The 144,179-nt window shown below is 35.0% G+C and overlaps 1 pseudogene; it reads right to left on the bottom strand.

The window, feature by feature from the left end:
* Window positions 1–130,003: 130,003 nt before the first annotated feature.
* On the bottom strand, window positions 130,004–131,211 carry LOC111183589 (E3 ubiquitin-protein ligase RNF13 pseudogene; annotated as a pseudogene).
* Window positions 131,212–144,179: the final 12,968 nt, after the last annotated feature.

The following is a 144,179-nucleotide window of genomic DNA, read 5'->3' on the forward strand; positions in this document are numbered from 1 at the left end:
CTATCTGTTTCCCTGATTTTCTCAGGTAAATCAACTGCCTATGGTTTACCTTGTTGCTCTACTATAGTTACCAGTTTCTTGTTAATTGTTTATCACCAAAACCTTTATTGCTTTTGAGAGTGCCCTTCGGATTAAACTCCCCATAGGCTGTATCAAATCAAGCCAGTTTCCTTGCAGAAGGCTTCAGAGCTCTCTGTTGCTATGGAGTGTCTCTTTTTCCTGCGCAGAATCTCTGAGCTTCAGCCTCAGAGCTGGGGCAGGGACATTGGTCCACTTTTCTCAGTGATAGCCTTGCTTTGTGATTAGTGTTCTGGATGCAGGCAGTAGAATCTTGTCTTCTCAGCTTTCCTGTGCTTCCTCACCCTCTATGAGACCTCTTCCCTACAGCTAGCTGAGGTGGGAGAGATCAAGGCCACAGCATTCTTGGCATGTCATACCCAGGGTCACTACCCTGTCAGTGTGGACCGGGTATAAGAAAAGAGTCTCCGACCTCTTGGCAACACTCACCCAGAATTTAGCTTCTGCTACTGGGGCTGGGGGAGGGGAGTGTGAAATTCTAATATTCTTTGATTAGACCTAATAAGAGAGGGAGCCATATTTTCTTGGCCACACCTACCTGGATTCTTTCATCAGGCTGAAAGGGATGAAGGAGAAGAAAGGTGTGGTGTCTGGCTCCAGTTTCAAAGAATTTCACTGTTTTACCAAGATTTATTAAATTAAGACAAATATTTACTTAAGTATTTTAACCTTCTGGATCTTTAATGTATAAAAAAGCTCATTTTTACATACCAAACAATATAGACATAAAAGAAAATATTCATGAAATTCTTTCTTAATCCTACATCAAGCTAATACTTACAATGTGAATTTTTTATACCTTTATTCATACATGTGTATTTACTTTTTGTTTTTTACAGATATGAGCTAATCATATGTTACATTTCACTGATTTTTGTTTTATTCTGTTAACAGCTTTATTGAGGTATAATTTACATATTATAAAACTACCCAATGTATGTGGACAATTTTGTGATTTTTGGTAAATTTATAGAATTATGCTAGTATCACAACAATCCTTTATTAAAACATTTTCATCAACCCACAAGTTTCCCTCATGCTCTTTCACAGTTAATCTCTGCTCCCACCTCCACTCTAGGTAAACATAGATCCATTCTGTGTCTCTCTATATATGCTTTTTCTGTACATTTTTTTATAAATGAAATCATATAATCCATGATCATATGAGTCTTTTTTTCATTTAGCATACTGTTTTTGAGGTTCATCAAAATAAAAAACCAAAACATCAAAAAACTGTTTTAGCATGCATCAGTATTTCATTTCTATCTGTGCTGAATCATATTCTTTTGTATGGATACCACATTTTATTTACTTATTCATCCATTGAGAACATTTGAATCGTTTTCATTTTTTGTTTATTATAATAACACTACTATATACATTCATATAATGTGCTTGTGTGGATGTATGTTTTCTCTTGGTTAAATTTTAGGAATAAAATTGCTGGGTCACATGGCAAGTTTATGTTTAAATTTTTTAAAAACTGCCAAATTGTTTTTCAAAATGGCTTTTTCGTTTTACTTTCCTCTTTACACTATACTCGAGTTCTAGTTTCTCTACTTCTTTGCCAATAGTTGTTATCATCTGACTTTTTTTAAATTATAGTCATTCTGTTGGGTAAGCAGTAGCATTTCATTGTCTTAATTTGCATTTCCTTAATGACTAATGATGGTTAGACCCTTTTAATGTGCATATTGGCCATTTGTGTATCTTCTTTAGTAACATGTATATTTCAAATATTTTGCCCAGTTTTAAATTGGTTGTTTTGTCCTCTTATTTATAAAGTTGTGAAAATTAGTATATATCCTGGATACTACTTTACCAAATATATGATTTGAAAGTATTTTTTGCCAATCTGTCACTTGTATTTTCATTTTCAAAATGGTGTTTTTGAGGTGCAAAAGTTTTTGATAAAGTCCAATTTATCCATTTTTTTCTTATATGGATTCTTCTTTTGCTATTATAACCAAGAATTATTTGCCTACATTAGGTCATGAAGATTTCCTCCTTTTTTTCCCCAGATTTTTTTTTTTATAGTTAAACCTCTAACATTTAGGCCTTTGATCCATTTTTAATTACTTTTCTATATGGTGTTAGGTACAAGTGTAAATTCACTTTTATTTTATTTTATTTTTTTAAATTTATTTGAATAAGGATAAATAATTTTCCCAGCACCAATTGATAAAATAACTGTCATTTCTCCATCAAAATTGTTTTGCACCTTTTGCAGAAGTCAGTTGACCATAAGTATGAATTTAATTTATAGACTGTTAATTCTGTTCCATTAGTCTATACACCAGCTCTTAGTGCCAGTACCACATGATATTGATTACTATGGCTTTATACTTTTTACTTTCTTTTACCATTTAATATATCATGGCTAATATCTCAGTCAGTGCTCATGATTTTGAATAATTTAATCTTTCTGATACTTTTATAATAATAAAAAATGAATAAATTATAACTTTTCTACTAATTCCCTATGAGTTCATGAAGATAATCTGTGTTTTCTTTTAAAAACTTTATTGTGTGGAATACAAATATAGTCTATAACTCATTTGGAATTGATTTTTTCATAGCATAAATTAGAGGAATGATCATTTTCATATGAGTACATAAATGTTTCTGAATCATTACTTGAAAAGACTGTAGATTAGTAATTGCTCTGTAGCATAACCTATTTCTAGCATAAATCTATATCTTTATACCTTTTTAAATTCTTTTTTTTTTTTTTTTTTTGCGGTTCGCGGGCCTCTCATTGTTGTGGCCTCTCCCGTTGCGGAGCACAAGCTCCGGACACGGAGGCTCAACGGCCATGGTTCACGGGCCCAGCCTCTCTGTGGCATGTGGGATCTTCCCGGACCAGGGCATGAACCCATGTCCCCTGCATCGGCAGTTGGACTCTCAACCACTGTGCCACCAGGGGAACCCCTTTTTAAATTCTTTAATTAAATGTTTATAGCTTTAGTTATTGAACTCATGTACATCTTTTGTTAAATTTATTTCTACTTAGTATGTTCATACTATTATAAATTATACATTTTTCTTTGTACGTCATTTCTGAATATTGCATTCATAATTTTCAAACATACACATAATTCTTTCATATGAATTTTTAGGGATTTTTGTCTCTATTCCCAATCTCTATACTTTTAATTTATATTAGTTCCTTACAGAATTTTCCAATATTGAATAAAGTTGGTAATTTTGAGTATCTTTTCTTGTCCCTTATTGTATATCGATTTCAATATGTCACTTTTAGTATGAAGTTTTCTATAGTTTGTTGTTATTCTTTCCTTGTTTCATTGTTGTTATTTTGGGGAAATAGTCTTTATCCAATTAAGAAAGTTCCATTCTATGGTGGTAAGAATTTTACAAAGCATTTAAAAGAATCCATTTAGAGGAACAAATAATTTTTCTTCTTTAGTCTGGTAATATGATACAAGTTGTTGAAGTACCATAAGTTAAACATTGCCTTTTCTAGTAGAGAACTTAGTAATGTTGTTGAATACTATTTATATATATAGATGCATTATATTTGCTAATATTTAGGATTTTATATCTAATATTTCTTTATTTAATTAATCTATAATTGTACATTACTTGTCAGTCTTAGTATCCAGGTCATGATTGCCATATAAAATAAGTTAAGTGTTGGGTCCCCGTTCTGGTCTCTGGATAATTTGCTTAAGATTTGAATTATATTCTCTTTAAGTACTTGGTAGATTTCCCTAGTGAAGACCTCTGATAAAGGAGTTTTCACTCTGGTAAACTATATAATTACTAATTTGATATCTATATTAAGTATAAGATTACATACGTTGCTGGCTTGTTTTCATTTTTAAGATTTTTTTTTTTTTTTTTAGTTAGTATATCTTAACCATACAATATGGTATCTTACATACCATAATCTTACGGTATATAAGATTATATAAATTGCTGATTTGTTTTTATATGTACATTTTGTTGGAATAAGTTTGCACACAATATCTTAAATTCCCTTATTTGATGTAAACGATGGAAATATTTGGAGGTACATTTTATGGGATTTGGTGAAGTCTTGGACATTCAGGATGAGGAAGGGGATTGAGTCGAGGATGACTGTTTTCTAGATTTTATCAAGAGAGGTATGGAGATGAGGACAAGTTTTGTAAGTGATAGCATCATAGAATTTATTTGCATGTGTTAAATGTGAGTTGCCTTTGAGAACTGGGTGGGAAAAAAAAAGACAAATTTCAAGTGTGCTTGTTTATATCCATGCACAATTTGAAGCACAAAAGAAACTTCTCAGCTGGAGATACAAAAATGAGGGCCATTTGTATGTGAATTGAAAGCGTGGATACAGATGCAATTATTTAGAGAGATTTTGGGAATGAATAGAGAATAGGTTCATGAACTACAAGGACAAAATAATCACTAATGACAACACGTTGTATAGTTTATTGCAGATTGTGTATCTTTTCCTGGGAACATGTTTTAGGATCTTTGGTCATTTTTTTTTGTTGAAGACTTTTCTTATAAATTTTTATGTGTGTCTACATGTTTTAACAATTATATTTAGATCAGATGTTTGTTTCTAACTTGCTATTTACCTTTAATTATACTTTAAAATGCATATCTTCTGTGCCCAGGTACTAAAAGTTTATGAAGTCATATCTATTGTCTTTGTTTTTTATTATTTTAATATTTATTACTTACGAATAAATTATTATACTTATATTATTTTACCAACATCTAGAAAAAATGTCCTCATTAATGCTTACGTAAACTTTCTCTTTCCATCTTAAATTTTCCCATTCACTTGGCTTGTAAAATGCATGATATGAAATGTCAATCTTAACTAACTGATATTAATTGATTATCAAATACCTACCCAATTCTCTTAACTCAGTATGTTGAGTAATCTACCTCTTAGTCACTGAGTTTTACTTCTACATTTTATTTATATGAATCTTTTATACATACTAAGGCTACTCCTAAATAATCTGTTCTGTATCATTGATTCTGTCTATTTGTTCACTACTTTATCATTTTGAGGAAATGAATGTTCTTTGAACTGTGTGCATATATGTGTGTGTGTGTACATAATTTTCCTCAATGTAATTTTTAGTAAAGGCTGTATTAATGGAACAAATAACTGAAAATGGAAAAATTTGAAGTAACTTGATTAATTGACTATATTTATAGTCTTTAATGCACTATTTGTTATTTATAAAAAGTAAAAAATTAAAATAGACAATGTTGAGAAGATGAAAGCCAGCTTTACTCTTCTTTCTTAAGGTTGCTTTGGCTATTTATGGTCTTTTGTGGTTCTATATAAATTTTAGAAATATTTGTTCTATTTCTGTGAAAAATGCCATAGGAATTTTGTTGAGAATTGCATTGAATCTGCAGTTTGCTTTGTATAGTATGGTCATATTAACAATATTCATTTTTCCAACCCATGAACACAGTATATCTTTCCATTTATTTGTGTTGTCTTCACTTTCTCTCATCAGTGTCTTACGGTTTTCCAAGTACAGGTCTTTAATCACCCTGCTTAAATTTACTCCAAGGTATTTTATTCCTTTTAATGCAGAGAAAGCTTTCATTTATGCAAAATTTTTGGAGAATGTTCACGTTCATAAATAGATTTGCTGTTAAACTATGTAACTTCTGATAAACAGAGTCTTATGTTTGCCTATATAAGTGAGTTCTTTAAATCACTCATAACATCAATTTAGGCTTACACTTAAAAGTCTTGAAACAAATACCTTCTAATTAGTACCTTTCAAAAACTGATTTTCATTTCCAGTCATGAAATTAATATTTATTAATGAATTATTCCATTTATTTATATTTTAACATATTTCAGAAGATTTAATTCCTTTAACTTTCTATATCAGTTAGCTAACCAAAACAAAAATCATTTTAATCAATTAAGTAAAATAATCTGTTTTGTCTATATCTTTTATCAGAGAAGTTAATTGGCCTTTATTTTTATTTGAATAGTTGTGCTCAGATAAGCACAGTTTTCCCCCTTCTATAGTAGTACTATACACTTTAACGTGAAATATCTTGTTCATATTTTATGAATATTTAAAATGTTACAGTCTTTACTAATTTAAGCAAAAATAATTAATGCTAAGAAAATTATAATTGTTAATTATAAACAATGAACAGTTTATTATAGCCTTCAATTGCATGAAAATATTTTCTATATTTTAGAATCCAGTATATTATAGAATAGAGCTTTGATTTTGAGTTTTATTGTTTCATGACATTTCTAGCAGTTCTGCCTTTAAAACAGAATGATTACACAGTGGAAATTCAAAGAATTTCCACTGTAGAATTATTCTGTTTCAAGCCTATAATCTTATAAATTACTTTCCCACATTATACATAAGATAAAGATTATTAGAAAGAAATAAATTTTCTCTAACCTTGGTTTTGAAGAGAGAGGCACTGTGGGCAAGGGAGTGGTGGCCAAGAATGTCTTTCCTGAGGCTGATAATGTGCTGGTCAATGATAATTGCCCTGTGGAATTTCTCTGTGAATTGAATCAAAAGTTGAGAATATATAATTGCTGAATAAAACACTCATCTCAAGGGAATTGATCTGGAATTTAACAGAAAATCAGCTTGATCTGTCTATGAAAGTGTCTTCATTTTAATAATATTCAAACATAGAGTTTTCCCCGACCTCTGCAAGCACTTGAAGAGTACTTTAAATAATATACACATTCATACTGAAACCTGAATCACTTTAATTGGATTCTATGACAATGATTCCCAGGTGTCTAAATTTCTTTACAATTCTGTTAGCAGGTGATTCTAATGCAGGGCTGTGATTAACACAAGAAAATGAGTAACACAATACAGCTAAGAATGCATTTCTTATTACCATTTTATAAATCTAGTTGAAAATTACCTGTAATTTTATTAGAAAGTCTTAGAAGAAATAAAGTAGAGTGAGTGTGAAGAAACTGGTATGATAGAGCATTGGAATGAGAGTCAGAGGACTGAAGGTTTTCTTTCCCATTCAGTGTCTAGTTCTGCTTTGACTCTATATCCTGACCCATAAACACAAGAGTGTACAAGATAATTGTAGCAGACATGTTCTTGCCTCCTAATTTCCACTTTTTCCTTTCCGTTTTCCAACAGCTCTAGTCTTCTCTTTGACAATCCACATAGTTACGGGGAAGTTGCTCCCAATACCAGCTCAAGAGGCATGGCATGTTGTCCTTTCAAAGACCATCAGTATATTCATCTCTCCTGGCCACAGGTATGGACATAAAGCTCAAGCAAGACCAGTCAGGATCAATATTTAACATTTTGCTTGGAATTTTAGGGAACAGGACATTCTCTATTTGTTGGAGAGTGTAGTATATGTAAGTAGGGCCAGGAATTGTGTAAGGTACTTTTGCCACTGTTAAAAAACAAAATTCAACTGAGAAAATTTTAAAGGTCTTATTGGCTTTATTCAATGATTTTTCAATCTAGCAGCATCCAACCTAGGAGACAGAAAAGAGCCCTGAGGAGTTGTATAGAAAGACCTTTATAGGCAGAATGAAGCAGGAGCAAGGAAGTTATACAAGCAAAAAGTAGATGGGATGTGGCAAGGTCACTTTCCTTTAAGCTATGGCAGGAGTCTGTTAGGCAGATTAGCTAACTAGTGCTGATCAGGCAATTCCTGACCGGTTTAAGATTCCATTTCTGGCAGAGTGAAAACTATATGTTTCCATTTGGTGATGTGGGGCTTAGCATAAGTGACTCCATTTTGATACTGTTGGTTTGTTTGTAACACTACCAAAAGAGAAGGCAACTGGAGAAGAAAGCCAAAACACAAAGAAGGGCAAGACCAAAATAATTACATAAAAATAGTCTTGTTGGTACAGTAGGCCTCTGTGTAAAACTGTATGTGAGAGGGACCTTCAAGATGGCAGAGGAGTAAGACGTGGAGGTCACCTTCCTTCCCACAGATACATCAAAAATACATCTACATGTGGAACAACTCCTAAAGAACACCCACTGAATGCTGGCAGAAGGCCTCAGACTTCCCAAAAGGCAAGAAACTTCCCACGTACCTGGGTACGGTAAATGAAAAAAGGAAAAACAGAGACAAAAGAATAGGGACGGACCTGCACCTCTGGGAGGGAGCTGTGAAAGAGGAAAAGTTAACACACTAGGAAGCCCCTTCACTGGTGGACACGAAGTGTGGATGGGCAGGGGGAGGGGGGAAGCTTCAGAGCCATGGAGGAGAGTGCAGCAACGGGTGCACAGGGTAAAGCAGAGAGATTCCCGCATAGAAGATCGCTGCCGACCAGCACTCATCAGCCCGTGAGGCTTGTCTGCTCACCTGCCGCGGCGGGCGGGGACTGGGAGCTGAGTGTCAGGCTTCGGAGGTCGGATCCCAGGGAGAGGACTGGGGTTGGCTGCGTGATCACAGCCTGAAGGGGCTAGTGCACCACAGCTAGCCGGGAGGGAGTTTGGGTAAAAGTCTGGAACTGCCTAAGAGGCATGGGACCATTGTTTTGGGGTGCACAGGGAGAGGGGATTCAGAGCACCGCCTAAATGAGCTCCAGAGATGGACGCGAGCCACGGCTATCTGGGCAGACACCAGAGATGGGCATGAGATGCTAAGGCTGCTGCTGCAGCCACCAAGAAGCCTGTGTACAAACAAGGGACACAATCCACACCTCCCCTCCCAGGAGACTGTGCAGCCTGCCACTGCCAGGGTCCCGTGATCCGTGGACAACTTCCCACAGAGAACACACAGCACACCTCAGGCTGGTGCAATGTCACACCAGCCCCTGGTGCCGCAGGCTCACCCCACATTCCGTACCCCTCCCTCCCCCTGGCCTGAGTGAACCAGAACCCCCTAATCAGCTGCTCCTTTAACCCCGTCCTATCTGGGCGGGAACAGATGCCCTCAGGTGACCTACATGCAGAGGCAGGGCCAATCCAAAGCTGAACCCCAGGAGCTGTGTGAACAAAGAAGAGAAAGGGACATTTCTCCCAGCAGCCTCAGGAGCAGTGGATTAAATATTCACAATCACCTTGATGTACCCTGCATCTGTGGAATACTTGAATAGACAACGAATCATTCCAAAATTGAGTTGGTGGACTCTGGGAGCAACTGTAAGACTTGGGGTTTGCTTTCTGCATCTAACTTGTTTCTGGCTTTATGTTTATTTTAGTTTACTATTTAGAGCTTATTATCACTGGTAGATTATTGATTTGTTTGCTCTCTTCATTTTTTTTTTTTTTTTTTTTTTTTGCGGTACGCAGGCCTCTCACTATTGTGGCCTCTCCTGTTGCAGAGCACAGGCTCTGGACGCACAGGCCCGGTGGCCATGGCTCACGGGCCCAGCCGCTCCGCGCCATGTGGGATCTTCCCGGACCAGGGCACGAATCCGTGTCCCCTGCACCGGCAGGCAGACTCTCAACCACTGTGCCACCAGGGAAGCCCCCTTTTTTTTTTTTTTAATATATATATATATTTTTTCCTTTTTTTTCTTTTTGTGAGTGTGTATGTGTATGCTTCTTTGTGTGATTTTATCTATATAGCTTTGCTTTTCCCATTTGTCCTATGGTTCTGTCTGTCTGTTTTTGGGGGGGTTTTTTTGTATAGTTTTTAGCGCTTGTTATCATTGGTGGATTTGCTTTTTGGTTTGGTTCTTTTATTTTTATTGCTTTTGAATTTTTTTATTTTTAATAATTTTTTAATTTAATAACTATTTTCTTTCTTTCTTTCTCTCTCTCTCTCTCTCTCTCTCTCTCTCTCTCTCTCTCTCTCTTTTTCTTTCTTCCTTTTTTTCTTTTATTTTCTCCCTTTTCTTCCTACCCAAGTGGCTGACAGGGTTTGGTGAATGGCCAGGTGTCAGGCCTGAGCCTCTGAGGTGGGAGACCCAAGTTCAGTACACTGGTCCACCAGAGAGCTACCGGCCCCATGTAATATCAAATGGTGAAAGATCTCACAGAGATCTCCATCTCAATGCTAAGATACACCTCCACTCTACACCAGCAACCTACAGTGTTAGACACCTTATGTGAAACAACTAGCAAGACAGGAACACAACCCCACCCATTAGCAGAGAGGCTGCCTAAAATCATAATAAGGTCACAGGAACCCAAAACACACCACAAGACACGACCCTTCCCACCAGAAAGACAAGATCCAGTCTCCTCCACCAGGAAGCCTACACAACCCATTGAACCAAACTTACCCACTGGGGGCAGACACCAAAAACAATGGGAACTATGAACCTGCAGCCTGAGAAAAAGAGATCTCAAACACAGTAGGTTAAGGAAAATGAGAAGACAGAGAAATACACAGCAGATGAAGGAGCAAGGTAAAAACCCACCAGACCAAACAAATGAAGAGGAAATAGGCTACCTGAAAAAGAATTCAGAGTAATGATAGTAAAGATTATCCAAAATCTTGGAAATAGAATGGAGAAAATACAAGAAATGTTTAACAAGGACCTAGAAGAACTAAAGAAACAAAGTGATGAACAACACAATAAATGAAATTAAAAATTCTCTAGAAGAAATCAATAGCAGAATAACTGAGGCAGAAGAACAGATAAGTGACCTGGAAAATAAAATAGTGGAAATAATTATCGCAGAGTAGAATAAAGGAAAAGGACTGAAAAGAATTGAGGACAGTCTCAGAGACCTCTGGGACAATATTAAATGCACCAACATTTGAATATAGGGGTCCCAGAAGAAAGGGAGAAAAAGAAAGGCACTGAGAAAATATTTCAAGAGATTATAGTGGAAAACTTCCCTAATAGAAAAGGAAATAGTCAATCTAGTCCAGGAAGCACAGAGAGCCCCATACAGGATAAATCCAAGGAGAAACATGCCAAGACACATATTAATTAAACTACCAAAATTTAATTACAAAGAAAAAATATTAAAACCAGCAAGGGAAAAGCAACAAATAACATACAAGGGAATCCCCATAAGGTTAACAACTTATCTAACAGCAGTAACTCTGCAAGCCAGAAGGGAGTGGCCGGACATATTTAAATTGATGAAAGGGAAAATACCTACAACCAAGATTACTCAGCAAGGATCTCATTTGGATTCAACAGAGAAATTAAAACCTTTACAGACAAGCAAAAGCTGAGAGAATTCAGCACCACCAAACCAGCTTTACAACAAATGCTGAAGGAACTTCTCTAGACAGGAAACACAAGAGAAGGAAAAGGCCTACAATAACAAACCCAAAACAATTAAGAAAATGGTAATAGGAACATACATATTGATAACTACCTTAAATGTAAATGTATTAAATGCTTCAACCAAAAGAAATACACTGGCTGAATGGATACAAAAACAAGACCTGTATATATGCTGTCTACAAGAGACCCACTTCAGACCTAGGGACGAATAGAGAATGAAAGTGAGGGGGTGGAAAAACATATTCCATGGAAATCAAAAGAAAGCTGGAGTAGCAAATCTCATATCAGACAAAATAGACTTTAAAATAAAGACTGTTACAAGAGATGAAGACACTACATAATGATCAAGGGCTCAATCCAAGAAGAAGATATAACAATTGTAAATATTTATGCCCCAAACATAGGTGCACCTCAATACATAAGGCAAAAGCTAACAGCCATAAAAGGGGAAATTGACAGTAACACAATCATAGTAGGGGGTTTTAACACCCCAATTTCATTAATGGACAGATCATCCCAAATGAAAATAAATAAGGAAGCACAAGCTTTAAATGATATATTAAACAAAATGGACTTAATTGATATTTATAGGACATTCCATCCAAAACCAACAGAATACACTTTCTTCTCAAGTGCTCATTGAATATTCTCCAGGTAGATCATATCTTGGGTCACAAATCAAGCCCTGGTAAATTTACGAAAATTGAAATCACATCAAGTATCTTTTCGGACCAGAACACTCTGAGACTAGATATCAATTACTGGAAAAATATCTGTAAAAAATACAAACACACAAGACTAAATGATATACTACTTAACAACCAAGAGATCACTATAGAAATCAAAGAGGAAATCAAAAAATACCTAGAAACAAATGACAATGAAAACACGACCCAAAACTATGGCATGCAGCAAAAGCAGCTCTAAGAGGGAAATTTATAGCCATACAATCCTACCTCAAAAAACAAGAAACATCTCAAATAAACAGCCTAAACTTACACCTAAAGTAATTAGAGAAAGAAGAACAAAAATTAAAAAAAAACCTAAAGTTAGCAGAAGGAAAGAAATCATAGAGATCAGATCAGAAAAAAATGAAAAAGAAATGAAGGAAACGATAGCAAAGATCTCTAAAACTAAAAGCTGCTTCTTTGAGAAGATAAACAAAATTGGTAAACCATTAGCATACTCATCAAGAAAAAAGGGAGAAGACTCAAATCAATAGAACTAGAAATGAAAAAGGAGAAGTAACAACTGACACTTCAGAAATACAAAGGATCATGAGAGATTACTACAAGCAACTATATGCCAATAATATGGACAACCTGGAAGAAATGGACAAATTCTTAGAAAAGGACAACCTTCAGAGACTGAGCTGGGAAGAAATAGAAAATATAAACAGACCAATCACAAGCACTGAAATTGAAACTGTGATTAATAATCTTCCAACAGGGCTTCCCTGGTGGCGCAGTGGTTGAAAGTCCGCCTGCCGATGCAGGGGACATGGGTTTGTGCCCCGGTCCAGGAGGACCCCACATGCCGCAGAGTGGCTGGGCCTGTGAGCCATGGCCACTGAGCCTGCGCATCTGGAGCCTGTGTTCCGCAATGGGAGAGGCCACAACAGTAAGAGGCCTGCGTACTGCAAAAAAAAAAAAAAAATCTTCCAACAAACAAAAGCCCAGGACCAGATAGCTTCACAGGAGAATTCTATCAAACATTTAGAGAAGAGCGAACACCTATCCTTCTCAAACTCTTCCAAAATACAGCAGAGGAAGGAACATTCCCAATCTCATTCTATGAGGCCCCCATCACTGTGATACCAAAATCAGACAAAGATGTCAGAAAGAAAGAAAACTACAGGCCAATATCACTGATGAACATAGATGCAGAAATCCTCAACAAAATACCACCAAACAGAATCAAGCAGCACATTAAAAGGATCATACACCATGATCAAGTGGGGTTTATGTCAGGAATGCAAGGTTTCTTCAATATACACAAATCAATCAATGTGATACACCATAGTGACAAACTGAAGTAGAAGAACAATATGATCAACTCAATAGGTGCAGAAAAAGCTTTCGACAAAATTCAACACCCATTTATGATAAAAATCCTCCCAAAAGTAGGCATAGAGGGATCTTACCTCAACATAATAAAGGCCATATATGATAAACCCACAGCCAGCATTGTTCTTAAGAGTGAGAAACTGAAACTATTTCCACTAAGATCAGGAACAAGACAAGGTTCCCCACTCTCACCACTATTATTCAACATAGTTTTGGAATAATATTTGTATACTATTCAACATAGTTTTTAACCATAGCAATCAGAAAAGAGAAAGAAATAAAAGGAATCCAAATCATAAAAGAAGTAAAACAGTCACCGTTTGCAGATGACACGATGCTATACATAGGGAATCCTAAAGATGCTACCAGAAAACTTCTAGAACTAATCAATGAATTTGATAAAGTAGCAGGATACAAAATTAATGTACAGAAATCTCTTGCATTCCTATACCTAATGATGAAAAATCTGAAAATTAAGGAAACACTCCCATTTACCATTGCAACAAAAAGAATAAAATACCTAGGGATAAACCTACCTAAGGAGACAAAAGACCTGTATGCAGCTATAAGACACTGATGAAAGAAATTAAAGATGATTCAAAGAGATGGAGAGATATACCATGTTCTTGGATTGGAAGAATCAACATTGTGAAAATGACTAAAGTACCCAAAGCAATCTACAGATTCAGTGCAATCCCTATCAAACTACCAATGGCAATTTTCACAGAACTGAAACAAAAAATTGCACAATTTGTATGGAAACACAAAACACCCCAAATAGCCAAAGCAGTCTTGAGAAAGAAAAACAGAGTTGGAGGAATCAGGCTCCCTGGCTTCAGACTATACTATAAAACTACAGTAATCAAGACATTATGGTACTTGAACAAAACCAGAAATATAGATCAGTTGAACCGGATAGAAAGCCCAGAGATAAACCCATGCACATATCGTCACCTTATCCTTGATAAAGGAGGCAAAAATATACAATGGAGAAAGACAGCCTCTTCAATAATTGGTGCTGGGAAAACTGGAAAGCTACATGTAAAAGAATGAAATTAGAACACTCCCTAACACCATACACAAAAATAAAGTCAAAATGGATTAAAGACCTAAATGTAATGCCGGACACTATAAAACTCTTAGAGGAAAACATAGGCAGAACACTCTATGACATAAATCACAGCAAGATCCTTTTTGACCCACCTCCTAGAGAAATGGAAATAAAAACAAAAATAAACAAATGGGTCCTGATGAAGCTTAAAAGCTTTTGCACAGCAAAGGAAACTATAAACAAGATGAAAAGACAACCCTCAGAATAGGAGAAAATATTTGCAAATAAAGCAACTGACAAAGGATTAATCTCCAAAATTTACAAGCAGCTCATGCAGCTCAATATCAAAAAAAAAAAAGAACCCAATCCAAAAATGGGCAGAAGACCTAAACAGACATTTCTCCAATAAGATATACAAATTGTCAACAAACACATGAAAGGATGCTGAAAATCAATAATCGTTAGAGAAATGCAAATCAAAACTACAATGAAATATCACCTCCCACCGGTCAGAATGGCCATCATCAAAAAATCTACAACAATAAAGGCTAAAGAACGTGTGGAGAAAAGGGAACCCTCTTGCACTGTGGGTGGGAATGTAAATTGATACAGCTTCTATGGAGAACTGTATGGAGGTTCCTTAAAAACTAAAAATAGAACTACCATATGACCCAAGAATCCCATTACTGGGCATGTATCCTGTGAAAACCATAGTTCAAAAAGTGTCATGTACCACGATGTTCTTTGCAGCTCTATTTACAATAGCCAGGACATGGAAGCAACCTAAATGTCCATCGACAGATGAATTGATAAAGAAGATGTGGCACATATATAAATGGAATATTACTCAGCTATAAAAAGAAATGAAATTGAGTTATTTGTAGTGAGGTGGATGGACCTAGAGTGTGTCATACAGAATGAAGTCAGAAAGAGAAAAACAAATACTGTATGCTAACACATACGGAATCTACAAAAAAAAGAAGCTTCTGAAGAACCTAGGGGCAGGACAGGAAAAAAGACACAGACGTAGAGAATGGACTTGAGGACATGGGGAGTGGGAAGGGTAAGCTGGGACGAAGTGAGAGAGTGGCATGGACATATATACACTACCAAATGTAAAATAGATAGCTAGTGGTTAGTAGCCACATAGCACAGGGAGATCAGCTCAGTGTTTTGTGTCCCCATAGAGGGGTGGGATAGCGAGGGTGGGAGGGAGATGGAAGAGGGAGAGGATATGGGGATATATGTATATGTATAACTGATTCACTTTGTTTTAAAGCAGAAACTAACACACCATTTTAAAGCAATTATACTCTAATAAAGTTGTTAAAAAATGAATTGTGTCAAGGTCAGAGTAAGAGTTTAATAAATATTAATCCATATAAAAAAAAACAACTGTATGTGAAACCCTCCCTGCTTCTGCACCAATGACTGCCTTTCATTTCTTAAGCCAGTTGAATTTGTCTTCCTATCAATTGTAATTCTTGCAACTGAATTAATTCTGATATAGTAATCCTCAAGGCCTCTTCCAGTTTTAATGCTTTTGACATTATGATACTTAAAATTTAATGTAATTGGTACAGCATGAAAAGATTTTGGTCCAGATTAACCTGAAATTCTGTCAAATGAGCTAAAAAGTCAGCGATAGGACACATGTCAGAGATTACCATACCAAAGAGACATATTTCTATTAGAGGTGTGATCTTTAAGTAATCTGTGAGAAACAATTCTGAAAAAAATAAAGCAGTATTTAAACATTCATTAAGTATAATGATAGGTTAAGAGATTTCCAAAATTGCCAGGCTCAGTGTGGCTTTCTTCTGTCCAAATCGGTGTATATTTGAAGAACAGTTGTATACACCGAACACTTTTGGTGAACCCTGCCCACCAGAACTGAAGACCAAACCCTTAACACTGAGTTTTAGCTGGAAATGTTTGAGCGTTTCTCATTCAGTACTTTGAGACTCCATGTCATTCTCCCTGCAGCTAATACATCTTTGGCTTTGTCTAAAATGCTCTATGTTTTGCATGGAATTTAAGCCCAACTCGCAGTGTGACCCCGGGTAGCCCTAAGCTAACAATGGCCTTAGACAGGGTAGGTAGCAAATGCCAGCCTCTTTCCTCATGGTCTGACCGACTCTTTGGAGCAATTTGTACTCTGGAGTCCCTAATGAATTAGGCTGAAATTAGTCTCTAAATGAGAATATGCTCTCACCTAAGTATTTTTCCCTGCTCTATTCTGGTACCTCACCTCCCCTTCTCCATTGGGCACTCCCTCAATTAATCATACAAATACAACTCTGCATCTCAACTCAGCTTGTAGGTAACCCTTTCTCCCTGCCTTTTCCCCTGGTTGTAGAGTCTTTACCTGGGGAACATGCTAAGTTCTTTAACTTCCTAAAAATTGTAACCACGACTAGCATTGAACATTTTGTTTTCACAGGCCTGGAGTTCAGATCCTCGTGACTTACTGCCCATTGCCATGCTTTCCCATGCTTCTCTCTGAAACTCTGCTTCTGAACTCTGTTGTTAGTTCATGTTTGCTTTATATCATGAGTTTGGAAGATGGGGGAATGGACTGTGAGAGCCCTAGTCATGAGAAGAAGATATTTTACAGCATTTCAAATGTCATTGTGTTCTCTCAGGAGATCTCTGTGACTATAGTATTGAAATAATTGTAGATATAGTTATAAATCAATAGAAATTTAAACACAGAGATTGCTATATCTCTATCTAAATTCATTTATTTATTTTCTATCTATGTATTGCATATGGGGAGGGGTGTTTTCTTTCTACTTGGCTTTATGTGAACTATGTACTATTTAGAATCACATACTAAATGTTTCCTTGCTGATACCTTTTTTCAAATTACACAGCCTCTTATTAGAGTTGGACTTTGAAAGCACCATGAGCAATTGCCCCTTTGGGCTTCTTCATTTTTTGTTTTCTCATTGTGTTTGTGTTTCTTTCCCTATGTGATACAAGGATATATTCTGCCCTGCAGCTGTAGGTATATTTTCTTCTGTTCTTGCTTTGTTTAAACCCAGAATAGAAAACATTTATGGGAAGTAAATTGGGTCAATATAAACAATAGTTAGCCAGTAGAGTTTTTCCAAATTGCAATAATTTGTGAAAGGAAGTAGATAGAGAAATAAGCCAACATTTGAGTGAAATACAATTAAGGGGGTTAAGCCATTGGAGGTGGCACTGGAATAGATGACCCTAATGCCCCTTCCAATTCTGAGATTCTGTTATTCCCTAAAATGATATAGAATAAAAGAGTAAAGATTCTAAGTGGTAAAGCATTGTTATTTTTATTTTAAGTTAAATAAAATCTGAACATTTTCATCCTTTATGTTCCTGACAAATAGGAGAGATATGGTGACATTTAAGTTTGACCCAAATTTCTTAAATCTTTTTATATTTCTCTTATTGTGTTAAAATTTTTTTTTAGCTTACCTCAATTTCGAGAGGAACCCAGAATGTTTCTGACTACTTTTCACTTAAGAAATGATGTGCTTTTAAAGAGCTAGTTGGTGTCCTGAAAACTCTATTAGAGCTTTTTACTAATCCCACTGAGGGGGTGTTTGTTTGTTTGTTTTGTTTTTGAGACAGGAATACAAATTGTATCAGTTCTCCTGGTAATGGAATTTTTGTTTTTGTTATAAATCCTAAAATCCGTATGTTAGATTTCCCCTTTCTTTGTTAAGCCATAGTTAATTCAAAAATTATTTTCCTTTTTAAAATTAACAAAACTAAGATATAGACAGTTTGGGTGAATTTGTGAAAAGCCACAATAAAATGATAATAAGCTCAAAAAAGATAATTGCTTCTAGTTACCCATCAAACTACTTTCTGGGTTTAAAATATGAAAGCTAAAGTTCATGTAGGTTTTAAATTAAGCAAAATACACGTAAGGTATATTTTCATGTATATAAAAAGGTAACACAATTATTTTGCATTGTGAAACTTCTAAAATTTAATTTCCACTTCTTACATTGGCATAGTACTTTGTTCTATAAATAAGTATATATATGTAGTACCTAAGGAAAAACAACCCTTAAGATATAGAAAACTAAATGACTTTTAAAAAATAAAATTCTACAAGCATAACATTACTTACAACCAAAATATCATAATAATAGAGAATAACATCAAAAATTTAAACTTTTATAGTTTAGAAAATTACTCTATAGTTTTCCATAAAATGTCTGTAATGTAGGTATTATTTTTCTTTTCTCCTTTAATACATTAGAAACCAAAAACTCAGAATAGTTAAGAAATGACAGAAAGCCACATGAAATCACACTGAAATCCAAGTTTTCTCATTCAGTTATGCATTCATTCATTCAAAAATCATATTTATTGAGCACCAATAGTGTTTCAGGCAATGGATTAAATATTTGAGGTTACAAGAAGAATACCATATCTCCTAACCTATTGAAACAAGTAAACTGTTTGGATGTTACAGAACTCAGAAAATAGTGATTTTTTTTTTTGTTCCCATAAGAAATTTCCAGAGAAGTCATAGAAAAGACTTGCAAAAATGAAATGAGGGAAGTAATCCATCCCATTATTGGCATGATCAGGGCCACTGCCTGGTCCAGGACTATTCCATGACCTACTGAATAGACTCCTAATTTGTTTTCTTGCTTCTTTTCTATCTCCTATAAAGTTCAATCTTCACTCACAACTCAGAGTTATTTTTAGACTATTAGTTCAGTCATAGCACTCTCTACCCTTGATATCACCCAATATATAGATGATAAATCTCAAATGTATTATCATAGAATGTTTTAAACTAATGACAAACTAATCCTAATCAGTCTTCCAATATTTTCCTCAAAGGATTGAAGTTGGCTTATCTTGACACATATTTTAACTTAAATGGCAGAAACTGATTCCTAATACTCTCCTTTCTGAATCTCAGTCAAGATAATAGTGTATTTTAGAGTAGGAGGTTCTATTGAATAAAAGTTTTTAAATGCTCTACAAATAGGTGCTTTTAACTCTTTCTATATTGTCTTATAAAATAAACAATGAAATTTGCTGTCAACAAAATATACTGGATGTCTCTCCAGATGTTTTTGAGACAGGTTATAATTTGTGATTTATATTGATATATAATTTGTAATTTTATATACTTACATTTTTAATATTTGTACTCACATGTATCAATAATAATGCAGGTAAACAAAGCAGAATTTTCTGTTTATTAATATGATCTTTTAAATTATGTACAAAACAAACTAAGTTAAAATAGCTCATTAGTTGCCTATATGTAGTATAAAATCAGCTTAGTGGCATCAGATCTTTGTTTTTCCAGTAAATCATTATCTAAAGAAGAAAGCCTACTCTTGCTCTTATGAACTGTGTACTAATTTGTTTAGTGAGAAGCAATGTCTTTCCCTTTACGTTATCACCTCTAATGGGGGGGGAATTTTGTCATAAAAAATGTCATGACACATGCTAAGAATGGCTATCAATATTAACATAAGGAATGGTTGAAGATTCATGCACAGAATATTCTGAAAGAGACCTGAGTATTCCCAATGAGGATACAATTACCTCCCAAAGTAATAGGGTCTTTGCAGCCTTGGGAAACTGTGCATGGATGGTATCTGGCAGATGAAGTCATTGTTTCACTCTGGCTGGGACATAAAATTGATAGCTTGCTTAGCTTTCTTTCTATCTTTCCCCATCTTACCTCTTCCACCCCTTACTAATCTTCCCTGGGAGCAATTACTTATTAACCCATCTGAACTTAAATCCCCCTCTCAGGGGCTGCTTCTGGAGAACGTGACTCTAAGGGAAAGAAATATAGAAATCGGAGGAAAGAGGGAGAACAGGTCTGGAAGTCAAGTTGTGTAAATTTTTAGCGTGTTTCTAATCAATTAGTAATTGTGTCTATTTTCAGATAAACAACTGTATCTACATTTATTTTTAGTTGCTAGGGGCCTAATGACAGGATTGTGTTTATATCAATTTTTGTGGTTTTTTGGTCTGTGTGTGTTAAGTTTCTCCTCTTTGTGTCTAATTTGTATCCAGTTTGTGTACTTAACTACAATTGCTTAATGAGAATGGGATTTATTCTTTATTCTTTATATAGGGAACACCCATGGTATAGACTATACTTGGTCATGGGGCTTGACTTTGCCCCATAAACATATTTCCAAAAATTACATATTGTTATAAAGCTTAAGAATATAATGAAAAGGGTTAAAGTTGGTCATTTAAAAACAAGACCGTGGTGAGTTGTCAACTTTACAGACCCAATACCCCATCTTCCACCCCTGGCCTTGGACTTGGTTCTCAGATGTTATTATATACGAAGTCCCTAGGGAGAAGCCACGTGAAAACTGGAGCCAACTGCTAGGGAGAACAGAACCTAATACTTTTTATCTTGATCCATATTTCTATTTTCAGCATCTAAATGTTGCTAAAACCAGTCACTCCCCCAAAGAGATTATATTCTAACTCATTTGGACTGTAATGTCTAGGACATTACACTTTGTGTTAAATGACACACAAAGTGAGTTGAATTGATTTCTATTGTGACATTAATTTTTAGTTAATGAATTGTGTGTGCTTATGTGTGCGTGTGTGTGTGTGTGTGTGTGTGTGAGCTGAGTATATTACCATAAGTGTTAGTGAGAGCAGGAGGAAAGCAAGACAGGGAGACTTCATGGATGGAAGCTCAAGTCCTGTGATCATATAACCTTGCACTGAATTCTGGTTCTGCCCATCCTAGTCAAGCTACGCTAACCAAATTTCTTAACTCTTTGAAGATTTGTTTTTCTCTTCATCAAATGGGATCTTGCCTTTCATTCCTTCATGTAGGTGTGAGTTTACATCTGGTGTCTTTCATCTTCATCCTGAAGGACTTTCTTTAGCATTCCTTGCATTGAATATTTGCTGGTGATACCTCTCCATTTTTTGTTTTATCTGAAAATGTATTTTCTTTTAATTTCCAAAGGATATTTTTACTAGTTATAGTATTATGGTTTGAGAGGTGTTGTTTTTTCCTTTTCAGCATTTTAAGGTTGTTGATTCATTGTCTCCTAGTCTTTATATTTTTCTGATGAGAGGTCAACTATCATTTGTATTACTAATTTTCTGTTCGTAATGTGTTTTTTTCTGACTGTGTCCAAGATTTTCTGTTTATCTTCAGTGTCCAGTACTTTGATCATGTATGGCTGTAATTTTTTGTTTGACCCTGCTTGTGTTTTTAAAAAATTCTTTGACTTGTAGGTTGATTTCTTGCTTGCTTGCTTGCTTGTTTGCTTGCTAAATTTAGAAATGCTATTTATTTATTTATTATTATTATTTTTGCTATTTTTTTTTAGTACCATTTTTCATCTGTTTTCAATCTGGAATAAAAATCACATGTATTTTAGACCACTTGATATTTTTCCATGGTTTATTTTTTAAAAATTTCTGTGTTTTTTATGTAGTATAGTTTCTATTAATATATCTTTAATTTTATTGCTCTTTTCTTCTGCTCTCTCCAACCTGCTGTCAAGCCCATATAGTGTTGTTAAATTTCAGTTATTATAACTTTCTGTTCTATAATATCTAATTTGATCTTTTCCATTTTATTTTCTGCTGAGTTTTCTCTATATTTTTATTCATTAAAAATATTTTCTTTTTATGCTTTTGTAAATATCATGGGTGTTTTAAGGTCCTTTTCTACTAATAATAGCATCTGGTTCATCTTTGGGAAATAGATTATATTTCCCAGTTTTTGCATTTTCAATAATCTTAGACATTATATTGTACATTATGAATAATATGTTGCAAAGACCCTGACTTTTTTATCTGCCTCTGAAAATTTTTGATACTTGTTAGCAGCATGCAATTTACTTCTGTGAACTCAAACTCCAAAATGTCATTCATGTGATGCACAGCAGCTGCAAAATTCTGTTCTTTGAGACTTCCAGCTGTGACTTATACTTGCATGAATACTTTATGGGTCATTTGAGGGTTTAGTGTGGATATAAACCAATTATGGGACTCACTCTTCTGTGGCTTTGTCTTTTCTTCCCCACTTGCATTCTGCGACTATGCTGGTAGCCTACAACTTGGTCTCTGTCAACTCCAGCTACTTATATTCTTTTTCTTTTTTTTTCATTAATTCCAGCCTTCTCTCATTGTGAATGCTGGGGTGTATCTTAAGGCATTAAGCCGTATAAATGCAAATTTACCTGGTGCAACACCTTTCTTTAGGTGGTCATCTTCCCTCTAGTTTCTGCCTGCTTTTGTTCATTCTTCAGGGCTTTCAAATATGTGTTTTTATATTTTGTCCAGGTTTTATAATTGTTATCCATGAACGTGTCAGTTCACCATGAGGCACCCCACCATTTGGAAACCATTTAAATATTATTGTATTTATTAAGTTCAATAACATGAGAACACATAATATTAATAATCACTAATCACAAGATATGTCTGATAAAAAATAGATTGTAAAGATTCTGAATTAAGTATCTGGATTTCCTTTGGGAGGCTGTAAGTATTTTGAGTAAAGAACAGACTGAAGCAACTGAGAAAATACTATCTCACGGAGATAATTGAGTTGATCACAAGCATAGAAATTAGAGGAACTACCTCATATCACTCAGGAAAGGGTATTTCCTGGAGGACAGTAAAGAAACATATATATTTAATATATATATTAGTGGGGTACTCTTCAAACTGTTTATATATTAAATATTCACTTGTCTTTAATAATTTCATTTAATTCTAAAGTTCCATTTTTGCAAATGAATTGCTTATAAATATATCATGCCACTTTTAAGAAAATAATATAAGTTGAAATTATGAAAAACAAATTTTGTGTTGCTCAGGTGGGTATGGTGTTATGTTAGTTAGTAAGTATTGTAGCTCTTGGAATGTGAGGGCGATGAGGATCTTCACATTTATACCTAACAGTTTTTTGAGCTACTTATACAGATGCATTAGTCTTACAGTTTCTAACAGACCAAAGTACCTCAGGGAATTAACTTATACTGAAACCTAATTTACATGTGAATATAATCTGCAATGCTAGATTTTAAAAATATCAAATAATCTTACTAGGCATTATCATATTAAAATAATTAGCTATTATCTAGAGAGGTATCATAATATTTTATATGATTAACTACCAAGTGGATTAAATATGCATAAATTTAATTTAGAATTAAATTTTATTAAAATATCTCTAAGGTCTTGGATTTCACAGTTTAAGAAAAATCTCTGTAGTATATACATACGTCTATCACTGTTACCCTTTAACATGCTAATAATAGGCTTCTAGTCAACACTAAAAGAAACAAGAAAAAGAGAAGAAAGAAAAGAAAGGAAAGAAAGAAAGAAGAGAAAGAAAGAAAAATTAGTAACGTGGCATAAGTATTTGAAAAGACAAATACTCTTCTTGTTTCAGGCAATAAGATTTCCTCCTTAGTAGAGAACAAAAACAACATGAAAGAGGATCAGTCCCTAAACTGTTAGAACTGAATCAGGTTATTGTCAAAATCAGGACTGTTTCCTCTAGCACAGACCTTAATTTTGGTTATTTAAGTTATTCTAAAATAAACTATGAGACAGAAATTTTATGATACCATGAAACCTAGGAACCAAAGTGTTATTCTACAGCTGCCTTATTTTCTTCACCAAAACTCTTGCACAATATTCAGGTAATATTACTCCAGTGATTTTAACCCTTTGCTTGTATGTGTTTAACCCACTGTTTGTACAGATGGAGATCATTTTTTCCTTTTTCAAATATCTAAGTAGATCTGAATTCCAAACCTTTAGATCATGTATCTACAATTTTTTTTCTGTAAAGGGCCAGAATATAGGTATTTTAATTTTCACAGGCCATTAGGTCTCTGTTATAAATATTCAGCACTGCTATTATAGCATGAAAGCAGCCTTAGGCAGTATGTAAATGATGGGCACAGCTGTGTTCCAATAATACTTTATTTACAAAAGCAGGTGACTGGCCTCATAATTTACTCAGTATTGCTTTAGGGAGATGGAGTGAGAGCTCCATCAATAGAATATTGATTTTGCCATCAATAGAATGTCTTCCAAAGGATTCTATCAGATCTTGTTATCACCTCTCCTGGTGTAGATAAATAGACAGTAATAACATCAAATAGTTATTTCACTTTTTTCACTTTTCTTTAAAGACAAGATTAATAAGGAAACCTCTTGCTCTTCTTTAGTTGCAGCCTAAGTCATCAAGGTGGAATAATTTTAGAAGAAAGCTTCTCTCACAACCGTGACAAGTGGTTTCAGGATTCATTTGTTTAAGAATGTGATAAGTATTTGACTGAGAAATGTGCCCAAAGATCTAGTTACTTAACCAGAGACAATATTTAGTAAGCTAGATTTGTAATATTAGTGTTTTCCCAATAAAATGTAGAGGAAATTATATGGATTGGACTTCAGGCCACTAAAGAAGAGTTTTACCAAGGGTCTGTCTGAACAAAACTGACAAGAAAAGGCAGCAAGATGCATATATTAAAACTAATGGATATTTTTAAATTGCAGCAATTACTAATTACTGGATAAATTTTAAAGTTTCATAATAACAAATAATTTTTAAAACCCTAGAAGCAAATGTAAGACATGCAAAAATTATATAAAAATATGTAACTTTACTAATGGGTGTAAGATGTAAACAGTGGTAAAATATACCTTGTTTTGGTGGCAATGTCTTGTGGGAAATATGCACATTCTTCTTAAATTATCACTGAAATTTAACATCACTTAAATTGAAACCTTGATTGAAATCAATCAGGGAATTCCCTGGATGCCCAGTGGTTAGGATTCTGCCTTTCCAGTGCAGGGGGCACGGGTTCAATCCCTGGTCGGGGAGCTAAGATCCTGCATGCTGCCTGGCACAGCCATAAAGAAAAAAAAAAATCATCAATAAAAATCTCAACCAGGTTTTTATAAGCAGTTGACAAATTTACCTTCAATATAAAATATTTAAGAATAGCTGAGAATTTGGGGGAAGACTTGGAGCAATAATAGCAAGGGCCTAATTTGAAAGACAGCTAAACATGTTACAAACAGTGCAAAAATAGAAAAAATTTATAAACAAACAAGTTATGACTGTCTTATATTTTCAGGAAACAAATTCTCAATATAATAAGGAACTAAATGTACAAAAATGGAAAATCATACATAAAAGGGTGATTAATAACATTATGGTTCTGGAAGTTCCCACAAAATAAAAATATAAGGAAAAATATGTTTACTACCTCAAGTATTAAGATATCAATATGATAAAATGCTTCACAGATAGTTAAAATGAAAATGTAAGACCTGGAGAAAACATTAACAACCTATATGAAGACAAAGAACCAATCTCTATATTATTTACTTATATAAATAAATAAGAAAAAGGCTACTAATAGAAAAAAATGGAAAATGTGAGAAGGTAATTTACAGCAAAAAATGGTCATAAAATTTTAAGGAAAAATATGCTCAACCTTATCAATCATCATGAAAATACAAATTATAATAATACGATAATATCCTTCACTCATTTGATGGATAAAATAAAAAAAGGATGATAAACTCCTGGATTAAGGAAACTTTTCCTACTTTTGAGACTTCAAATTAATACAATTATGTGCAGGATAATTTGACAGTATTAGTTAAATTAAAAGTTATATGGCACATTAATATTATTATTTCATTCCTCTATATATCTGCTATAAAAGTAATCAATGGTATACGAAGAGACATGGCAAATGGGATTGTTGCAGTACTGGTGAAACAACATCAATATGGATATAGTTAAATAAATTATGCTGTATACTGTATACTGCTATGTCACAGAACTACATGTTCTGGTGTATGTTAACTAGATTTATTATGATGATCATTTTGCAATATATGCCAAAAGCAAATCATTATGTTGTACACCTGAAACTAATATAATATTGTGTGTCAACTATATCTCGATTAGGAAAAAAAACATAAGGTAGATCTTTTTTATTCTAACATAGAAAAATCTCTACAGCACATTATGATATGGAAAGCTAAGCATCCAGAGTATATATGACACAATTCCTTTGTTTAAGTAAATACACCTAAAACATGTTTCTGTAATTGTTTCAAGTTTTGTGTAGTACTATGGAATACTAATACAATGAAAACTGATTATATAATTCAGTTAAAAATAGCACTTTTTAAAAATTAGTAGGCAAAAATAAGCACCTAATATATTTTGTCATTTGTATAAAATCTTGTAAATCAAGAAGTAACCTATGCTTTTCTTTTAATCACTGAAAAATTTTACAGCAAAAATCTTTAAGCAGGTAAATATCATCATTACGTACTAATTGTGGTTAATTGGTCTGTTCATTTGGTTTAGGCAAAGCTAGAAGTGACTCGATATTTACAGAGCATTGAACCAGTGGCCGTTTTGAAAAATCCCAAGATGATATTCTGCAGGAGAGTGCTTTTGGTTAATACCACAAAAGGTAAGTTTTCATAAAATAATACATAAAATAAGTCATCTTTATTATAAAATTCCTGCGTTTTTTTAAGTAAAATTGGTATATAACATTATATTAGTTTCAGGTATACAAAGTAATAATTTGATATTTGCATACACTGCAGCATGATCACCACAGCATGTCTACTTACTATTTGTCATCATGCAGTTGACTCCCTTCACACACACCCCCCAACCCCATTCTCCTCTGGAAACCACAAATCTGTTTCCTGTACCTATGAGTTTTGTTTTGTTTTGTCTGTTTATTTTTAAGTCCACATATTGATGAAATCATACAGTATTTGTCTTTCTCTGTCTGACTTATTTCACTTAATATAATACCCTCAAGATTTCGCTTAGTATAATACCCTCAGGTTGTCACAAATGGCAAGATTTCCTTCTTTTTTATGGCTGAGTAGTATTCAATTGTGTGTGTGTGTGTGCGTGTGTGTGTGCATCACATCTTCTCTATCCATTCATCCATCTATGGACATCTAGATTGTTTCCATATATTGACTATTGTAAATAATGCTGCAATGAACATAGAGGTGCATATATCTTTCGGGCATCAGACTATATATTTATGATTGGACTCCTTTCTATATTTCAAGATCTGCACTTCGATATAAGAAATGGCAACAGGAATAGGGTAGATAACTGGACATTGGACACTTTTATGGCAGGGACAGAGAGGGGCTAAACACTGCTAAAAGATCAAGAGGTCATACATGTCCCATCCTTGGGGCAAAGGAAACATTGCACATGCACAGAAAGGCTCCTTGGGAGTCAAAAAGGAGGGGCCACAACCCTATAATATGTGATGCTAAGGCTGTCCCATAGGCCTCTGGCCTGTAATTCATCTTGGAAAAAAGTTGTGCATGCATGTTGAGGAGGGTCCTAAGGCAGGTCAGGTGTAGAAAAAGAAACCAGATAATTGGCCAAAGGTAAACAAAGACCCAGAAGAACTGCCCTATATAAGTGACTTAACGGCCTCTTTACTGCACTCCTCCTCATTAGGGAGGACACCCACAGCCTTTCTCTCTGTGTGCATCTCTGCCTTGCTTCTGTCTTAACTAAGCAAACTGTTTCTCTGTGTGCTCTCTCACTTGTTGTTGTGCTGTCTCTAATAATAAACTTTGTACATGTTTTTACAAAAAAAAAAAATTTGTTTTTTGGGGCTTCAGATAAATGACCAGAAGTAAAACAGCTGGATCATACAGTATTTCTATTTTTAATTTCTTGAGGGACCTCCATACTGTTTCCTATAGTGGCGACACCGATTTACATACCCACCAGCAGTGTACAAGTGTTCCCTTTCTTCACATTCTCTCCAACACTTGTTATTTCTTGCCTTTTTGATAATAGCCATTCAAGCAAGTATGAGGTGATGACTCATTGTGGTTTTAATTTGTATTTCCCTAATGATTAGTGATGTTGAATATCTTTTCATGTGCCTGTTGGCCATTTGTATGTCTCCTTTGGAAAAATGTACCTTTTTAAATCAAATTGTTTGTTATTTTTGCTACTGGGTTGAGTTCTTTACATATTTTGGATATTAACCCATTATCAGATGTATGATTTGCAAATATTTTCTCCCATTCCACAGGTTGCCTTTTCATTTTTTTTAATTTTAAATTTTTATTGGAGTATAGTTGATTTACAAGGTTGACTTTTCATTTTGTTGATGGTTTCCTTTGCTGTGCAAAACTTTTAGTTTGATGTTGTTCCACTTTTTTATTTTTGCTCTTGTTGCCTTTGCTTTTGGAGTCAGATACATACATTCAGTGCCAAGACTGATGTGAAAGATTTTACTGCCTATGTTTTCTTCCAGGATTTTTATGGTTTCAGGTCTTACCTTCAAGTCTTTAATCATATTAAATTAATTTTTGTGTATGGTGTGAAACAGTGGTCCAGTTTCATTCTTTTGCATGTGGCTGTCCAGTTTTCCCAACACAATTTATTGAAGAGAGTGTCCTTTCTCCATTATACATTCTTGACTTCTTTATCATAAATTAATTAACCATATGTGTTGGGGGGTTTATTTCTGGGCTCTTTATCTTGTTACATTGATCTATGTGTCTTTTGTTATGCCAGTACCATACTGTTTTGATTACTGTAACTTTGTAGTAAAATTTGAAATTAGGGAGCATGATACATCTAGCTTTGCTCTTCTTTCTTAAGATTGCTTTGGCTTTTGTGGTCTTTTGTGGTTCTATATAAATGTTAGAAATATTTGTTCTATTTCTGTGAAAAATGCCATTGGAATTTTGTTGGGGATTGCATTGAATCTGCAGTTTGCTTTGGATAGTATGGTCATATTAACAATATTAATTTTTACAACCCATGAGCACAGTATATCTTTCCATCTATTTGTGTTATCTTTAATTTCTTTCATCAGTATCTTATGGTTTTCCAAGTACAGGTCTTTCACCACCTTGGTTAAATTTATTCCAAGGTATTTTATTCTTTTTAATGCGGTTGTAAATGGGATTGTTTTCTTGATTTCTATTCCTGATAGTTTGTTTTTAGAGTATAGAAATGCAGCAGACTTCTGTACATTAATTTTATATCCTGCAACTCTACTGGATTCATTTATTAGGTAAGTTTTTTGATGATGTCTTTAGGGTTTACTATATATAGTATCATGTCACATGCAAATAGTGACAATTTCTTTTTTCCTTTCCAATTTGGATATCTTTTGTTTGTCTATTTTTTGCCTAATTCCTGTAGCTGGGATTTCCAATACCATGTGCATAAAAGTGGTGAGAGTAAGCATCTTTGTCTTGTTCGTGATCTTAGGGGAAAAAGTTTCAGCTTTTCACTGTTGAGTATATGTTAGCTGTGGGTTTGTCATATATGGCATTTATTATGTTGACTACATTCCCTCTATTCCCACTGTGTATAGAGTTTTTTTAAATCATTCCTTGGGTTATTTTTGTTAGTTTGTTTATCACAAGGAAGATAAAGTTATTTAAAATGATCTGGGACATTAGAATTTTCTATTCTGAATTTATTAGTATATGATCAAATTTTTGAATGGATTCATTTTTTAAAAAGTATTTTGTATTTAGGTATTCAATCATCTGGTTTATTTCTTAGAGTTTCTTATAAGACTGGAGGATGTCTTCCAGTTCACCCAACACACAAATATTCTGTTAGGTCACTAGAAGTACAAATTCCTCTTTTCAACTCCAAATATATCAATGGCAGCTGCACATTCCATTCTCATTGATCAAAGTCCAAGGCAAAGAATAATCCTTAGTAATTGCTTACTTATTCAATTTGCTTTTTGGCTCAATGTTCTAGCAAGATTCTTTCTGAAAGGTCAGCAGCTTGTCTCCAATTCATTTCATTAAATATGAAAAAAGAAAGAAGCTTTTTATAATTTAGTGAGAACAAGGTACATAATCACAAAGTGAAAGGTGTTAATATCTATTCTTAGTCAAAATGAACTGCAGCATTTTTCATCTTTTATCAGAACTTTAATTGGCACTATAATAAGGGTATCTTATAAAGCAACTGCATAGTAAAGAAGACAATAGCTAGCAAGAATCCCCATTGTTGAAGAACGCTTTTCATCATCTGAAAGAAAAGAAGGATTAAAATAGATTATTAAATGATAACTTTATACATTTGAAATCAGTTGTAAGAGGAGTTTTTTGTAGATGCTGCAGAGCAAGAAGTCATTTAGAATGTGGACTCATTAACAAACTGTACCTAAATTTGAATGAGAGATTGATAGGATTTTATTCATGTGCCAATTTATTCCTTCTCCTACAGTCTCATTTCTATTTTCATCTCAAAATCAACCATCTGCTCCAGCCAGCACTGGTTAGTGAGTTTTTAATGGTTAAGGTTTACACCTTGTCATCCACTTATTAGCTACATGATTAGTACCGTTTCTTATCCTCACTTATCATCAGTTTTCTTATATGTAAAATGGGATAATAAAATGCACTCTAGTACCTGTTTCATAAAGTTGTAGTGGGCACTAAGCAATTCATGTAAAATGATTTGCACAGGAATACTTTTGTAGTTAATAATCATAAAGATGGAAGTCATTAGTGCCTTTATCCCATAGTGCATCCTTTTTAAATACTTTCCTCTATACTCATGGTACAATAGAAATGGTTTCCTTGCATGCTTTTCTACTCCTCTCCACTCATGCAAATGTTTCCAGCTCCTCTAATGAATATCTCTCTGATCAGCCCTGTGAGTTGGTATTATCAATGCTACGTACTTTACACTTTTAAAAGTCTTTCCTCTTTATTAGAATAATTACTGTTCCCAAATACATTTACCTGTTCCTCTATATTATAATTTTTAAAGATTTTATTCTTCTTTTGTATCTCAGCTCTTGTTGAGAATATGAGAAAATCTACAAAATATTTCCTGAAAACATGTCATATATATGATAAATATTTTTTCATACATATGTATATTTATATACATGTTTGTACACATATATGATTTTTGCACCCAATTTCATGGGAGTACATAGCCTACATCACATCTCTAGTCCATCTAGATGTCATCTAGGGGTCCATGAAACCAGTCTTAAATATTGTGAATCTCTGTATATGTAGAAATCTTAAACTGGCACACAGTCAATTCTGCGTTAGAATATTCCAATTTCCCTTTCCTCAAAATTACAGAAAAATGTAGATATTGTATAAAACACTTGGAAACTCAATGTAAAGTCAACTTGGAAAAGAAAAGTGGAACAAATATTAGCTTGAAAGGAGGGCAGCTGAAGTCTTGTAAGCTAAGGGATATATCAGAACATGAAGACATAGCAAGGGCATATAATATTGTAGAAAAGTTTAAGATACATTTAAGAAAGAATATATTTCTACCTTGCTTGTGATGGAGGTACAGAGAAAGAGGGGTCCATCATGGATGCCCACCAGGGGAGAAAGACAGGGTTTGGGGATGTTTGTATGTGAAGGAAGGTAACTTATGGCAGTGAGTGGTGAGCATATGTAATCAACTCTTTGTTTCTTCATATTGGTCCAAGTTGGCAGATTCCAACTTTGTGTTCAACATTTGGCAGGCTAATGTAAGCGGCCAGTAATAATGAACTATCAGTGAAGATTTTCCAAGACTACTAACTCCTTGGCATATCAAAAGAGGTCTGTTGGAGATGTTTGCTGCAAGAGATTAATATGAATATCATCCCTCATTTTTCTTTTTGTCTGGCATAGTAACCAACACACAGTGAATGTTGAAAAATCTTTTGTTGAGTATTTTTTTTACTAGCCAGACATGTGTCTGTGCAAAAACCTGGACAATTCCACCATACACTAGCAAAAGTTGTTCAGCTTATTTCAGTTTTACAAGGAACCTTCTCAACAATGAGAGGTACAGGCTTTTTGGAAATCAGTGTGGGAAAGACAGAGGAGCCAGAGGAAGTGATGGAGTAAAGTGCCCCTATGTCTAGGGCACTCTTGTGGAAAATTAACTGTTCACCATCTGGGTCATTAGAGTGACTTGGGAAGACTCAGGTAGGCTTAGTGATTAGGCTGCTGTAGTAGAAATTCAGAAACCTCAAGTTTGTTACTGGCTTTCTGCCTTTTGACCTTTTGAAAAAGTAATTTCAGATCTCATTTCCTCTGGCTCTTAAATAGAATTATACTTGTCTGTAAGGCAATTTAAAGATACTCAGATGAATGATATACATGTTTGAATGCAATTCTCTACTGATTTACTGGAAGACATATATTTCTTTATTTGGAAAGTATCTTTTATATTTTATTAGCTCTTATACCATATTAAAAAAAGTCTTGAAATAGGCAGCTAGTAGAATTGCCACTTTGCCAATATGTAAACTGAATAATAGAACTACAAATAAAAGGATCAGAAGTCAGAATCTCAAGTATCATATAGTCATTTAACCCCAAAATGAGAGTGAATAAAGAACTTTGATAAAGCACAATGTTGAACCTTAGATAAGACATAATAATGTCCACTATATATAATTTGTGTTAATAACAGTAGTTAATACAAAGCAGTGATTATATGCAGGTACTGTTCTAAGAATTTTACATATATTAACTTAGATAATCTCACCACAGCCTTGCAAGTTATATGCTATTGCTATTTCCTTGTTCACTTGAGGAATCTGAGACATAAACTATCTAATATACTTGAGATCAGTAAGTAGCAGAACCAAGATTTGAACCTGGGAAAAATGGATTCAGAATCTGGGTTCATACCACTGTATTATACTATGCATCCAGTTGGATAGCTTTTCAAAACCATTGTTAGGTCACAAATCCAATAAGTCATCTCTACTCAAACATTACCTATCAACTTATTTCAGCTATTTTAAAAATTGGTTAAAGATATTTTGGGTTTTTTTAATACATGAAATAACATATATTTAATTGCTATAATGTGTAAGGGGCTAAATTTTACATCGGTTGGATGGAAAATTGCATAAGACCGCATTGGTTTCTTGTTATTTCTGCATTCTAACCGGAAGATCCCAATATCAGTATGAAAAGGACAAAAGTGTACAGTCAGATATTTACTATTAAAATGGCCATAGTTACCCCAAGACTTATTGACTGTTATGACAGTATAGACAAGGACTTGGACATTGTAAAACATAAATTAACACTTCCATAAAGATTTCATTTTGTTTTGTTTTTGTTAGAGACTCAGAGTTTCAACTGTTCTTCTAAGCTCCACTTAATGCTCACCTGCACCTCAAGCAAAACTATTGGGACAGACACTTTACATTTTAGATATATTCATAATAATAAAACTATTTTCATTGCTGATGTATTAATAGGTGGTTCAAAACACAGTTGACCCAAACCATTTGTTACAAATCAGTGTATAGTTAAACTAATTTAAACAGAGAATATACGTTCAGATTCACAATTCTTAGCCTATAGCTGATCCATAGTCACAAGCCATTCCTCCTAATTAAAGCTTGGTCTTACACTCTGCTAAAACTTGATAATAGATTTAAAGGAGTCATTATCCATGTAAACTCATCTCAACAAGTTCTTATAAATTTTTTTCTTAAATGAGCCCACGAATATCCTTTATTAAAATGTGGGTGGATTTTCTTTTTTTAATACTCTAATCAGAATGAGTGGCTCAGATTGTTTCATACACCATATTTTCTAAATCATTTTAGCAGCTGAAAGGTCCTGCCTCTATGTAAGATAATGCATCAATATTATTTTTCATCTAGTTACTTTTGTATAGACCAAAAAAAAGGTTTTTAGGAGATAACATCACCAAAATTGTTTTTGTAAAAGACTATCTATGCTTCATACATTATTTTATATTCTACACTATGCCAAACTATATTATTTGGCTTTCCATTTTGAAATCCTGCAGGTGGAGAAACATGTTTCTTCTGTTTTTTTTTTTGGTTTTCCCCTATAAATTTTATATAGCTATTTACTTGAAATTGTGTTCAACTTGCTAGAAATGTGGTGTGACAAATATAACTAACCAAAATTATATGCATATTTGTCTGTCAAAGGTTCAAATTTGTGTTTTGGATACTACTTATGTAGTTTGGATGTATTTATGTGTGGCTTCTAGAGGAAAACGAGAAATTGAGCATCACAATTTCTAAGCAACTTAAATTGCAGTGTGAGACAGGCATTGGTCTTTCTAGGATAATATGTCATATGGCAAATGGCCAGTTAGTCTCTTACTTAGATTATAGGTTATTCCACACAGCATAAAGCAATGGAAATGGAATACTTTGATTCAAAATGGTAATTCATTCATGATGTGATACTACAGGTTGTAGGGTTTGAAGTCAGTAATATAAAGGTAAAAATCAGCAGGTAATATATCATATCTGTTTTTCCTTCATAATTCTATCTTTAGAGAAATACAAAGTGGCATGAAATAAATACTCAGTGACTATAAATAAACTAACCTAATAAGACTCTTAGGAGTAATAGCCATAGGAATGCAATTTAAATAAATAGGAAAACCATTTGGATACCTAGTATGAAAAATAGGATTAGTTTTACAAAGAAGGATGGAATAAAACCTATGTTACAGCACAAAACAAAATAGCCCTAGGGTCTAAATTCCCTGAAGTGGCTTCTATGGTTAAAGTAAATATTTATTTCTGCTTGGTGAATAAGGACATGTCAAAATTCTCTAGGCTGCATCTGGGGAAAGTGACATACATTTTCACTTCTGTTACATGTTACAAGTTCATGCCAGTGAAATAGAGAGTTGTGTCTTTTGCGGGTTTCTTCTGACAGAATGAACACTATAAAAATACTAATAAAGAAGTTCAAGCCAATTCTTTGTTCCATAGCTATTTCCACCATTGCAAATTAACACGTCTTGGTTTTTCAAATTGGATAGTTCTAGTCCCTCAAAGATAATACATCAGTGTTCTCAGTCTGCTCTTTGAATGGGTATATTGAGCAATGCTCCACCAACTATACTTTATAAGGGAAAAAAATGTACCAATTCGTATAATAGATAAGATTCTTCTTTTGGACAGGACCAGTGGATAGGGCTGCTGATAGACTTCATGCTTCTTTGCTACATGTACCAGTTATGTTTTCTTTTACAAGATGTTTCTGCAGTTATCCCAAGAGCAGCTTCTTTGCTGTGCTGCAAATATAGAGAGTGATGCTACACACAGAATGGGCATGATATGTTAAATGTGTCCTATTAGCACCTCATAAAAGTTGCATGGACTTAAAGCATCTGCATTCAAGTCCAGTTCTGCCACTTCAAGCTGTATAACATGGGCTAATTTTTCTTATATGGGCAAAAAGGATAATGATACTTTAATATATGGTTATGATGACATGATGGTCAAATGTGGTAGTATATGAGAAAGTGACCTTGTGAACTCTAAACTGCTGTAGAAATATATAATGTTATTATTCAGGATATGAACTTAGCTATGTAAGTGCCCATTTAAAATTGTACATTTAATTGTATGCTATAAAATGCTTTGCATTTATACAAACTATTTTTCAATGAGCTATTTTTATTCATGCACGTCTTAAAAGGTTTAATTTTTTAATATTTAAGCATCATTTAACTCTCCCAAATTTTCACTGAGTCAGGAACCAACAAATTATGTAAGTTCATCCTTGCCACAAATGTTTTATGTGCAAAAACAACAACAACGACATTTATCAAGAGTATTTTTCACTGTGAAGGGCCCAAATATTAGATGAACTATTTTCAAAACTATGAATTTATTCTAAAATAGTGTTATTAAGTTCCTCACACATCTAACAAAACAAACATAAAGAGGTACAATCTCATGAAACATTCTCTATCTCAAAGAATTAATTTTTTCACCACCTAAAAACTATTAGCACAATAAGAAAAAGTCAATGGTTATTTCAAGCCAGATAATAGGGCATTCTAAAAAATAGGCACACTCATTTACTTTACTTGTTTCTATGTTTCAGGTAAATGTGACATTGGCCATTTGGTGTCTTTTCTTGAAACTACACAAGAAAATAGTGGGCATCTCTTATTCTACTCAATGGGATATTAACTTTAGAGCTACCTATCTTTGAGAACAAGATTTGAATAGAGCTGTTCAACTAGCTGGGGTTTAACTTTTGGTTTCAATTTAGAACTGAAGGGATGCATTCAGGCTGAAAGCCAATTTAGGTCTTACAGGTATCTTGTTCTTGGGACTAGTAGACTTGTATCCAGAGGTAAAGTTCTGTTTTTACAAAACACAAAATTAAGAAAATAAATTAAAAGACGTGCTGTTATATTTTCCTACTATTCCCCTGACATTTTACACACACACACACACACACACACACACGCACACACGATTAAATTCTCTGGCAAATTGCTTTTTTTTTTTAAAGATAGATTCTATTCATTTTTTTTTATTACTTTTTTATTTTTGGCTGCGTTGGGCCTTCGTTGCTGCGTGCGAGCTTTCTCTAGTTGTGGTGAGCAGGGGCTACTCTTTTTTGCGGTGCGCAGGCTTCTCATTGCAGTGGCTTCTCTTGTTGTGGAGCACGGGCTCTAGGCGCGCTCTTGCCACCCTTTATGCTACTCTGACGGCTTGGGACTTAATGCTACAGTAACTGTTTTGGTGTATCTCTCAACAGAAACAACATTATCAGTACTTGTTTATCCTATATCTCCTATGTGTGAAAAAGAAAAAAATAATATAATACTCATTTTTATGAACAAACTCAAACATTATACTGCTCTGGCAGCATATGCTTTTTTTTTTTTTTTTTTGCGGTGCGCAGGCCTCTCAGTGTCGTGGCCTCTCCCGTTGCGGAGCACAGGCTCCGGACGCGCAGGCTCAGTGGCCATGGCTCACGGGCCCAGCCGCTCCGCGGCATGTGGGATCTTCCTAGACCAGGGCACGAACCCGTGTCCCCTGCATCGGCAGGCGGACTCTCAACCACTGCGCCACCAGGGAAGCCCCATATGTATTTTTTTAGAGGACGTCAAAACTTTCTCCAGAGATCACCAATATGAATTTCTGATAAAAACAGCAGACTAATCATAAGATATTCTTCGGCAGGAGGGTATGTCTTTCAAATCTTAACGCATATGTTGTCACATATGTAGAGGGCCGATATCATATCTCCTCCGCTTCTACTTATTCTTTTTTTTGGCCCCCTCCTGATCCATTTTTCATGTTCATTGGGCCTCTGCAAGTTATTTTTTATGTACTGCATCAAGTAATTCCTTTGAGGTCTGCCTTCTGGTTGAATTTATTCAATGGAAGGCAATTATGGGAGATTAGAACAAGAAATGAGAGTAAGATCAGAATATTTATTATCCATTTCCTCTCTGCTGGGCTATAGTTGTATCCCGTAACCAAAAGCCACAACTCCTATTGGACAGCAGGAGAACAATTCTTCTGAATTCTGGTAACTTTGCCATACTGGAGGTTAACAGCTCTTTACTTTTGTTAGCCCTGAGGTGTTTCAGTATCTCTTGTTGGTTTCCAGTAATCTTTCACACACCTCTGAGTATCTCTCACGGAAGTCTACTACCTATTGTCATGACACTGACTAACATAACAGGGTGCTGAAAAAACAAAAATTCAGGGACTACCTCTTGAAATAAAGAGAAAAAAATAAGTTTTCATCTACCACCAACAGTTTTCACAGATGTTCACGTGCATATTTTCTTAGTTTCTTAGTCTTTGCTTCTCAATTAAAAAATTAAGATATTAAGAAATGACATATACAAAATTAGCATCAAAAGCTATAAAATTATGAAGTAAAAAGTGAAAGTTCCATCTAACTACCTACATTCTCACTAATGACATCCCACTTTACCCTGGCACTTCTTCTACTCAGAAAAAGCTATTGTTATGGTAGTATATTTTTTCCTATGCATGTATTCATTTTCACTTTGCTGGTAACAAATTATCGCAAATTTTGTAGCTTAAAACACCCATTTATTATCTCAAAGTTAGTCTAGGTCAGAATTCTCGACCCAAGTTTCTATTCAGAATCTCAAAATAGTGATATCAAAGTGTTGGCCCAGATGTATTCTCATCTAGAAGCTCAACTGGAAAAGGATCTAACTTCACCCTCCTTCTGGTTGCTGGCAGAATTCATGCCCTTGTAGCTAAAGAATTCACGGAGGCTTGCTTCTTCAAGCCAGTAATGAAGAGAAAAAGAGTCTCTTTGGTTTTAAAGTCTCTGACCTCTAGAACATCTTTTAAATGGTTCACCTAATTATGTCAGGCCCACCAAGAATAATCTGTTTTTGTTTATAGTTGACCATTGAATAATGTGGGGGGCTAGGGGTGCTGAACCCCAGCACAGTTGAAAATCCACGTATTACTTTACAACCAGCCCTTCATATCTGGGGTTTTGCATCCAGGATTCAACCAACTGCAGATCCTGTAGTACTGTAGTATATATTTATTGAAAAAATCTGAGAATAAGTAGACCTATGCAATTTAAACTTGTGTTGTTCAAGAATCAACTGTACATTAAAGTCCCAGTTGGGCATTTCTTTAAATATTTATGAGTTGTATACATTTATTATTTATTACTAAAGTAATTCATGTTAATTTCAGGTAAAATGCTTTTAATGAAACAAACATATGTTTTAAAACTGTCCGATTACTTTTATTGAAGATAAACACAGTTAACATTTGTTTATAATCTGTCAGACATTTTTCTAAGTGTACATGAAATCTGTCAATTTTTAAAATACAAATGCTATCTTAGAACGCATACCTAAACATAGATATTGTTCTATGCCACATATCGTTCTATATCCTCATTTTTAATGGCTACATAGTATTGTATTTTACAGAAGTGCCATAATTTTTATACCCAATTTCTTTATATGTGGAAATAGGTTTTCAGATATTTAGTTTCCTACTCAGTGCTCATGTGCAGCTGTGTGTGTGTGTGTGTGTGTGTGTGTGTGTGTGTGTGTATTTCCTTGGGATAAAGTTCTAAAAGCCATTCATAAGTTTTAAGACATTGTATTTATATTGCCAGTTTTCCATTTAGAAAGGTAATACCAGTTTGAATTCATAAGCCATATTCAATAATTTTATTATTCACAATTCTCTAATTTATCCCTATCTAAGGATGAAAAATCATGTCTCATTTTTAAATTTTGCATCTCTTTGACTACTATTGTGTTTGATTATTTTTCCTATGTTAGCTATCAACTTCTTTACTTAGTATCTGTTCTGACCCTAATTTGATTTTGACTTATAGGAAAAGCATATAAATATTAATAGTATGAAAATACTGTCAAACTCTGCAAATATGTTTCTCTGAGTATGCCATTTAACTTTGTTTACTAACTTCTGTTTTGTTATTGTTTGTTTTTCCTCTGGATGATTTTGGCCACAATTAATTTCCATGATGAAGAGATATTTTACTCTTTTTTTGACTTTTATTTTATTTGTTTATTTTCATCTCTTTAGTCTCTCTTTTTAAAATGTTTCTAGCTTTTTTATTTATTTATTTTTAATTAATTAATTTATTTAATTTATTTTTGGCTGTGTTGGGTCTTCGTTGCTGAGCATGGTCTTTTCTCTAGTTGCGGCGAGCGGGGCCTACTCTTTGTTGCGGTGTGCGGACCTCTCATTGCAGTGGCTTCTCTTGTTGCAGAGCATGGGCTCTAGGCGTGTAGGCTTCAGTAGTTGTGGTGCACAGGCTTAGTTGCTTCGTGGCATGTGAGATCTTTCCGGACCAGGGCTCGAACCCGTGCATCGGCAAGCAGATTCTTAACCACTGCACCACCAGGGAAGCCCTTGATGTTTATTTTAAAGTTAAAATTTTTTCTTTAGCAAGTTTATGTATTTATATATTTTTTCTAGTAATTTTATGTTTTTCTTTTTCTCTTTTAAAATTTTACTTAGAAATACAATGGAAAAACACACTAAGTTCAATTTTACCCATATGTTGTTTCACATTAGAAATATATAAACATATACATGTGTACAAATATGCATGCATACATATGCTCGTGTTTCCATGTATGTACATATATTCCCTTTTCACTCATTATATCATAGCCCTAATTGTTAACTTTATTTTGTGTGTGTCATATATGAATTTTTCTTAAATTCATATTGATGTAAATCATCTATGAATGTAAACACACATTCATATTATGCTCTAAATGTTGATCTATAAATTGCTATATTTTTACCTGAAAGTACCGTTAGGCATTTATCTATGTCAATTCATTTTGCACTGTTTTTAATGACTGAAATTATACCATTTCATATAATGAATTTATTATAGTTTATTTATCCACCTACTGATTAATATTTAAAATATTTTCAATCTTTAGCTACTGTATATTTATATGTGCTGGTGTTTTTGTTTTGGTAGAGTCAATTCCTATAATGATTTTTTAAAAATACATCTACAAATATATAAAGACCTTCAATTTATTGGATGAGGGTCACCCGCAGTGTGGAGAGTAATCTGTTTTACTTAAAATCTACCGATTTAAATGTTAATCTCACCTAAAAAATTACCTTCACAGTGATGTCTAGACTGGTGTTTGGCCAAATATCTGGTACTTTTGACACATACAGTTAATCACCAGAGAGTCTTAATTCCTTTTATTGGACAATACTTAGAAATCAAGATCTGGGTGCTAGGTGTGTTCATTGCTACTGGGAAATCATTGCCTCTCAGTGAATAGACCTCAAAAATAGTTGTATGTATACTAACCCCATGCACACACAACTAGTCTGTCTGTCTGTCTATCTATCTATCTGAATGAGTTCATACTTATACTTCTGATTTTAGTCCAACACCATCAGTTCATCTTAATCTTCCCATTTCCATATTTTAACTTTTTATTCTCCAACACTGATAAGCCTGGATCTCATTAACTACAACGTATGTACTTATTTGTTTAATCCTGTTGTACACATACAGTCATCTCAGAATTATTTACTCATACCCCTGGGAGAAACAGATTTACTAATTGTATTACAGTATGTATGTACAGTTTCTTGTGTCTTAAGCCCTACAGTAGCTAGTGAAAATACTATTTTCTGGTGTTACTTAGGTTAGTTATTTTCTGCCTCACCACATATGGTATGGTGATGTTATTCATTGGTAATATGGTTAGCTTCCTTTGTTCCTGTTTTTATTAACTGTTTGGTTATGTCTATTTTTAACTCAACACTAAAAAGTAATTATGTAATGAAAAACAGATCTTTTAGATTTAAATTTCTATTTAAAAACTTCCAAAAATCTGTATTAATCTCTAAGTTCCAAACATGAGTTTTATTTTACATTTTCAATAAGCTCAGTGCTTTATGGGGGTGGGAGTTAAGGGGGAGAAGTCACTGACCTTGCTTGACACATAGATTATGTTATCTCCTCCAGAAGGTGTAACTTCTCAAGACACTCAACCCAGCATTAATAAAACATATTTTTGTGATAGAAAACAAGCCAAAGTTCTAGCTTATTGTTTGAAACTGCCATGGTAACTCTCATGAATTCTCTAAGACATCTGGTTTGTTAAACTGATTTTCATTAGTTTTTCTATCTAGTGGGAGTTTTCTACAAAACATTGAAACTCTTTAATATGCCTCCTAAAGTTTACTTTGATTCAACAATGATCCTTGATCATATTATTAAAGCAGGTCTGACTTCAGATAAATTGTAAGCAACATTTTTCTATAGAAATCAATTTAAATCAATAAATATTCACATTTTAAAAACTTTAATACTTGTTATATAAGATAAACCTACTGTATGATTTCATTTTTATGGCATTCTAGAAAAGACAAAATTATAGGGTCAGAAAACAAATCACTGTTTACCAGGGCTAGGATTGAATTCAAGTGGGCATAAGGGGATTTTTGCTGTAATGGAAATGTTATATATTTTGTTATTGGTGACAGTTACACGAATGTATATATTGTCAAAGCACATCAAATTGCACACTTTAAAACGGTGAATCGTTGTGTGTATATTATATTTCAATTTAAAAATCATGCATAATGCACAAAGCACAAAGGCTAAAGTATGGTATATGAAATGTATAATTTAATGGTAGCATTTATAAAGAAGATGTTGGAATTATAGAATACTCAAAGATACATAGTATCTGACCAAAAAGACTAATTTGATCTTAGGCTATTTTAAAAGAGAAACACTGTTCAGGTGAAGGGACATTTCCCATAATGTGTGGGCACTGGTCAAATGATAACTATATTATTCAGCTTAGCTCTAACCTCTGGGTGTTACACTTAAAAGAGAAATTAGAGAAAAATCACCAAATATGGCCTAGAGACTGTACACCCCTGCTACTGAAATCATAGTCCAAGGACCAGCATCAGTAGCATCACCTGGGAGCTTGTTCAAAATTCTGAAGCTCAGGCCCCATTTTATAAGATTCAAAGATTCTTTTTACTGCAGGACACAGCACAGAGACAGTGGGGTACATGGAAGGCAGAACTCTGTATTGCTTACAATTTCAAAGGAGAAAAGGCTCCAGGCAGGACCACACAGGGGGTTGTACCCAGGAGAAAGGATTATAGAAAACTGTAGCTGTAGGGAGCAGTTTAGATGTGACAAGTAGGATGGAGTCAGCTAGGTTCCCTTTGAATTGGTTTATTTGAATAATTTCGACTGTCTGCAGGGCACAGAGGCCGTCCCTAGTTGTATGAAACGTGGCCCCAGGGTAATTAGGGCAGATGCCTAATGGCCCAGAATATGAGAGCCCATTAATGAAAGTCTTTGGGATGTGGACCTATTTAACTGCTCAAGAAGGGGAACCCACCAGCTTCTAGCCAGTGCCTCAAAGCTGAGTCAAGATAGCATAAAGCAAACACACGCACAACAACAAACTATGTTACAATTGACCTGTTGATGTCTTGAAGTCAATTTTAAGGCTGAGTATTTGGGATATCTGAGCTGCCCAAATAGTAGAGGAGACTTTTTGAGAGTAAGGCATAAGTCGCTGTAAACAGTATAGAAAACATTTTATTATAAAAAGGAGAAGAACACAGTAGAAGTATAAAGAGTCCTGTGGGCCGGCCCATTACCAAGGTTTCTATTTATATGGCATTAGAAAACACATGTAAATTGTGGGAGTCTCTAGCATTGTCTTGTAAAGTGTGTTTAAAGTATGAGTTATATTTTTTATGACAATAACATATTAGTGTATTGAATAAAGTTGGAGGTTTCCCAGCTTCATTGTTGGAAGGTATGAACCGACAGTTTAGTAAGGTATATGTAAAAGTTAGTAGTATTTGTAACCAAGAGTAAGGAGAACTCTTGAGACCAAGGACAGGATGTCATGGTAGCAAGCTGAAGGGAATTAGGAGAAGCCTGGGAAGTGGTAGGTCCTGCCCTCAAGAGGTCAAGAGGTGTACTTCTACGAGGCAGTTGCCTACTGAGGAAAGCAATAATTTTCACTTGTTTTTAGAATGACACATTTAGTAGCAACCTCTATAAGCTTTCCCCTTAGGGATGGAGTAGAGTGCAGGGAGTAGAGTGTAGTTTTGGCAGAGAACAAGAGATGTGAAAGGATCATGGGCTAAGCAAGCAATAAGCTCAGGAAACGTAATAGAATCCCTAATATCTGTTGACCTAAAACAAATATACTGCCAGATCTTTCTCCAGCAAAGATGGGTTTATTCAGAATCATCAGAAAATTGCAGTTAGATGTCTGCAACCATGGTGAACCACCTGTTAAGTCCCCGAAAAGCAAGGGAAGGAGAACACATCTATAGAGAGGAAACGGAAGTTGGGAGGGTTACAGTAAACATAGAGTCCACGGCTTTTCTTTGGTTGAGCCCTTGCCAGGAAAGAAAAAAGGAGTCTTTCTTCTTCCAGTTGGGCTCTGCTGTCATTAAAGGGCATCAGAGCTCCCCATTCTGGTCTCTCTGATCTATTTAATTGAGGTTTCTGTTTATTTTTTCATATCAAAAAAGAGAAGAAATGAATTCCCTGTGTCCAATTTGTCAGTGCCTTAGGAGAAGCAGTCTTGAATTAAGAGAGATTAAGACCTATTTAGCGCTTTGTTTTTCATTTTCTTTTTTTCTTTCTTTTATCTTTTCGGCTGCACTGGGTCTTCGTTGCTGCGCGTGAGCTTTTCTCTAGTTGTGGCGAGCGGGGCTACTCTTCATTGCAGTGTGCGGGCTTCTCATTGCGGTGGCTTCTCTTGTTGCAGAGCACGGGCTCTAGGGCACATGGACTTCAGTAGTTATGGTGCGCGGGCTCAGTAGTTGTGGCGCACAGGCTTAGTTGCTCCGCGGCATGTGGGGATCATCCTGGCCCAGGGCTCGAACGTGTGTCCCCTGCATTGACAGGTGGATTCATAACCACTGTGCCACCAGGGAAGTGCCTGTTTTTCATTTCCTGATCTTATATTGCTTGTTCTTTGGAAACCCAATTAAGCATTCTACTTAAACCAGCTACCTAGAACCTACCAGAGAGATGAAAGTTCTATAGAATGCCTTTTTTAAGAGCCCAGTAACATGTATTTTGAGAAGTGAAATGTGGGCTGTGGTCACTATCAGTAATGTCAAACTCCAAGGGGAATAAGAAGAGTCCTGGTAAAGCCTTGTATTGTAATATTATTAAATGTGGAGACATTTGTGACTTTGATTTGTATTTGGGGCATCTATTAGGCAAGAGATTCCCAGAATTCCTTACCCTGAAGGGGTAAACTCCTCTTAAGCTATAGCCCAAGAGTTTGTAGAAATGTACAGATTGAACCATTTGCTAACCTGGGCCTCCAGCCTTAAGATGACTGCTTGAACTTTGGCCAAAAATGCTGACCCTTAAGCCCCATCTTTTATCAGGGACATCTCAGTTATTGGTTGGAAAGCAGCAACATTCTACTGAGCTCCAGCATTTATGTCAGTGGCAATGCTATTGGTACAGTGTATGGACTCACTGCTGTTCTCTCAGTTTATCCTAAGGGCCTTCCCAGGTAGGTAAGGGGTCTGGGGATGGAGTGACCTCCTCCAGCACCATTACATCTGGCAAGGAGTAAGGACAGGAGAGGCCACTCCCTCCTGCAGGTGGAATATACCACAAGCTCCAGGTTTGCCTCCAGCATTTATTAAGGAGGCCTCAGTAGACCTGCCAAGCTTGTGGTGTGCTGCTTTCATGACTCAGGCAATAATGGACAGCTAGGTATGGAGGGTCACAGAAGAGCCTAGTCTGTGACCAGCAATTTTTACTCTAATGGTGTATAGCATAAGTCTGAGAAGGGCAGTTTTTTGCATGAGAAGCCCGTGGGTAATTTATGGTCATCATAGGTAGTCCAGAGACTCCAGGAGGCTGCTAAGAGAAAAGGCTGCTAAAGTCTTTACAGTGAAGGAGTCTCTGAGAGCACTAACAAGAGTGCCTGTTAATTTTGACTTGGACCAATTCTAGAGGCTTTTTTGTAAAGTAGGCTGGTTTGTTAGTAGCAGCATCAGTGAAACAAAGTAAAATCTGTAAATGAGGAATATGCTGCCTCTAGAACTCAAAAAGAACTAAAAGATGTTGGATTTGTATGTTTTTAATGCGTGTGCCAAATGAATCTCCTTGGAGGAGGATATTGGCAATGTAATGTCATGCCTGTGGTACTAGAGAAAGGTTGGTGTAGTTAAGATCTTGTCTGCAAAGATGTGTGCAATGGCAAAGCTGTCGAGGTAACTTATGTGGAGTCTAGTAAAGGTGTGTTGTGTCCTTGGGAGGTGAGAGTGAACTGTAGCTGAGGAGTTGTTGAAATAAGCATGGAATAGAACACATTAGTTGAATCTATAATGGCAAAATATTTACTAGCTGCTGATTGGATGGAGTTAGTAAATTAAATAATACTGGGTATTGGGGACTTAACAGATGTGAGCACAGGATTAAGGTGGTAGTAATTTACCATGATGCACCATTTATTCTTTCCATGTTTAAGAACAGGCAGTGGGGTGTCAAATGGAGAAGCACCCTGAATGCTTCACAATGAATGAATCACCTATTCATTAATTCGTTCTTATAAGTTTCAATCTTTGAAGACCCTTTTAAAATTTGTGTTGGGCTGAACCATTCTAACTAGGGAGTCCACGAGGTCCCATTTCATACAAGTTGTAAGTGTCAAAAATTTAAGTTTATTATTCACTATGTCAGAGTATTTATGTCTAATATAGGATATTTTAGGGCAAAAGGTACTATGACTATGGAAAATTTAGCCAAGGCTATAATTAAACCGAGGCATAGCTATTTTTTCTCTCATTATATTTATCTTCCTAAGATTATAGGAGATACCATGTTTCAACGTAGTAGAATCCTCAGGTATAACTATAATTTAAGGCCCAGTATTAATTAAGTCCATAAAGCTTTGTCACTGGTGCATTTTAGCAAATGTTGAAGTTAATTTAAAATCTATGTTGTGCAGGCACAAAAACCAGTCAGTATCCTTATATCTTTTTATTATATACATTTTTATTAGTAAATTGTGGATTTTCAGTTGGGTCAAATAATTAAGCTTTGTTTTAATTTAATTGTATATGTACCTATGTGTTTGTTTTGTTGTTTCCTGCCCACGCATCCTGTTTTTTCCTTTGTTTTTTTACATCCACCTTTTCTCTACTATTTTAAACTTCTAGCAGCCTAAAGCCACAGTTTTTAGTTTCTGTTTCTGTCTGACAAGTCATATGTGGACCTTCTGTGTGGTTACGGGAAAGGGGAGCAGAGTGTACCCTGCCTCGTGGGAAGCCATCTCTTGTTCTAAGTCTTCCTAGTACACCTCCCTGGGCTTGGAGTTTACACGTAGGGAGCTATAGCTGTCTCTTGGGACAATGCAGTAGCCTCCTTGTGCAAAGTATCTGTCAGTTCAAATGCAGTGGCAATTACCAAGGCTCAGTTATGCTGGCTAGTGTTTTTTCATTATTTAAGCCATTGGGTAACTTCGGCAGGTGTATGGATAGTACAGGGATGAGATATTCATCCCCTTGTCCAAGGGGCCCCACTTCCTTTAACCATCTGGCTACTGATCTCCAAAAGTGCAACCCACAATACCCCTGGGGATCTTGGAAGCATGAAGTTAGCTGGCAACAGCAGCAAGGGATGTACTAGCAGAGAAGAGAGACCACCACCACCGGAGGAACATCAACAACAACACGGGGTGCCATTTTTCCACTGTAAGGAAGTCAAGTCAACACCTTCTTCCTTAGGGGTCACCCGAAACACATGGACAAACCAAAATTCTGCTCCAAATAGTAATAATAATAAACAGTGACACTGAAGAAGTGACAAGCCCCTGAAATAACCCCCTGTCAAACACAGATTATGAGCAGAAACACACCAGAAAGCTGACTCCAGAAAGTACAGTTCAAGTGACCCATTATTTCCACTGCCCTAAGGGATGCCCCCACCTGGGCTGGAATCTAACCCCACAGAGTTTAGACAATATTTTGAATATTCCAACACGAAGGAGATTTGGGTAAAGAAAGGCATGGGAGCCATTAACAGACTCAGTAAGTTTTCTTTTTCTTTTTCCTTTTTTTTTTTTAACATCTTCATTGGAGTACAATCGCTCCACAATGGTGTGCTAGCTTCCACTCCACAACAAAGCGAATCAGCCACTCACATACACACGCCCCCACATCTCCCCCCTCCCGCGTCTCCCCTGATCCCACCCACCTTACCCCACCCCTCCAGGCTGCCACAAACCACCAAGCCGATCTCCCTGTGCCACGGGGCTGCCCCCCACCAGCTATTTTACGTTTGGTAGTGTATATATGTCCATGCCACTCTCTCACTTTGTCACAGCTTACCCTTCCCCCTCCCCATGTCCTCAAGTCCATTCTCTAGTAGGCCTGTTTCTTTATTCCCGTCTTACTCCTAGGTTATTCATGACCTTTTTTTTTTGTCTTAGATTCCATATATATGTGTTAGAACAGTATTTGTGTTTTCTCTTTCTGACTTACTTCACTCTGTATGACAGACTCTAGGTCCATCCACCTCACTACAAATAACTCCATTTTGTTTCTTTTTATGGCTGAGTAATATTCCATTGTATATATGTGCCACATCTTCTTTACCCATTCATCCGACGATGGACACTTAGGTTGCTTCCGTGTCCTGGCTATTGTAAATAGAACTGCAATGAACATTTTGGTGCATGACTCTTGGAATTATGGATTTCTAAGGGTATATGCCCAGTAGTGGGATTGCTGGGTCGTATGGTAGTTCTATTTTTAGTTTTTTAGGAACCTCCATACTGTTCTCCATAGTGGCTGTATCAATTTACATTCCCACCAACAATGCAAGAGGGTTCCCTTTTCTCCACACCCTCTCCAGCATTTATTGTTTCCAGAGTTTTTGATGATGGCCATTCTGACTGGTGTGAGATGATATCTCATTGTAGTTTTGATTTGCATTTCTCTGATGATTAATGATGTTGAGCATTCTTTCATGTGTTTGTTGGCAATCTGTATATCTTCCTTGGAGAAATGTCTATTTAGGTCTTCTGCCCATTTTTGGATTGGGTTGTTTGTTTTTTTGTTATTGAGCTGTATGAGCTGCTTGTAAATTTTGGAAATTAATCCTTTGTCAGTTGCTCCATTTGCAAATATTTTCTCCCATTCTGAGGGTTGTCTTTTGGTCTTGCTTTTGCTGTGCAAAAGCTTTGAAGTTTCATTAGGTCCCATTTGTTTATTTTTGTTTTTATTTCCATTTCTCTAGGAGGTGGGTCAAAAAGGATCTTGCTGTGATTTATGACATAGAGTGTTCTGCCTATGTTTTCCTCTAAGTGTTTGATAGTGTCTGGCCTTTCATTTAGGTCTTTAATCCATTTTGAGTTTATTGTTGGGTATGGTGTTAGAGAGTGTTCTAATTTCATACTTTTACATGTACCTGTCCAGTTTTCCCAGCACCACTTATTGAAGAGGCTTCTTTTCTCCACTGTATATTCTTGCCTCCTTTATCAAAGATAAGGTGACCATATGTGCATGGGTTTATCCCTGGGGTTTCTATCCTGTTCCATTGATCTATATTTCTGTTTTTGTGCCAGTACCATACTTTCTTGATTACTGTAGCTTTGTAGTATAGTCTGAAGTCAGGGAGCCTGATTCCTCCAGCTCTGTTTTTCTTTCTCAAGATTGCTTTGGCTATTCGGGGTCTTTTGTGTTTCCATACAAATTGTGAAAATTTTTGTTCTAGTTCTGTGAAAACTGCCAGTGGTAGTTTGATAGGGATTGCATTGAATCTGTAGATTGCTTTGGGTAGTAGGGTCATTTCCACAATGTTGATTCTTCCAATCCAGGAACATGGTATATATATCCATCTATTTGTATCATCTTTAATTTCTTTCATCAGTGTCATAATTTTCTGCATGCAGGTCTTTTGTCTCCTTAGGTAGGTTTATTCCTAGATATTTTATTCTTTTTGTTGCAATGGTAAGTGGGAGAGTTTTCTTAATTTCACTTTCAGATTTTTCATCATTAGTGTATAGGAATGCCAGAGATTTCTGTGCATTAATTTTGTATCTTGCTACTTTACCAGATTCATTGATTAGCTCTAGTAGTTTACTGGTAGCATCTTTTGGATTCTCTATGTATAGTATCATGTCATCTGCAAACAGTGACAGCTTTACTTCTTTTCCGATTTGGATTCCTTTTATTTCCTTTTCTTCTCTGATTTCTGTGGCTAAAGCTTCCAAAACTATGTTGAATAAGAGTGGTGAGAGTGGGCAACCTTGTCTTATTCCTGATCTTAGTGGAAATGATTTCAGTTTTTCACCATTGAGGACGATGTTGGCTGTGGGTTTGTCATATATGGCCTTTATTATGTTGAGGAAAGTTCCCTCTGTGCCTGCTTTCTGCAGGGTTTTTATCATAAATGGGTGTTGAATTTTGTCAAAAGCTTTCTCTGCATCTATTGAGATGATCATATGGTTTTTCTCCTTCAATTTGTTAATATGGTGTATCACGTTGATTGATTTGCATATATTGAAGAATCCTTGCATTCCTGGAATAAACCCCACTTGATCATGGTGTATGATCCTTTTAATGTGCTGTTGGATTCTGTTTGCTAGTACTTTGTTGAGGATTTTTGCATCTATGTTCATCAATGATATTGGCCTGTAGTTTTCTTTCTTTGTGACTTTTTTTTTTTTTTTTTTTTTTTTTGCGGTACGTGGGCCTCTCACTGTTGTGGCCTCTCCCGTTGCGGAGCACAGGCTCCGGACGCGCAGGCTCAGTGGCTATGGCTCACGGGCCTAGCCGCTCTGCGGCATGTGGGATCTTCCTGGACTGGTGCACGAACCCATGTCCCTTGCATCAGCAGGCGGACTCTCAACCACTGCGCCACCAGGGAAGCCCTTCGTGACATCTTTGTCTGGTTTTGGTGTCAGGGTGATGGTGGCCTCGTACAATGAGTTCGGGATTGTTTCTCCCTCTGCTATATTTTGGAAGAGTTTGAGAAAGAGAGGTGTTATCTCTTCTGTAAATGTTTGATAGAATTCGCCCGTGAAGTTATCTGGGCCTGTGCTTTTGTTTGTTGGAAGATTTTTAATCACAGTTTCAATTTCAGTGCTTGTGATTGGTCTGTTCATATTTTCTATTTCTTCCTGGTTCAGTCTCGGCAGGCTGTGAATTTCTAAGAATTTGTCCATTCCTTCCAGGTTTTCCATTTTATTGGCATAGAGTTGCTTGTAGTAATCTCTCATGATCCTTTGTATTTCTGCAGTGTCAGTTGTTATTCCTCCTATTTCATTTCTAATTCTATTGATTTGAGTCTACTCTCTTTTTTTCTTGATGAGTCTGGCTAATGGTTTATCACTTTTGTTTATCTTCTCAACGAACCAGCTTTTATTTTTATTGATCTTTGTTATCATTTCCTTCATTTCTTTTTCATTTATTTCTGATCTGATCTTTATGATTTCTTTCCTTCTTCTAACTTTGGGGTTTTTTTGTTCTTCTTTCTCTAATTGCTTTAGCTGCAAAGTTAGATTGTTTATTTGAGATGTTTCCTGTTTCTTAAGGTAAGATTGTATTGCTATAAACTTCCCTCTTAGAAGTGCTTTTGCTGCATCCTGTAGGTTTTGGGTCCTTGTGTCTCCATTGTCATTTGTTTCTAGGTATTTTTTGATTTCCCCTTTGATTTCATCAGTGATCACTTGGTTATTAAGTAGTGTATTGTTTAGCCTCCATGTGTTTGTATTTCTTACAGATCTTTTCCTGTAGTTGATGTCTCATAGTGTTGTGGTCGGAAAAGATACTTGATACGATTTCAATTTTATTAAATTTACCAAGGCTTGATTTGTGACCCAAGATATGATCTATGCTGGAGAATGTTCCATGAGCACTTGAGAAAAATGTGTATTCTGTTGTTTTTGGATGGAATGTCCTATAAATATCAATTAAGTCTATCTTGTTTAATGTATCATTTACAGCTTGTGTTTCCTTATTTATTTTTATTTTGGATGATCTGTCCATTGGTGAAAGTGGGGTGTTAAAATCCCCTACTATGATTGTGTTACTGTCAATTTCCCCTTTTATGGCTGTTAGCATTTGCCTTATGTATTGAGGTGCTCCTATGTTGTGTGCATAAATATTTACAATTGTTATATCTTCTTGGATTGATCCCTTGATCATTATGTAGTGTCCTTCTTTGTCTCTTGTAATAGTCTTTATTTTAAAGTGTATTTTGTCTGTTATGAGAATTGCTACTCCAGCTTTCTTTTGATTTCCATTTGCATGGAATATCTTTTTCCATCCCCTCACTTTAAGTCTGTATGTGTCCCTAGGTCTGAAGTGGGTCTCTTGTAGACAGCATATACATGGGTCTTGTTTTTGTATCCATTCAGCCAGTCTGTGTCTTTTGGTGGGAGCATTTAATCCATTTACATTTAAGGTAATTATCAATATGTATGTTCCTATTCCCATTTTCTTAAATGTTTTGGATTTGTTATTGTAGGTGTTTTCCTTCTCTTGTGTTTATTACCTAGAGAAGTTCCTTTAGCATTTGTTATAAAGCTGGTTTGGTGGTGCTGTACTCTCTCAGCTTTTGCTTTTCTGTAAAGGTTTTAATTTCTCCATCAAATCTGAATGAGATCCTTGCTGGTTAGAGTAATCTTAGTTATAGATTTTTCTCCTTCATCACTTTAAATATGTCCTGCCACTCCCTTCTGGCTTGCAGAGTTTCTGCTGAAAGATCAGCTGTTAACCTTATGGGGATTTCCTTGTGTGTTATTTGTTGTTTTTCCCTTGCTGCTTTTAATATGTTTTCTTTATATTTAATTATTGATAGTTTGATTAATATGTGTCTTTGCGTGTTTCTCCTTGGATTTAACCTGTATGGGACTCTCTGTGCTTCCAGGACTTGATTAACTTTTTCCTTTCCCATATTCGGGAAGTTTTCAACTCTAATCTCTTCAAATATTTTCTCAGTCCCTTTCCTTTTCTCTTCTTCTTCTGGGACCCCTATAATTCGAATGTTGGTGTGTTTAATGTTGTCCCAGAGGTCTCTGAGACTGTCCTCAGTTCTTTTCTTTTTTTTTTTTTTCTTCTTTATTCTGTTCTGCAGTAGTTATTTCCACTATTTTATCTTCCAGGTCACTTATCCATTCTTCTGTCTCAGTTATTCTGCTATTGATCCCTTCTAGAGTATTTTTTAATTCATTTATTGTGTTGTTCATCATTTCTTGTTTCCTCTTTAGTTCTAGGTCCTTGTTAAATGTTTCTTGCGTTTTCTCTGTTCTATTTCCAAGATTTCGGATCATCTTTACTATCATTATTCTGAATTCTTTTTCAGGTAGACTGCCTATTTCCTCTTCATTTGTTAGGTCTGGTGGGTTTTTACCTTGCTCCTTCATCTACTGTGTGTTTTTCTGTCTTCTCATTTTGCTTATCTGACTGTGTTTGCGGTCTCCTTTTTGCAGGCTGCAGGTTCATAGTTCCCATTGTTTTTGGTGTCTGTCCCCAGTGGACAGGTTGATTCAGTGGGTTGTGTAGGCTTCCTGGTGGAGGGGAATAGTGCCTGTGTTCTGGTGCATGAGGCTGGGTCTTGTCTTTCTGGTGGGCAGGTCCACGTCTGCTGGTGTGTTTTGGGGTGTCTGTGTCTTTATTGTGATTTTAGGCAGCCTCCCTGCTAATGGATGGGGTTGTGTTCCTGTCTTGCTAGTTGTTTGGCATAGGGTGTCCAGCACTGTAGCTTGCTGGTCGTTGAGTGAAGCTGAGTCTTGGTGTTGAGATGGAGATCTCTGGGAGATTTTCACTGTTTGGTATTATGTGGAGCTGGGAGGTCTGTTGTGGACCAGTGTCCTGAATTTGCCTCTCCCACCTCAGAGGCACAGCCCTGATGCCTGGCTGGAGCACCAAGAGCCTTTCATCCACACAGGTCAGAAAAAAAATTTTTTTAAGTACAAAGAAAAAAAACAAAAAACGGTCGGACAGAACCCTAGGACAAATGGTGAAAGCAAAGCTATACAGACAAAATCTCACACAGAAGCATACATATACACACTCACAAAAAGAGGAAAAGGGGAAGAAGTAATATATCTTGCTCTCAAAGTCCACCTCCTCAGTTTGGGATGATTCATTGTCTATTCATGTATTCCACAGATGCAGAGTACATCAAGTTGACTGTGGAGATTTAATCCGCTGCTTCTGAGGTTTTTGGGAGAAATTTCCCTTTCTCTTCTTTGTTTGCACAGCTCCTGGGGTTCAGCTTTGGATTTGGCCCCGCCTCTGCATGTAGGTCGCCGGAGGGCGTCTGTTCTTCGCTCAGACAGGACTGGGTTAAAGGAGCAGCTGATTCGGGGGCTCTGGCTCACTCAGGCCGGGGGGACGGAGGGGTGCGGATGTGGGGCGAGCCTGCGGTGGCAGAGGCTGGTGTGACGTTGCACCAGCCTGAGGCTCGCCCTGCGTTCTCCCGGGAAAGTTGTCCCTGGATCCCGGGACCCTGGCAGTGGCGGGCTGCACAGGCTCCCCGGAAGGGAGGTGTGGAGAGTGACTTGTGCTCGCACACAGGCTTCTTGGTGGCGGCAGCTGCAGCCTTAGTGTCTCATGCCCATCTCTGGGGTCCGCGCTGTTAGCCGTGGCTCGCGCCCGTCTCTGGAGCTCCGTTAAGCAGCGCTCTTAATCCCCTCTCTTAGCACCCCAGGATACAAAGAGGGAAGAAAAAGTCTCTTGCCTCTTCGGCAGGTCCAGACTTCTTCCCGGACTCCCTCCTGGCTAGCCGTGGCGCACTAGCCCCTTCAGGCTGTGTTCACGCCGCCAACCCCAGTCCTCTCCCTGCGCTTCGACCGAAGCCCGAGCCTCAGCTCCCAGTCCCCGCCCGTCCCGGCGGGTGAGCAGACAAGCCTCTCGGGCTGCTGAGTGCCGGTCGGCACCGATCCTCTGTGTGGGAATCTCTCCGCTTTGCCCCCCGCATCCCTGTTGCTGCGCTCTCCTCCGCGGCTCTGAAGCTTCCCCCCTCTGCCACCTGCAGTCTCCACCTGCGAAGGGGCTTCCTAGTGTGTGGAAACCTTTCCTCCTTCACAGCTCCCTCCCACTGGTGCAGGTCCCGTCCCTATTCTTTTGTCTCTGTTTTTTTCTTTTTTCTTTTGCCCTACCGAGGTATGTGGGGAGTTTCTTGCCTTTTGGGAGGTCTGAGGTCTTCTGCCAGCGTTCAGTAGGTGTTCTGTAGGAGCAGTTCCACGTGTAGATGTATTTCTGATGTATCTGTGGGGAGGAAGGTGAACTCTGCGTCCTACTCGTCTGCCATCTTCTCCACACCAGTAAATTTTACAAGATTTCAAGGTTCCTTTGATGGTGGGACACAACACACTGACACTGGGATAGATGAAAGGCAGAACTCTTTGTTACCTATAGCTTCAAATGAGAGAAGGCTGCCAGCACGGTCACATAGTGGCTGTACGTGGAGACCGGGTAACATAAAGTTGGAACTGTGTGGGGCCCCTTCTACATGGCAAATTGGGTGAGGTATCCATTTTTCTTGGCCTTCCTGTGGATTAGCTTATTTGAATAATTTCCCAGGCCCTGGGACAAGGGGGCTGCTGCTAGTCATTTTATAACTGGCCCTGGTCCATTGTTGCAGGTGCGTAACAGCCCAAAGTGTGAAAGTTCAGTAATGGAAGTAGTTAGAATATAGACTAAATTAGCTGCTCAATAAGGGGAGTTTTAACCTCAAAACTAGGTTAAGACATCCTTTAGAAAGCAACTACAACAAACAAAAGTCTATATTACAGGACTTATCCAGGCCTATTGAATCCGAATCTGCATTTTAATATCTCCACAACCTGCCAACGCACATTCAAGTTTGAGAAGCACTGCTTTAAGCAGTTCCTTTTCAGAGACAGTTGAAACGCTGGAAATACTTAATTTGGAAAAGAAGAAATGTTGAGATGAATATTGGAGGTGAGTCAAAATGCATTTTTAAAATCTAAATATATGAGGGCTCTCATGATATTACTGGTCCCTTAGGAAAGAAAATGAAATATTAAATACAAGTTCAAGAATATTGATTTTGTTGAAATAAGATCATGATCAACCCACTGTATTGTTTGGTGACCCTCTCTGTAGAAGAATTATACATCCTCATTCTGTTTAACTTAGGCACAGCAATATAACTTGTCCTGGCCAATGAAATGTGAAAGAAAAAGACATTTGTTGTCTCCATGTGGAATCTTTAAGAACTTCCCACATGGAATATTTCACCATTTTTCCTTTCCTTGCTTCTGGGATCATAAAAATATAGGTCAAGACAGAGCTTCCCGTAGCCTGTGTACCTCAGGGCATATAATAAGTAGTGTTTTGCTATCCTGCAATGGACATATAGTGTGAACAGGAACCGTTTTTGTTTTAAGAACCTTTTTTAAAATTCTTAAAATTTCCTTCTTTTAAGCCTCTGAAATTTGGAGGTTGTTTGCTACGAGTGTAGCATAACCTAGGGTGACCTGGCTGAGACAATGAGGAACTTTCTGAAATAAGTATGCAAAAAGGCAATGCACTTTCTTCTGAGGAATGGGAATAAGGCTTTGCAGTCAATTAGACATTGACTGAAATCCCAGCTCCACTGTTCCCAGCCAATTACATGTATATGGTCTGGCACCTCATAAATGTTTGATAAGTGTTACTTTCCCTCCACTAATGCAGCAGTTTTCAAGTAAGTTGTGGAGCTCCATGTTCCCATAGGGGTGCCTCAGGGATCCCAGTATACCTCTGAGATGCTAAAGGTCCAGAGCTCCAGGTCTACAGTCTCCTGTTCAATCAGTGTGACCCTACATGAATATTTTTACATATTACAGTGGCATTTAAATTTAGCTGACTAAAAATCTCCATAGGGGCCTGGGATATAAAACTAGTGCACTAGAGAATTCCTTGTGAATGGGAATGTACTAAACATTTCAGTTAACTATAGTTGAGCAAAGCTAGGGTGGAAAATATGCTAGCTTTCACAGGCCTGACTACTTAATTAGTAATTGTTCCCTTTCTGTGCTCTCAAAAGTTGCACAGGTTGGATAATAAATTATGTGGTAACCCCAATAAAAAGTTGAGTATAATGGCCTTCTGAATAAATGATGATGATGATAATAATAAGCAGTTAACATTTACATAACTGCTCACAATGTACTGATTCTTTTTCATCTGATGAATAAATGGACTAGATATACTTTAAAATACATTTCAACTTTGAAATTCTATCATAACATAAACAACAGAAATAGCCTAGAGTAATTCAATCTCTTTAGAGGATGAAGAAACTGTCATTGCTAAAAATAATAAATATTGATAACACCAAATAAATAGAAGCCATGAGAAGCAGAAAATTTTCAATTGGCTATCATTTTTACTATTTGAAAGCATTATGTGGTTCTAAGATATAAGATGTATCTTATAAGAATGCAGGATTCCATCATGTTCAAAAATCTTTAGAGTTGCAGGGAAAAGTCTACTATATAACTTAAAAGCAATAAAAATAATATCCAACTGAGAGCCAGAGCCATCAGGCACCAGTTATATATTTTAATCTAACTTAAAATATAATTTTTAAATCTAAGGGGCATGTTCAGAATCACCACTTACACCTTTTTGTGATAGAGTCACTGACAATTATAGAGTTCACATGTATCCTCAGTCCTAACGTCAAGGGTTCAGCTGCATCCTAGCCAGTAGTTCCAGTTCTTAAGTACTCAGAAAATCAAAAGAGCGGCTCCAAACATGTTGGTTTATGAAAGCAGGGCTTCAAGTTATGTTGGCTTATGTAATTGTGGTGTGAGTGGTAAGCATTTTAAAACTTATGAAGGGTTAGAATCACTTATAAAAAATAAAATTGACTTTATATTATTTTATATGAGGAAATCTAAGCATATATCTTTATATTTTAGCTATTTAAGACAATATGACTTTTAGGGAAATGACTTCAATATATGACTCCAATTTCAAAAATAAATAATTGGGAGTTTAGATTTTAAGTTGAAATCGTCCTAAATTTAAAAACAATATTGGAATGTTTAAGATAACTTAGAATCACTCTACTAAAGTTTTAATGTGTCACAATTTTAAGAGTCACCTGAGTGCTTTCAAAAGTTTATCAACCAAATAATGGAGGAACTTAAAAAGGTAATCCAGTATTTCAAAGTATCTGATCGGCGTAAGGACTATATGCAGAACCTAGCATAGTTTAAGTACCTCACATTGTCATTTAAATTGTGTTGGTCAATATAAACCAAATTTAGAAAATTCATCCCTGTATAAGCATCTCTGTGGGGAAAAGAAACAATAACCAAAAGTAGTCCAATATATATAAATGTGTGTTTTCCTAAGTAGCCACACATCCATCCTGTTTCCTGATAACTTCCATCCTTACTTTTCAGGTGTGAAAAATAATGACATGTGGCCACAATGAAGCTTAAGTATTTAAATGTAATCATAAATTTGACAAAATACTAGCCTCTTGTGAGCAATGGGATTTGGGAGTAAATGTAATCTTCTCCATGCAGAACATTATTTCTATATCTTATTAATGAAAATAGACAATTTTCAAATATTTTCAAGCCATAAATGCAACCCAGTGTGAAAAGTCTAGAGCTCAGACCTTGAGTTCTTAACTGATGAAAAGTTTAATCATGAAATCAATATTTTGTGAACAAAACTTCTAGTGAGTTTTGTGCACCTGGGGACAACATTTTTATGGCTCAATGATGCTACTTAGTAAGTGAAAATCATTGAGGAATAACCTAAGAATGAAGTTAGTGAAACAGAATATTCAGCTGTTTTTACAAGATATTGAGCAATGCAAATTATTTTGTCTAACCATTGTGCTTTTTTTAAAGCTTGCTAATTCCTATATAATGGCCCATTAGGGTACTATAACTTGTAGTTGTGTGTGCTTTTTATTCCCTTGAGTTTATTGATACCTAATTCCATATTTTAAGTCACTGTACATCAGCATTGCATAAGGTTAAACAAAGTTTTTAGAATCAAAAGAGATTTGGGGTGGAGAAAATTGTGGCACATCCTTTTCTTTCTTCCGTTTTTTCAAGGAGAAGAAAGAGGCTGAAAGAACTAGCTCCGTGTGCGGTCATATAATCATCCACAGAGCACTGGGGCAGGAGTATTCACATTTAATCTTTCCCGTACCTTTCACATGAGGTTTCTGTAATTTACCATAACCATGACCTCCCCACATGCCACAAAGCTCCACAGCGATAAGTCATTTTGGTGATGACCAATGTTCTTGCATGGTGACTTCCCTGATTCTAGAAAACACAGCAGAACAATCAACAGGAAGACATTTTCTTTTTCTGTGTAAGAGTGAAAGTAGTGAGGTTAAAAAAATGAAAGAATAAATACAAATATGAATGTAAGGGAAATTCTGGTCAGACAAAATGCCACTTACTCAGGGGAAAGATCAAATAATTAAATAATTGGTTGCCTCTCTCTAAGTAGATAAATTGCTATGTTGACCTGATACAAGTGAAATGTACTGCTGATTCTCTCATCTTTTTGTTTTGGGGTTTCTTGCTTTTCTTTTGTTATCCCACTATCCCTATTCTATGAATTAAGGGATCTAGGCTTCCCTAGTAAGTAAGAAGGACACATGTGATATAACTCACCAAAAGCAAGATCTGTTTCAAGTCCTTCAGGAAATTGTGTGTCTGTCATTGTCTCATTGAATCTAGGCTCAGTTCACTTCTTTTTAAATGCAGCTAGTTAATCTAAGTGTGATAGACACAGTGAGTGCCCCCCAGATCCCCCTCAAGAAAGGATTGCCCTGCTGCAGGAGTATTGTCAGCAGAGAGCTTCCACAGTCAGCTCTATTATGATCAGTTTCAGCTGCAGGGAACAGCTTCATCAGAGGTTGCAACTCCCTGGGAAGTTCATACTGGAAGAATGAGAAGGCTGGGGTGTAAATGTGCAGTCATTTCAGCTCAAAATATAACAACTCTAGTGGATAATACCCCTCCTGCAGGTTTACCAAGTCTTTGTAGGACCTACATCAGACAAACTTCTTCTGTCCAATCCTGCTTCTTCACTTTTTTTCCCCACAAGTCTTGATATCTAATAAATACTATGTACCCAAAACTTCATCTTAGTGTATGCTAAGCCCTCCAACATGTAATGTCAACAAATTCCTATTAAAGTATTGCTAGGAAATAACAGCTTAATACACAATGCTCTGGGTGCATTGTAGCTGAAGAAGAAACCCTTAAAAACACAAAGCCTTTACCTGCAAACAGTCAGTTTGTAATGCTAGAATTCTCATAACTTGGTAGTGCAGAAGTTTTTGCACCTGTTTGTAGGGCAGGAAAGTCTTCCTAGGTTCATTTTAAGGGACCTCTTTAGTAGGTGACTCAATCTTTATCAACCATTTTACCAATGCAGATGGAATGAGAAAACATCAAATTCTCTCTGAAAGACAAATGATTTCATTGCTGATAGTATTTACAATTATTTTAAAACCAACACTGTATCAGATACTGTATTAAATTATGTACATTTATTATAACTAATCCACTTATGGGGCAATCTCTATTTTACTCTATAGATAAGAAAACTGAAGCTCAGAAAAGATGAATGAATGAATGAAGAGATAGATAATAGATAGGTACATAAATAGTGAAGCAAAGCAAAGCCATCGGCCAAAATATATCTGAAGACTGTGTTTCTGTCTTCCTGGGGGAACAAAAGGATGAGATCTGGGAAGAGGAGATACTGCTGATGCCTCCACTAGTATACCCAGGAGTTGGGAGCAGAGATTCAATAGAAAGAAAGAGAAGGAAAATGTAGAGGCCTGAGAGAATTTCTCAACTATTTATTTTTCCCTTTGGAATTGCCCTAACCAGAGTCAAATACTTCAAAAAATTATTTTTGCATGAAGTTTGACATAAAATAATAAAAATGAAATGTTTTAACTTGAATTCCCTATTTATAAACTAAAACTTTTAAGAATGTAGTAAAGATGAATAAGTATAACCTTATCAAGACCTTTGCTAATAACTGACTAAAAATGTAAATAGCTCAACATTATTGCATATTTATTGAGTCTCTAGGAAATACCATGTGAAGCACAAAGACACATTACCTTGATTGCTTTTATTATTGACTTGCAGTCAGGGTTTTCAGGTATCTAATGATAAACTCCTAAAGGCAGTAGACAGAAGGATGGTTACCTTGGCAACTGAGTCTAACCAACCACAGAAATATTTTAGTATGACAGCAGCACTGTCAATGATAAACAGAACCAGTTTGACAGAGGAGTAAAATTGGCACACTGAACCTGAACAGGACAGGAACACATATAAGATAGACACAAACAAATGCTGCAGTAGGATGTGTTCTAAAATTCTACTGGCAAGAAAAATCATTGCAGTTCAAAAACGTATACTAGTTGCCAGGGGATGTTTAATATTCCATTGTGCCCTGAGTGCTCACAAGGTTGAAGCTATAGTTGACCTGCCATAATATTTAACAAAATTATTGGAAGGTTACACTCAATCAAGTCTAGGCACACAGATGATATTTTGAAGTGGGCTTTCAGGGCACTAGAAAGCTCTTAGTAAAGTGCTCCATGAGTGCCTTTGAAATAAATGGATGCAGAGATGGCGCTGAAAGGTCGAAGCTTAATTCAGTGATCTCATCTGTTAAGTAGGTGTGGAGAACTAGGAAAGTGAGAAGACTTCAGTCTTCCTCATGCCTCTTCAAACATATCACAGGGGGCTTCCCTGGTGGCGCAGTGGTTGAGAGTCCACCTGCCGATGCAGGAGACGTGGGTTCGTGCCCCGGTCCGGGAAGATCCCACATGCCGCGGAGCGGCTGGGCCCGTGAGCCATGGCCGCTGAGCCTGCGCGTCCAGAGCCTGTGCTCCGCAACGGGAGAGGCCCAACGGTGAGAGGCCCGCGTACCACAAAAAAAAAAACATATCACAGGGACAGTTCCTCCTCTCTTGATTTGTGAGACAGAGTTTAAGTGAGACAGAGTTTAAGTTGATGGCCTTCCGGGAAAGTTCATTGGAATGTCTTTTTTTTATAGGCCAGACTAATCCCTACGGATTGGTTTTGGATCCACAAAATAAGATAACTCAGTTTGCAGATAATATGCTGAACAGTCAACTGAGAATCCTACACTATATTTCAGTATGTACAGGTAGCTGGATTGCGAACACCACACTAAAATTACCATATTTGCTCAAAAATAGTCCATTTGTTGAGGCTGAATAAATATGGGCATAACACAACTCTAAAAAAGAATCGTACTTTGTATTTCTTGTATCACTGAGCCCTATTAGAGATAGTGATAATTTCAGTGTGGCCTCCTCTGGCCTGCTTTTTCAGGGCGGGTTAGGTACCCCATTTTTTCGTCTGCCTAAATAACCTTATAAAACTATTTATTGAATTATTTTGTAATTTTTGTATACTGGCTTGCATCTACTTTGTACTGAAAGCTCTTTGAGAACAGTAATCCTATTTATATAAATGCATATCCCCAGGATATTATCCAGCATCTAGCTCAGAGTATATGTAAAGTAAATGTTTTTTGACTGCACCAGTAAAATAGTAGAGAACACGTGTGAATTACAGTTATTATAGCTAGTGGGACTCCTGTTGACTTCTAATCTCCTCTCTGATGTGGCTGCCTCACACAGAAACTTGGTAACTTGGGCTTTCTTGATCTACAAGAAAATAAACTGTGAGTGAGAGGGCAACTGCTATTTTCCACCCCCCCCTTTTTTTTTGTTAGACTCACATTCACTCTGAATTATCGGTTGTCTAGTGTTGGTTTGAAGCAATCTTACCTATTGGAATTTTCCCTTCCCAGACTCCCCAGACGTAAACCTCAGATCTAAGATCTTAAATTTATCACATGGACTGATGACTCCCTACACTCCTTGTCTTGACTGGTTGCTGCTTTGAGAAGCAGCTGACTGAGCCCCACTCAGGCTGTTGAATCTTGGTCCCTGACCTGTGCCTGCCTCCAGATCTGCTTAGTGTAAATTATTAACATTGATGACCAAGGATTTTGTTTTTTAAATTTTGTTCAGTTTCTTTATGCCAAGAGATGCTCAGAAATTACATACATTTGCATCATGAAAAGTCAATCACATAAAACTGAGATCATATAGAATTTGTCTTTCTGTGACAGGCTTACTTCACTCATCAGATTGTCCTCCAGGATCATCCATGTTGCACCAATGAATAGGTTATAATCAACATGAGAGTATAGATATCTCTTTGAGATAGTGATTTCATTTTCTGTGGATACATTCTCTACTATGTTCTGAATGTTACTAAACCCCCAAATTCCTGTGTTGAAATCCTAACCTCTAAAATTGATGATATTATTAGGTGGAGCCTTTGGGAGGTGATTAGGTTATGAGGGAAGAGCCCTCATGAATGGGATTAGTGACATTATGAAAGAGACCTCACAGAGACCCTTAGCCCCTTCCATTTTATATGAGGATAAAATGAGAAGTCTGCAATCCAGAAGAGGGCCCTCCATACTGGCACCTTGATCTCACGCTTCTAGCTTCCAGAATTGTGAGAAATAAATTGCTGTTTCTAAGCCACCCAGTCTGTGACATTTTGTTTTAGAACCTCAGCAGACTAAGACATGCACAGAAGTGGCATTTCTGGGTCATATGGTAGTTCTATATTTTTTTGAGGAACCTCCATACTGTTTTTTATAATGGCTGCATAAATTTATATTTCCACCAACAGCATATAATGGTTCCCTGTTTTCCATGTGCTCACCAACATTTGCTATCTTTCATCTTTTTGATAAAAACCATTCTAACAGGTATGAGGTGATATCTCATTGGGGTTTGGATTTGCATTTCCCTGTTGATTAGTGATTCTGCTTCCCTGTTGATATACCTGTTGGCTATTTGTATGTCTTCTTTTAAGAAATGTCTACTCAGGTCCTTAGTCCATTCTTAGAAGCAGAGAGCAGAATAGTGGTTGCCAGGCGTTTGAGGGGTGGGAAAAATGCGGAAATGTTGGTCAAAGGGTACAAAGTTTCAGATATGCAGGATGAATGAGTTCTGGGGATCTAATGCACAGCATCATGACTATAGTTAATGATACTGTACTGTACACTTGGTATTTGCAGAATAAAAGAGTAAATCTTTATTGCTCTTGCAGAAAATCATGTTAACTCTATGAAACGAGGATGTGTTAGTTATCCTGATTGTGGTGATCATTTCACGGTAATACTATATCAAAACATTATATCATGTACATGATTTTTATTTATTAGTTAACACCTCACTAAAGCCAGGGGTGGGGTGGGAAGTCTACTAATCATCTTATCGTCTGTTTGAAAAAAATATGTATGTACAGGCACACTACATCTTGATCATTTTTCTTTTTATCAGAGAGGAATATTTACTTGGAAGTTACCATTTGATTTTTGTATTAACAGTACCATTGCACTCAAGATAAATATTCTATCCCTTTTTTGGATGAGCAAACTGAGATTCTGGAAGTTGTGAGTGAACTAGCACTTATAGAGCCTGGACAAAAATCCAGGTTTATTTTCTCCTTGCGACCCCTACAGATAACATCCCGTATCAGGAAAAACAACAAAAAAAACCCACCTTACATCTTTATTAATTCCACTTGGGTCATGAAAAAATGCTGTATTATTCATACTGTTCTTAAATAAGAGGGTGTTATGATGATTTGAGAGGATTTATATATACTAGCAACAACATAGTAGGTGCAGTATAAAAAAAAGGCTTTTGTGTATAATTTGTCAAGTTATTATGTTGTAAAAAAGTAGAAAAGTCTTTCAGAGATGTTTATTGAAAAAAAAAATCTGGCAAAGATATCTTTGCTTTGCTGTATATGGCGTGGTTTGTATGCGTTAAAGGTCTCCTACTTGAAGACACCTCATAATTCATTTTAGGTCACTCATATTAGAAACTTATCTCTATATTTTTATCCATTGTATCATTTCTCCCAGAAATCTGTGCAGTATTTTTTCTAGGAAAATATCTTCCAATTTGATGAGCTAGGAAGCTACATTATAATAGGCTTCTTGATAGACAGGCATAATAAAAATTTATTTAAACTCATGTCATGAAGACAAAACAAATGTCATATTTTTTTAAAAAATTACAAGATGACCTTTTGAAGCAAGGCTAACAATCTCATACCAAGATGCATAAGTGATATAGCTAATATTACTTCTCATTTGTCATGATGCACAACCACACAAACGACATCTGTATTTGAAAAGGTCAGGATGGATGATGTGATTGCTTACTAAGATTAACACCCGATAAAATTTAAACTAGGCATTTTACAATTTTATTATTGAAAACTTTTAATGGCCATGGGGACAATTGAGAACTGAGTCTGAAATTTTCCCATTCTAAAATTATCATGGCCATGTGTAATTGTCTATGATTGAGAGTGGTAAAAATGTTAGATCTCAGAATTTTTTTTCTGGGATCATATCTTGGGCCTGCAGAGAAAGCTTGGGAAGTGTGGCTGTATTCCAACAGAACTTTATTTATGAAACTGAGAGTGGCTGAATGGGCTGTAGTTTGACTCTTGATAGAATAACAACATCTACAGTTTTGATAGACAAAAATTATTCTGAAATCTTAGTATACAAGTTACCGAATAATCTATTGTGAACAGTATTAGTCATGGGATTTTCCTTGAAGGAAAGGCACTCCCCTCATTTCACCAGCTTCCTATTTACCCGAGCCTTTACTGAAAAAAATAGTATTTCCATGCAATATTATTAGGCTATTAGTAATTGTGTGGTTTAAACTTATGCTAGATTAAAAACAATGTAATAGGCTTTTTGGGAGCAAGAGTTATGGTAATTTTTAATATAACAAAGTGCACCATGAATCTTCAAAAGGGGCAGGAGAGTTTTTCTAAATTTATTTTATGTGTGAGCCTCCTTCTTTAGTATTCTTTTTTTGTTTTTAACAAAACATTTCTCAATGAGTCGTTTTTTGTGGGACACAGTTTGTAAGAAAATTAACTTTAGTTTGTGAGGGAGTAGGTAGTGATATGTTCAGTTATTTAAAATGTTATTTTAAGTTTTTTGTTGATGTTGTTGTTTCTTTATAGATTTGGTAAGTATCCATCTTAAGAAAGCTGTGCGTTACCTCACAATATATGTCATATAAATCTTTGCCTTTAAGGAAGGTTTGGAATTAAGATAAAATAGAAGAAACATAAAATGACAGTGCTGTCATCCTACTACTCATGAAAACTTTACAAAGAGAAGTATAACCATTCTAACCTGTCAAAGATTTCCACACAATTAGCATTTCTACATGATAATGCTCTTGGCCATTTAAGTAATACAACTTTCAGACTTTTTTTCCACTGCAGTCTGTAAGTGAAAACAAGTTTATTAATATTAAAAGTAATGTGAATTCATGAAAGCATACCCAGAATATTTAAATAAATTTTCCTTTTGTTAACTCAATCCCCAGACTTCTAATTGCTTTAATACATAATTTCAAACAGACCTACCTCATATAACTCCTTTCTTTTTTTTTTTGGTGGTACGTAGGCCTCTCACTCTTGTGGTCTCTCCCGTTGCAGAGCACAGGCTGCGGACGCGCAGGCTCAGCGGCCATGGCTCATGGGCCCAGCCGCTCCGCGGCATGTGGGATCTTCCCGGACCTGGGCGCGAACCCACGTCCCCTGCATCGGCAGGCGGACTCTCAACCACTGTGCCACCAGGGAAGCCCATATAACTCCTTTCTTAATAATTTTTTGTTATAATGACTCTTTCGAAAGTATTCCACTTTTGGAAAACAGCTTAAAAAAATAGGTGAGGAATAATAAGAGGTACAAACTTTCAGTTGCAAAATAAATGAGTCATGGGTATATAATGTACAGTGTGGGGAATATAGTCAATAATTATGTAATATTTTGGGATGGTGACAGATCATAACTAGCTTATTGTGGTGATCATTTCAAAATGTACAGAAATATTGAATCACTGTGTTGTGTAACAGGAACTAACATAGTGTTGTAGGTCAAATATACTTCAAAAGTAAAAACAAACAACCTCATAGGAAAAGAGATCAGATTTGTGGTTACCAGAGGCGGGGGTGGGGGGAGGAGGGGGTGTGGACAGGGAATTGGATAAAGGCAGTCAAAAGGTATACACTCCAGTTATAAGATAAATAAGAACTAGGGATGTAATGTACAAGATGAAAAATATAGTTAACACTGCTGTAATGTTATATCTGAGATTTGTTAAGAGAATAATTCCTAAGAGTGCTCATCCCAAGGAAAATTTTTTTCTATTTGTTTATTTTTGTCTCTATATGAGATGATGGATATTCACTAAACTTACTGTGATAATCATTTCATGATGTATGTAAGTCAACTCATTATGCTGTACACCTTAAACATATGCAGTGGATATATGTCAATTATATCAATAAAACTGGAAGAAAAAAATATATATAATCACACCTTATGCAAAAGACACCAATGCGTAAAGTACGACACCTGGACATTAAAAATTCAAGTAAAGATGCAGTCACAATTTTTTCAACCCAACCCTCTTCATTCACAGAACATCATATGAAATAAATGTGAATGTACACCATATTTGGACAAATCCACCACAGTTTGCCTTGCCTGCTTTATCAAGATTGAGAAAAAATGACTACACTCTCTTATGATTCTTCTATATTCCTCATCCACCAACCACTGCCCACTGTCAGCTTGTCTGTTCCTCTTTGGTGATTATGTATAAACTCTATGTTTATGTTTAAATTGTTCTTTACAAATATAAACTCTTTTCTGTCTTTTTGTTTCTCCTACTTTTATTGAAATATACTTGGCATATAGTACTGAATATGTTTAAGGTGTACAGCATAGTGATTTAACTTACATACATCAAGAACTGATTATCACAGTAAGTTTAGTGAACATCCATTATCTCATGTAGATAACAAAATTAAAGAAATAGGAAAAAAATTTTTTTTGTAATGAGAACTCTTAGGATTTACTCTCTTAACGTTCATGTGTAACATAAGCAGTATTAATTATATTTATCATGTTGTATACTACATCCCTAGTACTTATTTATCTTATAACTGGAAGTTTTTGCCTTTTGACCACCTTCAGCAAATTCTCCCTCCCCTCATCCCTGCCTCTGGTAACCATAAATCTGTCTTTTTCTATGAGTTTGTTTGTTTGTTTGCTTATTTTTGAAGTATAATTGACCTACAACACTGTTAGTTCCTGTTACACAACATAGTGATTTTATATTTCTATACAGTGAATATAAATTCTTTATATGTTCAATTGATATGCTTTTCCTTTTGTGAAAATTGTTTGAATTTCCTTGGTTAGGATGAAATGTATTATTTTCATTTAAAATTGATAATATTTTTCTATTAGTGTTTTTCTTTATTTGCAGAAGAAAGGATTAAAATCATTAAATTGAGGGATAGATGTGATAGATATAATTTCTATTAATGTCTGTCAAATATTCCCAGTTAATTTTAAGTTCTTGGAATGCAGAAATCATGTTCCATTTTTCTAATATCTTCCATAGGACATAATATTATGCTGGGTATCAGGTAGACTGATGGTGTGATTAAACTTCCTCAGAGAGCAACTGATGAGGCTTTCCTATGGCTCATATTCCTTAGGGATTTTTATTTAGAAAAAGCAATCTTCATAAGAAGCAATTTTTATAATAAAAGGTTGGTATATATTATAATATTAGAACTAACCTGGGAAAAGCATAAGATATATGTCCAGGGAACATGAGTTTAAGTTTCTGCCATTGTGGTTATTAATAGTATCATTATAACAACTTAGTTAAATAGTCTGAGCCTCATTTTCCTCATTTTTTGAAAATTTATTTTAATTTTTATTGGAATATAGTTGAGTTACAATATTGTGTTAGTTTCTGCTGTACAGCAAAGTGAGTCAGTTATACATATACATATATCCATTCTTTTTTAGATTCTATTCCCATATAGGTCATTACAGAGAATTTAGTAGAGTTCCCTGTGCTATACAGTAGGTTCTTATTACTTATCTATTTTATATATAGTAGCGTGTATATGTCAATCCCAATCTCCCAATTTATTCCTCACTCCCTTTCCCCCTGGTAACCATAAGTTTGTTTTCTACATCTGTGACTCTATTTCTGTTTTGTAAATAGGTTCATTTGTACCATTTTTTTTTTACATTCCACATATAAGCAGTATGATATGATATTTGTCTTTCTCTGTCTGACTTACTTCACTCAGTATGACAATCTCTAGGTTCATCCATGTTGCTACAAATGGCATTATTTTGTTATTTTTTATGCCTGAGTAATATTCCATTGTATTTATGTACCATATCTTCTTTATCCAGTCCTCTATCAATGGACATTTAGGTTGCTTCCATGTCCTGGCTATTGTAAATAGTGCTACAATGAACACTGGGCTACATGTATCTTTTCAAATTATGGTTTTCTCCAGATATATGCCCAGGAATGGGATTGCTTGTTCATATGGTAGCCCTATTTTTAGTTTTTTAAGGAACCTCCATATTGTTTTCCACAGTGGCTGTACCAATTTATATTCCCACCAACAGTATAGAAGGGTTCCCTTTTCTCCACACCCTCTCCAACATTAATTGTTTGTAGATATTTTCATGGTGGCCATTCTGACCAGTGTGAGGTGATAACTCTTTGTAGTTTTGATTTGCATTTCTCTGATAATTAGTGATGTTGAGAACCTTTTCACATTCCTCTTGACCATCTGTATGTCTTCTTGGGAGAAATGTTAATTTAGATCTTCTGCCCATTTTTTTGATTGGGTTGTTTGTCTTTTTTGATATTGAGCTGTCTGAGCTGTTTATATATTTTGGAGATTAACCCCTTGTCTGTGGCTTAGTTTACAGATATTTTCTCCCACTCTGTGGTTTGTCTTTTCATTTTGTTTATGGTTTCCTTTGCTGTGCAAAAGCTTTTAAGTTTAATTAGGTCTCATTTGTTTACTTTTGTTTTTACTTTCATTACTCTAGGGGGTATATCAAAAAAGATCTTGCTGCAATTTATGTCAGAGAGTGTTCTGCCTATGTTTTCCTCTAAGAGTTTTATTGATATAGTATTCAGTCTTACATTCAGGTGTTTAATCCATTTTGAGCTTACTTTTGTGTATGGTGTTAGAGAATGTTCTAATTTCATTCTTTTACATGTATCTGTCCAGTTTTCCCAGCACGACTTATTGAAGAGACTGTCTTCTTTCCATTGTATGTTCTTGCCTCCTTTGTCGTAAATTAGGTGACTATATGTGGGTGGGTTTATCTCCAGGCTTTCTATCCTGTTCCATTGACCTAAATTTCTGTTTTTGTGCCAGTACCATATTGTCTTGATTACTGTAGCTTTGTAGTATAGTCTGAAGTCAGGGAGTCAGATTCCTCCAGCTCCATTTTTCTTTCTCAAGATTGCTTTTGCTATTCCTCATCTTTAAATGATAATAACAGAACCAGCTTTTCAATATCACTGTGAAGATTAAGTGAGATAATGAAAGTTCAGAGGAGGAGGGAAAATTTAATATGTTGCCATGTTCCAAATAGACAAGACAAGCACAAATTCACAAATAATCACATGAAAAACTAACAAGTAAAAAAGTAGCAAATAAAATGTCAAAGGGTATAGAAAAGGAAACATTATCTTTAAGGGTGCCCCCCAAAAAGGAAATGGTGTAAGAAATGGCCTGTGGACTGTTCTAAGTAGAAGTCAATGAAATACATTTCAAGTGTAGGTGAATATGTGAATAAAGGTATGAGAGTTGTGGGTAGAGAGAAAGACACATTAGGGAAAAGAAATTAGGTATGTTTGCCAAATGTCTGGAACTTCCTTTGAAGAAAGTTGTAAAGACAAAGTGACATAGATCTGTGCTGACATTAGTACTATGATAATTATTTTAGATTTCATTTGATAAAGAAGGAAATGGATGGTACATGCTTCTAAGCAATGGAATCTCCAGGACATAATGATTAACTAAATATGCATTAAAAGAAGGTGAAGTTGGTGTAAAATTAATTTCAAGTTTGCCTGGGGTATAGGTGATGCTAATAACAGGAAGAGAGAGAACAGTAACAGAGCCAGATTTCAACCCAAGAACTAGTAAAACAAAGATTAACAAAGAACATTATAAATATATCTGGGAAATAAAATAATTTAAAAGCACATATAAATTGAGTGAAGTCATATATATGACTTGCTTGTGTTTGGAATAACTGAGACCCTTTCACTATGAGGACATTTTGTGATTTCAAGTTTATTTACACAATATGATAGAAATTTTAAGAAGCAGAGTAAAGCCTCAGTTAGATGTTGATCTCAGGAGCTGTGATGAATGGCCGTCTACTCTCTCCTTATTCTATTTTGCTAATTACAGTAATTAGCAATAAAGTAGCTTTAAATTTTTTGCCTCTGAAAGAAGTTTAAGAAGCATAAATATTGTACAGCTGAATTCTTATATCATTCAGTTCAAATTCTTTATTTTATAGAGGCCCAGATGACTTACTGAAGGATTCAGAACATGATTTCCAAATCATGATTTAAAACCATCTTATTTTCTTGTAGAAAACATCACAGTTCATGGTGATAAAGTACAGAATATCTTTAGCATTAAGAGAATTCAGAAATTCTGGTCTTCCTTGGTGGCGCAGTGGTTGAGAGTCCGCCTGCCAATGCAGAGGATGTGGGTTTGTACCCCAGTCCGGGAAGATCCCAAATGCCATGGAGTGGCTGGGCCCGTGAGCCATGGCTGCTGAGCCTGCGTGTCCGGAGCCTGTGCTCCGCAATGGAGAGGCCACAACAGTGAGAGGCCAGCGTACCGCAAAAAAAAATAAATAAATAAAATTTCAATCTATAAACTTTAACAGCTATGTAGTCTTATGAAATGCATCACAGCATCAAAAATATTTTTAAGCTGTATTTTTTGCATATACATGTGCAAAAATGAAAAATATGAGAAAGAGTTACCTAATATAAAAATCAATAGCAAAACAAATGGGCACTTAAAAATGGGCAAAAGACTTGAATAAGCATTTCTCTAAAGGAGACAAACAGGTGTGTGTGTGTGTGTTTGGGTGTGTTTCCACTTGCACGTGTTTGGAAATTCACATGCTAATTCAATAATGTATATGGAGATGCAAAGGATATGTAATATTCAAACCAATTTTGAAAAATAACAATGATAGGAAAAAACTATTTGATTTTAAGATGTACAATAAAGAAATTGATACGTGTAATCAAAAGAACAGAAGAATATAAAGTCAAGAAATAGATTGACACATAGGTAGTCATTTGATCTTCAACAAAGGCACCAATGTGATTTAATGGTTAAAGCTTAGTATTTTCAATAAATCATGTTGGACAACTGGATATATATCTATGGAAAGAAACTAACCTTGACCCTTGCCTAATATCACATTAAAAAAATACTTGCAAGAAATTATAGTCTTAAAGGTAAAAACTAAAATAATAAAACATCTACAGGAAAACAGGAAATAAAATCTTGGTAACCTTGGGATTGGTAAAGATTTCTTAGATCACACACACACACACACACACATACACCCCATAAAAGAAAAGCTGATAAATTGGATCAAATTGTGATTTAAATTGTCTACTCCTCAAAAAACACAATAGAGAAGGGAAAAAGTAAGCCACAGACTGGGAGGATACATTAACAGTTACTATATCAAACAAAAGAGTTTTATACATAACATATGAAGAATTCTAATAATTCAATAATAAAATTAACCCTGAGATGTGTAAAAAAATGTTGAAAGACATTTCATAAAAGATTTATGAATATCCAATAAACTCATTCAAAGAAGCTTACATAATTAGTAATCAGAGAATGACTTTGAGATACCTCAAAACACCCACTGGATTGGATAAATTTAAGAAGGCTGGCAATACCAAGTATCAGTGAGGATGTGGAACCAATTGGTGTTTAGAGTGTAAAATGGTACAAACACTCTGGAAATGAAGTTTGGCAGATTTAGCAAAGTTGAAACACACTTATATGAGACACCAATTCCACTTCTACATATTTTCCAAAAAGAAATTAAAACACTTTATTAGCAAACCAAATCCAACAATACATTAAAAGGATCATACACCATGATCGAGTGGGATTTATCCCAGGGATGAATAATAATTCAATATCTACAAATCAATCAGTGTGATACACCATGGTAACAAATTGAATGATAAAATTATATGATTATCTCAACAGATGCAAAAAAAAGCTTTTGACAAAATTCAACATCCATTTATGATAAAAACTCTCCAGAAAGTGAGTATAGAGCAAATATACCTCAACATAATAAAGTCTGTATATGATAAGCCCACAGCTAACATCATATTCAACAGTGAAAAGCTAAAAGGATTTCCTCTAAGATCAGGATCAAGACAAAGATGCCCACTCTTACCACATTTGTTCAGCATAGTCCTAGCCACAGTAATCAGGAAAAAGAAATAAAGGGAATCCAAACTGGAAAGGAAGCAGTAAACCTCTCACTGTTTGCAGATGACATGATACAATACATAGAAAATCCTAAGGATGCCACCAAAAAACTACTAGAGTTCATTGGTAAAGTTGCGGTATACAAAATTTCTATACATACATCTATTCCATTTCTATACACTTAACAACAAACTATCAGGGAAATTAAGGAAACAATCCCATTTAAAATCTCATCAAAAAGAATGAAATACCTAGGAATAAACCTACCTAAGGAGATAAAAGACATGTTCTTGGAAAACAATAGAACACTGATGAAAGAACTGAAAATGACACAAACAGATGGAAATCCATGTTCATGGATTAGAAGAATTAATATTGTTAAAATGACCATACAACCCAAGTAAATCTACAGATATAATGCAATCCTTATCAAAATACAAATGCTTTTTTTTTCTTTACAGAACTAGAACAAACATTTTTAAAATTTGTATGGAAACACAAAATACCCTGAATAGCCAGAAAAATGTACAGAACTGGAGGAATCATGCTCCCTGACTTCAGACTGCACTACAAAGCTGCAGTAATCAGAACAGCATGGTAGTAATACAAAAACAGACACAGGTCAACAGAACAGAGTAGGGAGTCCTGAAATAAACCCACACCCTTATGGTCATTTAATCTATGACCAATACAATGGAGAAAGGATAATCTCTTCAATAAGTGGTGATGGAAAAACTGGACAACTGCATGTAAAAAAAAAAAATGAAATTAGGGGCTTCCGTGGTGGCGCAGTGGTTAAGAATACACCTGCCAATACAGGGGACATAGGTTAGAGCCCTGGTCTGGAAAGATCCCACATGCTGCAGGGTAACTAAGCACGTGAACCACAACTACTGAGCCTGCGCTCTAGAGCCTGCGAGCCACAACTACTGAAGCCCACACGCCTAGAGCCTGTGCTCTGCAAGAAGAGAAGCTACCGCAATGAGAAGCCCATGTACCACAACGAAGAGTAGCCTCTGCTTGCCGCAACCAGAGGAAAAAAAAGTCAGCATGCATCAACGAAGGCCCGATGCAGCCAAAAATAAATAAGTAAATTTTTTAAAAAATTAGAACATTCTCTAATACCATATACAAAAGTAAACTCAAAATGCATCAAAGACCTACATGTAAGACCAGATACCATAAAACTCCTAGAGGAAAACATAGGAAGAACACTCTTTGACATAAATCACAGCAATATTTTTTTGGATATGTCTCCTAAAGTAAAGGAAATAAAAGTAAAAATAAACAAGACCTAATTAAACATAAAAGATTTTTGCACAGCAAAGGAAATCGTCAGCAAAATGAAAAGACGCCCTACTGAGTGGGAGAAAATATTTGAAAATAACATGACCAATAAAGGATTAATATCCAATATATATAAACAGCTCATACAACTCAACATCAAAAAAAATCAAACAACCCAATTAAAAAATGGGTAGAAGAAATGAATAAAAATTTTATCAAAGTGGAAACACAGATGGCCAACAGGCATGCAAAAAGATGCTCAACGTCACTAATCATCAGGGAAAAGAAAATCAAAACCACAAGGAGACATCACTTCACACCTGTCAAAATGGCTGTCACCAAAATGAACACAAATAAATGATGGCAAAGATAAAGGAGAATTTTATGTTGGTGGGAATGTAAATTGTTGTAGCCACTGTGGAAAACTGTACAGTTTTCTCAAAAAACTAAAAATAGAACTATCATGTGACCCAGCAATTCCACTCCTGGGTATATATCTGGAAAAAGAAACATGCTAATTCAAAAGCATATACGCACTCCAATGTTCATAGCAGCATTGTGTTCAATTGCCAAGATATGGATGCAACCTGTGTCCATTAACAGATGAATGGACTTGGAGGACATTACATTAAGTGAAATAAGTCAGAGAAAGACAAATATTGTATGGTATTACTTATATGTGGAATCTAGGAAATACAACAAACTAGTGAATGTAACAAAAAAAGAAGCAGACTCACAGATATAGAGAACAAACTAGTAGTTACCAGTGGAGAGAGGGGGGAAGGGGCAATATAAGGATGGGGGAGAAGTAGGTACAGAATACTGGGTATAAGATAGGCTACAAGGATGTATTGTACAACATGGGGAATATAGACAATATTTTGTAACTGTAAATGGATTGTAAACTTTAAAACTATAAAAAATGATTTTTCCTAAAAAAAAAAAATAAATACATACATACATACAAAAAAAAAGATGGAGGCAAGAGGGTCTGACATTATATAATCTTTTGAACAAGGAGATGAAAGTGGAAGTCATTGAAAAGACTTCTAGAAAAATTATTTTAAATGAAGGGGCTTTCCTGCCGTTTCCTTTCACTTATTTCTATCTGAAATGCTGATGAGATGGTGTTAGTAAAGCAACTATTACGCAACCACGAGGTAATAAGATGGAGACTATAAACCACCTTCCCAAGATGACTAAGCAGAAGTTTTGACAGTATTGTTTCACTGACCACATTCTCAAACTACCATATCATATCAGCTCCAGATCAAATATCTTTTTAGTTCTTGTTAGATGGGGAAAAATTAAACTGATTTAGATACACTCATTAGTTAGATATTCTGTTACACTCAGGTTTATTCCCAGCTAATGTAGAAAGAAAGCGTTGTCTTATTTATCTTATTTAGTAAGCACAACTGTGATCAGTTGTTCCCTCTACTTCCTCACCTGGTTTGTCCCTTAAGATACTTTAGCCCACTACAAGTCATGTATCAAGTCCCTTTTGTAAATCAGGAAAAGATTTCACAGAGTATGTCCTCCTGCATGTTCAAGGCATACCTAGACTTATTCCAGTAGTATCCCTTTGAGAAAAGATTCATAAAAGCATATAAACATTTTTATAATTTATAACAGGAATAGTCCTCTGTCTCTTTTTTAGAGTCTGAAATGATGTCTTTTGTTCTAATCTGTTCTCCTGTTAAAACTTATTTCTTGCTATAATTCAGCTAAACCAACATAGCATAGCTATTTTTAGTTATAGATGAATTTGCTTTCATGTGATTTTTTTCTTTTTTCTACAGTGAACACAGGTCCAAAGAAAGTAATTTTCCAGAAGTTTCATGATGATTTTCCCCTTAGCTTAAGGAATAAATGGCAGCCATTCAGAGAAGCAGAGAAACTAAAATATTGCACATTTCCCAAGAAAAGAAATCATAATATAAAATTAGATATAATTAGATACATTGTCTCTTGCCTGTTAATTATCCATGTTCAAATCCAGTTAAAAATACCTTACCCACTTTATTCTTTGTTCCTATTTTCATCCAGAGAACAACTAATATCCTAATATGCCATAAAGAAAGACTGCTGTACTATATTTTTTTTGAAGGAATGAAAGCTAAAAGCAGGGGGTGAAATGATTGTTTACCTTGGTCCGAGGTAAAATTGCTTTAATTTTCCCAGCTATGTTGCTGCAGTAATTTAAAAGCCTGAGCACGTCCTCCCAGTATCATTAAAACAAAACTGGAATTAAGACCCAGCCCACTCAATCCATATCATAAAGCAGTCAAGGAAATGCTGATGGTGTTTGAACTATTGACAGTGGGTTGAATTTTATGAAGTAATGGAGTATATATCATCACCGATTATGCTGATAATGAATTGATGATGTTATGCTTAAACAAAGAAAAGGGCTTGCCTAAAAGATTTCCTACTTGAGTAATCATTTTTCTTTCACTTCATGCCTACAACACGGATATGGGTAAGAAAAAAATTACCCATGAAAAGAGATATTGTTACATCTGAAACTCAAATGTGAACCGTGTCAGCCAGATAGAACGCTTGGGTTCTACAAAACTATAGTTAGAACATTCCATTTTGTGGTGGTGATGTGTTTATGTGAAGTACTTAGCACTAGAGAGAGATCTCCATCCCTGCAAGAGTGTCTCTGTTTTGAAAATTATTGTTTAGTACCTCTCCTTTAAGTGGTGGTGGTGGTGGTGGTGGTGTGGTGTGGTGTGTGTGTGTGTGTGTGTGTGTGTGTGTGTGTGTGTGTGTGTGTTGGGGAGCAGAAGTGGTTATTGAGGGCTAGCCAGTCAAATGATGATGATTATTAGGGATATCAACAGAGTTGGTATTGAAACCAAAGGAATCAGTGGAGCCAAAATTCAAAGGAGACGCTGTGATCAGTAAAATAAACACACACCTTACCTACAACCCAACAATTCCAATTCTACGTAGATAACTACGGACACTCTGGCATAGGAGGCATGTACAAGAATTTTTGTAATATAAAGAAAAAGGGAGGGCTTCCCTGGTGGCGCAGTGGTTTAGAGTCCGCCTGCCGATGCAGGGGACGCGGGTTCATGCCCCGGTCCAGGAGGATCCCACGTGCCGCAGAGCGGCTGGGCCCGTGAGCCATGGCCGCTGAGCCTGCGCGTCCGGAGCCTGTGCTCCGCAATGGGAGAGGCCACAACAGTGGGAGGCCCGCATACCGGAAAAAAAGAAAAAAAGAAAAAAAAAGAAAAAGGGAATCAACCTAAATGCCACCAATATTAGGCTGAACAAATTAATTATTATTTATTCATTCAGTGAATCATATGCACAGTAAAAATGAATCAGTAAGCCATATGCATCAGATATGATGAACCCTAAAAATGTAATACTAAGAAAAGGAAGCAAGTTACTTTTGAAACTTTAGTTCAAAAGCAGATAGTACTAAGTAATATAATTCGAAAGGACAATTAACATGAATTTAAGAAGAGCAATTTAAGGGAGCAATTTTGAAGGGTATGGTGAATGATGGCTAGAAAAAGTTTTCCAAAATACAGTAAATATTCAATTTTTAAACTTGGTTTGTAGAAACAGGAATGTTTGTTATGTACAAAATGTGAACCACTTTTACTGGCTCTCTTTTCTTGAGCATTGTCTCATGGAATTTTCACAATTTATCATATATTACTATTATCCTACTTTATGTAAAGGCAAACTTAAGCACATATTAACCTGGCCAAAGTTGCACAGAGTGAATTATCCAAAATAACACAGCTAGCAACTTTCAGAACTGGGATCCAAATCTCGGTAATTTGACTGTAGAGCAAATGCTCTTAACCACATGATTATAGACCCTCTGTGCCCAGGGCATTATCAAAGCACATGCATAATTTTAATGTAGCTATAATCATATTATATCCTGCATTTTATATGTAATATCGCATTTAGGGAAACAGTCTGTGTCATTATTACCTTCTGAAAATATACATATTAATGGTTGCATAGTATTTTATCCTGTCTGTGCCATACTTTATATAAAAAACTTAAATTTTAATTTCCAATGTCTTGATATAATAGTGTTTCAGAAACACCCTTGAAAGTATCCATTATTTTCCTAAAGTAAATTTTTAGAAATCTGATAACGGTAAAACATAAAAACACAATTTTTAAACATCCTGTCTAATTACTCTCTAAAGGGTCTTTATCAACTCATTCTCTTCCTAGCTGTTTATGAGAAAACAAGCATTTTGAAAATTTGACACATTCTGATTATATAATAGTGCTGTTTTAATTTGTATACATCTAATAAGTAATGGAATTTTATGTTCTTTCTGATAAACAATTTTTATTTCTTTTGATGATCTTCCTATAGCTATATTAGCATTTGTTTTAGTGTTTGGTAAGATAATTTTCTGTAAAAAAAAAAGAAAAAGGGATTCTCTGTCATATTTGTTTAAATGTTTTTTTAGTCTACAGATACCTTCTAAGTTTATTTTTAACCTAAAACTTTTTTAGATTCTTCATAAGCCTATGTGGCGTTAAAATTTTTTTAATATGTTTAGGAGATAATTTTCACCACAAAATGCCATATGTAGGCACCTTTTTTCCTTCTCTTCATATTTTTAAAATCATAAGTTCTCATTGCACCTAAAAGTATATGTTATTGTCAGATGTAAGATAAGGATGTCACTTTTTTCAAAATTATTTCTTAAATTTCCAGCAATGTTTGTATATTTACTCATTTTAATTAATTTGGGTATTTAAAAACTTATGCATGTATATTATATATACAGTGGTCAATTTCTGGGCTGTCATTCTTTTCCATTATTTTCTCTATCATTTCTTGCCCTATTGATTTCTAAATCACTGACTTATCTATCAACTTTTGTACTAATCTCTACTCCTACAAATGTAGTAGCATCATCAATTTCTTGGATGATTACAATGATATCCTCACTGGTTTATCTACTTCATCACTGCCCTCCATCATCAGTTTACCATGTAGCAGTCAGAGTAAATCTCAGATAAGTCAATCACATCATTTCTCATTGTAAATACTCTAGCAGCTTTTATTTCATTTTTAAATTTAAACTAATCATGGATTACACATCTCCATAGCACCTGACCTCCTCACCCTGGCCGTAGTTTTTGACTTAATTATCCATTTCTCTCATTCTTCTCTAGTCATTTCTGCCTTCTTAGTATACTAGTGACAAACCAAGTATACTTCTCTCCATACAAAATGTTAAAATTTAATAACATTTTCAGTACTTCCATGCTTATTTCAGTAGTGATTTGGAGGAGAATTAACCTGTCACTGCTAGCTCTCTTAGTACATTTTAATCAGAAAACACTTTACAAGATTTATAGATCTTAAAATGATGTTGGCATCAATTAAAAATAATATTACTGTCATTTTCCAGTTTCTAAATGCAATAAATACAAAATAATTTGTATTGCTCAAGCAGGCTTACCAACAGACTTAGATAAAAACTTTTTTTTTTTTAACATGATAGGAGTACCATGTTACTTATTGATGAAAACATCTAAATTGTAGCCCCTGGGTTAAAATCTAATCTCAAAAATGCTACTCTCTCTGAGATTTGGGACTGACTACAAGCCCATTTGAAAATTAGGGGTCGGTGAAGCTCAGGAATTTGTGTCAGCACAAGAGTCTCGGGGAAATTAGTTACATCCCACTCCCAACCCTCAATTTTCTTGTGACAAAAACTACAGTGAAAACACATCCAGTAGTCGTATTCTATCTGTTAAAGGCACAGTGTGGTTAAGCAGAGGTCATTGGCTACCCAATGACTTTCCTGTATTCTTAGTTTATTTTTCTTATGACTCTTTAAAACAGCCTAAGAATACAGGAAGAGGAAATTATTATCAGGCTTTGTTTACAGATGAAAAGATTAACAAACAAATTTTCTTTTCTTTTCTTTTTTTTTAAACATCTTTATTGGGGTATAACTGCTTTACAATGGTGTGTTAGTTTCTGCTTTATAACAAAGTGAATCAGTTATACATATACATATGTTCCCATATCTGTTCCCTCTTGCGTCTCCCTCCCCCCCACCCTCCCTATCCCACCCCTCCAGGCGGTCACAAAGCACCAAGCCGATATCGCTGTGCCATGCGCCTGCTTCCCACTAGCTATCTACCTTACGTTTGTTAGTGTGTATATGTCCATGACCCTCGCCCTGTCACAGCTCACCCTTCCCCCTCCCCATATCCTCAAGTCCGTTCTCCAGTAGGTCTGTCTTTATTCCTGTCTTACCCCTAGGTTCTGCATGACATTTTTTTCTTCTTCTTAAATTCCATATATATGTGTTAGCATACGGCATTTGTCTTTTTCTTTCTGACTTACTTCACTCTGTATGACAGACTCTAGGTCTATCCACCTCATTACAAATAGCTCAATTTCGTTTCTTTTTATGGCTGAGTAATATTCCATTGTACATATGTGCCATATCTTCTTTATCCATTCATCTGATGATGGGCGCTCAGGTTGTTTCCATCTCTGGGCTATTGTAAATAGAGCTGCAATGAACATTTTGGTACATGACTCTTTTTGAATTTTGGTTTTCTCAGGGTATATGCCCAGTAGTGGGATTGCTGGGTCATATGGTAGTTCTATTTGTAGTTTTTTAAGGAACCTCCATACTGTTCTCCATAGTGGCTGAACCAATTCACATTCCCACCAGCAGTGCAAGAGTGTTCCCTTTTCTCCACACCCTCTCCAGCATTTATTGTTTCTAGATTTTTTGATGATGGCCATTCTGACTGGTGTGAGATGATACCTCATGGTAGTTTTGATTTGCATTTCTCTAATGATTAATGGTGTTGAGCATTCTTTCATGTGTTTGTTGGCAATCTATATCTTCTTTGGAGAAATGTCTCTTTAGGTCTTCTGCCCATTTTTGGATTGGGTTGTTTGTTTTTTTGTTATTGAGCTGCATGAGCTGCTTGTAAATCTTGGAGATTAATCCTTTGTCAGTTGCTTCATTTGCAAATATTTTCTCCCATTCTGAGGGTTGTCTTTTGGTCTTGTTAATGGTTTCCTTTGCTGTGCAAAAGCTTTGAAGTTTCATTAGGTCCCATTTGTTTATTTTTGTTTTTATTTCCATTACTCTAGGAGGTGGGTCAGAAAGGATCTTGCTGTGATTTATGTCATAGAGTGTTCTGCCTATGTTTTCCTCTAAGAGTTTGATAGTTTCTGGCCTTACATTTAGGTCTTTAATCCATTTTGAGCTTATTTTTGTGTATGGTGTTAGGGAGTGATCTAATCTCATACTTTTACATGTATCTGTCCAGTTTTCCCAGCACCACTTATTGAAGAGGCTGTCCTTTCTCCACTGTACATTCCTGCCACCTTTATCAAAGATAAGGTGTCCATGTGTGAACAGACACATTTTCTATGCATCAAGTACCTTTATACTGGGGATAAATTTTCCCAAGCAAAAAACTCAGCTTTCAAGAAACATTGTCTGTTTTTTTCTCTTGGTTGACTGAAATTTATTTATAATTCAAGGCTTTAGTCCACTAGAAGAAAATAACTTAATCTAAGTAAATTGAGTTATTTTCTGTGTACACAAGGATCCACTTTCATGACATCTGCTCTTCTACGGATCAAATCTAATTTCCTGATGGGAGTTGCATACAAATCAGTCATTTTGTTTAATATCATTATCCATGGTGATATGACTTGGGCACCCAGATTCCCATTAGCTCTCACAATTCACAAGGTCCAGGAAGATCACAGCTATAATCTTTTGACCTCCAACTGCATGAGCATTTTAGATCCTACATTTTTCAGTTATTTTCATGGCCCAGAGAAGACATAAGAAATGATTTCATGCCCTCCTGCACATCTCTGGGGCTATGGAAAAACTCTCTTAAAATTACCAGCTCCTGGGGAAAGAATAGCCTCTTCAGTAAATGGAGATGGGAAAACTGGACAGCCACATGCAAAAGAATGATGTCAACAACTGTCTTACACCATACACAATAATTAACTGAAAATGGATTAAAGATGTGAACTTAGGACCTGAAATCATAAGACTCCTAAAGAAAATATAGGCAGTAAACTTCTTGACTTAGGTTTTGGTGATGATTTTTTGAATCTGACAAAAAGTAACAGAAGCAAAAATAAGTAATTGGGACTATATCATACTAAAAAAGCTTCTGCAAAGCAAAGGAATCCATCAACAAAATAAAGCAACCTACTGAGTGGGAAAAAATATTTGCAAGTCTTATATCCAAAAAGCAGCTAGTATCCAAAATATATAAAGAACTCAAACAACCCAATAGCAAATAAACAATCTATTTAAAAATTGGCAAAGGATCTAAAAAGATATTTTTTCCAAAGAGGACATACAGATGGCCAACAGGTACATGAAAAGATGATCAGCATCATTAATCATCAGGAAAATGCAAATCAAAACCACAATGAGACATCACACCTATTAGAAAGGCTATTATCTAAAAGACAGGAAGTAACAAGTGTTGGTGAGGATGTGAAAGAAAAATCCTTTTACACAGTTGGTGGGAATGTAAATTAGTACAGCCACTATGGAAAACAGTATGGAGGTTCCTAAAAATATTAAAAATAGAACTACCATATTATGAAGCAATTCCAGTTCTGGGTATTTATCTGAAGAAAATGAAAACACTAACTTGAAAAGATATATGCACCTCCATGTTTTTTGCAGCATTATATACAATAGTCAAGATATGGAAACAACCAAGGTGTTCATCAGTGGATGAGTGGTTAAACTGTGAGATATATATTTATATGTATGGAATATTTTTCCACCATAAAAAGGATGAAATCTTGCCATTTACAACAACATGGATGGACTTCAACAGTATTATGCTAAGTAAAATAAGTCAGAGAAAGACAAGTACTGTATGATCTCAGTTATATGTGGATTCTGCAAAACAACAACAACAAAAGCTCCTGTATACAGAATACAGTTTGGTTGTTGCCAGAGGCAGGGGAGGGACTGGGGAAAATGGGTAAAGGGAGTTAAAAGGTAAAGAAAAACAGCAACAAGAAAAGTAAATATGGTGCAGCATTACTGAGCAACAAAAAAGAAAATTTTGAAATGAGAATCTCTGATTATTTCCTGGAAGGTAGGTAGAAGAGGAGAAATAGGGAGGGAAGAAAAAGAGTAAAATATTCCTTGTCTTATTTAAAGATTATGATATAGATTCTGATTAAACTCTAGAGGTGCTTATATAAATATAGTTCTAAATATTTGTATTAAAATTTTAAGGGTAGAGAATTTTCTGAAAAACCAATAAAATGATGGCAAAATATTTTTAAAAGATATATTTCCTAAAAGGGTGGAGAATGGTAAAGAAGACAATAAGTAGATGAACAAGTGGTAAGTGATGCAGCAGACTCAAGAAAGCTGAATCTTAGAGCATAAGTTGGAAAGCTGGAAAGGATACCATAGAAAAGGAACATTCAGTGTAAGAAATGAGCATTTGGAAATTAAAAACACGACAGTAGAAATTAAGAGATGGAAACTAAAGTGAAGGAAATCTCCCAGAAAAATAGAACAAGAGATACAAGAATAGACAGTAGAAGAGAAATAGAAGGTAGGAGATCAATTCAGGAGATCCAATAGTCAAATAATTAGTCAAGAAAGAGAAAATGGAGAAGAGGAAATTATTTACAAAACGATTTAATTTGATACAGGTTTCCAGAATTTTTGCCATGGTGTGCAGTACTGCTGTGAACACTTGTATATTGTTAAGAACACACCACCATCATTTAGCCTGTGCATATTCTCTCATTTTATGCATTTTGATTTGCTCGTGTATGCATTTATGGATGCATTTATTTATATAATGAATTCCCATAAACCCACTACCCAACTAGCCAATAACCAGCTATGATATTCTTGCCTTTCAATAAACAAACCAACAAATAAATACGACCTCCCATATTTTAATCCCTTATATTGTCCTTTCTACTCTTCTGTTCCCAGAGAGTTAAGAGCTTTGCTCTTTGAAAATCTACTTGGGAAACTGGTCACAAACTCCACACTCATCAATTCTCGTAACTTCCTAGAGAATCTGTTCTTCAGTTCATCCATCTCTACCCCAGGAAGCAGTCCTTGTAGTATGGCAGGTCAGAAGCCTTTTTTCTCAGGAAAATATACAGGTGATTAACTCCTTTCTTGCCATCAGACTTCATTTTTTCTGCCCTTTCTCTAAGTGGGGGAGAAAACTGGCTACTACTAAGGAAGCATTCTTCTATGCTCAGTATTAGCTTATAATGTACATTTATGTCTACAGTTATTATGGGTTGTGGCTTTTGTAATACAAAAGTAATTTTCCTTGAGAGATTATACTTCTGTGGTGACTTTAAAATCCCATTCTGAAACTCAAAAGCCAATACTTGATAAGTTTTGTTCTTCGTATTTTTATGTGGTATCTTTTACTGAATGGACCAATTAATCACTCTGAATGAAGGGAAAAGGGCAAAAGACAGGAAAAAATTCTTGAGAATTAAAAAGACATGCATCGATATATAAAAATAGTCTCATTTTAAAATGAAACTACTCAAGAAAATAAAATCAAAGATGGAAGCTCCTGTTTTCCAATTTCTAGTATATTGCATTGAATAAAACTGGCTTCATTGGAATATGGATGATCAGAATGTTAACTGAATCCTAGCCCTACTGGACATCTTTTGAATTATCTTCCTATCTATCTAATCTCTATCCAGTATCATCTATCTATGGACATGCAAATAAATAAGAAATATAGACACATAAAACTAACACTTGTGATTCACAACTCAGTTGAAGAAGTAGAACATTAAAAATAACTTTCAAAACTGAAATACCCTTTGAAGCCTCCTAATTTCTCTCTAGTATCAAATACATTTCTCAATTTTATGCTTATCACTCTTTTGCTTTTCACAATAGTTTTAATGCAAGTGGATGTGTTTTTAAATATGAAACTGTTATACTTTGTATTCTTAAAAATTTATATTAATAAGATTATACTAAATGTATTATTGCCATTTTCTTTTTTCACTCAACATTGTTATTTAATATTTATCTGTGTTATTTCACACAGATCTACTTGATTTTTTTTAATGCTATCAGTATTCCATTGGTTAGATATTCCACAATTTTTAAATCCATTCCAGCATGTTCTGCATGTTACCATTTTTTGAACTTTTTTGAGATACGCTTTTTGCCTCAATGCAAAGTAAATTTTCATAATTTTGTTCATGGGCAAGAATATACTTGGGTTGAGATGATTGCATTTAACATCACAGATCAATGATTCTAATATAAAATACAACACACCCTTCTTTCCTCTTCAGTTTCATGCTCTGAAAGCAACCCTGTGCATTTTATTCGTTGGTAGATGTGCCTGTGGGGAGATATCAGTCCTGCTGCCATGAGTATTCCAACCTCTTTGGTAGTATTGCTTTTCTCCTTGCAAGCAATATATTGGACTTGTAGTTTATATGTCAGTCTCTTGTGAATCTTACCTGGAGAGAACAAATCAATTTTCTGGAATGGCAAATTCGAGGATCAAAACCCTTTAGCCTCAAGCAATTTTGTTTCCCTAGAAGACTTTTCATCTTTCTTCTTACTATGCCACAGAGAATTCCTTCTCAGAAAACTATAGGAACCCACAGTAGCTCTACTGTATATTCTCTGAAAAAATGTGTAATCAACGAAGTGGCATATATGACCAAAACAAATAAATAAAAGTCCTCATGATATAATACAACATTGGTCACTCTTTATTCTTGTAAGATATTGGTTGCAGTATAGATTAACACACAATGGAAAATAAAGTCTCCTTTTTTTTTTTCATTTTTTACTTTCCTTCTATTGTTCCTTATTTTCATCATTCATTTTTTGTTTTTACTTTAATTGCTTTCCTTGTTGATAGTTGAGAAAAGTTGCTAAGGTTTAAGATAGGGTTATGAAGGAAAAGCAGTAGAAAATAATCATATGCTATTTTAAAAATTGTAATGTATCATGATAATTCATGAGATAAAGAATGGTAGAAATCTGTTGAAACCTGAGAAATAATGTCATTTAAAGATAATTGGTGGGAGCCAAGATAATTTCTAATTAATTATTGACAGTTAAATAGAGGCAGATAAAGTAAAAACTGTGAACTAACTTTGGAGTAAGATTGCCTTTCTAAAGAAGCATATGTTGACTTCCAAAGACTGTCAGAATTTTTTATCTTTGAGCAAACCAACAATTGAAGTTTCTTGTAGATTTAAGGAAAATTATTACTTAAATATGATGCTAGTTCTTGATGAATCTACTGTGTGAATTTACTTGATGAATCAAATTCCTTGCTCTACTCTAATTGTCTTATGTTTGCCTAAGGATTATATTTGAATGTTATCATGGTAGTCTGCTTATTCTGATATTCATAAACAGTCTATTTATTCATACATATTAATGCTATGAATCAAATAAGCTGTGTCATTGCCACAGGCAAAATTGTATGAAAAAGGAAATCTGAAAGGGACCTTTCTCAGATCACATTAGTATTGTTCTGTGTCTGTCTTATCCTTCATTTGTCTATAGGTAAATAATAAAAATGTAACTTTCAAGGTAATTCCTCTCCTCACAGAATTATTTTCCCAACAATTTTCAAATCATATATTATAGAAATTAATATTTTCTAATTTCCCCTTTTTTGCTAATTTCTCCACATTTGCATATTTCCTTTGTGAAATACTACATACATGTGATTATCATTGAATATGCCCTGACAGTGCATGTCAGACTCATATCATCTACATTATGTGTATATATATATATATGTATGTATGTATGTGTATATATGTATATATAAAGAGATATATAGATAGATATCCTCATTATTTGCTGATCTCATATTCATATATTTTTCTACTTGGGAAATTTTATATGTGATACTTGGCAGTACTTCTGCAGTCACTCATGGACGTACATAGAGTGGTAAAAAATTTAAGTCACCTAAGGTACATGCTCCCAGCCAAGGTCAAACAAGACGATGCTCTTAGTTTTATAGCTTTCATATTATAAACAAATGTGTTTTTTTCCCACAGTCTGCTTAGTGCCGCATTCTTCACATTTTTGTGCTTTTGGTTGGTTGATGATTTTACTGTTTAAAGTGGCCCACAGGCATAGTGCTAAAGTGCTCTCCAATGTTCTAAGCACAAGAAGCTGTGATGTGCCTTACGGAGAAATATGTGGGTTAGGTAAACTTAGTTCAGGTATGAGGTATAGAGCCAGTTGGCTGTGAGTTCAGTGTTAATCACCTATATATATTTATATTCATATTTATGTATTTATTTATATTATATAAAGTGTCTTTAAACAGAAACACACATAGAACAAGGGTACTTATAAATCAGTTGAGGAAGATGTGGTGACCAGGCTCACAGGACTCTAACCTTTTGAGACTCTAAACTTTATCTTAGGGCAATGGTTCAGATTTCATTAATTGAGATTTTGCAGAGCCTATAGATTATAATTACTATTATTAAGGAGAATTGACTGTAAATGGATGATAGATGGTTGATAGACAATTATATAGGTGTATGTATGCATACATAAAATAGTGAAAATATAGGTGTTTTAATAACTTTTCTACAATGGGCTCTGATATATTTCCCACACTTTTTTTTGACTGTGTATGTCATGCAAATACATGAACATTACACAAAAATATTTTGTAAACTTATCTATATTCCTGAGTTTCTGTTTTAGCACAGATAAATTATAGTTTCTGTTTTAGCACAGATAAATTATAATTTCTGTTTTAGCATAGATCTGTGGTTTTCAAAGTGCATTCCCTGAACCAGCAGCGTCAGGATCATCTGGGAAGTCGTTAGAAAAATCTCAAGCCTCACCTCAGATTTAGTAATTCTGAGTCTCTGGAGGCGGGGCCCAGTAATGCTGTTTTTAACAGGGCTCTAGGTGATTCTGACACACACCAAAGTCTGTGAAATTCAGGTCTAGATGATTGCAGTGGCCACACAGAGATTTGGCAACATTCTATTATCACAATTCAAAAGAAGAATCTTAATTTGAATGAAATAGTAGATTTATATCAACTTAATATTTGACTTCTCTACTTGACTACATTATAAATAAAAATGATGACACCTTTCAATTTCAATTTCTTTCATTGCAGCTACGATTCTTAGGAGATAATCCTTTATAAACAGTCGTAGACACCTTCAGTCAATCATACATAACAACATACCACATGTTCAATAATGCAACATGTCACATGCACATGTACAAACACACACCTAAGCACACACACATTAAGTCTTTATTCAGGCTATTTGATGGCAGGTCTTACCAATGACAAGTAACTTCAAAAATAATTTATTTTTGCTTATGTTACAATAAAAATATGAAAGATACTTTCAAACTACTTATCTCAAGGACAAACATAAACTTATTAATATGGCATTCTTCATTTTCTGAGGATCTTTGTATATGATATAAATTATAGTTCATTTATATTCTACAAACATTATTAATATGGGATTTCAACAAGGAAATTAGATTAACTGTAAACACCCAGAAAAGAAATTCAGATGCTCAAAGATAGTAACTATGCAATATCTTCAGGTATAGAAAACAAACCTACATCTGAGAGATATTACTAAGAAGATAATTCTAGTGTCTTGGCATTTTCCTAAAAGAACACTGATTTCAGAATGAAACACTACAGAATCTGCTTAGGTTCATCTGTCTTAGATATCCACATCTGCCAGTAACTTATTTAAAAATTTTTTTTTTCACAATTTCCATCATGCCAATGGCAAGTTATATGGTGAAGCCAAACCTTAGCAACTTCTAGGACTAAAATCAGTAAGTCAAGGATCTCTTGTGACTTTATCTGGGTTTTAAAAATATCTTGGACAAGATCATCAGCCTTGACTCTTGACATCTCTGAATGACTTCTCGAAATGTCTTCACACAGACCTAAAGGTAGAAAGAAGGCCTGAAGTAAACGGGAGATACAGTACTGTAGTTAAACCAGTAAAGTCTAAGGTTGCAGCAAGCATAATGATAACCTTGTCCTTTTTTTTTTTTTTTTTTTTCCTTTCGCAAGATAATTTGACTTTCTCTCATGGAGTGATTTTATAGCCTTAGAAATAAACACTAATTTGCAGGTAGTAAATATTTCTCAAAGGGTTTACTGCAGCCCAAAATTAAGAACTGGAGAAAGCATAACTACATGTTGTGTTTACAGAACAAGAAGCTGTATTTTGACCAAATTCTAATATTTCCAGTTTGAAAAAGAATAATTGAAACTGTGCTGCTTACAAATGTAATGAGAGTTTCACTGTATTGTTGAGACGTCTCAGCTTTATAACTGGTTTTGTTTTTTTTTAATGAATTTATTTTTTGGCTGCATTGGGTCTTCGTTGCTGCACACAGGTTCTCTAGTTGTGGCGAGTGGGGGCTACTCTTCATTGCAGTGCGCGGGCTTCTCATTGCAGTGGCTTCTCTTGTTGCAAAGCAGGGGCTCTAGGCGTGCGGGCTTCAGTGGTTGTGGCACGTGGGCTCAGTAGTTGTGGCTTACAGGCTCTAGAGCGCAGCCTCAGTAGTTGTGGCACATGGGCTTAGTTGCTCCGTGGCATGTGGGATCTTCCTGGACCAGGGCTCGAACCTGTGTCCTCTGCATTGGCAGGCGGATTCTTAACCACTGTGCCACCAGGGAAGTCCTTAACTGTTAAGTGAACCCCTTTGAGCCACTTTACGGAACAATCTTCTATGACTTTAGTGTTTTTGATTCTTTATCATCAGGATTTGCCCAGAGCTTGAGATCTGCCTAGAACATTTCTGGGCCTGTATCCCAACCAATCATAATTCATACATACATGTAATTCATGAAATTTCCCGAGAGCTGTTCTGCCAAGTAAATCTGTTCTGAACCTTGTTATGTATATAAAGGTTGGACTCATGATGTGAGTAGAGAACAAAATTATTATCTTCAGATGATAAGCACAAACATATTTTATTTAAAGAAAACTCCCAGTTGGTGCAGAACTGAGAACAGATGGAACCAGCAAAATTGCCTACTTGCTTAGGCTCAATGCATTAACTATTTCAGATCACTAGGAAACCTCTAAGTAAATTACTGTTCTGAAAAACATCGATGGTGGGATAATACAGCTATGCTAATTAGAATGGTTCAATAAATACATGGGCCTGAAATCTAGGAGTCTATTGCTAAGTGTCGGTCGTTTAATACAACATGAAGTGATACTGCTTTCTAGGGTATTACTTACTAACATAATCAGATTTTTCACATTTTAAGGGCAATGTGAGAGCAAGTAAGAATTGAGAAGGGAACGAAGTATGATAATATCTTTGAAAATACAAATATTTTATTTAAATTCCTTTCTAGAGCTGCTATTATATTAGAGAATACCTCAATGAGATAACTAAGCAGATAAGAAGTCTTAATTTACTTCTTATAGTTTTTTTGATGCTATAAAATGCCCCACATGTTTGCATACATATTTTTTTTTCTTCTCTGAGAACATGAATTGCTCTGGTCCATTGCCTGTTTTTGTTTTTTTGGGTATTTTGGAATAAAATACACGTAATGAAAGTTACCATTTGTTATATTTAGTACATTCACAGTGCTGTGCAACAATTACCGTAATTGAGTTTGAAAACATTTTAATCATCCCAAAAGGAAATCTCAGACCCATTATGAAGTCACTCTCCATTCCCGCCTCCTACTAGCTCCTTGAATCCACTAATTTGGTTTCTGTCTCCATGGATAGTCTAATCTGAATATATCATAGAGATGAAATCATTTAATGTGTGACCTGTTGTGTCTAACTTCTTTCACTGAGCATATTTTCAAGGTTCATCCAAGTAGTAGCATGTACGAGTACTTCATTTGTATTGCCAAATAAGATTTCACAGTATATATCATTTCATCAGTTGATGAACATTTGAGTTGTTTCCACTTTGGGCCATTGGGTATAGTGCTGCTCTGAACACTTGTGTATACGTTTTTGTTTGAGTACCTGTTTACCATTCTTTTCGGTATTTACCGAGGAGTAGACTCAAATGGTTATATGGTAATTCTATGTTTAACTTTTGAGGAACTGCTAAACGATTCTCCAGAGTGCTTGTACCATTTTACATTCCATCAGCAACATACAATTTCTCCGTAATTTGGTCAACACTTTTTCTTTTACAATAGCGTTTGTAGTGGGTGTAAATTGATATCCCATTGTGGCTTGATTTGCATTTTCCTAATGACTAATGATGTTGAGTATCTTTTCATGTGCTTGTTTGTGACTTGTAAATCTTCTTGGGAGAAATGTTCATTTATATCCTTCATCCATTTTTTAAAAATTGGGTTGCTTTCCTTTTTGCTGTTGAGTCATAATAGCTCTTTTTATATTCTGGATACTAATTCCTTATCATATATATGATTCACCGATATATTCTCCCATTCCGTGGGTTGTCTTTTCACTTTGTTTATAGTGTTCTCTGGTGCATGAAATTTTTAATTTTAATAGAGCCAGATATATTTCTTTTTCTTTTTTACCTGTTTTTTTTTATGTCATGTATAATTAACCATTACCAATTCCAAGGTTGTGAATATTTACCCCTAATATTTTCTTCTAAAAGGTTTAGGGTTTTAGCTATTATATTCAAGACTCTGAACCATTTTGAGTTAATTCTTGTATATGGTTTGAGGTAAGGATCCAACCTCATTCCCTTGCATGTTCCCAGTGCCATTTGTTAAAAAGACAGTTCTTTCCCCATTGAATGGTCTTCACACCCTTGCCAGAAATTACTTGATCATAAATGTACGGGTTTATTTCTGTACAGTCACTTCTCTTCTATTGACCTATATGTATATCCTTTTGTAATATCAAACTGTTATAATTACGGTAGCTTTATAGGTACTTTCGAAATTGGAAAGTGTGGGTTCCCTAACGTTATCCTTTTTCAAGATTGTTTTGGCTACGTGGGGACCTTTGCAATTCCATACAAATTTTAGAATAGGCTTTTCCATTTCTGCAAAAGAAAAGAGCAGGGGCTGTTGGGATTTTGATGGAGAATGCATTGAAAACATAGATAGCTTTGAGTGGTAGCACCATTTTAACAGTGTTATATCTGCCAATTCATAAATACAGATGTCTTTCCATTTGTTTATTTTCATTTCTTCCAAAGATATTTTGTAGTTTTCAGTGTACATATATTGTAGCTCCATAGATAAATTTATTCTAAGTATTTTATTCTGTTTGATGCTAATTATAAATGGAACTGTATTCTTTCGTTGTGTATAGAAATACAGTTAAATTTTTCATGTTGTATTGTACTCAGCATCTTTGATGAATTCTATTAGCTGTAATAGTTTTTTCATTGATTCTTTAGGAATTTCTATAAATAAGGTCATGTTTTCTGCAAATAGAAAAAAATTTACTTTTTCCTTTCCAACTTGGATGCTGTTTGTTTCTTTTCCTTGCCTAACTTCTTTCACTAGAACTTCCAGTAGAACATTGAATAACAGTGTAAAAATGTGATGCTTGTCTTGGTCCTGATCTTAGGGGTACAACTTTCAGTCTTTTACCATTTAGTAGTATGTTAGCTGTGGGTTATTCATAAATGTTCTTTATCATGTTGAGAAAATTCCTGTATATTCCAACTTCCCTCTTTTTTTTTTCTTTCATGAACCCATGTCCCCTGCATTGGCAGGCAGACTCTCAACCACTGCGCCACCAGGGAAGCCCTTCCCTCTTTTTTATTATGAAAGGGTGTTGGATTTTGTCCGAAGCTTTTTTCTATGTCAACTGAGAGAATTGTGTCAGTTTTCCCTTCATTCTGTTAATGTAGTGTATTATATTTATTGATTTTCATATCTTGAACCACCCTTGCATTCTTGAGATAAATCCCATTTGGCCATGAGGAAAAATCCTTTTAATACTTTGCATTTGGTTTGCTACTATTTTGTTGAGAATTTTCACATCTATCTTCCTATGTGGTCTATTGTTTTCTTTTCTTGTGTAATCTTTGTCTAGCTTGGTATCAGGATAATTTTGACCTTATAGAATGATTTAGGAAATGTTTCCTCCTTTTCTATTTGTTGGAAGAAATTTGAGAAGCATGGATGTTAAATCTTTTAAAAATCTCTGAGAGAATTCACTAGTGAAGTAATCTAGTCCTAGTTATTTCTTTGTTGGGATGTTTTGATTAATAAATCTGTCTCTTTATAAGTCTGCTAAGATTTACTATTTATTCTTGAGTTAGTTTTAGTAATTTGTATGTCTCTAGTAATTTTTCCATTTATGTAGCTTTTTCTAATTTGTTAACATACAATTGTTTATGGTATTCTTTTAATATTGTTTTTATTTTTGTAGGGTTAATAGTAATATCTTCACTTTCATTTCAGATTTCAGTTACTTCTATCTTCCCTCTTTTTGTAATAGTCTACTCTAATGTTTGTCAATTTTGTTGCTCTTCCCAAAGAACTAACTTTGGTTTCATTCCCTCTATTGTTTTTCTATTTTATTTCATTTATCTTCATTCTAATCTTTATTATATTCTTCCTTCTGCTTGCTTTAGGTTTAGTTTGTTATTTTTCTAGTTCTTTAAGATATAAAGTTAGGTTATTGATTTGCCATCTTTCTTCTCTCATAATGTAGGCATTCATAGTTAAAGATCTCCCTCTGAGCACTCCTCAGAGGTGTTAAAGAGTAGTAGAGGAAAAGTGTTCTATGGCCTTCTGATTAAACCTCAGTCTTTAAGTGGGCCTCTTCCTAAGAGCTGTGACCTTCAGGAGTTTCTCTTACCTTTTTTTTTTTTTTCCCTCTTCTTCTTACCTTAGGTGAGACAGGAAGGTTAGAGCTGGGTGGTTTTGACACCTGTCATCTCTGTGAATTTGACTCCATATTATGTTGTCCGTGATCCTCACGGACTAGCTTATAGCTCTCTTGAAAGTGACTCTTGGCTTACTCCTTGTTTCAGTCTGGGTGCCCTGAATCTCAGCTGATGCATGTCGGGCAGGCAGAAAAACATCCAGAGAAGGGCAATGTCCAATAAATTTAAGAAAAGAGAGTTTTGGAAAATAGGAAATATGAGCATTGACAAATGTAATGGGACTACAAAGAAAATCATGTTTGAGAGGCTTGGCCAAACACACACACACACACACACACACACACGGAATGTTTTTGAGGCCCTTTGAGACAGTATAGTACTGGATACACAGACGGGATCATTGCTGGTTAGTTTGATTTAATAGATGTGTCTGTTTATTTTTTAATGTTTTTAGACTTGAAGTAATTTGTTTTCTCCCCTTAGAATATGTGTATATCTACAATATTCACTAATTATCTTTTATTTCTTCAAAAGTAAAAGCAGTAAAATAAAAATGTCTCAACAAAGAAAATTAAATAAGGAGTAGACAAATGTTCTATCATAATTCAGAGTAAATGACTATTATTGCTTTCATTAAAACAAGCTTCATAAGAATATATTGTGAAAGATGATATCTTTGCATGGAAAAGTGACTATCTAATTTTTTTTCAAAAGCATCACCAGTTCAATTGAGAACAAGCTATGAAAACCTGTAAAAACACAGTCAGAATGCATTTATAGAAATTTTATTCAAACATCAACATCTAAAAAACATTAAATTACACTTCCCATTAGAGTTGGCACATATCTAACCCTTTACAGGTGCCCATAAATGTAATCTTACCTGTATATTTTTCAGTGTCACATATTGAAAATTTAGTGGTAAAAGGAATTTTAGAAAACACCATCATCTATTATGTCTTAATTTGTACAGCCCTCATTTAACATTTATGTTCATGTAATGACTGGGTTCAAACTCACATAACAGTGAAATTCTAGGACATAAAAAGAAGCGAAGTTCTGTAGCAATTCTCATGAGGATGCTAGGGTGACAGTTAAGATAGGTTATAACTGACACTAATTGGTGTTCTGGATTGCTACAGCATTATCTTCTTTATAATAATGTGTGCAGAATAGCTTGATGCTTTCAAAGCATCAAAAACATGTCTTTTATGAAATAAACATACTGGTATCTCTAACTGAATAACAGCAACAAATAGAGGTGACATTTTGAAAAATTCATTATTGTTTTACAAAAATATTCAGAGGTAAAATAGAAATGCTGTAGATTCCGTATATTTTTTTCTTTCTAAAGTGAATTTTTATTATATTAATTAAAAGATAAACATAAATATTAAAAACTGTGCTAACTGAAGCATAACTATTCAGTCACAACTATTCTCTATGATGTGTGTAGTTCCTTCAAGTTTTCTTTTTGTAGACAATTGAAATATTAAATATGATTTCAATGCTGATTTTTTTCTTCTCTTATCTTCAACTAATAAATATTTTCCCAGTATATTCCAATAACATTACCTATTAACATTTTCAATGGCCACATACAATTTTAAGTGATTCATCACCATTTACTTAGCCTTTCCCCTATGTTTGGAAATGTAAGTTATTTCAGAATTGTACAGTTATAAAAACACACTACCTTTAGTATCTTTGTGCTAATCAATGTTTCCAATTCATAATTATTTCTAAAATAAACAGCTGTAAAATTTCTGGGATAGACACATAAACATTTTAAGTGTGTTGATACAAGGATATATATTGCCAAACTGCTTTATAAAAAGATAAACTCACTTGACAGTCTCAATAAAAGATCTTATGAATACTAACCAGCCTAGGTAAGTTTTTTCTAATTCTGTTTTAAACTGTATTTCTCTTATTACTAAGGAGGCAGACAATTTTTATACATTTGCCTAATACTTGTATGCCAAAGGGATTATCAGTTCTTTATCTTTACTCACTTTTTAATTAGGGTCACAATGTTGCATCTTATTGCTGTATAGGTTTCTTATTTAGTAAAATATAAATGTATGTCATAATGACAATAAATATATTCCCTGTTTTTGATCTGTGACTTCTGATTACTATTTTACATATCAAATTTTCAAAATTTTGTGAAATTAAAATCTATCCGTCTTCTGCTTTATATTATCTCCTATTATTTTAATAAAAGTTAGTCTATCCAAAATAACTATATTTTTATCCATTTAGAATGTTTTGGTTTGTGTTGTAAGATAGGACTCTATCATTTTTCCAAGTGGTTTATCAGTTGTCTCTACACTGTTTAATATAAATTCCATTCCTCCTTGATTTATGTTTTCTCTTTTATCATATAATAAGCTGATATGTAATAGGTCCTGTTTCCTGGCTGTCAACTCTGTTTTATTGCTCTGTTTCTCTAATTTTATGTCGTTTCATACTATTAAAATTAGGCATAAAATGGCTAGTGCCCTCTCATTGCCCTTCTATATTAGAATTCTTTTTGCTAGTCTTGTCTGCTTATTTTTCTTGATAAGTTTCAAAATCATTTGGTCAAAACTCCAAAATAAGGTCTACTGGTTTTTTGTAGAATTGAATTAAATCCATTAGTGAATAGGAGTTAAAATTTGTCTAAAAGTGGCTTCAACCCAAATTAAGGAAGCTATTCTGAATTCATCACTGAGTTTACGAGGATTAGTAGTCAAAATTAAGTTGGTCAATATTTCTTCACCATTGTCCTCCAAGATTTATAAATATTACTGTTAATCCATGTAATTCAGCATTTCTTATATATTAAATGTTACCATTCAGTCCCTGTGAATATTCCAATATGTAGGAATTATGAGACTTTCACTAGTCATCCCGTATGATTTCACTAGTCATGATGCTGGACATGAGGAACAATTAAGCACTGGGATGTAGTACTGAATGTTGCAAAAACATGAATGAGCAAAAAGTAAGGTTCACAGTACAAGGCTTACTTTCCCTGTCATAAGAGTGTCATATATTTTCCCACATTTTGTTACTCATGGGAGGAGAGTGGACTGTGTGAATATTTGCAAGGGGAGGAACGACTGTTTCTTCTTTCTCTATAAACACTGTTAATAGTGTCAATTTCTAAGTTATCTGGGAGAAGTTCTTCCCCTAGTTGCATTAGTATATTATATTTCAGGATCCTTCTCCACAAAAGTGAGATTTGAATTCTACATAATACTCAGGTCCTTCAAAAGTAGCCTTGGTGTTGGAAACATTATGTTCATAATATTTACTTGTATTTTTCACATGAGAGATATAATTCATGCATTCTCCTTTATGCCAGAAAAATTTAAAAGGACAGTTGCAATAGTTTTCCATTTTATTTATTCAATTATAGTCCACTTGATTTTTCATAAGATATGAGGAGTCTTGAATGAATTAAAGTAATTTAGGAGGAAAATTTGATAAAAATCAGGATCAGGAAAAATACAAAAAGAGGAAATGATCAAAAGTGAGGAGCAGTATGAAATTTATATATATATATATATATATATATATATATATTAAACCAAAGTTCTACAGAATTAAGGTTGAACTGCAAATCCGGCTCAAATAAAATAGATACACTTTCAGCTATGTGACTCACTTTGTTCATCAGGCCCACATATACTGATTTCTCAGAGGAAAAGGATCATTTCCCAGGCTTTTGTTAAGGAAGAAATTTCAGACATGAATCTCATCATGCAGGCAAGATTGATGATGTGAGAAGTGTTGGCGCCTATATCCGTTTAATAAATGGAATAACCAAAGCTGTACAGATTGTTACCACAATCTTCAATATTGGTCAATGTGATGGTGTTAAAGTATAGGTCTGTTATCACCCTTTTGGGTGGGGAGCAAAACGGAATGACCAAAGCACCCGGCTTTCTGATAATTTGCCTTGATTCAAGATAATAACAAAAAGATATAGAGTAGATGAACTGTGAATCGCAAGCTGCCTTACAAATATATCAATTCTTTCAACCTGACCTTTAACAAAAGTTACAAATCAAACACTTTGAAATCACAATCTTTGGCCTGGTCTATGTTGTTCATTAAAGAAAATTTATATACTTTACAACTATATGAATAAATAACATGGTCTATTATCCTCTTGTGAAAGTAGATGGTAGCTGCTGAGTGAGTGTCTAGTCATTATACCACTGAAGAGGGCTGAGATTTTTTTTCTCAAAACAGAGAGCTTGTTCCTCCACTGGTTCCAATTATAGTTGACCTTGTGTATTGGAACTACATTCTGCTTACATTTTGATTGATTAACTTGTTTCTAATATTGACATTTTTCTGTTTTAAATATTGCTTCATTGAACAGATATCTTATCCCGATATTAAATTACCAGTGGGCATTTTGTTTTCCTTTTATTCATTTTCTGAAAATGTTACCTGAACTGATTGTGATCTACCCCAAAATCTCATCTATAACCACTCTTCAGCATCTTACTACACAGGTCTTTGCTTAAATGTCACTTCCTGAGACACAAGTTCATGGACCCCTTTGTCCAGTGTATCTGCCCACGCTCTCTCTGTCCCACCACTGGCTTTTATATTCTTCAGAGCACTTACTGTAGTATTTGTCCCTCTCAGTAGAACGCAAAACCTATGAGGCCAAGAACTTTTAGAACCTAAAACAGACTATAACACACTGAATATTTGTAGGATCGATGAATTAGAGAAAGCTGAATGAATACATGAATAAAATTGTTAACGTAAGTAACATGTGCTGACTTCTTAATTATAATAATGACTGGTAATTGCAAGTAAACATACTTTAGCACACTAAAATGTTTACCTCTGTCTTCTCTAATAATTGTATAATATGAGTATTGGATTTTATCAAAATTTGAAGAATAATATTGATGCATTAATTATTTTATCTGACCTTTTAAAATCATATACTTTACTACTATATATCCCAATTTTCCTTGTGTATTTGGGTAAACCCTACCTAGAGGATCACCTTTAAATATACTCTTCATTTCTATATGCTATTATTACCTCAAGGATTTTTACACCTACACTTCACAGTTTTTAATTAGTTTATATTAAACATAAATAGATTCATTTAGTTGTATACCTTTTAAAAATATTAAAATTTTCCTTTCTTGACCATTTTTTCTTTTATTTTGGGTGTGAGCTATAAAATGGTCCATGCAAGGAATGATCTGTTATATTTAGGCGTTCAAGGTGTTATCCCTTAAATTAGCCAATTTGATTGACATCACAGTTAATATTAGATGAAATATATAAAATATTTTCTGAAATATCTGTTTCAGATGGATATTTAAATTTATAGAGAGAAATTATTTTAACTCTAATGGAAATTAACTTTTTAACTGAAGAAGTAAATATTGTGCATATGCTTTTTGTAGAGGGTGTGTGTGTGTGTGTGTTTGTATGTGTGTCTATTACTTACCTTTCAATGTATCCAAGAAAATTTGGGATATCCATAACTAAAGGAAAATTAACACAATAGATATTGAGATGCAACTAGCACAACTATGTATAATCTATACAAGATTATACATAGATCCCTCAACCTGGGATGCATATTTCTTTGTACTAGATGCAGTGTTAGTTCTTCATATATTTGTGGTAACATGAAGAGAGCCTTAAGGAAAAATGACATTTAAGTTATGCACTGGAAGAAACCAGCCACTCTGCTTTTGTACTGGAGGATGACATGGCCCTTAGGTCTTAGTATATTTTGATATGTTCCACAGGATCTATTTTATTTTTCTAGCATGCCAATCTCTTGTACTGTGTTAATGCCAATAAGTTACACCAAATATTACGACAAAATGTCTAGTACGCTCAACTGGTGTAATAAAAATGTCCTTGTTTTTTCCTGCCTGAGGTAATGTTCAGTTAAAAAAAATTTCTTCTCACTGAGATTCAGTAGCTAATCATATATATATATATATCTTGTACTTGTTGATGGGCTGTAGAGGAAAAGAAAATTAAAACCCTTTCTTTGAACTTTGCAATTTGGAAATAATCTTTTATTACACACTGATTTGACATATCAGTTAAAAGTGCAAATTTTAAATGGCAGTTATCCCTCTCCCATCTACTGAACCTTTTGATACACATACAGAAACACAGAGAATTAAAACGATGCAGGAAATACTGGAAACTTGCCTGCTTGCTGCTACTTTTATGTGTTGCATCGGAAAATGAAGTTAACCTCTTTGATTCCATCTCATTTTTCACTTATGTGATGTGACAGAGGGAGTTAGCTGGTATTTGTAAAGAGCTTCAAAGCTGAAAACTAGTGTGTAACCAGAGAAAGTGCTTCAATTAGATTTCAGATGATGTAAACACAGCCCAGTGTAAAGCATCTCCTCAAACACCTGCTCTCTCTTTTCAAATTAATGTGTTTTTCCACAGGACATGAGTTCATTTGAATTACTTTTTAAAATATATGCTTCATACACATTTTTAGAGTCCTGTTCTATTAAAGAAATTGATTCACATCTCATGTAACTATGTTTTGAAATGACTGAACTTTCCTCTCTTATAATTTGCTTCCCCACTCAAAGAATAAATAAGAAAAAGTATGGACTAAATGAAACAACTGACAAAGCTAAGAAAGAGCTAAAGAATGCATGTATTGGTTAACCCTAACTACGTTGCCCCCTACATGTGAGATTTAATAAGTGAATGTAAGTTACATAGCATAATCTTTGTGAAATAATCACTAAACGTAAATACAAATACGTTATAACATTTACTGATTAAAATTCTCCAGAAAATTCAGTATTTCACTTTCTTCTTTATGAAGTACCTTATCTCCTTGGCATTTTCAAGTTTCCAGTTTTAAAGTGGGAAAGCAAGTTCAAGTTTGTGGGATGTTTGTGGTATTCTAAGACAACTTGATCTTGCCCATTGTGAGGCTTGTGAGCAAATGGGAAAAGATTTCTTTTGCATTTTGGAAAACAGTACATAGTTACTAGTATTTATTGAATTCATAACAGCTTCTATTTTTTAATGAAAAAGTAGCTCAATTCGTATCTACCTAGTAGTGCTTAAATGCATGTCAATACTTGTAGCTGTTATACAAGCAAAACTCATAGTTGTAGTTCATCCTATAATATTTACTAAAAATACAACTTCTTTCTTTTTTAAAAAAAATTATACCTGAACCATTATGTCAAAATATCCTACCAACAAAATTTCTGGAATTTAGCCCCCATTTAATGGGTTTTTCATTTATGTCTGAGTTTCTCAGAAGAAGGCCTTCTGATTCTTGCCTTGACAATACTGACTTTGCAATTCAGAATCTTTGAGATGCTGTCATCTTGCTGCTCAGAGCTGGCCCTCATTAGTGACTACTGCTATCTCTCACACTATTCTTTTTTCTTTTTTTTTTTTTTTCTGGTACGCGGGCCTCTCACTGCTGTGGCCTCTCCCGCTGCGGAGCACAGGCTCCGGACGTGCAGGCCCAGCAGCCATGGCTCACGGGCCCAGCCGCTCCACGGCATGTGGGATCTTCCCAGACTGGGGCACGAACCCTTGTCCCCTGCATCGGCAGGCGGACTCTCAACCACTGTGTCACCAGGGAAGCCCCCTCACACTATTCTTGATTGTTTCGAGGGTAATGAGAGTGTGTTTGTGGTGAGATGGTGCACTGATCTCCTCATCACCTAAAAATTGGTGTAGATCTAACTTCTACAAAAGAAGTTTGGATATACAATTAATAAGACCTTACTAAGGATTTGAGGGTAAATCAAAGCACATGACACCACACACACACACACACACACACACACACACATTTTTTTACAAAGTAACGTAAATTTGCCGCATAAACCCACACTACTTTAAGAAGCCTTAATCTTATTTCCCTATGTTGCTCACTACATCTTACACCTAGGTTTGGAAATTTGGATAAATTGACCTCAGGTTCTAGATAGAGGCAATATTTTTATTTTAAGCAGATTTTTAAGGCTTGCTTCCAGAAGTTTATTTTTTGCCCCTTATGCTTTTTCCAAGGTGACTGGCACTAGGACTGCACATTCCATGAAGGCAAATGTCCACCCTCCCATTATGCATGCTTGCTTTATGGTCCTGCCAAAATATCATAACACATTCCAAAGTTGATAACTTCCTAAGGTCTGGATTATTTATTATCTATAGCAACTGTTGTATAGCAGTTTGAAGATTTTGATATAGTGTATTATGTTTGCAAACTGAAAATCACAAATAAAAATTGCATCATTTGTACATTATAGAAATCTGTGAATAGTTGAAAAACATAAAATTATACAAAATAGTACCAACTACAAGATTACTGCTATTTTTCCTTTTGGAACACTGATCTATCTATAGCAATCAAATAATTGATAATCTACTAATGGTTACTAGATACATATAACACTGTTTTAACCATTTAGAAAATCTTGATAACATAGCTATATATTTAACATAAATAATAAAACTATATGGGTATTTTTTTTAAGTTTAATAGGTGTTTTAAGGTATTGCTGTTAATGATTTCATTCAAAACATCTAGAAGGATGTGAGTGTGTGTGTGTGTGTGTGTGCATGTAGCACACATCTGAGTGTTTTGAAAAGCTAAACAAGTGTGTACCAGAAAAAGAAAGCTTCATACACTGTAACTTCTTAAGGAAATGTTTGTATTTCTTTGTGTAATTTGTACCAGCTTATTGTACATAACAATAGATGTGAGAAAGATAATTCTACTAACATTCTTTTCTAAAAATCTTTAAATGATACTTGCTTTTAGAGAAACTCTGAAGTTGTTGCAGCTCATAGAGAAGTACAATAATTTCGAACAAAAGGTGAAATTGCCAGTATAAGTGATCAGCTTCTAGTTCACAGTGTAATTGAAAACCATTTTTTCTCTTAATTCTTACAATGTTTTTGCAAAACTATTGTGTGCAAGGCAGTCATTGTGTTTGAAAGATCTAAAAACACAGTCTCTGCTTTGAAAGATATTTCAGTATGGTGGCAGGTTTGGTGAGAGAACAATCCTGAGATTAGGTATGAACGTGAATATAATGTATGCAGAATATGTAAAATGTTCCAAAATATTAGAAGGATTTTGCATGAAGATATTATTACCTTCTGTAGGGGGACTTCAAGAAGGATTAAGGGAACATTTGGATTGTGAGGTTGGGACCCTATTTGAAAGGAGTTACATTTAAGTGAGGTGAATTAGATTTAAAATGTGGAGTTGAGAATGGAGTTTAATTTGTAGCTTTTACACTAGAGATAATTATAACAAACATACCTACAGCTACAACTCATAAAGTTGAATTAAGTGCTGTGGGCTAAGGTAAATAGTTGGGAGGCATTATTTCATATAGTTGCAACTAATTCCTTATAGGAAGGCACTGCTTACTATCATCCCCATTTTTTTTTTTTTTTTTCTTTTGCGGTACGCGGGCCTCTCACTGTTGTGGCCTCTCCCGCTGCGGAGCACAGGCTCCGGACGCGCAGGCTCAGTGGCCATGGCTCACGGGCCCAGCCGCTCCGCAGCATGTGGGATCTTCCTGGACCGGGGCACGAACCCATGTCCCCTGCATCAGCAGGCAGACTCTCAACCACTGCGCCACCAGGGAAGCCCCTATCATCCCCATTTTATAGGTGAGGAATCTGAATCGTAAAGATCCTGGATGATGTTCACAACTTGTAAGAGGTGGACTTGAGTTCAAGAAGCAAAAACCATCTTTGTAAATGTAAAGGCCATGCTCTAAATTAAAACTGTATAGTTTTCCCACATAACAAGGATCAGAACATGGCTTTGGTCATTGAAACAGCATAGGCCTCCTTGGCTCTAAACAGCAGATTCAGAGAAACGATATGGAAAGGTAAACGTTTATAAGCAGGATATAGTGGATCTGAGTGTCATAATATGTTTAGCCCTGATGAGCTCAAATATGTCCCCCCAATAAAAATGATAGTTATAAAATAGATTATGTGAAGAAATGGATTTTCATCCAATAACATTAACTACCTTGCTATAATTATGTATAATGCTTTAAGGTTTTATCTATTGATACTACAATACTATAACAATTAACAAGACATTTAAAAGTATTATATCTCAAATGTTTACTTTTATATTTTATATGCTTTATAATACACATGAAATAGTAGTTCAGGTATATATAAGGAGTGAGTACTCTAAATTATTTTAGACAGACATAATATAATCAAACTAATTTGCAGACCACTGATTAAAGAGGCTGCTATCACAAGGGTCCACATCTAAAAATTAAAATAAAAATATGACCATAATACTTAATTTTAAAAACTTTCCACTTTCTTTCAGCAGAGTAATATTTTAGTATTTGGTTTCACTTTTAACTCCATGAGTAGATTTTTTCAGTAGCCTACTAGGAGACTTATTTCTCATATATAGATTTGCAGTAATTTTCAGTAATTCTTCCCATGACAGATTAAAGAAAAATGCATTTCTGCCAAATGCATGCAAAACATTTTTACTCCCTTCTCCTTTTCATTTTTCCCCTTATCTTTCAAACTGACTGATTCTTGAGTTCCATGTATACTGTAGCATTATTTTAAATGTTTATTGTGAAATGTGATGCAAAATAAATATTCTTCCATTGAATGGCCTTGGAACCCTTGAAAATCAAATGACTGTAAAAATTTAGATTTATTTCTGGACTCTCAGTTCTATTCAGTTGTTCTATATATATCTATCTATATGCCAATACCACACTGTTTTGATTACGATTACATACCTCTGCAGTAAGTTTTGAAATCAGGAAATATGAATCCTCTTCTTTTTTTTCAATGTTGCTTTAGTTATTCAGGGTCCCTTGCATTTCCATATGAATTTTAGTAGCAGCTTGTCGATTTCTGAAAAAGAAGCAAGTAAGATTTTGATAAAGATTTTGTTGAATCTATGGATCAATTTAGGGAATATTGCCATCTTAGCAATATTAAATATTTCAATTCATAAATGTGGGAGGTGTTTCCACATAGTTTGATCTTTAATTTATTTCAACAATATTTTGTAGTTTTCACAGTACAAATTTTACATTTCTTCTGTTATGTTTGTCCCTAGGTATTTTATTTTTTTGGTATTATTGAAAATTGAATTGGTTTTTTTAAATTTCATTTTCTGATTATAGCTTTGTATAGATATAAAATTATTAATTTTTGTACACTGATCTTGTACCCTGCAACTTTATGGAGCTCACTTTTTTCTAATACTTTTTAGTGGATTCCTCAGGATTTTCTGTATGCAACATAATCTTATCTGTCAATAGAAATTGTTTTACTTCTTCCTATACAATCTTTATGCCTTTTATTTGCTTTTCTTGCCAAATTGCTCTGGCTGGAAACTCCAGTATAATGATGAATAGAAGTGGTTAACATAAGTGATAAAAACAGAAATACTTGTCTTCTTTTTGATTGCAAAGGGAAAATATTTGGTCTTTCACCATTAAGTATAGTGTTAGCTGTGTATTTTCATAAGTGGCCTTTATCATGTTAATGCCCTCTAACAATTACATAAATATACTTTCTATTCCTAATTTTTTCAGTGTTTTCGTCATGAAAGGGTGTTAGTTTTTTTCAAATGTTTTTCTGCGTCTATTGAGATGACCATGTGATTTTCGTACTTTTATCTACTGATGCTATAATATAACATTCATTAGTTTCATCTCTTAAGATAATCTTGCATTCTTGGGATAAATCCCACTTCCTCAGGGTGTCTAATCCTTTTACTATGTTGCTGGTTTTGGTATTTTGCTGAGGATTTTTTGTTTGTTTGCTAAGGATTTTTGTGTCTATGTTTATGAGATATTGGTAAATAGTATTTTTCCCTGTGAGGTAAAAAAAAAAACCACGTTATTTTCCTTGTTATTGATATAAAGATAATACTCGCCTCAGAGAATGAATTGATAAGGGTTTCCTCTTCTTTTTTTCTGGGAAGAGTATGTTAAAAAATTGTATAAATTCTTAATTAAATATTTCATAGAATTCACCAGTGAAGCCATTTGGTCCTTTTCTTTTGGAACTTCACTTTGCGGGATGCTTTTTCATTACTAATTCAGTCTCTTTCCTTGTTAAAGCTCCATTCAGATTTTCACTTCCCTTTTGAGTCAGTTTCAGTGGTTATGTCTCTGTAGAAATTTTTCCATTTTATTTAAATTATTTATTTTTTGACATCCAGTTGTTCATAGTATTCCCTTGTGATTTTTCTGTTTCTGTAAGGTTGATAGTGATGTCCTCTCTTCCATTCCCATTTTAGTAATTTGAGACTTTTCTTTTTTCTCTAGGTTAATCTAGCTGAAAGTTTGTTAATTTGTTGATCTTGTCAAAGATCAAATTGTTTTGTTTCATTGATTTTCTCAAATGTTTTTCTACTCTAATTAATTTTTGCTCCAGTATTCATTATTCCCTCTTTCTGCTTGCTTTATATTTAGTTTACTCTTCTATCTTCAGTGTATTAAGGTGAAAGTTTAGGTGATTGATTTGGGAGCTTCTTTTTTATTTGGGGGGGGGAATCTTCTTTGTAATATAGGTATTTATACTTACTAATTCCTTTCTAAGCACTGCTTTAGCTACACACAATATGTTTATTATTTTTATGTTATTTCCATTCATCTCAAAGTATTTTCTAATGTGTTTTGTGATTTCCTCCTTGATTTATCCGTTATTTGGAAGTATCTTGATTGCTTTGCACATATTAGCAAATTTCCTAAAGTTCTTTCTGTTACTGATCTCTAGTTTCACTCCATGGTGATCAGAGAACATACTTTATATGATATCAATCTTTTTAAATGTAATATTTTTATGGCCTAGTATACAGTCTATCCTGCAAAATGTTCCATGTACACTTGAAAATAATGTATATTAGGCTATTGCTTTGTTGAGTGCCATACAAAGATCTGTTAGGTCTAGTTGGCTTATATTTCTATTCAAGCATTTCATTTATTTCTGTGTAGTTATTCTATCCATTTGAAAGTGGGCTACTGAAATCTTGAGCCATTATTATTGAATTATATATGTCTCAGCTAGATATTGTCAATTTTTGCTTCACGTATTTAAAGTCTCTCTTGTAGGTGCTTGCTTATAATTATTATTTATAATGGTTAATTGTTTATAATGTTTCTAACTATAAATATTATTGTATGTTTGTATTTATTAAATATTCTTCATGTATTAACCTAATTATTATTATTAAATCTTATCTCTAGTAACATTTATTTGTTTAAAAGTCATTTTGTCTCATGTTAGTAATGCCATTCCACCTCACTTATGGTTGCTGTTTCCATGGTATATCTTTATTCATCTTTTTATTTTCAACCTACTTGTACCCTTGAATAGCAAGCATGTCTCTTTTAGATGGTATATTGGACCTAGCATTGTGTATGTTTTCTTTTTAATCCAATCTGACTCTCTTTTCTTTGGATTGTTTAATCCATTCACATTTAATACTATTATTAAAATAGTTGAATTTGCCTCTGCTGCTTTTTTTAAAAATTATATCTTATTTACTTTTGTTCCTTTGTTCCTCTTTTATGTTGTTTTCCTTTTGCATTAATGGAGTATCTTTTAGTGTAATATTTTAATTTCTTAATCATATACACTACATTAAAATTTTTTGTTTTAGTAATTGCTCTAAGGCTAACAATATACAACTTAATTTATCAGAACCTACTTCATATTTACATCACCTTTATTCCAATGAGATATAGAAACATTATTCATAAAGTTCTGTTATCTCATCCACATTTTTGTGCTATTATGGTTATGCATATGACATCTATTTATATTACACACCCAACAATATATAGTTATAATTATTACTTTCTATCATTTTATGTATTTTAAAGAAGCTGGAAAAAGAAAGGATAGAAAGTATATACTTCAGATTTTGTTATATTAACCTTTATACTTAGAATTCTGGGTATTCTTAATTTTCTATTTCAGTTTTGAGGTCCAGGCTTTGGGTAGCACACAACTTAAATGTCAGCTGTGATCTCCCCTTGGTATCTTTCTCATGATTTATTCTGTGGTGAAGAACAGCAACATGTGTCTCTTTTTACTCCACGTGAATAAAAATATTAGTGAGAATATATAATTTAGAGCACACTACATATTTTATAACACGTTGATTTATCCTTCGACCAGAGACAACATATGTTTGATCAACGTTCATATAAGCAATGAATTTGTGTTACTCTTCAATAATTCATTTGAGGAAATTCTATGCGTGGGATGAACACTGCATGCCATGTATAGAGCTTGGGTCACCTCATCAGAATTCATTTTACAAATTTCTAATTGGATTGGATGGGACTTAGATTTATTGTTTCTAATCTTTAGTCCTGCTTGGACTTCTGATAATGCAACTACCCCTCTCAAACTAATGGGAAACAGGAAAATGCAGCTGGCAAAAGAAAAAGGCAACTTTAACACTCCCAAACACAAACCTGAAAAAGATTATATAATACTGGCATGTTTACATGAAGGTAACATGTTACTAAAAAGCATTAGGAATTTTAGCAAATCAAAGGTACCTGTAATTGTTGAATAGCAGGTGGTTTGGCCGTTATACTAGTGAGATCCATTTCCTTCACTAACTGTTCTAAATCCATTTCTTCTGCAAAGAGGAAACAGTAGGATGCTGATTATTTCTCATCCTTTCTGGCCTTGTATCACACTTTCAAAGGAAAACTGCCCTTTTAACTATAATTTATAATGCATTATGTAATTTACTGCTACAGTGAACATGCAGAAAGTATTTGTTTAATTTGCAATTTGGGGACTGCTGAGCTTGGACCAATTAGTGTGGCAAAGCAGAAATCTTTTACTTTTGCTGAAACTCCACATTCCACACTCAATACTTGAGCAAACTTCTTTTTTTTAAACATCTTTATTGGAGTATAATTGCTTTACAATGGTGTGTTAGCTTCTGCTTTATAACAAAGTGAATCAGTTATACATATACATATGTTCCCATATCTCTTCCCTCTTGCGTCTGCCTCCCTCCCACCCTCCCTATCCCACCCCTCTAGGTGGTCACAAAACACCGAGCTGATCTCCCTGTTCTGTGCAGCTGAGCAAACATTTTTGATATGTCAGCTTAACCATATGTCATTTCCTTTGTAAGTTGAATTCTATCAATCACAATTTTGATTCCCACTTATGAAAACAAGCTCTTTATAATGACTCACATATATCTCAACTTGGCTGCAGGTATTCCATAATAATAAGTCATTTCCTTTTTTACAGATGATAAGCAATTTAATAACATTGATCAAGGGTTTTGGTCTTCCTACATTCTAAGCTAATAAATGATGATGGGAGTGCTATATGTTTGTGTGTGTGTGTGTGTGTGTATGTGAGTGTGTGTGTATCTCTATATATGTATATATATGTACATATATATGAAAATAATTTTATTAATATTTTCATATAATTTGTGAGTGATCATTAATCCTATTTGAAGCTGACCTACTCTTTAATATATGTGGCCAAATACCTAAGGAACGTTTCTTAGGATTTATCTTATTTCCACCTGATTAATTTGTGAAGCCACAGAATTTAGATCACCAGTAGTTTATAAAGGAATGAAAAAACATTATTTGGGCACCTACTTAAAACCCAAACCCCAAAGGCAATACTGGAAACCTCAAGATCCCAAACCATTAGCAGCAAATCAAGACTGACATTAAGAATTATTGTTTCCCAGTTATCCCCCAGGAAGTCAGGCCCCCTGCATATATTTCCAGAAGTTGTGTACTACCCAGCATTAGGGAACTCTAGTCATATCAGCTTGTGAACATCAACCGTCTTCAGTTTAACTCCATTTGTGACTCTTTGCCCTCAGGAGAGCCAGCAGACCAGCTTCAGGCAGGGTCAATTCCATTTCTCTGATGGGATCTGTTTTATGTAGAATAGAGACATTCACTCTCCTCTCCTTTCCTGCTTCCATCTCCTCTTCTGATACTTTCCTGCCCTACCTCCATATTCAGTATTTCCCAATTGGTAGGGATATCAGAGATTTCTTATTCATGAAGCAAGGGATGTTTAGTCTGTTTTCAACAGTTTTCTTGGAGATATTTGGCTAATTTAACACTGGGCCCTGTCCCCACCTGGCTAGTGAAGATAAATCTCTCCTGTTCCTGGTAAATTTTTCGCTTTTTAACTAGTGTTATCTGCCTTGCTCTCAGTTCTCTGAACATTCATTTTTTCACTCAGATTGAGCAAAATATAGATGCACATAATTTAAATATACTTTCTAAAAACCATGGGGGATAGATATTATTATCCCAATTTTATAAATATGGAAACCAAATTTTATAATTCACCCAAGTCAGGCTACTGATAAATGGTAGAATTCTAGTCCCATTCTATCTTATTTCAGTATCTTAAACTCTTTCTGCTAGTTAACAATTTCTTAAGATTGCATTTAGTGTTCTTAATTCTCCCTTTCCATCTCCCTGACTCTTACAATTTTGATCTTGTTGGCAAGCTTTCATAGTAATATCTGGATGTAATATATTTTTCTTTGAGGGCTATGTATTTTCATCAGTTTTCTTCTAAATTGTGTATACCTACCACATTTTGTTTGTGAAGAGGGCTGGATTACAAACCTCGGGAGTCAGTGACATCTAAAACATTATTTTTTAATTAAAAAGATTTAGGAAGATACCACAATAGGTGAGCACAAAGTAAGAGTAATTTTATGATGCTGATTTTCATCAGGAGACCTCATTCCAGGAACCAAATCTGACTGATGCATTGACACGTTCTGCTTGCAGATCAGTGTTGCCCTGCTGGATGAAAAGCCCACTTTAAGCCCCAAGTCCCTGAATGCAAGATTGCAGCCTGTCTCTTAGAGTTTAAAGAGTTTTCAGGTAAGGACATTTGGTGTTTCATAGAAATGAGAAATTTAAAATCCTTACAAATAAAATATACCTCAGATGACAATGTCACTTACATGAAGATTGGGAAGCACCTCTGCTTTGAGAGTTAATTTTACTCTGTTTGCTAGAAGAGATTGCCCAGGAAAATCAGAATCTTCGGAGCAATAGTTGAGTTCAAATCTCAATTAGAGTGTACATTTTCACTCCCATGTTCATTGTAGCACTATTCACAATGACCAAGATATGGAAACAGCCTAAATGTCCTTTGATGGATAAATGGACATCTATCTATCTGTCTACCCCATCTATTTATCTATTTAGATATAAATATGTAATGGACTATCATTCAGCTATATAAAACAAGGAAATCCTACCATTTGTGACAACATGGTTGAACCTGGAGGGTATTATGCTAAGTGAAATAAGCCAGACAGAGAAAGACAAATACTGTATAATCTCACTCTTATGTGGGAATCTATTAAGAAAAAAAGAAGAAGAAGAAGCAAATTTCATAGAAATAGAGAATAGAATGTTGGGAAGGGAAAAAAGGAGGGAGGGGGACTCTGTAGGTCTCAAAAAGTACAAGCTTTCAGTAATAAGAAGAATAAGTTCTGGGGATCTAATGTACAGCATGGTGACTATAGTTAATGATACAGTATTATATACTTGAAAGATGCTGAGACTAGATCTTAAGCATTCTCACCGCACAAAAAAATATAAAAGTTAACTATGTGAGGTGGTGAATATGTTAATTATCTTAATTTTGGTAATTATTACACAACATACTTGTATATCAAATCAACACATTGTACACTTAAAATATATTCAATTATATTTGTCAAGTTTTCGTCAATAAAGTTGGAAAAAAGGGGAAAATAAAAGAAGAGAAGAAACAGACATATGCTGGTAAAACTGAAAACAAAAGAAAGTAGCCCACACAGCTTATGTCAATTAATTTGAATATCAATGTGAAATAACTGTTTTGGGGAAAATAAATATTAATGCTATTGACCCAAGAAATCTAAAAAAAAATCATCAAGTTAATTGAAAAGTCAATTAAAGATCTCTCTGTAGCATCCAAGGAACATGTAATTAATGTACTCTTTGTCTCTTAGTACAGAAAAAAATTGGAAAACTCCAAATTCATTTTATGACACTAAATTATGTTGATAATACAATGATTAATGTTAGCCCCCAGAAGAAGTGTACTGGGGGGCCCACAACTGGTGTATTACATTAAGAATATGCAGATTCTGATCTGCTGAAGAAGGCGGCACAAGCCACGCACACGTGGTCAGCGGGTAGCTCCCTCAGCATCCAAGCTCCCCCTTTGGGGAAGTGAAACCCACAGGATCATTTTGATTCAAGTCACGTTTTCAATACACTGACACAAAAGAAATAGTCACAAGATCCCAGAAGCAAAGAGGCTCAATGAGCTGAGTCTTTCCTCCAAGGTCAGAAGTGAGCAGAAGATAAGGAGCAGAATAGAAAGCAAAGATGGTTGGGGTGAGGGTTACTAACTTTTCCCAGGCTTAACTCTGAGTGGTTACTATTTTCAAAAGTGCCCAGGAAAAAGGAAAGCAAGAATTTATGATAGGCATCCTAAATTCAAGTTCTTTTCTAAATGTCCAGACTGTGGGTATGAGCAGGGTTATTATATTGTAAAATGCCTAGGCGGCAACTCAGAAAAACAAAAGTTGTTTTTCTCCACAGCTGTTTTTCTCATCACAAAAAAGTTTGTTCCAATTCATTTACTAAATTGAATTAAAAAATCATAAATAAAATGTTAGCAAATAACATTCAACAGTTCTTTAATTCATACTTTGTCCTATCTTAGAAGGCATTATCCCCCCAAAAGTTGCAAGGATGTTACAAATGAAGAATTATTTTTATAATTTACCACATTGTCAAATGTGGTTATTTGAATAGGGAGTGACTATTTGAATAGGGAGTGACTATGTGGTTATTTGAATAGGGAGTGACTGGAGGTAGGAGGATGTAATTAGGTATTCATGAGTAGCACTGAATGACCCTGATCTTGGTGACTATCTATGAACAAGAAATATCTGTCAGTGTCATTTTATCAACAAACACCACTGTGGGTAGGAATAGGCTTTACCTTTGTTTCAGCCATCTATCCCTGCTGAGAAACTATCCCAAAATTTAACAGGAAACTAACTTTCTATTTCTCATGATTCTGCCATTTGTGCGTCACTCAGCTGGGTAGTTTATCTGCTACATGGAGTGTGTTAGGGATAGAACTTCCAGGATGGCTGTATTAGTTCTCTAGGGCTGCCATAACAAAATCCCACAGAATAGGTAGTTTAAACAACCTCAATTTATTTTCTCACCGGTCTGGAGACTAGAAGTACAAGATCAAGATGCCAGCAGGTTTGGTTTCACCTGAGACCTCTCTCTTTGGCTTGCAGACAAGAGGCCTTCTCAGTGTGTCCTCAGGTGGCTTTTTCTTTGTGCTTATGCATTTCTCATTCTTCCTCTTTTTATAAACATCCAGGCCTATTGGATTATGATCCTACTCTTGTGACCTCGTTTAACCTTCATTACCTCCTTTAAAGGCTATATTTCTAAATATACTCACCCTGGAGGGTTAGATCTTCAACATGAATCCAGGGGTGGGGGTGAGGGGTGGCACACAATTCAGTCCAAAACGGTGGCTTTATTACTCACCTGTTCTAATTCCTCAGTTGGGATGGTTGGAACATCCGGAGGCTGGTGGGATATTCTTCTCTCTCCAAAACGCTTCTCACTGTGGCTAGCTTGGGATTTCCTACAGCATGGTGGTCTCAAGATAGTCAGACATCCTATATGGTGCTGGCTTTCAAGAAAATAGAAGCTTTGAGGTCTCTTTCTTGAAGGTTAGGCCAGAAACTGATAGAGCATTATTTCTGTCACATTGTATTAATCAAGGTGATTAACAATTCAGCCCAGATTCAGAGTGGGAGGAGTGGAGATATGGACTCTTCCTTCTTCATGGGTACAAGGGCACACATACGTACGGAAGAAAGGAATTACTTTTTTAAAGTTTTTATTTATTTTTGACAAATAAATATTGTATATATTTAAGTTATACAATGTGATGTTTTGATATATGTATACATTGCAAAATGATAACAACAAGCAAATGAATTAACATAGCATTCTATAGTTACCCCCCCTTTTGTTTTTGGTATGGTATTAACATGAGATCTACTCTTTTAGCAAATTTCAAGTATATAATACAGCATTATTAACTATAATCACCATGCTGTACATTAGGTCTCCAGAACTTATTCATCTTACAATGGAAAGTTTGTGCTCTTTGATTAATATCTCCCCTTTTCCCCCAGGAAGGAATCGATGAGTTCTTTCTTCTAATGCTTTCTATCACACACCTAAAATGAATTAGTATTCCCAATGTCAAGCAACCTACGAAGGTTAATCCTGGATAGGGAATAAATTTCACGAAAGAGACATTATACCAACTCAGGAGAGAAGCTTCTTTTTTTTCTGGGCAATAGAATAAATGTCCATATTCCAAGCCCTCTGGAGGCCTGAAGCAGTTCTAGAGTTGTTAGAAAGATTGGCTGAAATTGATTAAGAGACCCAAGGCTTGGCCAGAAGTTTTACTTTACTCTTGTGCTGTGATTTCCATTTGTTGTCCATACCCTTTCATTAAACTCTGACTTAAAATTACAGCCTGGTATTGGTTCTGCTCTCTGGAGAGAGGAAAGGGTCTATGTCCATAATTGAGATGAAATGATACAAAGGAAAAAGCAGTGCCCTTTGCCCAAAGACTAGGGAGGAAGTATTAGGGGTGATCAGTAACAGGAAATAGCCCAACCAAGACATTGTAATAAGGCAAATGTTATCTATAATACAGACAGTAACAAGGTTACATCAATTAACAGTTCCTAATCTCATGAGAAGCTGTAACCTAGGAAATAATGTTGGTGAATGTTTGTGCCACTGTGATTGGATGCAGAAAGACATCATACTAATCCCTGTTCCGATTTAAATTACTCATGTCTTCTAGTGTATCTGGTCCCATTCATGTATCTGGTTTCATTTAAATCATTCACATCTTAAAGTGCGTATAGGATAAAAAGTAAACATCATAGCATAATATAAAAAGTCCTCTGTGATCTTGAGTCCATGGATGGACATAATATTGATGAAAAATTCTTCACAAAATAGAGTATGTGTCTTTTCTGATTAAGACATTTTCCCTCAGATTATTCGTAGAATTCAATATCCAAAAAAAATAAAAAACCACTGTCTTACTACCTTATTTCTCACTGTTATTTCTGTGACCTTCAGTCACATTGTTTGCTATTCCATGAAACTGTTTTGTTCTTCCATATTAGCATGCCTTCGTTCGTTGTCTTTCTGAATCCTGGACTCCCCTATCCTTTCTGTGTTCCCTCAGAAATCAATTACTAAGTTTCAGTGCAAGCCTAACTCTTCAATGAAACATTTCCCAATAATTCTTAGCTCCTGACAGTTCTCTGCTACTATATTGTGAACTCCTTGATGGTAAAGACCACACCTTATATACATCTCCAAGGAAAAATAATAGGAAACATTTTTAAATGATTAAAAGAATGTTATAATATCACACTCAGATTTTAAATGGAGATTGCACTGGCTTTCAATCCCATGAAACTTCAATTTTGAAGAAACCTGACAAAACGACAAATTAATCTCCATATGTTCTTCTTGGAATGCATATGCATACTGAATCGCAGGGTAAAACCTCAGAATTACATAGGTTCTTAAAATAAATGTGAAAAGTAATTCTAATGATAATATTTTGTGGCATATGTTTTGGTCAAATAAAAGAAACCATAGTAAATATGCTGCAAAAATGCTTTGGTTCAAAATGTCCTTTTAGATCATCTTTTCCCAGGCAAAGATAAATGTGATTCTAACAGTATTTGGCCAGTAAATGTGCTTTCATTGATGTAGGTTGGCATTTTCCTTTTGTAAACTAAAAATTAATAATTTGAGGGATTGAAAAGACATGTAAGATATGGTAACTGAGAAAAGAGACATGTATAATATCGTTTAAAAGAGTAGAACTTTCATGATATGTTTCTTCTTGGTATGCAGTTATAAAAATGATTTTTTAATGTTCATAGTGTAACAAGTTAGTTTTTTCCCTCCTGATGTTAAAGAAAAATAAAAAAATATTAGATTCTCCTTTGGAGTGTTATTTCTGATACAAGAAATCAAGTGGACATCAATGCATTTCTCTATATAATCAGATTGCTTTATTGCAATCATCAGAAATTAACTTTGCTTAAGCATAATAGAAAAATTTTGGAAGAATATCAGGTCTTACAGAATTACATTGTAGGCTAGATAATCAGGTCCAGAAAATGAACAGACTTCACCACCACTCTCTAGGTTATTGCCACTGACAGCCTGTGACACTGATATTAATAATTTCTCAACTTTGCTATACCTTTGACTCAGTTCCGAAGAAGTCAAATCTCCAGTTGACCCTGCCTGATGGGGAGCAGGGACTGAAAACATCTTACCTCTTTCTCACTTGTTGTAGGAGGTGGGACGTAGGTAAGGAAGATTTCCCAAAACATAAAAAGAGTGTTGAGAAATTGGTAGCCTTCACATGCATAACTATCTGGTATACATTTTTAATACATCAGGAGATAGAACATATTACACATTTTGGCTCTTTTCAAACTCAATATTTGGCAGTCTCCATGTTAATCTAATATAAAAAGTAAAGATTGTGAGAGGACTCATTCTTTTCTATTTGAAGTTAATTTTCATAATATACATCTATGTATCATGGGAATAAAAAGATAAAAATATGTTACTGTAGAGTATGGAATCTTCCCTTATATTAATCAGACTGTTTGTACAGGATAAACTTGACAATTTTAGAGTTGACATAAAAAATAAGCACCAGAAGTAAGATTTTTGTTTTAGCGCCCCCAAACTGAGTCATTTACCGACTAGGTGGGGATTCCAGAGAAGATTATGTCATTTGTTTGATGAGAGTTTAAAACCCTGCATACTGTGATCCTGTGCTGACTCTTATTTTTAACGCTGTAATAACAAAGTAAATGCCAATGGTTATAATTCAGAAGATAAAGACATTTCTTATGGAGCTGCTGAAGGCAAATCAAATCACCAGAATAGTGTCAAGTGGTGTCAACAGAATGGAGATTATTAAAGAACATGAAAATACTAACAAAGTATCCTCACTGAAGTTTCAGTAGCATGATAATTCTTGAAATGGTGAACAACCATCACAAATAATATGTATCACCACTGCTATTAAAAAGCCATTAGCCTAGATTGGGAAGAACTATTCAAACTTAGAAGTAATAGAAGAAATTACAAACAGAGGTATAGGCATATTAAAATATACAACACTTGAAACTGATATGTATCAAAGTAAACATCACATCACAATTAAAGGCAAATAATATGGTACTTAAAATATTTTCAGTAAATATTGACAAAGGATTAATATTCTTAATGCATCAAAAATGCTTTCAAATTGATAGCCTTTTAAGATCTCAATATATAGATGGATAAAGAGCATAATTAGAATCAAGAAAGAAGATGCTGAAATAGCTTGTACAAATATAAATATATGTACACATTCCTCAACATTTTTGTAATAAAATAAATACAATTAAAAGCATCATATTTCACTTGGAAAGCATCAATTTTTTAAATGATAATATGCATTGTTCAAAAAGTACAGTAATAAAAGGGCACTTTTATTCACTCTCATAGGACCCGAGGATACGATAAGTTTTTTGAAAGCAATATGGCTCTAGGTATGAAAGCAATACATTCATAAACTTGAACTCAGTAATTTAAGTTATATGGATTTAATTTGTCACAATATAAAAATACTGTTTATCTCTGTATTATCTCTTGTAATTAGAAAACAAAAACTAAATGCTTAACAAGAAATAAGTGAAACAAACTATATTCAGATAAAATAGTTCAACCATTAAAATAGTTATGAGACAGTTTTAGCTCCAGAGAAATAGTCACTCCCATCATTACAACAACAATTTAAAAATGCCTCTTTGACTCGTCAGAGAAGTGAGATTTCAGGGCACATTATTTTCATGAAATTTAGAGAGACAGGTGAATTCAGAAAGTCACAGCAGAGATCTGATTACCTGGAACAAAAGTCATTGGAACCATAAAATGGTAGGAGCACTGAACGGTAATTTTCATTAATTGCTTTAGATTGAATATAGACTAATGTGAGAGGAAGAAACTCCTGGAGGCCACAGTCTTGGTGGAATGTAGGCAGCAAAATGTTTATGAGCTTTACCTCCAGGAACTCCACTAGGTTCTCATCGTTGAATATCTAAGAAAGGACACCTTTTGATTGAATCAACTAGAAAGAAAGAAAAATCTTCTGAAATATTACCACCACATTGTCTATAACAAAGGCCTTCTCTCCAGGATAAAGACTTTACCAGGGTCTTGTTCCAGAGTCATGGAGGAAGGGTGTTCGTCTCACTGCAGCCCCTTCTATCCTTCCTATCTTACCCAAGTACAGGACTGGAGTGGGAAACTCTATGAGAATAAACACTTGTAAAGGTCACAGGTCACAGACATGAATACACTAAAAGACAGATTTACCTAGAATGCTTCCAACTCCCACACCTTACCACCACACCAAGAGGGCTCCAGTGTAATAGTGGATTATCAGAGACAGTAGATAGCTAGTATCTCTGAGGAAGGGTATATAAGGAAGACCAAAGTCAATACAGGAGACAAAAGCAAAAACACTACAGGATTTTGAGATCCCTAGGGGGTACAGCTACTGCAAACATTAAACATGGCACAACTCTTAGCCAGATTTTTTAAAAAGCACAGTGGAAGAGACAAAGCAGATATTAGAGCTAGATCCAGGTTATGACACAAATATTTTTACACACAGGAATTTTAAAACACTATAATTAATATGGTAAGTGCTCTAATGGAAAAAATAGACAATATGCAGGAACAGATTGTAATGTTACTAGAAAGATGGACACTCTAAGAAAGAATCAAAAGAAAATGCTAGAAATAAAAACACCCTACTAGAAATGAAAGCAATCTTTGATAAGCTCATTGGTAGACTAGACATGACTTAAGAAACAATCAGTAAGCTTGAGTTAAATCAACAGAAACTTCCAAGACATAAATGCAAAGGAAAAAAAAAAAAAGACAAAACAGAACAGAATATCCAAGAACAATTTCAAAAAGTGCAAAAATGCATAACTGGAATACTAGAAAGAGAAGAAAGAACAAATGAAAGAAATACTTAAAGTAGTATTAACCAATGACGATGCAAAATTAATGGCAGACACAAAACCACAGATCTAGGAAGCTCAGAAAACACTAAACAAGATAAATGCTAAAACATAAACATATGTTTATCTTATTTACATTGTAGAAAATTAAAGACAAAGAAAAAAATCTTGAAAGAAGCAATAGGTTAAGAATAAGGATAGGAATTAAAGTGGATTTTTCATCAGAAACCATAATAGCAAGAAGAGTTGTGTGAAATACTTAAGTGCTGAAAGATAAAGCCTTAAGAAATGAGAATTCTATATCCAATAATATTACTCTTCAAGAGTGGAAAAAAAATACTTTCTCAGACCAAAACTGAATAAATTATTCACTAGAAGATCTGTCCTGCAAGGAATGTTAAAAGAACACATTTGAGGAAAAGAAAAATGAAACTCAAACCTAGAAATTCACACTCAAAACTCAAATGAAGATAAAATAAACTTTTTTACTTTTCTTGTTCTTAATTAGTCTAATAGTTAACTGTTTAAAGTTATAATAGTAATAGTTCATGCAGTGATTATAGCATATGATAAGTAAAAGGAATGATAGTAACATCAAAGGGAGAGAAGGGAGGAACTGAAGCTTCATGTAAAATGGTATAGTGTTATTTCAAGGTGGACATATATTAGTTACAAATGTGCAATTGGAAATTCTAGGGCAATCACTAAAACATTTTTTAAAGCATAATTGCTATGCTAAGAGAGGAAGTAAAATGGAATAACATACTCAATAAAAATGCTGAGTTAAAAGCAGAGAAAGGAGAAAAAGAGAAAACAAAGAACAAATGCAATGATTAAAAACCAGTTACCAACGTGATATATATTAATCCTGCTATATCGGTAATCACTTTTTTACAATACCTGTATGGAATCAGTTTATTCTGCAAGACTAAAATAAAATGTGTGTATATTTAAGGAGGTGGCATTCCATAACGATTTGGAACACAGTCTTTAGAATCAGACAGAACTAAGCAGCTCTGTGTCCTTGTGGAAGTTTTCTAAACTATGTCTTCATTACTTCATCCTTAAAATGAGTTTATAATACTTCAAATTGATTTAAATGAGGTTATGCATATAAAGCTCTTATCCCAAAGTCTGGTATGTGGTAAATGTTAAATAAATGGTAAGTATTATTATCAAACTTTTTATATTCCTATGGGAAGAAAGTCTCACTCAAGGTAAATTTCACATCACTAACAGAAAATAAGGGCAGACACATTCTATATGGATGTTGCAGAGAGGAATTCATTCATAGGGTAAATTGTTTCTATGTCTTCTCAGTTGAAATGTACAGTGATGTTATGACTTTGGTCGCCTAGTCAGTGTTTTCACTTGTGAATTTCAGGAGGAAATAGAAAAGGCATTATATCAATAATCATTTTAAATGTGAATGAGCTAAACACACCAAATAAAAGAAAGAAACTGCTAGAATGGATAAGTAAGACAACCCAGGTATATGTTACATACAATAATGGATAGATCAATATATGGATGGATAGATAGATATATATAGAGAGAGAGATAGATGACAGATAGATAAATTAAAACTTAAAGGATGGATAAGATATGTCACACTAACGCTATTCAAAAAAAGTTGGAGTACTTATATTAATTTCAGACAAAGTACACCTCAGATCAAGTAAACCGATGACATATATAAAGAAAGGAAGTACATGATGATAAAGGAATCACTTATCCAAGGAGATATAACATTCTTAACATATATGCTCTTAACAAGAAAGCATCAGAATATGGGGCACAAACTGCTGGAAATAAAAGGAGCACTAGGTAAATTCACTATTACAACTGAAGACTGCAACAGCCCTCTTTCAATAATTGATACATCAAGCAGGCAGAAAATCAGTAAATATAATAGTTGACCTTAACAGGACTATAAATCAACTAGATCTAACTGGCATTTATAAAGTACTTAATTCAACATCAAAATACACATTCTTCTTAAGAAACATGAACATTCACGAAGATATACCACTCCTGGTCTATGAAGGACAGCTTAATAAATTTAAAAAACAGAAATCCTATAAAGTATGTTCTCAGACCATAATGGGCCAATATTCAAAATCAATAGCAGAAAGATAGCTGGAAGATCACCAATTACTTGAAAATTAAACAATACAATTCTAAATAATACATGGAGAAAAAAGAACTCTCAAAATAGTAAAACAGGGCTTCCCTGGTGGCGCAGTGGTTGAGAGTCTGCCTGCCGATGCAGGGGACACGGGTTTGTGCCCCGGTCCGGGAAGATCCCACATGCCGCGGAGCGGCTGGGCCCGTGAGCCATGGCCGCTGAGCCTGCGCGTCCAGAGCCTGTGCTCTGCAACGGGAGAGGCCACAAGAGTGAGAGGCCCACGTACCGCAAAAAAAAAAAAAAATAATAATAATAAAACAATATTTTTAATTAAATGAAAATGAAACTACATCTTAGCAAAATATGTGGAATGCAATGAAAACAGCATTTGAAAGGGAATTTATGTGTTAAAGAAATATGTCAGGAAAGAAAAATGATCTAAAAACTATCTTAAACCTCCATCTTAGGAAGTCTTTTAGAACACCAGAGAAAGAAGAATTTAAGTCTAAATCAAGCAGAAGTAAATAAATAATAAAAAAACAGAGCAAAAATCAATGAAATTGAAAGCAGGAAATCAATAGAGGAAATCAATGAAATTAAAAGCTATTTCTTGGAAAAGATAAATATAATTGATACACATGTAGGCGGGTTAACCAAGAAAAAGAGAGAGACAAAACATACCAATATCAGATGTGAAAGAGGGGTCATCCCTGCTGATCCCACTATCATTAAAATTATAACAGAGAAATACTATAAAAAGTTCTATCAATTTGATAAATTACACATGAAGTATCAATTCCTTCAAAGACCAAACCACCATAACTAGGTAACCTGAGTTTCCCTCTTTCTATTAAAGAAGTGGAATCAATACTTAATAACCTTATAAAAGAGAAAACACCAGGCCCAGATGGTTTCACTGCTGGATTCTACCAAACATTTAAAGACAAAATGTTATCCACTCTCCACAATATATTTCAGAAAATAGAAGCAAGTAAAACATTTCCTACCTCCTTCTATAAGGCCAATATTACCCTAGTACCATTAAATACCATTATAACCAGATAAAACCATTACAAGAAAAGAAAGCCACAGACGAATATCTCTGTGGACATAGATGAAAAAGATTCTCAACAATATATTAGCAAGTGGACTCCAACAATGTATAAAAGGAATTATACACCACACCCGACCGCATCCATAGTTTTAAGAGGAAAAATCATATGATCATATACACTACTCCCTCAAGGAGATGGAACTTAAATCTCCACTCCTTAAGTGGTGGCTACACAAAGTGATTTTCTTCCAAAGAGTACAGTTTGGAAAGTGGGGGAAGGAGAGTAACTATACAATGCAAAAGTTGATAAATACCACTTCAGTTAGGTGGTCAAGGTTAACATCAACAAGTATAAATCATGTTGATAGTTTGTACCCTTAATATGGTAGGATGAAAATGGCCTCTTCTGTGGTCTCCTTCCCCAAATCACTTACACTAATCTAATCATAAGAGAAATATCAGACAGATTCAATTTAGGGGCGTTCTATCCAATACCTGACCAGGAATCCTCACACTATCAACATCATTAAAAAAAAAGTCTGAGAAGTTGTCATAACTAAGAGGATCCTGAGGAGATATGATGACTAAATGTAATGTGCTATCCCAATACTGAAACAGAAAGTATATCAGGAGAAAATTAAGTAACTCTGAATAAAGTGTGGACTTAATAATAATATATCAATACTGTTTCATTAACTGTAACATGCACCATTCTAATGTAAGATGTTAATAATAGGGGAAACTGCAAGTTATTTGGGAACTCTCTGTACTATTTTGCAATAAATCTTCAAATCTAAAAATTTTCTAATATATAAGGATTATTTTTAAATATGAGTTTTTTAATGACGGGGAGGCATGCTTATATTATGAGATGAAGTGAAATACAGACACAATTAAAAATATAGTAAGATCTCAGCTAGGTTAAACAATGCTCATGCAAAATAATCTGAAGAACATCTACTACAGTATTATCAGCATTGTTTGTTTTGGAGAGGCTGTAGCAGAATAGGTGATGCTTATTATTGTTTTTATACTTTGTACAATTTCAAATAATAATTAGAAAAATGTTACACTAAAAGATATAAATAAAGGTTGATACCTCAGCTTTGAATATTTGAAGTCACAGAATATCACACCTCAACATATTTTCTCAGTTTCTGTAACAGGGTCAATGTCAGTAAAAGAATAAAAATTTTTAAAAATTTAAAAAAACAACAACCTCTTTGAACTACTCATGCTAAGTGTTACTATGGCAATATTCTAAATGAATAATTAAAGTACACTTTAAAATTAATAAACATTTGATAGTTTGGAAATGTTCCCACAGTTTCTATGGAGATAATTATTATGCCTATTTGAACAAATATTTCTCTTGATAAATGAAACAGTTTATTTTCAAAATTAAAACTAAGACCTTCTTACTTTAACCTACTTAACACAAAACAGAATTAAGCAAGTAAAGTACTCTTAACAATCACTGAAGACTAGAAACCACAGAAATTTCTGCACTCTATGCTTTAAAATATGAATATGCTGGATCTTTTATTGCAAGGAAAGAGACACTTCGGGCATTTAGCTTTCCCTGAGAATGAGTTTTCAAAGACTGTAGAATCAAAGATGAACTGAGGTTACTTTTCCAAAATGCAGTGTTTAGGTTAGAAGTTTTATTATGAAAGAAACAAAATTAAACTTGAGCAGTAGTTTAGGTTAAAGGTCATTATAAAGCAAAGATTTGTTTGATTAAAACATGTCAAGCTTTGTCTTAACCTCTAGCCCTGATAGAAAATATCAAGGATATTTTCTATCTGAACTGAACAAGGAAAGGTTAGAAAGAGTGCCCCCAAGTCTAATATGATGACTTGTAAGGTGATAAATTGGCTGGCTAGTAATTCATATAGCTCTCTACAAACTTACATTATATGAAAGATCTGGAGCGGGCGGTGGGGGTGAATGAATTTGATATTAGGTAGACAAGAACCAATTAGGATTGTCTTCAATTTTAAGCAAAAGACCCAAGTCTCTCTGGACTCCATGTGACTTTCCTATGATAAATTTGGTGGGACCATGATTTTGATTTGTCCTTTCTGACTATTAGCTAGAGAATTCAAGTATGCTCAGGAACAACATCAATGCATGTATTATATGAGTAAAGAAATGTGATAATAATATGAAGTGTATTATCTCTGAGTTTATAAGAGAGTGAAAATAGCATTTGATATTTTGTGAGAAAACTGCTCAAAAGAAGTTTGAATGCTAAAGGTGCTTAAACATGTCATTTAGAGGCAAAGAAGAAAAAAAAACATTTTCACAAAAACTGTATGAGAAATCAATATTAAAAAGACAAACAGCCCAATCAAAAAATGGGCAGAAGTCCTAAATAGACATTTCTCCAAAGAAGACAGACAGATGGCCAAGAAGCACATGAAAAGCTGCTCAACATCACTAATTATTAGAGAAATGCAAATCAAAACTACAATGAGGTATCACCTCACACCAGTTAGAATGGGCATCATCAGAAAATCTACAAACAACAAATGCTGGAGAAGAGGGATCCCTCTTGCACTGTTGGTGGGAATGTAATTGATACAGCCACTATGGAGAACAGTATGGAGTTTCCTTAAAAAACTAAAAATAGAATTACCATATGATCCAGCAATCCCACTACTGGGCATATACCCAGAGAAAACCATAGTTCAAAAAGACACATGCACCCCAATGTTCATTGCAGCACTATTTACAATAGCCAGGTCATGGAAGCCACCTAAATGCCTATCGACAGATGAATGGATAAAGAAGATGTGGTACATATATGCAATGGAATATTACTCAGCCATAAAAAGGAACAAAATTGGGTCATTTGCAGAGATGTGTATAGACCTAGAGACTGTCATACACAGTGAAGTAAGTCAGAAAGAGAAAAACAAATATAGTATATTAACACATATACGTGGAATCTAGAAAAATGGTACAGATGAACTGGTTTTCAAGGAAGAAATAGAGACACAGATGTAGAGAACAAGCGTATGGACACCAAGGGGGGAAAGCGGAGGGGAGCATGAATTGGGAGATTGGGATTGACATATATTCACTAATATGTATAAAATAGATAACTAATAAGAGCCAGCTGTATAAAAATAAATAAAGATAAAAATAAAAAAACTATGTGAGAAACGTTTCAGGGTAGAAAAGTTGCAATGATTTTGAGAGGCTCTGAGTCACCTATGGACCTTATTATTGTAGGTTTGATGAAAGTGGGGTTCAGCTCCTCTGTGGGATTGACCTTGTGGACACACCTTGTGTGCCTAACTTGACCTGTTCCTCTAAGCCTTTTGTCTCTTACATTATTTATTTGTTCTCTTACACTGTTGATCAGTTCTTTTTTTCTGTTCTCTTAAAGACTTTTAAGCCTGAAACCATAGAAATTCACAATGAGAGTTAAATGTTCCATGCTTAATCAAATGCTTTGTCTCTGACTGTTTTTTTTTTCATTTTTAACCTTTCCAACATGAAAGTAAATATTAAAATATGTGTATTTTTTAATTTCAATAGAAAGTCATTGGATCTTTTTATAGTTAAGGCCATTTTAGAATCTAGAAGCATGATGTTGTCTTTCTTGGAAGTATTCAATTTTACATCTTAATGTTTTAATACAAAGAACTCTTAGAACTTTCTAAAATCATGGAAGACTTTTTGATTTCTATAGTGGGGTTGATTTTTTGTAATTTATAAAATTAAGTTTCTTGAGATGTGATTTGTATACAAATACAACCATTTTAACGATACTAGGTTATTTTTGTTTTGTTTTTATTTATTTTTTTACATCTTTATTGAAGTATAATTGCTTTACAATGTTGTGTTTCTGCTGTACAACAAAGTGAATCAGCTATACGTATACTTATATCTGCATATCCCCGCCCTCTTGCGTCTCCCTCCCACGCTCCCATCCCACCCCTCTATGTCATCACAAAGCATCAAGCTGATCTCCCTGTGCTATGCAGCAGCTTCCCACTATCTATTTTACATTTGGTAGTGTATATATGTCACTGCTACTTTCTCCCTTCATTGCAGCTACCTCTCCCCTGCCCCACCATGTCCTCAAGTCTATTCTCTACGTCTGCATCGTTATTCCTGCCCTGCCACTAAGTTCATCAGTACTATTTATTTTAGATTCCATATATGTGTGTTAGCATACGGTATTTGTTTTTCTCTTTCTGACTTACTTCACTCTGCATGACAGACTCTAGGCCCATCCACCTCACTACACATAACTAAATTTCATTCCTTTTTATGGCTGAGTAATATTCCATTGTATATATGTCTTTATCCATTTACCTGTTTATGGACATTTAGGTAAGCATACTAGTTTTGACAAATTTAAATTTTTGAGTAATCACCACCTCAATCAAGACACAGTATTTTCATCCACCCCAAATTTGCCTTTCCCAGGCATCTCCTCCCAACATTGGCTCCAGGCAACCACTGACCATCCTTCTGTCACTATACATTCAATTTACATTTTCTAGAGTTTCATGTGAGTAGAAGGATATGGTACATAGTTTTTTGGAGTCTAGCTTCTTTGTCTCATAGTGTTTGTAATATTTACAATCCTCTTGTGTTCCTCAGTAGTTTGTTTCATGTTATTTTGAGAAGTAATCTATTCTTTGAATATACCACAATTTGTTTATTCATTTAACTGTTGGTAGATTTGAGCTATTTACAGTTTGGGGCTACAACAAATAAAACTGATAGGAACAATCATGTAAAGTCTTTGTGTTGATGTAAAGCTTAATTTCTCCTAGAAACATATCTAGGAGTGAAGTTGTTGGGTCATACAGTAATTGTAGGTTGAAATTAATAAGAAACTCCAAACTGTTCCAAATTGGTTGTGTCATTTTGCATTTCTACCAGCAGTATATAAGAATTCCAGTTGCTGATATCCTTACCAAAACTGGTACAGCCAGTTCTTGTAAACGGAGCCAATCTATTGATATGTAGTATTATCTGCTTGTGATTTAGTTTGAATTACCACAGTGACTAAATATCTTTTCATGTGTTTGTCTATATATCTTCTTTTGTGAAGTGTCTGATTTAAATAGTTTGTCCATTTTTTTTTGTGCGGTACGCGGGCCTCTCACTGCTGTGGCCTCTCCCGTTGCGAAGCTCAGGCTCCTGACACGGAGGCTCAGCGGCCATGGCTCACGGGCCCAGCCGCTCCACGGCATGTGGGATCTTCCCGCACCGGGGCACGAACCCGTGTCCCCTGCATCGGCAGGCGGACTCTCAACCACTGCGCCACCAGGGAAGCCCGTTCTTTTAATTGGAGTTTTAGTCTTATTATTGAATTGTTAGTGTTCTTTATACATTCAGCATACAGTTCTTTTATCAAATAAATACACATATATATTTATTTATCAGAATTACATATAAATATACATATTCATATGTCATATATATTTCTTTGAAGTGTGTGATATGCTTTTTTATTTTTTTAGTTGTATCTTTGAAAAAGCAGAAAATTTTATTTTTTTTTAAGTCCAATTGTCAATTTTTCATATTATGTGTGTATTTGTACAGTCTTAAAATCTGATAATATTATGTTCTCCAATGTTGCTATTTTCTTTTTAAATTGTTTATTGGTCCTTTGCAATTTCACATAAATTTTAGAATTGCCTTGTCAATTCCAACCAAATAAGTATGCTGGGATTTTGAGCAGGATTATATTAAATCTATAGATTCAAATGGTGGAGAATCTTAAAAGATACTGAGTCTTCCAGTCCACAAACATAGTATTTCCTCTTTTGCTATATGTTCTTTAATTTCTCGGCATTGTTTTTTTTTTTTAGATTTTTTCATTGAATAGGTCTTTAAATATTTTGAAATCATTTATCTCTAACTATTTTAGGTATTTTTATGTTTTATAAGTGTTATTTTGCTTTCAAGTTCCAATTGTTTATTGCTAGGCAATAAGAAACCAAATGCATTTTGTATATTTATTTTGCATTTGGGAAACATTAATCTCACTTATTTTAATAAATTCTTTGCAAATTTTGTGAGATTTATATCATATAAAATTGTCACCTGCCAGAAAAGACAATTTTGTTTCTTCCTGTCCAATCTGTATGCCTGTTATTTTTTGTTTGTTTGATTGTATTGCACTGAGTAGGATCAATACAACATTGAATAGAAGTGGGAAAAATTGTCTTTCTTTCATTTTACAAATCTTACCAGGGAAGCTTTCATTAAGTATGATGTTAGTTGTAGTATTTTTATTTATTTATTTATTTATTTATTTTTTGCCAGTTCTTAAAGTGGAAAGCGTGTTTATTAACATTCAAACTCCCTTCATACAAGGCCATATAAAAATTCTTAACATTTTGACTGTACATAAGTCTATATTTTCTACATAGTTACAATAATGTATAATTTAGCTTTTCATAATACATTGTTTAAATACATCATTAATTCTGTTAAACATAAGCAATATTTGCAAATCTAATACTTGAATAATTTGTTCATAGTTTAGCAGGACTAATTAGCATAAGATGCTCTTTTTTAAGAGGTATATAATGTGAGTATTAACAATTACTGAAGTTTGGTATTTCTATACAGCATTTTCTTTTTGCTTTGATCACAATAACACAAAAAATCCTTAAGGATACTGAAATTCAGTAAGTCCAGAGACATTAGCCAATAAGTCAAGTTCATACATAACACTACAGTATTAAAAACCTTAAAAAAAAAAATTTTGCAATCTGCCCCAGTAGAGACTGTTCCTCTCAGGATAAGACTACTTGGCAATAGAAAGGAAGAAGACAGCTTTGAGTCTCTGTGGTGCTGATCGGAAGAAAAATGCTAACTTACCTTGTAGCCTCTCACTATTGATGGCTGAAATACCAGAACAACCATATTCCAGCTCAACAACTCTAGGTAACTTTATGGAGATGGGAGTTGGCTTAGCTCATGCTAGGTGACCACAACACTGACGTTGTGTGTAAAAACATGGAACATTTGCATATTGTGATCTAGGTCTTAATTGTAAGCTATACTGAGGAATTTTTTTTAATGTTTTGGCTATATTTCATTCCAAAAGAAGAGTTGATTTGATGCTTGAGTTACAGCACCAGTCTGTATTAGATATTAGTGAAATGAAGTGCACTCCTGCAGATAAATACCAGGTCAAAAAAACCTGTTTCAGTAATCTGATTAACCTGTAGAATACTAAAAAATAAGTTATTTCCACAGAAATCTCTGAAGGGAGCAAAATAACTATATGCCTAAATAAACATTTTAAAGGGAAATAACCCAATACCCTCTGAAGGTCAAACAGTGTTTGCTATGTTGTAATCCTGTTCACCATCAGGCTGCAGTTGAACCACAACACTATGTTCATTAATTTCATTTTCTGCATCACTACTGTCAGTATCTTCATTGTCATCTTCCTCATAGTCTGAAGATTCTGTCACGTTCTGATGTGAGCGGGATTCCGGCAAAGCCCCAAATGACTGGGTGCTGACAGAAGCCCAAGGTCTGAATAAAGGCATATGTTCTGACACTTCATTTTCTTCTTGACTACTATCTGTGTCAGAGTCTGAATCGCCTTGAGAAGGAACAACTTTTTGCTTGCAGACTGGACAGGTTTTTTTGGTTTTAGTTAGCCAAGGATCTACACACTTGCAATGATAAGCATGGGAACACGGAAGGATTCTGAGCTTGTCTGCATCTTCATATTCATCCAAATCAATGGCACATACATCATACTCATCTCCTTTTTTGAATTTATGTATAGGGCGTTTCTTAAGTTGATCTTTACGAAGTCAGTTTCTTCTAGCTCTATGTCTATCCTGGACAAATTTTGTGATCTGTACTTACTGTCATTGGATCCCATGTTAATGAGGTCATCAGAATCAACATTGTGAACTATGGCTGCTTTGTATCCTGCTCTCTGTGCATTTAAAACCTTTTCATCAAAATTACAATCAAGTCTTCTAATTAACACGATGAAAGGGCCAGATGAATTGTCTCTTAGTGGCGGAGGCACTATGGGTTCACAGGCATTCTCTGGTTTTGAGTTAATCAAAAAACCCTTTAAACCTTCAGCTGGAAGTCTATAACCAAATCATGCTGGAAGGTCATCAATGTCTGAGACGTGTTTTCAAAATTATATGCTAAAATGTCCACTTCTACAGGCAGTAGGTTTAGGAATGCAAAGAGCTGGACAGTCAAGATGGTATAGACTTGTGTCTATAGACAGCATAAGCATCCCTATGGAGAGCAGCATCTCACTGTAAAGTCACCTGGAAGCCTGACGCCACAACACAAATAGGCTCGCCAGCCACGTCACTGCGGGAGAAGTCCCTAATCCCGACTTCATGACTGAATCTCCGCACCGACCCCCACCCTAGCTGTAGTATTTTTATTGATGTCTATTATCAGAGTGGGAAAAAAAGTCCCTTTTGATCTAAGTTTGCTGAGTGTTTTTATCATGCATGACTGCCAAATTTTTCAAGTGCTTTTTTCTGCAACAATTATCAACAAAATAGGTATTGAGGTGGTCAATTGGACAGAAAGACTGAAAGTACTAACCAAGCCTTTATTCACTTACTGTGACAGTGAATAATGCAAGAGGTTAAAGGAAGCTCTGGCTCCCTGCTATTTTGTTTTTCTTCATAGAATGGCAGGAGAGGGTCAGATGGATGGAGCGCAGAAAGGGGTAGCTGTCTCTGAGGAGAGACTTAACAAAAGGCTCTTGTCTCTTCATAGACCATGGGCTGAAGGTAAGGAAAGAAAGAAGGGGTAGGAGTTGGAAGGTACTGAGTTGAAGTAGAGTGCCTCAGCCACGGGCACTGAGATGGAGGCCTCAAAATAGGTGGTCAGGGCTAGGAGTGCCCATATGCCTATGAGGATGCAGATGAGTGGGGTGGGGGAAATCTGAGTCCTTGACTACAACTTTCTTCAGAAAATTGCAGTGTAACGTTGTGCACCAAATCTGGTGAGGGGAAAGCAGCTTTCACTCATGAGGCCTGTCAGGCAAATCTTGGTAATTGCCTATAGTTGGGCCCAAGGATTCCACACAGGATTTGGGGATGGAGCCAGACTCCTCAGTCACAGGTTTTTCTCCTTTATTAAGTCTTGATAAAAACAATACTTTAAGATCATTCTTCTTTCCTAATATATGCATTTGGAGCTTTAAGTCTCCCTCAAAGCACCACATTGGCTGCATATCCTGTTATTAGCTATGCCTTGCCCTTTTTTCTTTTTTTTTTTTTTGGCAGTTACTCATGGGTTGACATTATGCATCTTTAAATTTTCCAGTTTGCCTTCAGGTAATATTGAACCACTTCACACAGAATCAAAGGAAAGGCTGAAATGAAAACAGGGATCTGTGATGTATTATTTTAAAGCAGGATACTTTTTAGCTGGCTCGCTGGTCCATGAGATTAGGATAAGTTGAACGTGGAGGTACAAAAGTGTGATGTGTTATAACTGATATGAAGATATGAAGGAGGTATTCAGAAAGGCATCAAGTGCCCAACTGAGTTTGGAGAACACAAATTTGTAATGGCACTTGTGCGTAAGGCTGTATGGTTTTCTCCAGCAGATCTCAGCAACCTGAGTAATAAGTGGAGAAACGTGGGTTGGAGTTGAGTAGGACTGATGGGGTAGAAAGAAAAACCTCAAGTATTGATGGTGAAATTAATTGAAATGACACATCATCTTCCCTAAACTGGATAAGAGAGAAAAGGAATTGATGAGGTAGGTGAAAGATCAGGAAACAAGGAAATTCCATATTCAGTCTAACATTTCATTTTCATGATAAGTGTGAGATGAGAAGAAAATGTACAAAAATTGAGGGAGAGAGGGAAAAAAAGCATGAGAAAAATTTTAGATGTAGCAGAATTTAACAATGATATAAAATCTCTATCAGATCCAATTTGCACCATTCTTCACTGTACTCTTTGCCCTGAGAGGATAGCCTGCATAGAATTATATCATCGATAGATTTCCTTTACCTCAAGCTTCTCTCTAGGTTTGAACATTGAGAGGCACTAGCATGAGATCAGAAGACAAGACAGGTCAAGGTAGTTATTCTTCTTGATGCCTCTTTGCCAAGCCGCAGCTCCTGCCAGGATGTTCCTTCAATAAGGCTCCTGTCTACAGATTCTAATATTTATTTCCTTTCTTTGTCCCTTAAGAAGTAGGTTCGTAGCCGTTTCAGGTGCCACGTTATTCCCCAAATGCTGCTCACACCTTTGTAGAGCATCTCCTTATTAAATTGACCCTAAACTTTCCAGTTTGAGTGTGCCATCTGTTTCCAGTAGGACCCAGGCTAACACACACGCACACGCGTACACAGTAATAGCCCAATGTGATGTCAGATTTCCTTCCTCACTGAAAATCAGTATTTCTCTTGGATTTGTCATACAAGTTCACATGTTATACAAGTTCATGTATAAGTGGAAAGTATGGCCACCAAAGTGCTATGTCTTGAGTGGACAAACTGTCTGATCTTTATTCCCCACTAATTTTGGTGTCTAAAATCATATTATTAACCACTCTAAAACAAGATAATGAATCCAGAAAAACCTAATCCAACAAATATTTATTTAAATGCTTGGTATGTACCTGGCACTGACCTGATGAAATGAACATGACTCAATGTGTGTCATGAACACTAGTGCAAGTGATTTATATGAATTATCACTGCATTTCTCCAGCACCTAATGTCTTCTTTCTTCTTTAAAACTTCATAGAAAGTTCTGTTTGAAAACATATATTTTAAATGTCTAGCTTAGCTTATACCACTGTTTATCTTTGTATGTCTACATATATATATATTTCCCTGTCAGATTCAATGTAATTCATTTTTATGAATTCTGAATTGCCTGTATTTTTCAATACCCTTCATTTGCTACCAATCAACTTAAGACTCATAGAATTTGAACAGTTTTTTTGGTTTTTTTTTTTTCAGGATGATATTGAAGATACTCATGTTGTTAGGTCAGCAATCATATTTCTAACTGCCTCCCCCCAATATCTGCCTTCCTCTTCATATGGCGTTCGTCCCCTGTGCATATCTGTGTCCGCATTTCTCCTTTTTATAAGGATATCTGTCATGTTGGATTAGGGGCCAACCCTACTACAGTATTACTTAACCTTAACTAATTACATTCCAATGACCCTATTTCCAAATAAGGTCACATTCTCAGGTACTAGGGGTTAGGACTTCAACATATGAATTTGGGGGGGGGGACACCATTCAATCCATAACAATACTCAATAAATAAACTGCTGCATTATTTGCCAAGTGCCTCAGGTGGACCCCAACTCTGAGACTTAATACATTTATCTTATTATAAAATACTGACAAGAAACTGGTTAGGTATACTTTGCTAATCATAAGGACTCATTTTATTTTCTGTACTCCTGATAGCAATTTATGGAGGTAGACTAGAAGTACCTCGTGAATGAATCCAAAAGACTACCTTCAAAGCTTAGAGCACAAAAGGTGGAGTATTAAATTCCAAGCATAGGCACTTGTCTGATGGATGAGTTCTTTGATCCTTTTCTCCCTTTCTCTGAAGAGGATTTAGGGTAAAGAACTGAGTATATATAAGTACAATCTCTTTTTCACTCTCCTTCTCTCCAGTTCTTCCATTTCACTTCCTATTTCTTTGTGTAAAAGACTTTGGAGAGCCCAAGAGCATAGCAGGCCTTTTTTATGTGTGTTTCAAATCAAAGAGATATCCAGTCAGCAAAAATCAAAGATCACAAGTAGCAAATCTGTCAGGTCTGAGATGTAACCCTGTGTCTTTTTTTCCAAAAGAGACAATTGACCTTCTCAATAAGTCATAACTTATGTACTATATACAGAGGTATCAAGGGTTTTGAAAGCACAGCATGTTTAATACAAAAAGGTGTATTCTGCTATCTGTAAGTAACAGAAAATAAGAGAATAAGTGTGACTGCGTCCACTTTAGTCTAATTTTTATGCTAATAATAATGTATCCTAAAGAGCACAGATTGTTTTTCCCTTAGTAGGTGGAAAGATATAGAAGCAGATATAATGAAAGCTAGATAACATAAAATATAATTTTTAACTACTTATTCATTTCTTTTGTTCTTGAAAATGTGTCGCATTCACTACATAAGCGAGAAATAAGTGATAAGAAAGAAGGGCACCCCAAGCTTGAAGAAATAGCAGAACATGGAAATAAGTCTGAGGTGAGAACCATGAAATAAGATTCAGATCAGGGAAGAGAACAATTCTAACTAAAATACACTCTGAAGAATAAATTTAAGAATAAAGGCAATTTTAATCTGTCATCCTATTTGAAGCTTAAGTCCACATTAAATCTCCTACTACTGGAAAAAAGGAGGTGGTAAGAAAATACAAAGGAAGAGATTATTGGAAACTGCATAAATTAGTTGATGAGGACTCATGCATAGGAGCTTTCCAAAGTTTCAAACACATATTATGTATGTGTGTGGGTATTTGTTTGCATAACTCATATTTTGTCAAGTTCAAGACAATTGTGACTTCGCAGGTTTGCTGAGGGTCTGAGAGGGAGAAAATGTATCTAAGAACAGCTACCATAACAGTTGACATATACTGGAGGATTAAAATTAGAAGTCAGTTTCTGGTGTTGGTTTCATTAGTATTGGCAGCAAAAGTTTTCACTTTGATTAAATAATTTTCTCTTTTATATTCAAAAGCTGGAAAAAGATAACCTACAAAATAACATTAAAGGAGAAAAAGTAGGATGATAAAGCAGCTTGTTCCCAAGAAATCCTTAAATCTCAAAAAAGAGAATGATTGTTGTTTCTTGTTGTTGTTGTGTGTGTGTGTGTTTTAGGAAAACAGCTGTATATATCAGCAGGGGATGGTTAGGTTGGGCAGAGGTCATGAGAGAATAAGTGATATGAGAGCATTTTATTTTTATTGTCTAGAACTTTTTTCTCTGGGATGGAGCTTCAAAAATGGAACCCTCTCCCCTCAAGGTTTTCTCCTCATAGATATTTTGAAAAAAATCTTTAAGGATTTTTTTCCATGATGTGTTAAAATAACTACATAAATTATTTTACATAGTTAAAAGGCTCCAGATAGGTGACAGGGAGATTGAAGAAGGAGGATGATATGGTCCAGAAAAACTATTTCCAAGAAAACCCAGCCCCTGAAAAATCACGTGAAGTGTTTGACCATATAGCAAGGTGTTTTAGATTCCTTTTTATTTTCAGTATCTTTAAGGGAAAAGATGGATAGGTAAGCACCTAATGAGGCATTAACTAAACTGGGGTGGAAGGCGGGGAGATGCATAAGAAAGGAAATGTAATCATTATGGTATGTATCTCAATTGTGAATAATACTATGAATTATTATGTATTTCATAATAATGAAAATATATAATACAATTTGCCCCCAAATTTTGATATGATTACATTGGAAGAATACCTTTAAGGTGGAAGGAGCTTCATAAGAGTGCTAAACCCTCATTTTACTGATTAGGAAGGCAGTAGGTAACATATGTAACTGAAAAATAAATACATTGTATTATAAGTGTGTAATTTAAACATATAGTGCAAATACCTCCCAAAATAGTTAGAAATGTGTTTCTCTCTGTGAGTGAGCAAAGGAGATTGGAGGGTGGAAGGTGGGGACTGCTGACTTATACAATGAATCTAAACAATAAAAACATATATTTTTAAGTCAAGAAAGAAAGAAATGATAAATATAATTTTTAAAACTATCTAGTTTTTCAGGAATTCCCTGGTGGTCCAGTGGTTAGGACTTGGCACTTTCACTGCCAGTGTCTGGGTTCGATCCCTGGTCAGGGAACTAAATCCCACACGTCATATGGTGCAGACAAAAAAAAAAAAAATTGTCTAGTATTTTATCATAAACTTAGAATAATGTTTGGACACTGTGACTAGATTAAAAAATAAATTGTTTCAAAGATAAAACCTCTACTTGTCTGTATCTTAAATAAGACAGCGGGAAGAAAGACAAAGAATGTGAAAGAATAAAGACCAGGTTGCATTTGTGCATATGAATATGACACAGCACTTACTTTTGACAGCACATATGTAGCTAAAAATGCATACATACATCTAAATGCTAAGCAGTTCTACTGCCATATATATGTAACATATTCACATCAAAGTTAATTAATGTGTTATTCTAAAAATAAATACCAGATTTTACCTTATGTGTTTCCCATGTCCAGGCTTCAAGACTTTATTATGCCATTTATTCCTTTAAGCAATTGCTACTCAGAGGAATATTTAGTTTGGTTTGGCAATTAACAGCATAAAGAGCTTAAGTGGCATTTGTTGAGAACTTTTTAGCCTTGGACAGAAGCCTTCTCATAGAACAAAGTTTCGTATATATTCTTCAGAGAAATAATACCAGAAGGTGCTCCTTCAAAAGAGTAGTTCCAAGACAAATTATTTTGGAAACAACATATTACACTTTCATTTTGGATTTTGACCAATATATCCTTAATGCTTTCCTCAGCTTGACTACACATTAGATAGGTTTATTCCTGAATCTAGTCCCCTTTTTCTTAGAACAATGGCAGTTAGAAATATGATTGCTGACCTAACAACATGATTATCTTTAATATCATCCAAAAAAAAAAACTGGTCAAGTTCTATGAGTCTTCAGTTCCCTTTTGCTTAGAACAATTACTATAGAAACCTTGCAATTGTAAGTTCTCTGTCCCTTTGAGATGTAAATCTTCCCTCAGTCTCTTACCAGTTTTACAAACCAGGAAGGTCTCTCTCAAACATCTGGGAGCCATTCCTGTGAAATGTAGTCATAAAGAAAGATGAAGTCCCCATCTTCCTATCTCTGGGGCAGGTATCACTAGCAAATAGAGATGCCCTGATCACAGTCACCACCCTTCCATATAAAGTCATCTAGTACATTTTCACTAGCTCACCTCATGGCTTCAAAACTCCTAACTTTTGTTTCAGTAGAGAGGAGTTCAATCTCTCTCCCCTATTTCAATAGTCTTGAATAGTTTTCCCTGCCTGTTTAACGCCACCTGTTGCAGTATTGCTTTGGCAATATTTATAAAATACATTTTATATTAAATGTTTTCAGGAATACTGCAGAAAAGAAATGAACCTACCTGAGGTTCCTAACCAAATGTTCCCAATTCATAGCAAAATGAAAACTTTTATTTGTTAATACATATTCCATTATACCAGTAGTTTTCTTCAAAGCATGGTTCAAAGACCAGCAATATCAGCACCAAATGGGAACTTGTTAGAAATAAAGTTTTCAGGCCCCACCGAAACCTTCTGAATCAGACAATTTGGGGGTGGGGCTCAGTAACCTGTGGGTTACCAAGTCTACCAGGTAATTGTGATGCATGCACACTAAACCAACACATTTTATCACATGTGTTGGGAAATTCAATCCTAGGTAACAGCAATAAAGAAACAAAGGCCAGCTAAGAAAGAGCATTACTCTATTTATTTATTTATTGCATTTTAATAATTGAAATTAACACTCAGACAAATTTCTGTCCTAAAATTTAGAATGCAGAGCAAACAAATATATTTATATTTTATTTATGACTAAAGTCTTTTTAGGTTTCCTTGTTAGCTGTCCTCTCTGCCATGCACTCTTCTTTCCTGCTCCACGCATTATATAAATACATTTTTATTTGTCATTATTCTAGAACTAATATAAAAGTTTTATGATCAAGAATATGGAGGTTTATTTGCACTCATTACTGTTAATTCTGGGAAGTCTTTCTCTTGTCATAGTTTTTGACATCCCATGAAAATACAAAGCAATTCTCCAGCACCTAATGTCTTCTTTCTTCTTTAAATCTTCATAGAAAGTTCTGTTTGAAAACACATATTTTAAATGTCTAGCTTAGCTTATACCATTGTTTATCTTTGTATGTCTACATATATATATATTTCCCTGTCAGATTCAATGTAATTCGTTTTTATGAATTCTGAATTGCCTGTATTTTTCAATACCCTTCATTTGCTACCAATCAACTTAAGACTCATAGAACTTGAACAGTTTTTTTTTTTTCCAGGATGATATTGAAGATACTCATGTTGTTAGGTCAGCAATCATATTTCTAACTGCCATTACTAAACCAAATATTGTTTCTTGTGATTAATGTATTTCCTTCCAGATGCATATATAAATTGCATGTTACATTCAGAAGTAGTACAGAGTCTGCAGAGAAAGCAGAACTCTGAATTAGAGGCGATAGCCCTTACAGAAAGCTCATGTGACTTATTTTTTGGTTTTTTTAGCTGTGGAGAAATGACACTAACTACCCATATTATACAAGGCTGATTTTCTCCCTCCTTTACAAACAAGATCCATTCCCCACCCACATCTTTACCTTAGGTCTTTAGACAATATTTTTAACACTGAAGCTGGAAAAGCTAGGACTGAGAAAGTGGGAAGCTATGATGACTACATACCAAAGTGTACTTAATAATCACAGTCATGCACAGAGATAAAGTTCACCTTTTATAATAACATTTGTGAATTTTTACATGTACATAAGTGTAATAAGCCTAGCAATTCCTCCAGGTATGCATATTAAATCTTCAAGCAAAGACAGGTATACTGTGTATTTCCTTGCATTTGCATTAATTAATATTTGCCACTTTTTTTCATTGTCCCATCGTGAATCTGTTGGAATCTACAGACTTCCCAGTTGGTTTTGTTACAGCATTTTCTTTTGTTACCAATTTGTCACCACATTATAGATGAGAATGACACCAAATATAACTATCACTGAATGAAATTTGAAATTTTTAGCCCATTGGGAAGGACTGTTGGTTGAAAAATCTACTCATTCCCATTTTCCCAGAAAAATCAATGAGAGGAAATGAATTCAAGTGCTTTTTTTTTTTTTCTGGATTCTTCTTCTAGAAGATATTTAGTCAACAAGCAAACTATTTGTCACAGATTGCTTAGGGTAAATTTTACTCTGAGACAGAGAATTGTCTACATGAGAGCATTAGAATTCTTGACAGACATGGACTATGTCTGGAGGAACGTCTTTGAACTTGGAAGCTGAAGATCCTGTTTATAAATATAAACCTACTTCATATTTTTGTAAATATCTCTTCTCTGCTTTTCTATTTTCCTTTGTGTTTTGAAGGTGTTCTGTGCACTGATTTAAAAACTATTGGGGACCCCACTGGGGTTAATGAATAGGTGGAACCAAATACTTTGATGTCACGAAGACACTGATTGGCAGTGATTGTGCTGGCAAAACACTTTCCTCTCTTCTCTAAATTCTCTATGATACCATTTTCTGTTCTATTAGTCACATAACTGTGTGGAGGATAAACCTTTTCAGTTTCTGATTGCACTTGTTGTTTACTGTAAATTACTCTTATGAAAATATTCCCATGTATTTGCCTGTGCAAGTGTGCATGTAATTGCATTTTGGCAAGAGGGCAAAAATACATCCACTTTGAAAATAAAGTCTAAGGGGTGCTTGTACAATGACACTTTTAGCTTGACTCTTAGTTGAAATTTCTTTTGTACTCCTAAAACTGACAAGATGACAGTCTCGTCATCTTAGTTTCTCCAGCCACAAGATAGGTACAAAACTGATGCTTCTAGGTTTTTCCTGACATTGAACCTTTGTCGAACATGCCACATTTAAGGATAAAGGGAATTCTCTTGTAAACTCTCATATCTTGCTGTGGGCATGCATATGTACCTCTCAAAGCCCATCACCAAGTCATATGCAAATATATTCCAAAAGGTGCCATTGCTGTCATAACAGGGAGGTGAATTGGAGGTTTTTCCAGAATAATGGTAGAAAGCTGAGCTGAAGGACTGCTGTCTGCTTCTACCTATGAATAACCTATCAAAGGTGGCACGCCAGGCAATCAGCTCACTCATGAGCAAATGAGAGCTGTCTGGAGTTTCATGTCATAATTACTGAAAAGGAAAACTTCTGAAGTGAAAAAATAGGTTTGATAAATACACAGTCACCACAAGAGTACGGAAAAATTGTCTTTTTAGAACTACAGTATCAAAAATAGGCTATACATGTTCCTCCTCAGAATAAGAAGTACTATTATGAGGGTGCTAGAGCTTTGTATAATCTTTGTTTTCCCAGGTAGAGATCATTAGGAATTTTACAGGTTTAAGCAAAGTGATCTGGCAATAATAAATGGAAATATGAGTTTATAAGCTCAGCTGTCTTGCCAGGCTGGACTGTCTGCCCATCTCTGGACATTATTTGTGTAAGAAATAAACTATCTTATTTAAACTACAAAAAAAAAAATGGAAAGAGTAGTGAAAGGAGAAAAATGGGAAAACTAATGGTGTTTTTCTTTCGTTATTTGGATCTTTTGAATTTTATTTTATTTATATTTTATATAGCAGATTCTTATTAGTTATCTATTTTACACATATTAGTGTATATATCCAACCCCAATCTCCCAGTTCATCCCACCACCAACCCCTCTCCGGCCACTTTCCCCCCTTGGTGTCCATACATTTATTCTCTATATCTATGTCTCTATTTCTGCCTTGCAAACCGGTTTATCTGTACCATTTTTCTAGATTCCACATATATGCATTAATATATCATATTTGATTTTCTCTTTCTGACTTACTTTGTATGACAGTCTCCAGATCCATCTGCGATTCTACAAATGACACAATTTCTTTCCTTTTTATGGCTGAGTAATATTCCACTGTATATATGTATCACATCTCTTTATTCACCTGTCGATGGGCATTTAGGTTGCATCCATGACCTGGCTATTGTAAAGAGTGCTGCAGTGAACATTGGGGTGCATGTGTCTTTTTGAATTATGGTTTTCTCTGGGTACATGCCCAGTAGTGGGATTGCTGGGTCCTATGGTACTTCTATTTTTAGTTTTTAAGGAACCTCCATACTGTTCTCCATAGTGGCTGTATCAATTTACATTCCCGCCAACAGTGTAGGAGGGTTCCCTTTTCTCCACACCCTCTCCAGCATTTGTTGTTTGTAGATTTTCTGATGATGCCCATTCTAACTGGTGTGAGGTGATACCTCATTGTAGTTTTGATTTGCATTTCTCTAATAATTAGTGATGTTGAGCAGCTTTTCATGTGCTTCTTGGCCATCTGTATATCTTCTTGGGAGAAATGTCTATTTAGGTCTTCTGCCCATTTTTTGATTGGGTTGTTTGTTTTTTTAATATTGAGCTGCATGAGCTGTTTATATATTTTGGAGATTAATCCTTTGTCCGTTGATTTGTTTGCAAATATTTTCTCCTGTTCTGAGGGTTGTCTTTTCATCTTATTTATGGTTCCTTTGCTGTGAAAAAGCTTTTAAGTTTCATTAGACCCCATTTGTTTATTTTTGTTTTTATTTCCATTACTCTAGGAGGTGGATCAAAAAGATCTTGCTGTGATTTATGTTGAAGAGTGTTCTTCCTATGTTTTCCTCTAAGAGTTTTAGAGTATCTGGTCTTACATTTAGGTCTTTAATCCATTTTGAGTTTATTTTTGTGTATGGTGTTAGAGAGTGTTCTAATTTCATTCTTTTCCATGTAGCTGCCCAGTTTTCCCAGCACCACTTATTGAAGAGGCTGTCTTTTCTCCACTGTATATTCTTGCCTCCTTTATCAAAAATAAGGTGACCATATGTGAGTGGGTTTATCTCTGGGCTTTCTATCTTGTTCCATTGATCTATATTTCTGTTTTTGTGCCAGTACCATATTGTCTTGATTACTGTAGCTTTGTAGGATAGTCTGAAGTCAGGGAGTCTGATTCTTCCAGCTCCGTTTTTCTTTTCAACACTACTTTGGCTATTCGGGGTCTTTTGTGTCTCCATAGAAATTTTAAGATTTTTTGTTCTAGTTCTGTAAAAAATGCCACTGGTAGTTTGATAGGGATTGCATTGAACCTGTAGATTGCTTTGGGTAGTATAGGCATTTTCACAATATTGATTCTTCCAATCCAAGAACATGGTATATCTCTCCATCTGTTTGTGTTATCTTTGAATTCTTTCATCAGTGTCTTATAGTTTTCTAAGTACAGGTCTTTTACCTCCTTAGGTAGACTTATTCCTAGGTATTTTATTCTTTTTGTTGCAATGGCTAATGGGATTGTGTCCTTAATTTCTCTTTCTGATGTTTCATTGTTAGTGTATAGGAATGCAAGAGATTTTTGTGCATTAATTTTGTATCCTGCAACTTTACCAAATTCATTTGATTAGCGCTAGTAGTTTTCTGGTGGCATGTATGTTTATTTATTTATATTTTTGGCTGTGTTGGGTTTTCATTGCTGTCCGTGCGCTTTCTCTAGTTATGGTGAGTGGGGGCCACTCTTTGTTGTGGTGTGCAGGCTTCTCATTGCGGTGGCTTCTCTTGTTGCGGAGCACGGGCTCCAGGCGTGCAGGTTTCAGTTGTTGTGGCACGCAGGCTCAGCAGCTGTGGCGAATGGACTTAGTTACTCCACAGCAGGTGGAATCCTCCCAGACCAGGGCACGAACCCATGTCCCCTGCATTGGCAGGCAGATTCTTAACCACTGCGCCACCAGGGAAGCCCTGGTGGCATCTTTAGGATTATCTGTGTATAGTCTCACGTCATCTGCAAACAGTGACGTTTTACTTCTTTTCCAATTTTTATTCCTTTTATTTCTTTCTCTTCTCTAATTGCCATGGCTAGGACTTCCAAGACTATGTTGAATAATAGTGGCGAGAGTGGACATCCTTGTCTTTTTCCTGATCTTAGAGAAAATGCTTTCAGTTTTTCACCATTGAGAATGATGTTTGCTGTGGGTTTGACATATATGGCCTTTATTATGTTGAAGTAGGTTCCCTCTATGCCCACTTTCTGGAGAGTTTTTATCATAAATGGGTGTTGAATTTTGCCAAAAGCTTTTCTGCATCTATTGGGATGATCATATGGTTTTTATTCTTCAATATGGTGTATCACATTGATTGATATGCATATATTGAAGAATCCTCGCATTCCTGAGACAATCCCACTTGATCATGGTGTGTGATCCTTTTACTGTGTTGTTGGATTCTGATGCTAGTATATGATGAGGATCTTTGCATCTTCATTCATCAGTGATATTGGTCTGTAATTTTCTTTTTTTGTAGTATCTCTGTCTGGTTTTGGTACCAGGGTGATGGTGGCCTCATAGAATGAGTTTGGCAGTGCTCCTTCCTCTGCAATTGTTTGGAAGAGTTTGAGAAAGATGTGTGTTAGCTCTTCTCTAAATGTTTTATAGAATTCACCTGTGAAGCCATGTGGCGCTGGACTTCTGTTTGTTGGAAGATTTTTAATCACAGTTTCAATTTCATTACTTGTGATTGGTCTGTTCATATTTTCTATTTCTTCCTGGTTCAGT

Source organism: Delphinapterus leucas, chromosome 16, assembly GCF_059928025.1.
Source record: "Delphinapterus leucas isolate spDelLeu-1000000601 "Yukka" chromosome 16, BTC_Dleu_Yukka2, whole genome shotgun sequence".
Taxonomy (NCBI): domain Eukaryota; kingdom Metazoa; phylum Chordata; class Mammalia; order Artiodactyla; family Monodontidae; genus Delphinapterus; species Delphinapterus leucas.